The following is a 118,114-nucleotide window of genomic DNA, read 5'->3' on the forward strand; positions in this document are numbered from 1 at the left end:
TGTAATTACATAATAATAAAATAAAGTAAATAAATAAAGTAAATAAATCTAGCCCTAAAATCGTTTCGACTTGCAGATAAATTGTTGGACAGAGTCAAAAATATCTAAGTTATATTGATCTGGCATATCAGGATTTCCATACAGCAGCAGATTTAAATTATTCCCAGGTGGAAGATTAGTAAAACATTGTAGTCTTAATTGTTCGAAGTTAGGACAAAAGAGGAGAAAGTGCTCAGTAGTTTCATTAGAACGGTTACAAGAACACATGGGACTTTCAGTTAAGTTACGTAAAAATAAGTTCATCCTCAGCCGAGCGTGGTGAATTTGGCCAAATCTACTTTTGCAGTAATAGTAATAGGATGGAACAAGATTACTGTGATTATAGTTGACATACACAGACTTCTTAAGGTTAGTAAGTGATGGGTTATGCTTAATGTCGTCCGAAAGAGCGTTCCATAAGTCAACAGAGGAAGGTAGAAAAGAGTCTTTATAGAGTTTAGTACGACATCTTATTTGACAGAATTTATTTGCGTTTCTAGTATCGTGAGAGTGAATGTCAGAATGATGAGCGGGGAGTGTGTTAGTTAAATAGGAGGGACACTGACCATGACCAATCTTATGAAGTTGTGTTATTTTATGTTTTCGTCTTCTTTCAATAAGAGGGTTCCAACCAGTTTCTAAATACAATCTCTCATGACTAGTTAATTTAGTAGCCCCAGTTACAATCCTGGCTGCCTTCGAGTTGAATGTTTTCTAACAGATGGCTTTGGCCTGTCGTTATATTGTCACATACCACGTCCCCATATTCTAACAAAGGTCGAATAAAAGTAAAGTAAATAGTTTGAAGCATTTTTCTGTCAATGGAAAATTTCAGTTTTCTTAAAATGCCTATTTTTTTGGAAGCTTTGTTTATTATATATTGAACATGATCAGTCCACCCTCCATTAGACGAGATAAAGACACCTAGGTGTTTGTGGCATATTACCTCTGTTAGTGGGTTGTTGTTCATAGACAAAGGGGGATGGAGTGGTTTGTCATTTTTTCTACTTACTGTCATTGACACTGTCTTACTAGGATTGAAATCGACAAGCCATGTTTTTGACCATTTATGAATTTTGTTTAGATTATCGTTCAAGAGATTAGCGCTCAAATTCGGCAAATCCACTACAACGTATAGAGACGTATCGTCAGCAAACAACTTTATGTTACAATTAATATCTTGGACGATGTCATTTATAAAAATTAGAAATAATAATGGACCTAGAATTGGCCCCTGAGGCACTCCAGCAGAAATGTACGTTAAGTTTGATTGTTTACCATTGATGACAACATGTTGGCAGCGATTACGTAAATAGTAAGGACGTGTCAGTTAAATAGTTATAAACATATTTATATATACACCTTTCCATCATTTTACCTATTATAGACAAAAGAGAGATGGGACGGTAATTTCCGAGAACAGAAGGATCGTCTTTTTTGTGCACGGGAGTAACATTCGCCTTCTTCCATTGTGACGGGAACTTATAAGTAGTAAGAGAGTGATTGAATAATGTTTGAAGTGGATAGCTAAGAACTTCGGCTGCTTCTTTGATTAGGCGGGGGTTAATGAGGTCAGGACCAACAGCTTTTTTGCAGTCAAGAGAATGTATTACGTCAAGGACATCTTGTCGTGATATGACAATGTCAGAAAGAGTATGATTATGTGTAGATCAGGAGGGTCAACATTAGTGTCGTTTATATTAGAATGTGAGCTGAAGAAAGTGTTAAAGGCATTGGCTTTGTCTAAGTCGTCGTGTATAAAGTTACCGTTATAGGAAATAGGAGGAATATGTTTTTTTTTGCTTGAGTTAGACATAAAACGATTAACAATTTTCCACCATTCTTTGCTGCTGGTATTAGTATGGTTAAGCTTTGTGCATAATTTGTTAAAATAATCACGTTTATATTTACGAATGGCATTTACACACATTCTACGAGCTTTCCTAAAATTTGACCAGTCGTCAGCATTCTGTGACTGTTTGGCTTTGCGGTGTATATACTTACGTCTATGAATCAATTTTCTAATTGCACCATTCATCCAAACAGCATCATTCGCTCTTACAATTATGTCTTTATTAGGTATACACTCATTTGCAATTGTAAGTAAACAACGTGTAAATTGCTCAGTACTTATGTCTATGTCATTACTGTCGAGAGTGCTGTCCCAATCAACGTTAGAAAGTCTGTCACAATATTTGTCGTAGTTGCCTAGGTCGTATAGCCATACTTTACGTTTAAAACTGGATTTTAGGGGTTTTGAAATGTTAAGAGTGCTGTACACGGGACAATGATATCTAATAGGCTGATCGAGGAAATTTTCACCGACATGACACATGTTTACCAAAAATGGATCACTTGCGCAAATTATATCTAACAAGGAGGAAGATGATTCAGTGAAGAAAGTAGGACTGGCAACGCTGCCTTTGGGTAAGATTTAAAGTAGATAGTAAATTACGTAGGTGTAGACAATGGTTAGTATCACTTAGTAAATTTGCATTGAAGTCACCAGTTACAATTATATTAGTGATTCCGGTACTGAAAGCGAGATCTATAGAATGGGCAATGTGATCCCAGGAAGAAACAGGTGCATCGGGAGGCCTATAGAAAGTCCCATATAAAATGGACCTTCCAGAAATATTTAGCTGCAACCATACACACTCGACTGAGGTTAACTCTAGGTCAGGTCGACGTTTAGAGGAAATTTCATTGCTTACATATACTGACACTCCTCCTCCTTGCCTATTGGGTCTGCAGTAACAAAAAGGGGATGCAAAACCAGGAAAGTCTAAATCAGAAGTTATCTCGTCAGGACTAAGCCACGTTCAGTGACGTTTCGGTTTCATAAATCTTAATTTAAGATAAAGATTTCGTTCCGTAACAAACCGTCTGTCCGAAATCGTTGTCCGTATAACCAGTGGTATTAACGTATTTCAGATTTCTCATAGACGTCAAATAGTTACAAGTAAAATAGCTTCCCACGATTCTTCTTTGTCTTGTGACCAAAAATAATATCCTCACTCATCAAAACATCTCTTTCCATCAAGTTTACCCTACATGCCCACCCCGTTCCGCGCTATACGCACTGGAAGCAATTCACGTATACGCCATAGCTCTAATATTTGATACGTACCAAGTAGGCAAAAACAATTCCGTGTATGTAATGTATATATATATGTGTGTGTAGGCCTAAATATTAATACACTTACCCCCGAACCGTTATACCATTGCTCCCGTAGTTTTTCAACAATTGCGTCTTCTTTCACAAAAGAGCTCCCTGCAAGGCCGCTTACGGACCAAATGATACGTTCTTAGTTGAGAACGTTCTCAAATATTTAAGAACGTGTCTGTGAAAAACAATTTAAAGAACTTCTCAGCTAAGTACGTACTTATCTTGAGAATTGCGAATTAAGAATTGAGAGATTTCGTGAAAGCAGAGACTTTGTCTATATCAGGAAGCGAGGCCTGAAACGAACTCGCCCTATTAGTCACGTGACTATATTGTTCAAGATCACGTGAGTTTTTGCGGCGCTTAGTTACGAAGTTGGTTCCCGTAACATGTCTAAGATGGTGCGATGATTGCTCACGATATGTGTAGACTCTGATATGCTTGAAGCTCCAAGCATCTTGTCCTTTACGGACGGTAAGTCGCTTATGTTGTATTACATCTACAATCGGACATGATACAGAAATATAATTCAAATATTGTGTTATTAAGTTATTTCAATGTTCACATGGTGGCACTTGACGTTTGAATATCAACCTTATCTTGCAGAATGTGTTGCGTATTTTCTACACATCCTATAGGACCTATATTGAATCCTTGTTTCAGACTAAATATCACTATACACATTTTTGTTTTGGTTAGGCCTACATTTATGTATCTAAATTGGAATCTTTTAGTGTATTCCAAGACTGTAGACTAGACCTAATGATACTACATTGAACATAGGGTTAAACTCTCCTCCTCCCCACCCCTTTATCTCCTGTTTATCCAATGACGCCTCGGTTTTTCTTTGATCTTTTGTTGGCGATATATTGCATACTATGTGATATTTCAAATATCACATATGTGATATCTGAAATATCACATATGTGATATCTGAAATATCACATGGCATTTCTAATTGGTCCATGCCTCAGTCTTGAGGCGGGGCCAATTTCAAATGTAGGCGTGACAAATGAACAAAGACAGGAAATGCATTTCAAACAAAATTTAATGAAATACGAGTGCCGTTTAGAAATTTTCCGTCTTCTTTCTTCACCTTATATGCACGTACAGCCCTGCTGCGATGTACCGTTCTGTCCATAATGAGTTGTTCATCAAAACCTGACCAAACAGAATATAAAACCCTGTTCATATTTTATTAAATAAAATCTATTTTAACAGGTCAGTAAAAAAAAGCATACATTACATGATTACATATAAAATTTCAGTCATTTAAAAAAAATGGTTATACAGATTACGCTAAATGTAACAATATACTTTCGTTGCACAAAAATCCTATCATAAACAAAATAGTGATGAAAATGATAACAAGACGAGTGGATAAAAACACCGATTAACCGATTCATTGATTTCTTTAAACAATTTCACGGATTTTGAAAGGATTTTGTGACATTGTGAACGTCGAAATTTACGAAAAATATTTCATTTCACAATTTGTTCAAACGATATGATTTTAGACTTACCTGCTTGGTAAAGGGAAGTAGCGTAGGTCCTCTTTCCGGAATGGTTTATGTAATTTCCCTCGAATCCTGCAGTCTTTCACATGTTTTTCACATTACCATTCAGTTCATTTACAACAATTGGCTGAGCTAATTGCTTGGTATCAACTATTCCAATGTCAGTAGCTACCGTGTCACTATCTTCAAGTTCATACTCATACTTATCTACGGCCTGTGATAATGTTATATCGTCGAGGTCAGTGAACACATCGACATCAGTGATCAGTACCTGATCCGTCATGGTTGACAGTCTCACTAGAAATGAATGGGCTACTGTGACAGAAAACAAAACGTGTCAGAAATTGGCGGGAAACATATCACAGTGACAGGCTTCTGATCAATTTTATAGCTCCACCCCTAGGCACGTGGGTGACAAAACCTCGGCTGTCATTGGATAAAACAGATACAAAATGGGTACTCGTGACGTATCGCATATATCACACTCGTGCTACGCACTCGTGTGATATATCCGATACATCACTCGTACCCATTATGTATCTATTACATAACACGAAGGCGATCTACAGGGATGGGGGGTAATTGTAATTTGTAATTAATCTAACTCCAAAACAAAATCGTTACGGAATTCGGACTAACTCGTGTAATTGTATCACAGGGGCCTGTCACAATCTATAATTTGTCATATGAGTTGGTTGCTAAAATTCTGGAACACAATTTGTTGTTACTTTTATTCATTTGCGTTATTTTATTTCCAGATCCTGTGAAAGTAACGAGGAGAGAAAATAATTATACCAGGGTAAATATTCAGATTTTCATTTTATCATTGCCATTGACTGAAATAATTTATCAAAATATATCATAACACATTTGCTACACAACTTATACATTGAATCTGTGTGTATGAAGTTGATCTATTGACTAAACTAATGTCCTATTTATAATGTAGGCATATGTCCCTTCTCAAGAAATCGAAGCAGATCTGAAAAGGATTTCAGGAAAACTAAATGAGTGTTGTAAGTACAATATGCCCTGATTTATTCTACAAACTGCCCTCCTTCTAAAAAATTCTGACCTCCTTCAACATTATTAAGATTACACAGATATATTGAAATCAATTTTAATTGAAATATTTGTAAAAAGGTATACAGTTGTACTAATGTCTGTAATTATGTTTATAAGATACTGTTATTATTAAAAAGGAATTTCATCATGTAAAATAATCTAACTGATCAGTTTATGATCAATGTCAATCACTGATGTATTTTCGATATTTCAGTTTCAGTATGATATGTTAATTATCTGCTTTCTTTCTGTGTAGTGTATGATAGTTACAGAAGAGACATTGACACTCTCAAGGTAAGGTAATTTTTTTGTTGAATTGTTTTAAACTTAAATTCAATGTTAAATGATCATGGAGATTTAGGAAGTTAATTTAATGGATACTGAGTGGTATCAATGAAAAGATATTTTAACTTTGACCTCATTAGTTTTTACTGCCATCTGATCATACAATGTACCTCCCCAATAAATCACCAGTATTCCTATAATTATGATACAGTAACACATACATGTGATAACCCCAGTTTCATTCTATTTCAGCCAAATGTCGACATTGACAATGAAATGGCATTATTGATAGCAGCCGAGGAGGATGTACAACAGTCCAGGCGAAGTAAGTTAAAACTGTACAGGTTAAACTGAAACAGTTGATCTCGTATCTAGTATACATACTGAAATTAATTTGTATTATTGAGAATAAGATCATATTTGACTCTATATTAATCCTACATTTAAGTTGTTTAGAAAAAGCAAACACGTGTGTTTATTCTACTTAATAACAGGATGAATTCAACACCAATAATAATTAATAAGTAATAAACACAAGTTATTGGCCCGTATGGACTCGATATATATCGTTTCTATTATTTTGTAGGCCTCAGAAGAAGAGCACGAAAGATTTGCCCGGTAAATATAAAATTAATTTAGCTCTCCTCATTTCTCCCCTCCTCTCTCATCACCTTTTACATTGTAAGTCCTCACCCATACTAATCTTCCACTCCCGTCATTCTCCCCTTTTCCTCTCATTCCCATCATTTGCCCTCACCCCTTCTAATCTCCCACTCCTATTGTTCTCCCCTTTCCCTCCCATTCCCATCATGAGCCCTCACCCCTCCTAATCTCCCACTCCTGTCATTCGCCCCTTTCCCTCTCATTCCCATCATTAGCCCTCACCCCTCCTAATCTCCCACTCCTGTCATTCTCCCCTTTCCCTCTCATTCCCATCATGAGCCCTCACCCTACCCTCTCTGAGAAGTACATGTGTAGTGTCGAGTATGACGAGTTATAACAGATAATGGTACAATGTTGTAGCTTTATAGAAAAGATTTGAATGTACAATTTTAACAGTAGGAATGATGATTAATTAATTACATCTAATGACCCAAGGTTTTACATATAATGACCCAGAGTTTTACACCCAACGACCAAGAGTTTTACACCTAACGACCCAGAGTTTTACACCCAACGACCAAGAGTTTTACATCAAATGACCTAGAGTTTTATGTGTAATGACCCAGAGTTTTACACCCAATGACCCAGAGTTTTACACCCAACGACCAAGAGTTTTACATCAAATGACCCAGAGTTTTACATCAAATGACCCAGAGTTTTATGTGTAATGACCCAGAGTTTTACACCCAACGACCCAGAGTTTTACACCCAATGACCCAGAGTTTTACACCCAATGACCAGAGTTTTACACCCTATGACCCATAGTTTTACACCCAATGACCAGAGTTTTACATCTAATGACCCAGAGTTTAACATCCAATGACCCAGAGTTTTACACCCAATGACCCAGAGTTTTACATCTAATGACCCAGAGTTTTACACCCAATGACCCAGAGTTTTACACCCAATGACCCAGAGTTTTACACCCAATGACCCAGAGTTTTATGTTTAATGACTCAGAGTTTTATGTGTAATGACCCAGAGTTTTACATCAAATGACCCAGAGTTTTACACCCAATGACCCAGAGTTTTACACCCAATGACCAAGAGTTTTACACCCAATGACCCAGAGTTTTACATCCAATGACCCAGAGTTTTACATCCAATGACCCAGAGTTTTATGTGTAATGACCCAGAGTTTTACATCAAATGACCCAGAGTTTTACATCAAATGACCCAGAGTTTTACAACCAATGACACAGACTTTTACACCCAATGACCCAGAGTTTTACACCCAATGACCCAGAGTTTTACACCCAATGACCCATAGTTAAATAAACTTACAACATTTACTCTGGTTTCAATTATTATATTCCCTTTATTTCAATTTCTAGTCAAATGGCCCCACTCAAGAAGAAGAACAGGAATTAAAAACATTGAACAAAAGCTCTGTCAGAAAGATGTACGGTAAGTTTACAATATCCTTATCTAAATGTTGTATTTAAATACTTGAACTAATTTTTTAGCTCGTCTCTTCTAAGAAGAGTGAGAGCTTATGTTGTCACTCCGATGTCGGCGTTGGTTTTTCAAATGTTAAATTTTCTGTGTAAGTGTTGAAAGGCATAGTAATTTATGGTAATATGGTCCCTGTGGGGGTTAAACTATCCCCTGCCGGAGTTAAAGATTTTTTGAAATAAAAGCCAGATTTTTGAAACATTTTGGACTTAAAAAAATGTTTGCATTTAAGTTTTTGGTGCAAGTGTTGAAGAACTTTATAATTTTACTAGGGTGCTGATATTTGGCAATAGCGTCCCTTTGGAGTAAGACAATCCCTTCCTGGAGTAAAACTTAAAAAAAAAATAGATTTTTTCTTTTTAAATCTGTGTTTTTTTGTTCTTAAATCTTTGGACTTTGTTTTAAGTTGATGTTGTTAGTGTTGAAAGGCATAGTAATACATGGTATTAGGTTCCCTGTGGGGATTAAACTATCCCTTGACAGAGTTAAACTGAAAGAGTTTTTGGGCGAAAAAACACATTTTTAAAATTTTTGTGCAAATGTTGAAAGCTATTAACACATCTCTTTATGATTGTACTAGGGTGCTGATATTTGGTAAAAGAGTCCCTATGGAGTTACAATATCCCTTCTTGGGGTGAAACTTAAAATAAAACAATGTGAAAATGCTCACATTAGACAATTTATACCAGTCCACATTTTTCAAGGGAAACAACTCTCATTAGGATAATATTTTACCAAAATATTGAAGAAATATGTCCAAAAGCAATTACATTTGTATTCAATATATTCATTTAATCTACAACAGCATAGCTTGTCTCCCAAATGTTTGTCAATAAATAATTTATATATATATATGTATATATATTGGTATGGTTTTGAAAATTGCATAAATTCAAAAAACATCATCTGATGAAGTAAACAATATAAATATTATTAATGCAATTAGCAAAACATTCCAATTAATATCAACTAACCCCCCCCCCCCCCCCCCACCTAAAAAAAACAACAACAAAAAAAACTGATTGATGATGACTTTACATATTGAATAACATACTAGATTTGTATACCTGTAAACCAACTGAACTCAAACAAGCATAGAATTTGAAATGCAAATAAACTGAATGTTTTTTGAAATATAATCTTAATGTCCACTCTTTATTGTATATTTGTTTGAAGGTGTTGTAAATATATGTTTATTTTATTTTCAGAATTAGATGATTTCAAGCGAGATTTTGATACAAAGGTAAAAATTATAATACAAAAGATAAAATTAAATGTTGATAGATTTTATACATCTGCCAACTATAACATATATATCTGCTGTAAATTCCCGCAGGTCATCAATAAAAAACTAAACATAAGTTTTTTTGTTTTTTTTTTGTCACAGAAAAATCTATGTTAATTTTATTGTAGCCTTCCCTTGTTGCTTGAATACAGAAAAATTTATGTAAATCTTATTGCAGCCTTTTGTTGCTACTGAGATGGTGGATTTGAGTTTTGAGAGGATTGTAGACAACATTCGCAGGAGGCAGCAGGGTAAGTTTTCTTATCCTGATTATCTCCCCTGATCAGTGTCAGACTTAAATCATGGTTATCTCCCCTGATCAGTGTTAGACTTAGATCCTGGTTATCTCCCCAGATTAGTGTCAGACTTAGATACTGGTTATCTCCCCTGATCAGTGTCAGAGTTAGATCCTGGTTATCTCCCCTGATCAGTGTTAGACTTAGATCCTGGTTATCTCCCCTGATCAGTGTCAGACTAAGATCCTGGTTATCTCCCCTTATCAGTGTCAGACTAAGATCCTGGTTATCTCCCCTGATCAGTGTCAGAGTTAGATCCTAGTTATCTCCCCTTATCAGTGTTAGACTTAGATCCTGGTTATCTCCCCTGATCAGTGTCAGACTAAGATCCTGGTTATCTCCCCTGATCAGTGTCAGACTAAGATCCTGGTTATTTCCCCAGATCAGTGTCAGAGTTAGATCCTGATTATCTCCCCTTATCAGTGTCTGACTTAGATACTGGTTATCTCCCCTGATCAGTGTCAGAGTTAGACTCTGGTTATCTCCCCTGATCAGTGTCTGACTTAGATACTGGTTATCTCCCCTGATCAGTGTCAGAGTTAGATCCTGATTATTTCCCCTTATCAGTGTCAGAGTTAGATCCTGGTTATCTCCCCTGATCATTGTCAGAAAAGCCTTTTGTTTAAAAAGATTTTATTATAAGGATAAGGGACCGCGGTGGCCGAGTGGTTAAGGTGTCCCGATCACTAGCCCTCCACCTCTGGCTTCAAATTTGACTCTTCTGAATTATTTATAGTACCTTGTTAAAGTCATGTACCATATATTTAAAAGGAGTTTTCTGTCTTTATAGCTCTCCAGAATCTCCGCAGGGAAATCTATGAGGCAAGTATAATTTTACAAGTAACAGTGTTTTATGAAGTGAAAGATTGATGGTATATCCAACATTTTACAAGAAAAACACTGACACATACATGTATAAAGTGAATGATAATTTTTTTTTTTTAAATAAATTAAAATTTATATCTATAATTAAAAAAACCATCATTGAACCATTTAGTACAGGTATACATTGATTATTATCAGACAGATTTGTTGTTTTATAAAACTTCAATATCAGAAAATAAACGTAATTCTATTAATTATGACACGTGATCATGTTTTATTCTGTTGTAGGATTCTGTACTCAGAGTGGCAGGATACTACAGGAAGGCCACAGGTATAATTATTATTATTTTTTTAAAAATAATATTGATGAGATTTATATATGAACTTTACATGGATTAAATTCAGTATCTGAGGAGTTAAAATATTGATGAAATATAAAATAATATCAGTCAGATCTTCAAAAGAGTAGATTAGGGTTAGCCTGTTGATCCTTTTTTTATTTATTGGAATGGAATTGATAAAATAAATTGTTATGTTTCATTTTAGAGCAAAAGAACGCTGATGTAGCAACAGAAGTAGTTAAATCATCCCTGACTGCCAAATCTAAGCGAGCATCTAATACTGATGTGGAAAAATCCAATTACCAACCAAAGATTACCTTAGTGAAGTCTACACTTACATCAGAGACAAACATGGGAAAGTCGAGTTCTGTGTCACCGAGTGTTGTTATTGAAAAGTCCCATCATACACCCAGCAGCACAAGTGAAAGTGATACGGAGGGGGACGAATCTTATGCTGCAGTTCAAGAGCGTTATCGGTCAGAAAAACTCAGACTAGAAAAGAACTTAGAAATATTCAACAAACAGCTACAAGAGTTCATTGACTCTCGAACAAGCTCGACTGAGGTTCATGAAGTTGCTGTCAAGTCGAAGAAGAGACGTCACACTGGTGCCAAAAAATCTGAAACAAAAACAGCCAAGACCAAAGCCAAAGTCAAAACTGTCAAAGTGGCCAAATTAGACACGAAAATAGCTAAAGCCAAAGTTGTAAAAGCAGCTGAATCCGATTCCAAAATGATCAAGTCTGAGGCAAAAGCAGATAAAGCCAGAGTCAAAAGTGTGAAAGGGGCCAAATCAGATGCCAACATGGCCAAAGTTGATGTCGGAGCTGCCAAACTGGTCAGAACAGGCAAACCGGATGTGATCACTGTAAAAACTGCAGAACCAGACTTGATTACCGTAAAAACTGCAGAACCAGATTTGATTACTGTAAAAACTGCAGATCTAGATGTGAAGGATGATGAGCAGAAGAGAGAATCTCAGGTTGTGGATGGAGGCTGGACAAAAAGGAAACCCTTCCGACTCTCCATGGCAGACATTCAAGCTTACGTTGATTCCTGCGATCCTGAGCTGGCAGGAAGTAAGTTATAGGAGACGTTATAATACATTGATGTTTCATTAGATTTATATGTTCGCCACAATTATGATGGATAGACAGAGTTTTCTGTGAAGATTATCTCCCCTATCACTGGGAGATTTGTAATTTAATCTAGCCTTTAATTTTTTGACAGAAGGGCCTATTGAAATACTAAAATCATTCATGTCTTATGATCTGTCAACTACACCAGTATGAAAATCATTGGTAGTCTAATTAATATTTTCCTTCATAGAACGAAGACGAAAGAAAAGGAAGAAGGGGGGCAATAGAAGCAGCGTTACAGAACTTCCACTGAGAGAGGAGGACAGTGACATCATCATCATGGACAAAGTCCAGGGACTTGGGGTGCTGCCAAAACTCAACCCAATGCCTGTTTACACCGACAGTAAGTTTGGGAGTTTATGACTATTTGTAAGGTGACACTTATAACAAATGATGAATATTCATGAGCATTATTTGTACATTATCCTTGGAACAAAATTAGCACATAATTAAATTGAACATTGAATATTGTCAGTGGACTTCTACACTAAAATATCATATGTTTGAAAATACCTACCAAGTAACTTAATTATCAATATCTTATTCATTCATTTTCAGATTTTCAAGCAAGTTGTGTGTTAACCCACCTATTTTCAAGCAGGTATGTAACTTTGGACAGAACATACTGGGGCCTAACCTGTTATCATTAACGACCAGTAACCAGGAATGATGTGTTTAAGATACCAGTACAGATCAACAAGACTGACCACAATGTCTAGCATGTAGTCTTGATGTTTGTGTCAGGTTCACGGTTTCCTCATCAAGGATGACAGACCTCCCATGTAAATTAATTTAGATTGATTATCTGTGTGGACACTGGTCTTTCATGGTTGTGATTGGACCCCGCTACAAATGTTTTTATTATATATCATAACTGCTTACATGAATTTTATATCACACAACACTTACAACTACATTTCTAACATTATCTTGTGGAATAACAAGCATTTGTTGACAGCTATCTCTTTGAATAAAATGATTTTTAAAGAATGAAAATTATTTTGGAGGGTAAATATCTCAGAAAACACTCCATTATTTACAACCAACAAGTCTCCCCTCAAACAGAATGTTTGATTGCTTGCTGAAATATAAATGACAATTTTATGTCTATGTTTTTATTACAGAGACAACTTCGATGAAGATTTTGAAGAAGACTACATTATACCAACATATGAAAGCGAACAAAAGTTTTAAATTCTATATAATTTCAATTTTAAAAAGTCATACTTGGCAACTCTCATTTTTTTTCGATTATTTTTTCGGCATTAATTGTTACTGTTCAGAATTTTTTTTATGATTCAATTGATTTGCAAGAAAAAGCAGTTTTAATAAGTGAAGTTTTTATGTTAGTGAGTTTGTCAAAAAGAATAATTATAAATGTACTTTTTGAGGCATGAGAATTGGAAGAAACTTTGATAAACTTTTTTTAAAAAGGCGGCAATTATAAAAATTATCAAAATACAGAATATTAACATTTTTATGAGATTATACAATGTCTACATCAATCATGATATTTAAGATTCAAAACATTTTGTTAAAGTTTGATTTTATTAATTTTCCACTGAACCATCAATATTTATTGGTATATAAACCTGTAGTTTTAACCTTTTTTGTACAATGTACCTCATAGTAAGCCATTATTGAGTGGACTAAGTGGAGTATTGTTGTATAGATCTATCTTTGTTATTGTATAACTTTTTCCTTTTTCTTTTTATTTATTTTATGTATATCGCTTAGATTTTTTACAGAATTTATGCATTTAAAAATGTATATCAGAATTTTCAAGGAAACAGGAAGTACCTAGATTGTACTTACATTTATTTAATATGTATATATCTTAGATTTTTTACAGAGTTTATACATTTATAGCAGAATTTTCTAGGAAACAGGAAGTACCTGGATTGTACAGTTTGTTTTCCTGTGTTTCCGACATATTTATATATACAATCTACATGTATTTTACATTTCTTAACTCGGTGTTAACAAAATGATTTAATATAAAGTTTATTTTGATATTGATTATTTGAGCTATGAAGTTAATGCTGATGACTGGTTAATAACACAAAACTTTTTTTTTTTTTTTTTTTTATTTATGTATATCTCCTAGAGTTAATACATTTATAGCAGAATTTTCAAGGAAACAGGAAGTACCTGGTTTGTACAGTTTGTTTACCTGTGTTTCCGACATATTTATACTTGTATATACAATCTGAGTTGATTTTAATATTGATTATTTGAGCTATAAAGTTAATGCTGATGACTGGTTAATAACACATAATTTATTTATTACTAATCAGTTATATCTAACAAAAGTAACCATTAGATAATTAAACCTGACCAGTAGTAGCGGGTCTGAAATTGACAATCTTTTGTTTATGTCATATAAGTTGTTGTGGATTATGCAGAATTGTTGGTCTAAATTTTGTACTTATATCTATCTATTACTTATTGGTCTGTATTTCATGAAGAGACAGATCTGATTGGAATGCAGGCTAAATTTAAAGTTCATAACTTTAAATATCATAAATTTTTGCCTTGAAGACAGATTCTATGGGACGGATTTCGGAGCTGACATTTTAAGACTGACCATCTATTAAATGAGAAGAAGGACTCTTTAAGGTTAAAAATAAATGTAATAAAATTAATTCTAAAACAAGAGTCCGGTTATTTGGTTCTTTAATTTTTATGTCTAGATTATTTCTTTGATTTTAGCAATTTTGCATAATTCCAACACCACACTACATGGTATCAAGTTTAACCATGTACGTTAATATGTACCATGTCATCATCGGCCAGGTTTACAGTATATATTGTGTATACTTATTAGATCTATATAAACACTACAATAAAACTGTGATAAACTTTATATAGCAACTTTACTTTAGAATCACAATTAATTTACTTTAAAAATTGTGCATTATTCAAAAATGTGAGATTTATATGGAAAACATCGATTTGTTGTATGTGAACACAAAGTTATGATAGGCGTTAGGTAAGAATATATTCTGTAAACAAATATCTAATACAACAATAAAGTTGTAAATTTGATTTAATTGTTTGTCTTTTATTCCTTTTGATATACGTAAGAATTGTACCTGTTGCTTTAAGTGTTGCCCCTGTTAGGGTCAGTAAGACATTATAAGTGACCTAGGGGTCAGACATTATAAGTGACCTAGGGGTCAGACATTATAAGTGACCTAGGGGTCAGACATTATAAGTGACCTAGGGGTCAGACATAATAAGTGATCTAGGGGTCAGACATAATAGGTGACCTAGGGGTCAGACATAATAAGTGATCTAGGGTTCAGACATTATAAGTGACCTAGGGGTCAGACATAATAAGTGACCTAGAAGTCAGACATAATAAGTGATCTAGGGGTCAGACATTATAAGTGACCTAGGGGTCAGATATAATAAGTGACCTAGGGGTCAGACAAAATAAGTGATCTAGGGGTCGGACATGATAAGTGATCTAGGGGTCAGACATTATAAGTGACCTAGGGGTCAGATATAATAAGTGACCTAGGGGTCAGACAAAACAAGTGATCTAGGGGTGGGACATAATAAGTGACCTAGGGGTCAGACATAATAAGTGATCTAGGGGTGGGACATTATAGGTGATCTAGGGGTGGGACATTAAAGGTCATCTAGGGGTGGGACATTATAGGTGATCTAGGGGTGGGACATTATAGGTGATCTAGGGGTGGGACATTATAGGTGATCTAGGGGTGGGACATTATAGGTGATCTAGGGTTGGGACATTATAGGTGATCTAGGGGTGGGACATTATAGGTGATCTAGGGATGGGACATTATAGGTGATCTAGGGGTGGGACATTATAGGTGATCTAGGGGTCAGACATTATAGGTGATCTAGGGGTGGAACATTATAGGTGATCTAGGGGTGAGACATTATAGGTGATCTAGGGGTGGGACATTATAGGTGATCTAGGGGTGTGACATTATAGGTGATCTAGGGTTGGGACATAATAAGTGATCTAGGGGTGGGACATTATAGGTGATCTAGGGGTGTGACATTATAGGTGATCTAGGGGTGGGACATTATAGGTGATCTAGGGGTGGGACATTATAGGTGATCTAGGGTTGAGACATTATAGGTGATCTAGGGGTGGGACATTATAGGTGATCTAGGGGTGGGACATTATAGGTGATCTAGGGATCGGACATTATAGGTGATCTAGGGGTGGGACATTATAGGTGATCTAGGGTGGGACATTATAGGTGATCTAGGGGTGGGACATTATAGGTGATCTAGGGGTGGGACATTATAGGTGATCTAGGGATCGGACATTATAGGTGATCTAGGGGTGGGACATTATAGGTGATCTAGGGGTGGGACATTATAGGTGATCTAGGGGTGGACATTATAGGTGATCTAGGGGTGGGACATTATAGGTGATCTAGGGGTGGGACATTATAGGTGATCTAGGGGTGGGACATTATAGGTGATCTAGGGGTGGGACATTATAGGTGATCTAGGGGTGGGACATTATAGGTGATCTAGGGGTGGGACATTATAGGTGATCTAGGTGTGGGACATTATAGGTGATCTAGGTGTGGGACATTATAGGTGATCTAGGGGTGGGACATTATAGGTGATCTAGGGGTGGGACATTATAGGTGATCTAGGTGTGGGACATTATAGGTGATCTAGGGGTGGGACATTATAGGTGATCTAGGGGTGGGACATTATATGTGATCTAGGTGTGGGACATTATAGGTGATCTAGGGGTAGGACATTATAGGTGATCTAGGGGTGGGACATTATAGGTGATCTAGGGGTGGGACATTAAAGGTGATCTAGTTGTGGGACATTATAGGTGATCTAGGGGTGGGACATTATAGGTGATCTAGGGGTGGGATAGGTGATCTAGGGGTGGGACATTATAGGTGATCTAGGGGTGGGATAGGTGATCTAGGGGTGGGACATTATAGGTGATCTAGTGGTGGGACATTATAGTTGATCTAGGGGTGGGACATTATAGGTGATCTAGGGGTTGGGACATTATAGGTGATCTAGTGGTGGGACATTATAGGTGACCTAGGGGTGGCACATTATGTGATCTAAGGGTCGGACATTATAGGTGATCTAGGGATCGGACATTATAGGTGATCTAGTGGTGTGACATCATAGGTGATCTAGGGGTGGGACATTATAGGTGATATAGGGGTGGTACATTATAGATGATCTAGGGGTGGGACATTATAGGTGATCTAGGGTTGGGGTTATTATAGGTGATCTAGGGGTGGGACATTATAGGTGATCTAGGGGTGGGACATTATAGGTGATCTGGGGTTGGGACATTAAAGGTGATCTGGGTTGAGAAATTATAGGTGATCTAGTGGTGTGACATCATAGGTGATCTACGGGTGGGACATTATAGGTGATCTAGGGGTGGGACATTATAGGTGATCTAGGGTTGGGACATTATAGGTGATCTAGTGGTGGGACATTATAGGTGATCTAGGGTTGGGGTTATTATAGGTGATCTAGTGGTGGGACATTATAGGTGATCTAGGGATCGGACATTATAGGTGATCTAGGGGTGTGACATTATAGGTGATCTAGTGGTGTGACATTATAGGTGATCTAGGGTGGGACATTATAGGTGATCTAGGGGTCTGACATAATAAGTGATCTAGTGGTGTGACATTATAGGTGATCTAGTGGTGTGACATCATAGGTGATCTAGGGTGGGACATTATAGGTGATCTATGGGTGGGACATTACAGGTGATCTAGGGGTGGGACATTATAGGTGATCTATGGGTGGGACATCATAGGTGATCTAGTGGTGTGACATCATAGGTGATCTAGGGGTGGGACATTATATGCGATCTAGGGATGGGATATTTATAGGTGATCTAGGGGTGGGACATTATAGGTGATCTAGGGTTGGGACATGATAAGTGACCTAGGGGTGGACATTATAGGTGATCTAGAGGTGGGACATTATAGGTGATCGTCCTTATGATGATTGCTGAGAGGATCTTTTTCACCGGTATGACCATTGCTGGGACTATCTTAATCGTCCGGATGACGATTACTGGGCCTAGCTTTATTGCCCGGATGATGATTGCTGGGACTAACTTTATCATCTGAATGATGATTGCTGGGAGTTACTTTATCGTCTGGATGATGATGGCTGGGACTAGCTTTATCCTGCGGATGTTGAATGTTGACACTAGCTTTATCGTCCGGATGATGATTATTGGGACTAGCTTTATCCTCCGGATGATGATTGCTGGGACTATCTTTATCGCCCGGATGATGATTGTTGGGACTATCTTTATCCCCCAGATGATGATTGCTGGGACTAGCTTTATCGCCCGGATGATAATTGCTGGGACTAGCTTTATCGTCTGGATGATAATTGCTGGGACTAGCTTTATCGCCCGGATGATGATGGCTGGGACTAGCTTTATCGTCCGGATGATGATGCCTGGGTTTAGCTTCATCGCCCGGATGATGATGGCTGGGTTTAGCTTTATCGCCCGGATGATGATTGCTGGGACTAGCTTTATCGCCCGGATGATGATAGCTTAGACTAGTTTTATGTCCGGATGATGCTGGCTGGGTTTAGCTTCATCGCCCGGATGATGGTGGCTGGGACTAGCTTGATCGCCCGGATGATGATGGCTGGGACTAGTTTTATCGTCCGGATGATGATGGCTGGGTTTAGCCTAATCCCCCGGATGATGATTGCTGCGACTATCTTTTTCGTCCGAATGATAATTGCAGACTGCCCATCTCAGGACTACTATTTATTTTTAAGAAATTTTATCATGGTGATAAGACCCTGATTTTTTAAATTGAGCACCAGCCATATATGTCTTTAAGTTGAACATACCAATTAATGTGTTGTTCTTTTCAACAAAAGAAATGTTAACAAGCTTGTTACTCAACAAGAGGACGTGAAAAGTACTGTAGAACAATAGGCCATTGATCCCAGCATGCTACAGGCCCAATATCAGTTCTCTTGGTCTCTTGGATATTGAGAATTTTTTTTTTTTAGCCTATTTGGCCACTATGACCTTGAATAAATATCGATGGCATTCATTTGAACAAACTTGGTAGCCCCTTGTCCAAGAATGGTACGGTTTAATATCAGCTTCAGAGCCTTACATCTATTTAGAATCGAAATGTAAATTGTTTAAGTACGCACGACGGACGTACAAAGGACGATTAAATCACTTGAGACTTGGTCGAATTTTTTCCCAAAGGTAGCAGTCACCTCGGATTTCAAAACAGTTTGATAAAATACCAACACTTGGTAAGGACCATCTCAGGATCATTTCCAAATAGGTTCAAGATAAATATCTCTAGTAGAAGTTAAAAGAATTTCCATTGGTGGTATTCCGGCAAACATTGATTGAGTAACCATGTTATAAGATAACACTTTACTTTATTCCGTACCACTTTCCAGATCAATTGCATTAGTGGAACTGAGGAAGATTAAAATAAGTTTTCCAGCATGGCGGTTTTTACCGCGATCTTGGATTTCATAAAAATAAGGTAAATTTGAGGGGTACGGACAATAGCCCCCCTGGACATTAGCCCCTAGGACAAAATCCCCTAGGACAAAAGCCCCTTCACACTAATAAAAAAAGTGGACAAAAGCGCCTTCATAAAAAAAATTAATATATATTTTTTTGTTGATTTTTTTTTATTTCAATATATATTTTTAGCAATGGTTATATTAAGTTCGATAAAGTGCTTAAACTCATTAATTACACAAAACAATAGATTTTAGTTGTTTAAGAAAGATAAGGAACTAACCTTTTTTTTCCTACAGGAATCAAACACAAAGACTAACTTTAGGAAAAAGGTGAAACCACATGTATTGCAAGATGGAACCTTATTCTATCAGCACAAAAGACACGGAGCTGTAAGAGTTGTTAAGGCAGATGAGGTCAATGTCATCCTTAAAGCTTGCCACGAAGATCCACTTGCCGGGCACCAAGGAGTTAATAGGACTAAAAGGTTAAAACTCGCTACTTCTGGCCGACACTAGGAAAAGATGTATAGCAACATGTTCAGGAATGTGACCATTGCCAACGCCAAAATCACTTGGGAAAGACCCCCTCGACACTTCATCCCATACCCGTGAAGAACAAAGCATTTTCAATGTGGGGAATGGATTTGGTGGGACCTCTTCGAGAGACCAGAAATTGGAATAAGTACATCATAGTGATGACCGATTACCTGACCAAGTGGCCAGAGGTAAAAGCCATTCGCACATAGACTGCAGAAGAGATTTCCCTATTCATTACTGAGACAATCTGCCGTCATGGGACACTAGAAGTAATTTTGACAGATTATGGACGAGAGTTTTGCAATCAAGTTAATGATAATCTCTGCAAACAGCTAAAAATTGATCACAGAGTCACCACACCCTACCACCCACAGACAAATGGTCTCACTGAGAGGAACAATCAGACATTATGCTCTAACAAGGTATGTTAATGCCGAACAAGATGACTGGGATTTGTATCTACAGAAAATAGCCTTTGGTATGAGGACCTGTCGCCAGACATCAACAAAGGCTACCCCATTCTTTTTGACGTATGGAAGAGAAGCAACACTTCCAATCCAACTGGACATACCAACTGCACTTAATCCCAACAAGGATGGTTGGTCAATGTCAGAAGACTTTCCAGAGGTTATTGACATCAGAGTAGCTTCTTTTGTTGAACTCATGAAGATTCAGCAGCAGGCAACAGAGGAAATATCTAAAGCCTAGGCCAAGGAGAAGATGTATTATGACAATAAGAACGATAGCATCATCTTTAAGCCTGGAGATTTGATTCTTCTTCTTCTTCTTTGGTTGACTAACCTCCGTCAAAAATGACGATTACGGTTGTGAGAAGGATTGTACTATGCTTTAAAAGAATTAAAAACAGTGCAGGGATTTGGTTACAGTGAGAGGGTTTTTTTTTTAAATTAATTTTTTTAGTGGAAACTATAAGATAAAACATTATGAGGGTGTGTTTATGGTGTGTGTTTGAGATCATCAAGGGCTGCATTGTGTATATGTGCCTTGAAGATCTCTAGTACATTGTACTGCTGCCACCGGGAGGAGGTTCCATTGTGTTATTGTGTGTGGGAAGAAGGAGTATTTGTATGTGTCATTGGTGGCAGATAGGTGTCTGAAGGTGTAGGGGTGTGTTTGCCTTGTCCTAGGGTCTGCTGGGTGCATGATGCCGTGTGGGTCTATTGCGACATGATGGTGAATGATTTTGTATAATAGTATGAGTCTGGTCTTGAGTCTACGTGTTTGAAGTGTGGGCCAGTTGAGTTTGTCCATCATGTCTTGTACTGAACTTGTGTTGTGGTATCTGTTTTGTACGTATCGTGCTGCTCTGCGTTGAATTTTTTCTATTTGGTTGATTTGGTTTGTGTTGTGCGGGTCCCATATGGAAGAGCAGTATTCCAGTTTGGGTCTCACTAGGGCTTTGTATGCATGTTCTTTTATATGTTGTGAGTTTATTTTCAGGTTGCGTTTTAGGAAGCCTAGTGATCTGTTGGCGTTTGCGGTGATGTTGTTGATGTGTCTATCCCATTTGAGATTTTTCTGTAGTGTGAGTCCTAAGTATTTGCTGGCGTCGACTTGTTGCAGTGTGTGGTCGTGCAGTTTATAGTTGTATGTTGTTTTGGTGCGTTTGTTTGAAGTGGATATGATATTGCATTTGTTTGGGTGAAATTTCATGAGCCAGTCTTGTTCCCACTGTCCTGCTGCGTTTATGTCTTGTTGTAATTTGTGTGCGTCGTTTATGTTGTGGATTGTCTTGTAGATGATGCTGTCGTCGGCGAAGAGTCTGAGAGTGCTGTGTTTGATGTAGTCTGGTAGGTCGTTGATGTATATGAGGAAGAGTATGGGGCCCAAGCAGGTTCCTTGAGGTACTCCTGAGGTGACTTGTACTTTGTCCGATTGTTTTCGTTCAAGTAATACTGTTTGGGTGCGGTGTGTTAGAAAGTCTGTAATCCATGTGAGTGTGTTCCCTGTAATTCCGTAGTATTTGAGTTTGTACTGGAGGCGTTTGTGTGGGACTTTGTCAAATGCTTTGGCAAAGTCCATTATGACAATGTCTGTCTGTTTGTTTGTATTGTTATTAAGTGTTAGATCGTGTATGAATGTGGCGAGTTGTGTTTCGCATGATCTTGAGGAGCGGAAGCCGTGTTGGAGGTTGTAGAGTATGTTATTGTCCTCTAGATGTTTCATTGTTGCGCTTGTGATGATGTGTTCCATGATTTTGCATGCGATGCAGGTGAGTGAGATTGGGCGGTAGTTCTTCTGAAGAACAAGAGGAGAATAAACAGAAAAGACGATAAGATCCTTTCCAGGTGGACAGGCCCATTCACTATTAAGAACGTTATTGGAAAAGGTGTATTCAGCCTGGAAAACAGAAAACAGAAAGTCAACATCAAAGACATGAAAAGAAACAGGATTTCGTCTAAAACCAAGATGTACAGCCACAAGCAACTGTCACGCTCGCATAACTCTATTGGTAAATATGGTAAGTATTTTGTGGTGTTTCTATGTGGTATGTATGTAGGGTTTGTATTTAGTGGTGCGCTACCTATAAGTCGGACCTCTCTGTCAGGTAAGTATTTTCGATAAGGCGCGAGAGATACGAGATGAGGGACGATCGGTAAGACACGATCTGATATTGGAGACGTTGTTATATTTGTCTCATATGAGTGAAAGACAAAGAAAGCTGACCATGGTAAGTGTTTGCCCTTTTTGGTTTATATTGCCCATGTATTAATCCGATTGGTTTATAGTATTTACCTGTAGGAGACCGGTCAAGCATTTATAGTTGGTGCGGTCCATTCGTGCGTGACTGAGTTGTTTACGTGTATGTTTGAATTTCTATAACTAGTTATTGTTTTTATCTATATGTTATAATGGTAACTATAGTATCAATAAGCTGTATAAGCAAGCTATTTGTATATCAGTCATGTATTAGTTGTATACGGGCCAGTTATTGTCATGTATTTAGTGTAAAGTAAGCGTATGCGTTTTCTATAGGTATGGAGGCCCATAGGTGATAGACTGTAGTTATTTATTGTACGCTGTGGACCCGCAGGTTTACCTAACTGGTAATTTGCATAAGTATGCTATATTATTCAGTAATTATAGTAATATTTAAGTTTGTGTTATTTAATTATCCTGAATTTATATATAATTTTATATCTGGAAATCCCAGTTTGTTAGGGTTGTAAATGTATGGAAGCGCGTAAGTGAAATAAATATCTAGCTCTTGTATACGCGAAGAGACTTTTAAACTACCTGGAATATTACAGATTTCTACAAACTATGTCCTATTTTCTGTATTTACCAGCTTTCTACTGTGGATTATCAAGAGAACTGGGTGAGATGGACCAGCCAACACAGTAACAGTTTTGACCATGACAGGGTCATCTACATGTGATATTCAGGGGCGGTATAACCCAGCCTTGTTTCCCGGTGGTGCAGTTGACTCATATAAGTCAGTGGTCAACAGTTCGACCTACATGTATACCTGTGTGGTTTCCATGTGGCATAGATGATGATTCTGGTATCGGCTGATTGTTGTGTTAACACTGAAGTGTTGTGAGATACTGAAGTATCTGCGCTCATAGCTGGCCACTCATGTGACGTGATAAGGACAGAGGACCAGAGGAGTTGATTGGAAGGGAAGAGGACAGAACTTTTCAAAAGTGAGTGCGAGTGTGTGTGTATTTTGTCTATATAAGTCTTATAAATACTGTAAATAAATATGTATATACTGTACAGAATGCTTTATTGTGTTATCAATACTGGGTATGGCTGTGCCGCTCTGACCACAGTTACAGCAACTGCTTCAGAAGAAACTCAGCAACTGCCAAAACCACTGACCAGAAGGCTGAAATCAAGAGGACAAATGTCAACTTTGCCTTCAAGACAGACAAGTGCAATCAATGCTTTGTAATTACTGTTAACACAAACTGTGCCCAATTTCACTTGTTTTCAATCTTATTGTTGATTGTTATCGTTACATGCCTTAATTTATAATAAATATCTATAACTGTATCTCCAAGTGTTTGATTTTGTTTATCAAACTATAATGATATAAATGACAGTAAAAGGATTCTATCAAAGAAAGCCATGATATAAGTAAACAAAAACATTCTACCAGGTAAAATACTTGAAAGTCAAAGCCACAATTAATGTAATAACCAGATGATTTATCTTCGCACAACAGTGATCGCTCCATAAGGGGCACTGGCACAAAAAGTATTTATAAGTCCAAATCAGAAATATCATAATAATATAGTTTTAAAAAAAATGGCTGCAGAAAATTTGAAAAATCAGAAATGTTTTATAATATTATGATCTTTGACAAGTAAAACATTATTAAAACTATAGTTGGTGACTCTAAAACAACCAACAACAAAAAAACTTAATGAACAAGGAGCCGCAAAGCTTGGCATTATCCCCTGCGCCCCACAGCTGCTATCAAAACCCAAATACATGTATATATCAAGCTCAAAGTAACAGTTAAATTATCAAGGAAACGGTAATTTGGTATTTTTGATTAAGTTTCCATGGTGACGGAAAAAATACAGAAAATGGAAGGTCAGCAATAGCAAAAGGCACAACTAGGGCACTAGTCTGATATATACAGAAAGTTTCAAGGAGCTGCATCGAACGGTTTTTGAGTTATAGCCCAGAAACAAAAGGAAACAGTAATTTGGTATTTTTGACTAAGTTTCCATGGTGACAGATAAAATACCGAAAACGGAAGGTCCTCAATAGCAAAAGGCACAACTAGGGCACTAGTCCAATATATACAGAAAGTTCCAAGGAGTTATGGAGTTATAGCCCGGAAAAGAATCTCGGACGGACACACGGACGGACGGAGCCCAATTTAATATCCCCCGCAAACGCGTTTCGCGAGGGATAAAAAACATACAAAATAATTGTCATGCTATGACTGTTGTGAGGACCAGACTTATATTACTTATACTCCTGATCATATCATACCATGTGTAGTGTGTAATATACATGTAATAGGTGACCATGCCTTTTAAGACAGAGTGGTATTATCCATGTTTTTCACAGCTCTGTGACAAGATGATCAAACAGCAACAACACTTGTGATCATTTGTTGACACTCAGAAAGGAACTAAGATAAAAACATTAATGTAAAAAATAACATATCTAAACAAATATTGGAGGAGAACAAACTATCAGGCTCTGGTTTCATCAATACTTCTCAACTTCACTAAAATTCTCCAAAGAAAAGCATAACAGGATTTAAGGAAAAATCTTAAGGAAAATTCCTTCACTTCTGTAATGTTTTCCTATGGACATTTTTTTTCAGATAGAAAACTTTCTTACATAAAGTAAAGGCTAGGCAGATGTACTGTATCAGTCCTGTATTTTGAATTGTTCCACTGTTCTGAGGACGGCATACCTAGTATGCCGAAACATGTAAACCATTAAACCTGTTGAAGATCTTCCTACGGATGTTGTCTGGTCTTCTTTACTTATTGTTTACATAAAGTATTTAAGGAATATTGATGAAACTGGGCCAAGATTACAACAGAGTTACAATGGTGAAGTTCAAATTCTTCAACAATATATAAGAAGTAATTACTAAACTTTTACTTTCGTTGGTTGCATTTCTTATGCAACACTGAACAACTAAACAAGCAAATGAAGGAGGACAAGGACAGATGTCAAGATCCCCCGCCCCTTAAAATATTGCATTACATGAAATTAAATGGGCATTATGCATAAAAAACATAAAACACATGACATAGCATTTAGAATCATTACATATCACGATAATCGAACTTAGGCTAACTATAGGGACTTAGGCAATGAGTCTACCTAGCAAGTTTTATCAAAATCTAACCATTCCTTCAAAAGATACCATTTGGAAAGCAATCAGCCAATCAGGTCACAACAGCCTCATTAAATATGTGCGCAATGCGATGATAATCGAACTTCAATGAGAGGTTTAGGTAATAAGACTACCTTTCAAGTTTCATCAAAATCTGATAATTCTTTCAAAAGATATCATGCGGAAAGCAAATCTGGACCAACAGACAGACGGAAGGACAGATAAACAAATGGAACCCATTTGTATATACAGATTATATACCATAACAAGAGGCCCATGGGGCCTGTATTGTTCACCTAGTTGGATTAGAGCAAATGTCAAAATGATGTTCATGTTCAATTCGTTTTATTTGTAAATCTCAAACAATGCTATATATGGTTATAGTAAGGGGATCCCAACTGCTTTAAAGATTAATGAAGTCCAGATTCTTTAAGGTCTGAAAGACCTCAAGAATTGTTTTTAGAACATGCATTCATGCAAAATCTGTTCCCCTTCCCCCAAGGATGTTTCTGACTAAATTAGGTTCAAATTCATTCATAACATTTTGACAAGTATCGATTTAAAGGCATTACCTCTATTTTCCCTATTGGGCCCCGCCGCTTTGGCCCCTTTGGGATCAGAGCCACTATTTATGCAAAACCTGTTCCCCTTCCCCCAAGGATGCATTCATAATTTGATGACTAGTAGCGATTTAAAGGAATCACCTCTATTTCCCCTATTGGACACCGCCCCTTTGGGCCTTGGGGCCAGAGTCACCATTTATGCTAAATCTGTTCCCCTTCCCCAAGGATGTTTCTGACCAAATTAAGTTCAAATCCGTTCATACCTTTATTGCTAGTAGCGATTTAAAGAAATTACCTCTATTTTCCCTATTTGACCCTGCCCCGCTGGCTCCTTGAGGGTCAGAATCGTCATTAATGCAAATCTGTTTCCCTTTCCTCAAGGATCTTTCTGACCAAATTTGGTTAAAATCCACTGAGTATTTTATGACAAGTAGTGATTTAAAGCAAATGTTGACGGACGGAAGGACAACAGACGGACGGACAACGAACGCCGCGCCATGGCATTAGCTCACCAAGCTCATAAGCTAAAAACAATACAATTAGAGTAACAATGTAATGAAAGTTCTACCTATAGCTACTATTAGTAAAAAGTTTCAGTTGTGATCAGAAAACCAAATTAATACTAAATCAAGTGTAAAGGATGTCTTCATCATAAATGATGCACATGTAGTAACACTACTCTATGAGAAGCATCTAAAGTAATGCTCATTTTCATGATGTCCTTGTCACTCAAAATGGACTCCCATTCACTTCTGAAATCTGGGAAATTTATGTAAGTGGATGGTAACTCAAGGGAGGGTCCACATGACATTGTATGTATGGTGGGTATCCTTCCTTTACCACATGTATTTATGGTGGGTATCCTTCCTTTACCACATGTATGTATGTATATATTTACCATAGCCAACCACACATTTAATGTGATGTCTATTTTGTCAACACATACAACATCTGAGCCAGTCAGCAGCCTGAGCAAGAGTTTCCTTATTCCTGCCACGAATAAATCTCTGAAGAAATCCAAAGCTTGCGTTTTCTTCCTTGGTTGTTGGTGTAGCCTTCAACAAACCAATCCCCTTTGCTACACTTGGGTTTAACCTTTCATATAAGGCACTGGCAGACTCTGGTTAACTGGAGTGCATTCCCACAAACACCTTTCATAGCATCAAGTGTATACTTAGGTTATTGAATAAGGACCCTATGAGCAATCTGAATAATTGCTGAACTCATTTCTTCTTGATTGGGAATTCTGTGACACTGGAAATGGTCGAATACACTTCATCATAGGAAGAACCATTACATGCAGGCCCAATGATGTCTTTTCCCGATGAGGACAAGTAATGAGAAATGAATTTTTCAACTGCTGTGGGGTCACAACATCCTCCGCATGTACAATAAGGAAAGCTGGTGCCAAGCCAATAGGAATGTATCTGTGGTATTTATATCCCTCCAACAGTATCCGACCAATAGCTTCCCATTCCTCGTGACTGATTTGTTAGTACTGGGACTCTGTAGGTTTCACCACCTGTATTCCTTAGTAAGAAGGATGTCCAAAACTCTGGACACTCCATCAGCATCTTGCAATTGGCCTTTCTCATTTACAAACGAAAATGTTAAATTTTGATTGATCGCATGTGGATCTTTAAAAAACATGATCAATTCATCTTGTACAAAGAAAAGTAGTTCTGTGTATCTTGATGTCGACCTTTGTTGAATTCAGTGGTTACTCTTGGGCAAGAATTGTTGATACAGGAGAATCAATAAAAAAAATCTGTGTCAAAAAGTGTTTCGCTACTGGCATTAGGACTTGTTAGCATGTCGTTTTGAGTTGTATTCATCGTAAATGAATGAAGACCTTGTAAATCTGACTCCATCACATACAATGTAGCCTCAGTATCACAAATGTCTGGTAACTCCTCAAAAGCGTTGGACAAATTGCTACCTTTTCTCTATCAGGGTCTGTATCAGGGAAAAATTTCGGTGAGCCTTCTTCGCCTTTTCGTAGGAGTTCATGTCCACAAATGTTGTCTGCTGAGGTAGTAACAACCACAGAAATAAAATCGAAGGATCTTCAGTTTGGTACTTTCATATATTTGTTTTACAGTCAAACTGCCATCCTGTTTTTCCTCAAGTCTGATTCGCAATATAGAAGTTGAAATCATTTGTATTACCGTTTTTAGACTTTCCATTAGGGAAAAAGGGCTATAGCTGTATTCAAGAGTTCTGACACTGTCGAACTCACATCAATGTGTATTGTTCTAGTACCACCTCCACTTGGTGACCTGACCTGTTTCAGAATGTTACAAGATCCATATGAATGAAGCCAAAATGATTTCAACTTCTATATTGCGAATCAGACTTGAAGAAAAACAGGAGGGAAGTTTGACTATAAAACAAATATATGAAAGTACCAAACTGAAGATCCTTCGATTTTATTTCTGTGGTTGTTACTACCTCAGCAGACAACATTTGTGGACATAAACTCCTACGAAAAGGCGAAGAAGGTTCACCGAAATTTATCCCTGATATAGACCCTGATAGTTAACCTTTAAGTTGTCAGGGTATATATACAAATGGGTTCCGTTTGTTTATCTGTCCGTCTGTCTGTCTGTCGGTCCAGATTTGCTTTTCGCATGATATCTTTTGAAGGAATCATCAGATTTTGATGAAACTTGAAAGGTAGTCTTATTACCTAAACCTCTCATCGAAGTTCGATTATCATCATTTGCGCACATATCTTATGAGGCTGTTGTGACCTAATTGGCTGGTTGCTTTCCGCATGATATCTTTTGAAGGAAAGGTTAGATTTTGATAAAACTTGCTTAGTAGACTCATTGCCTAAGTCCCTATAGTTAGCCTAAGTTCGATTATCGTGGTATGTAATGATTCTATCCGTTAAATTAACTTCCTAAATCTCCATGATCATTAAACATTGAATTTAAGTTTAAAACATTCAACAAAAAAATTATCTTACCTTGAGAGTGTCAATATCTCTTCTGTAACTATCACAAACTACAAAGAAAGAAAGCAGATTATTAAAATATCAAACTGAAACAAAATATCGAAAATACATCAGTGATTGACTAAACTGATCATAAACTGATCAGTTAGATTATTTTACATGATGAAATTCCTTTTTAATAATAACAGTATCTTATAAACATAATAGTCCGAGATCACCTATAATGTCCCTCCCCTAGATCACCTATAATGTCCCATCCCTAGATCAACTATAATGTCCCACCCCTAGATCAGCTATAATGTCCCAATCCTAGATCACATATAATGTCCCACCCCTAGATCACCTATTCTGTAATGCCCCACCCCTAGATCACCTATAATATCCCAACCCTAGATTGCCTATAATGTCCCACCCCTAGATCGCCTATAATGTCCCTCCCCTTGATCGCCTTTAATGTCCCACCCCTAGATCACCTATAATATCCCACCCCTAGATCGCCTATAATGTCCCTCCCCTTGATCGCCTTTAATGTCCCACCCCTAGATCACGTATAATATCCCACCCCTAGATCACCTATAATGTCCCACCCCAAGATCCCCTATAATGTCCCACCCTAGATCAACTATAATGTCCCACCCCAAGATCGCCTATAATGTCCGATCCCTAGATCACCTATAATGTCCCACCCCTAGATCACCTATAATATCCCACCCCTAGATCACCTATAATGTCCCACCCCTAGATCACCTATAATGTCCGATCCCTAGATCACCTATAATGTCCCACCCCTAGATCACCTATAATGTCCCACCCCTAGATCACCTAAAATGTCCCACCCCAAGATCACCTATAATGTCCCACCCCTAGATCACCTATAATGTCCCACCCCTAGATCACCTATAATGTCCCACCCGAAGATCATCTATAATGTCCGATCCCTAGATCACCTATAATGTCCCACCCCTATCACCTATGATGTCCCACCCCTAGATCACCTATAATGTCCCACCCCTAGATCACCTATAATGTCCCACCCCTAGATCACCTATAATGTCCCACCCTAGATCACCTATAATGTCCTACCCCTAGATCACCTAAAATGTCCCACCCCTAGATCACCTATAATGTCCCACCCCTAGATCACCTATAATGTCCCACCCCTAGATCACCTATAATGTCCCACTCCTAGATCACCTATAATGTCCCACCCCTAGATCACCTATAATGTCCCACCCCTAGATCACCTATAATGTCCCACCCCTAGATCACCTATAATGTCCCAGCCCTAGATCACCTATAATGTCCCAGCCCTAGATCACCTATAATGTCCCAGCCCTAGATCACCTATAATGTCCCACCCCTACATCACCTAAAATGTCCCACCCCTAGATCACCTATAATGTCCCACCCCTAGATCACCTAAAATGTCACATCCCAAGATCATCTATAATGTACCATCCCTAGATCACCTATAATGTCCCACCCCTAGATCACCTATAATGTCCCACCCCTAGATCACCTAAAATGTCCCACCCCTAGATCACCTAAAATGTCCCACCCCTAGATCACCTATAATGTCCCACCCCTAGATCACCTATAATGTCCCACCCCTAGATCACCTATAATGTCCCACTCCTAGATCACCTATAATGTCCCAACCCTAGATCACCTATAATGTCCCACCCCTAGATCACCTATAATGTCCCACCCCTAGATCACCTATAATGTCCCACCCCTAGATCACCTAAAATGTCCCACCCCTAGATCACCTATAATGTCCCACCCCTAGATCACCTATAATGTCCCAGCCCTAGATCACCTAAAATGTCCCAGCCCTAGATCACCTATAATGTCCCACCCCTAGATCACCTATAATGTCCCACCCCTAGATCACCTAAAATGTCCCACCCATAGATCACCTATAATGTCCCACCCCTAGATCACATATAATGTCCCACCCCTAGATCACCTAAAATGTCACACCCCAAGATCATCTATAATGTACCATCCCTAGATCACCTATAATGTACCATCCCTAGATCACCTATAATGTCCCACCCCTAGATCACCTATAATGTCCCAACCCTAGATCACCTATAATGTCCCACCCCTAAATCACCTATTATGTCCCACCCCAAGATCACCTATAATGTCCGACCCCTAGATCACTTATTGTGTCCGACCCCTAGATCACTTATTATGTTTGACCCCTAGGTCAGTTATTATGTCCGACCTCTAGATCACTTATTGTGTCCGACTCCTAGATCACTTATTTTGTCTGACCCCTAGGTCAATTATTATGTCTGACCCCTAGATCACTTATTGTGTCCGACCCCTAGATCACTTATTATGTTTGACCCCTAGGTCAATTATTATGTCCGACCCCTAGATCACTTATTGTGTCCGACCCCTAGATCACTTATCATGTCCGACCCCTAGGTCACTTATTATGTCCGACCCCTAGATCACCTATAATGTCCCACCCCTTGATCACCTATAATGTCCCACCCCTTGATCACCTATAATGTCCCACCCCTTGATCACCTATAATGTCCCACCCCTAGATCGCCTATAATGTCCCTCCCCTTGATCGCCTTTAATGTCCCACCCACAGATCACGTATAATATCCCACCCCTAGATCACCTATAATGTCCCACCCCAAGATCACCTATAATGTCCCACCCTAGATCAACTATATAATGTCCCACCCCAAGATCGCCTATAATGTCCGATCCCTAGATCACCTTTAATGTCCCACCCCTAGATCACCTATAATATCCCACCCCTAGATCACCTATAATGTCCCACCCCTAGATCACCTATAATGTCCGATCCCTAGATCACCTATAATGTCCCACCCCTAGATCACCTATAATGTTCCACCCCTAGATCACCTAAAATGTCCCACCCCAAGATCACCTATAATGTCCCACCCGAAGATCATCTATAATGTCCGATCCCTAGATCACCTATAATGTCCCACCCCTAGGTCACCTATAATGTCCCACCCCTAGATCACCTATAATGTCCCACCCTAGACCACCTATAATGTCCCACCCCTAGATCACCTAAAATGTCCCACCCCTAGATCACCTATAATGTCCCACCCCTAGATCACCTATAATGTCCCACCCCTAGATCACCTATAATGTCCCACCCCTAGATCACCTAAAATGTCCCACCCCTAGATCATCTATAATGTACCATCCCTAGATCACTTATTGTGTCCGACCCCTAGATCACTTATTATGTTTGACCCCTAGGTCAATTATTATGTCCGACCCCTAGATCACTTATTGTGTCCGACCCCTAGATCACTTATTTTGTCTGACCCCTAGGTCAATTATTATGTCTGACCCCTAGATCACTTATTGTGTCCGACCCCTAGATCAATTATTATGTTTGACCCCTAGGTCAATTATTATGTCCGACCCCTAGATCACTTATTGTGTCCGACCCCTAGATCACTTATCATGTCCGACCCCTAGGTCACTTATTATGTCCGACCCCTAGATCACCTATAATGTCCCACCCCTTGATCACCTATAATGTCCCACCCTTGATCACCTATAATGTCCCACCCCTTGATCACCTATAATGTCCCACCCCTTGATCACCTATAATATCCCACCCCTAGATCGCCTATAATGTCCCTCCCCTTGATCGCCTTTAATGTCCCACCCCTAGATCACGTATAATATCCCACCCCTAGATCACCTATAATGTCCCACCCCAAGATCCCCTATAATGTCCCACCCTAGATCAACTATAATGTCCCACCCCAAGATCGCCTATAATGTCCGATCCCTAGATCACCTTTAATGTCCCACCCCTAGATCACCTATAATGTCCCACCCCTAGATCACATAATATCCCACCCCTAGATCACCTATAATATCCCACCCCTAGATCACTTATCATGTCCGACCCCTAGGTCACTTATTATGTCCGACCCCTAGATCACCTATAATGTCCCACCCCTTGATCACCTATAATGTCCCACCCCTTGATCACCTATAATGTCCCACCCCTAGATCAACTATAATGTCCCACCCCTTGATCACCTATTATATCCGACCTGTAGATCACTTATTATGTCTGACCCCTAGATCACTTATCATGTCCGACCCCTAGGTCACCTATTATGTCCGACCCCTAGATCACTTATTATGTCCGACCCCTAGATCACTTATTATGTCGACCCCTAGATCACTTATCATGTCTGACCCCTAGGTCACCTATTACGTCCGACCCCTAGGTCACCTATTATGTCCGACCCCTAGATCACTTATCATGTCTGACCCCTAGGTCACTTATTATGTCCGACCCCTAGATCACCTATAATGTCCGACCCCTAGATCACTTATCATGTCTGACCCCTAGATCAACTATAATGTCCCACCCCTAGACCATCCCTAGATCAGCTATAATGCCCCAACCCTAGATCACATATAATGTCCCACCCCTAGATCACCTATTCTGTTATGTCCCACCCCTAGATCACCTATAATATCCCAACCCTAGATTGCCTATAATGTTCCACCCCTAGATCGCCTATAATGTCCCACCCCATCACCTATAATGTTCCACCCCTAGATCACCTATAATATCCCACCCCTAGATCGCCTATAATGTTCCACCCCTAGATCGCCTATAATGTCCCACCCCTAGGTCACCTATAATATCCCAACCCTAGATTGCCTATAATGTCCCAACCCTAGATTGCCTATAATGTCCCAACCCTAGATCACCTATAATGTCCCTCCCCTTGATCACCTTTAATGTCCCACCCCTAGATCACCTATAATATCCCACCCCTAGATCGCCTATAATGTTCCACCCCTAGATCGCCTATAATATCCCACCCCTAGATCACCTATAATGTCCCACCACAAGATCACCTATAATGTCCGATCCCGAGATCACCTATAATGTCCCACCCCTAGATCACATATAATATCCCACCCCTAGATCACCTATAATGTCTGATCCCTAGATCGCCTATAATGTCCCTCCCCTTGATCACCTTTAATGTCCCACCCCTAGATCACCTATAATATCCCACCACAAGATCACCTATAATGTCCGGCCCCTAGATCACCTATAATGTCCCACCACAAGATCACCTATAATGTCCGATCCCTAGATCACCTATAATGTCCCACCCCTAGATCGCCTATAATGTCCCACCCCTAGATCACCTATAATGTCCCACCCCTAGATCACCTATAATGTCCCACCCCTAGATCACCTATAATGTCCCACCCCTAGATCACCTATAATGCCCCACCCCTTGATCATTTATTATGTCTGACCCCTAGGTCACCTGTTATGTCCGACCCCTAGATCACTTATTATGTCCGACCTCTAGATCACTTATTATGTCTGACCCCTAGATCACTTATTATGTCTGACCCCTAGATCACTTATTATGTCTGACCCCTAGATCACTTATTATGTCCGACCCCTAGGTCACTTATCATGTCTGACCCCTAGGTCACCTATTATGTCCGACCCCTAGATTACTTATCATGTCTGACCCCTAGATCACTTATTATGTCTGACCCCTAGATCACTTATCATGTCTGACCCCTAGGTCACCTATTATGTCCGACCCCTAGATCACTTATTATGTCTGACCCCTAGGTCACTTATTATGTCTGACCCCTAGGTCACCTATTATGTCTGACCCCTAGATCACTTATTATGTCCGACCCCTAGATCACCTATGATGTCCGACCCCTAGATCACTTATTATGTCTGACCCCTAGATCACTTATGATGTCCGACCCCTAGATCACTTATCATGTCTTACTCCTAGATCACTTATGTCTGACCCCTTGATCACCTATTATGTCCGACCCCTAGATCACTTATTATGTCTGACCCCTAGGTCACCTATTATGTCCGACCCCTAGGTCACCTATTATGTCCGACCCCTAGATCACTTATCATGTCCGACCCCTAGATCACTTATCATGTCCGACCCCTAGGTCACTTATTATGTCCGACCCCTAGATCACCTATAATGTCCCACCCCTTGATCACCTATAATGTCCCACCCCTTGATCACCTATAATGTCCCACCCCTAGATCGCCTATAATGTCCCTCCCCTTGATCGCCTTTAATGTCCCACCCACAGATCACGTATAATATCCCACCCCTAGATCACCTATAATGTCCCACCCCAAGATCACCTATAATGTCCCACCCTAGATCAACTATAATGTCCCACCCCAAGATCGCCTATAATGTCCGATCCCTAGATCACCTTTAATGTCCCACCCCTAGATCACCTATAATATCCCACCCCTAGATCACCTATAATGTCCCACCCCTAGATCACCTATAATGTCCGATCCCTAGATCACCTATAATGTCCCACCCCTAGATCACCTATAATGTCCCACCCCTAGATCACCTAAAATGTCCCACCCCAAGATCACCTATAATGTCCCACCCGAAGATCATCTATAATGTCCGATCCCTAGATCACCTATAATGTCCCACCCCTAGGTCACCTATAATGTCCCACCCCTAGATCACCTATCATGTCCCACCCTAGACCACCTATAATGTCCCACCCCTAGATCACCTAAAATGTCCCACCCCTAGATCACCTATAATGTCCCACCCCTAGATCACCTATAATGTCCCACCCCTAGATCACCTATAATGTCCCACCCCTAGATCACCGATAATGTCCCACCCCTAGATCACCTAAAATGTCCCACCCCTAGATCATCTATAATGTACCATCCCTAGATCACTTATTGTGTCCGACCCCTAGATCACTTATTATGTTTGACCCCTAGGTCAATTATTATGTCCGACCCCTAGATCACTTATTGTGTCCGACCCCTAGATCACTTATTTTGTCTGACCCCTAGGTCAATTATTATGTCTGACCCCTAGATCACTTATTGTGTCCGACCCCTAGATCACTTATTATGTTTGACCCCTAGGTCAATTATTATGTCCGACCCCTAGATCACTTATTGTGTCCGACCCCTAGGTCACTTATTATGTCCGACCCCTAGATCACCTATAATGTCCCACCCCTTGATCACCTATAATGTCCCACCCCTTGATCACCTATAATGTCCCACCCCTTGATCACCTATAATATCCCACCCCTAGATCGCCTATAATGTCCCTCCCCTTGATCGCCTTTAATGTCCCACCCCTAGATCACGTATAATATCCCACCCCTAGATCACCTATAATGTCCCACCCCAAGATCCCTTATAATGTCCCACCCTAGATCAACTATAATGTCCCACCCCAAGATCGCCTATAATGTCCGATCCCTAGATCACCTTTAATGTCCCACCCCTAGATCACCTATAATGTCCCACCCCTAGATCACATAATATCCCACCCCTAGATCACCTATAATATCCCACCCCTAGATCACTTATCATGTCCGACCCCTAGGTCACTTATTATGTCCGACCCCTAGATCACCTATAATGTCCCACCCCTTGATCACCTTTAATGTCCCACCCCTTGATCACCTATAATGTCCCACCCCTAGATCAACTATAATGTCCCACCCCTTGATCACCTATTATATCCGACCTGTAGATCACTTATTATGTCTGACCCCTAGATCACTTATCATGTCCGACCCCTAGGTCACCTATTATGTCCGACCCCTAGATCACCTATTATATCCGACCCCTAGATCACTTATTATGTCGACCCCTAGATCACTTATCATGTCTGACCCCTAGGTCACCTATTACGTCCGACCCCTAGGTCACCTATTATGTCCGACCCCTAGATCACTTATCATGTCTGACCCCTAGGTCACTTATTATGTCCGACCCCTAGATCACCTATAATGTCCGACCCCTAGATCACTTATCATGTCTGACCCCTAGATCAACTATAATGTCCCACCCCTAGACCATCCCTAGATCAGCTATAATGCCCCAACCCTAGATCACATATAATGTCCCACCCCTAGATCACCTATTCTGTTATGTCCCACCCCTAGATCACCTATAATATCCCAACCCTAGATTGCCTATAATGTTCCACCCCTAGATCGCCTATAATGTCCCACCCCATCACCTATAATGTTCCACCCCTAGATCACCTATAATATCCCACCCCTAGATCGCCTATAATGTTCCACCCCTAGATCGCCTATAATGTCCCACCCCTAGGTCACCTATAATATCCCAACCCTAGATTGCCTATAATGTCCCAACCCTAGATTGCCTATAATGTCCCAACCCTAGATCACCTATAATGTCCCTCCCCTTGATCACCTTTAATGTCCCACCCCTAGATCACCTATAATATCCCACCCCTAGATCGCCTATAATGTTCCACCCCTAGATCGCCTATAATATCCCACCCCTAGATCACCTATAATGTCCCACCACAAGATCACCTATAATGTCCGATCCCGAGATCACCTATAATGTCCCACCCCTAGATCACATATAATATCCCACCCCTAGATCACCTATAATGTCTGATCCCTAGATCGCCTATAATGTCCCTCCCCTTGATCACCTTTAATGTCCCACCCCTAGATCACCTATAATATCCCACCACAAGATCACCTATAATGTCCGGCCCCTAGATCACCTATAATGTCCCACCACAAGATCACCTATAATGTCCGATCCCTAGATCACCTATAATGTCCCACCCCTAGATCGCCTATAATGTCCCACCCCTAGATCACCTATAATGTCCCACCCCTAGATCACCTATAATGTCCCACCCCTAGATCACCTATAATGTCCCACCCCTAGATCACCTATAATGCCCCACCCCTTGATCATTTATTATGTCTGACCCCTAGGTCACCTGTTATGTCCGACCCCTAGATCACTTATTATGTCCGACCTCTAGATCACTTATTATGTCTGACCCCTAGATCACTTATTATGTCTGACCCCTAGATCACTTATTATGTCTGACCCCTAGATCACTTATTATGTCCGACCCCTAGGTCACTTATCATGTCTGACCCCTAGGTCACCTATTATGTCCGACCCCTAGATTACTTATCATGTCTGACCCCTAGATCACTTATTATGTCTGACCCCTAGATCACTTATCATGTCTGACCCCTAGGTCACCTATTATGTCCGACCCCTAGATCACTTATTATGTCCGACCCCTAGGTCACTTATCATGTCTGACCCCTAGGTCACCTATTATGTCCGACCCCTAGATTACTTATCATGTCCGACCCCTAGATCACTTATCATGTCTTACTCCTAGATCACTTATGTCTGACCCCTTGATCACCTATTATGTCCGACCCCTAGATCACTTATTATGTCTGACCCCTAGGTCACCTATTATGTCCGACCCCTAGGTCACCTATTATGTCCGACCCCTAGATCACTTATCATGTCCGACCCCTAGATCACTTATCATGTCCGACCCCTAGGTCACTTATTATGTCCGACCCCTAGATCACCTATAATGTCCCACCCCTTGATCACCTATAATGTCCCACCCCTTGATCACCTATAATGTCCCACCCCTTGATCACCTATAATGTCCCACCCCTAGATCGCCTATAATGTCCCTCCCCTTGATCGCCTTTAATGTCCCACCCACAGATCACGTATAATATCCCACCCCTAGATCACCTATAATGTCCCACCCCAAGATCACCTATAATGTCCCACCCTAGATCAACTATAATGTCCCACCCCAAGATCGCCTATAATGTCCGATCCCTAGATCACCTTTAATGTCCCACCCCTAGATCACCTATAATATCCCACCCCTAGATCACCTATAATGTCCCACCCCTAGATCACCTATAATGTCCGATCCCTAGATCACCTATAATGTCCCACCCCTAGATCACCTATAATGTCCCACCCCTAGATCACCTAAAATGTCCCACCCCAAGATCACCTATAATGTCCCACCCGAAGATCATCTATAATGTCCGATCCCTAGATCACCTATAATGTCCCACCCCTAGGTCACCTATAATGTCCCACCCCTAGATCACCTATAATGTCCCACCCTAGACCACCTATAATGTCCCACCCCTAGATCACCTAAAATGTCCCACCCCTAGATCACCTATAATGTCCCACCCCTAGATCACCTATAATGTCCCACCCCTAGATCACCTATAATGTCCCACCCCTAGATCACCGATAATGTCCCACCCCTAGATCACCTAAAATGTCCCACCCCTAGATCATCTATAATGTACCATCCCTAGATCACTTATTGTGTCCGACCCCTAGATCACTTATTATGTTTGACCCCTAGGTCAATTATTATGTCCGACCCCTAGATCACTTATTGTGTCCGACCCCTAGATCACTTATTTTGTCTGACCCCTAGGTCAATTATTATGTCTGACCCCTAGATCACTTATTGTGTCCGACCCCTAGATCACTTATTATGTTTGACCCCTAGGTCAATTATTATATCCGACCCCTAGATCACTTATTGTGTCCGACCCCTAGATCACTTATCATGTCCGACCCCTAGGTCACTTATTATGTCCGACCCCTAGATCACCTATAATGTCCCACCCCTTGATCACCTATAATGTCCCACCCCTTGATCACCTATAATGTCCCACCCCTTGATCACCTATAATGTCCCACCCCTTGATCACCTATAATATCCCACCCCTAGATCGCCTATAATGTCCCTCCCCTTGATCGCCTTTAATGTCCCACCCCTAGATCACGTATAATATCCCACCCCTAGATCACCTATAATGTCCCACCCCAAGATCCCCTATAATGTCCCACCCTAGATCAACTATAATGTCCCACCCCAAGATCGCCTATAATGTCCGATCCCTAGATCACCTTTAATGTCCCACCCCTAGATCACCTATAATGTCCCACCCCTAGATCACATAATATCCCACCCCTAGATCACCTATAATATCCCACCCCTAGATCACTTATCATGTCCGACCCCTAGGTCACTTATTATGTCCGACCCCTAGATCACCTATAATGTCCCACCCCTTGATCACCTTTAATGTCCCACCCCTTGATCACCTATAATGTCCCACCCCTAGATCAACTATAATGTCCCACCCCTTGATCACCTATTATATCCGACCTGTAGATCACTTATTATGTCTGACCCCTAGATCACTTATCATGTCCGACCCCTAGGTCACCTATTATGTCCGACCCCTAGATCACCTATTATATCCGACCCCTAGATCACTTATTATGTCGACCCCTAGATCACTTATCATGTCTGACCCCTAGGTCACCTATTACGTCCGACCCCTAGGTCACCTATTATGTCCGACCCCTAGATCACTTATCATGTCTGACCCCTAGGTCACTTATTATGTCCGACCCCTAGATCACTTATCATGTCTGACCCCTAGATCAACTATAATGTCCCACCCCTAGACCATCCCTAGATCAGCTATAATGCCCCAACCCTAGATCACATATAATGTCCCACCCCTAGATCACCTATTCTGTTATGTCCCACCCCTAGATCACCTATAATATCCCAACCCTAGATTGCCTATAATGTTCCACCCCTAGATCGCCTATAATGTCCCACCCCATCACCTATAATGTTCCACCCCTAGATCACCTATAATATCCCACCCCTAGATCGCCTATAATGTTCCACCCCTAGATCGCCTATAATGTCCCACCCCTAGGTCACCTATAATATCCCAACCCTAGATTGCCTATAATGTCCCAACCCTAGATTGCCTATAATGTCCCAACCCTAGATCACCTATAATGTCCCTCCCCTTGATCACCTTTAATGTCCCACCCCTAGATCACCTATAATATCCCACCCCTAGATCGCCTATAATGTTCCACCCCTAGATCGCCTATAATATCCCACCCCTAGATCACCTATAATGTCCCACCACAAGATCACCTATAATGTCCGATCCCGAGATCACCTATAATGTCCCACCCCTAGATCACATATAATATCCCACCCCTAGATCACCTATAATGTCTGATCCCTAGATCGCCTATAATGTCCCTCCCCTTGATCACCTTTAATGTCCCACCCCTAGATCACCTATAATATCCCACCACAAGATCACCTATAATGTCCGGCCCCTAGATCACCTATAATGTCCCACCACAAGATCACCTATAATGTCCGATCCCTAGATCACCTATAATGTCCCACCCCTAGATCACCTATAATGTCCCACCCCTAGATCACCTATAATGTCCCACCCCTAGATCACCTATAATGTCCCACCCCTAGATCACCTATAATGTCCCACCCCTAGATCACCTATAATGCCCCACCCCTTGATCACTTATTATGTCTGACCCCTAGGTCACCTGTTATGTCCGACCCCTAGATCACTTATTATGTCCGACCTCTAGATCACTTATTATGTCTGACCCCTAGGTCACCTATTATGTCTGACCCCTAGATCACTTATTATGTCCGACCCCTAGATCACTTATCATGTCTGACCCCTAGATCACTTATTATGTCTGACCCCTAGATCACTTATTATGTCCGACCCCTAGGTCACTTATCATGTCTGACCCCTAGGTCACCTATTATGTCCGACCCCTAGATTACTTATCATGTCTGACCCCTAGATCACTTATTATATCTGACCCCTAGATCACTTATCATGTCTGACCCCTAGGTCACCTATTATGTCCGACCCCTAGATCACTTATTATGTCTGACCCCTAGATCACTTATTATGTCCGACCCCTAGATCACCTATGATGTCCGACCCCTAGATCACTTATTATGTCTGACCCCTAGATCACTTATGATGTCCGACCCCTAGATCACTTATCATGTCTTACTCCTAGATCACTTATGTCTGACCCCTTGATCACCTATTATGTCCGACCCCTAGATCACTTATTATGTCTGACCCCTAGGTCACCTATTATGTCCGACCCCTAGGTCACCTATTATGTCCGACCCCTAGATCACTTATCATGTCCGACCCCTAGATCACTTATCATGTCCGACCCCTAGATCACTTATTATGTCCGACCCCTAGATCACTTATTATGTCTAACCCCTAGATCACTTATTATGTCTGACCCCAGGTCACTTATTGACCCTCACAGGGCCACACTTATAACTATAGGCTAAAAGTGAGGTAGTGTCCAAGGAGACAGGAAGAATTTGAATGGAAGCCAAAAGAAAAGGGAAAATCACAAAAAAGTCGTCTCTCATGATCATGGAATGGGGACAACTGGTACAATCCTTACGTATATCAAAAGGAATAAAAGACAGACAATTAAATCAATAGTTACAACTTTATTGTTGTATTAGATATTTGTTTACAGAATATTTCCTTACCTAACGCCTATCATAATTTTGTGTCCACATACAACAAATCAATGTTTTCCATATCAATCTCACATTTTTGAATAATGCACAATTTTTAACGTAAATTAATTGTGATTCCAAAGTAAAGTTGCTATATCAAGTTCATCACAGTTTTATTGTAGTGTTTATCTAGATCTAATAAGTATATACAGTATATACTGTAAACCTGATCGATGATGACCTGGTACATATTAACGTACTGGTACATGGTTAAACTTGATACCATGTAGTGTGGTGTTGGAATTATGCAAAATTGCTAAAATCAAAGAAATAATCTAGACATAAAAATTAAAGAACCAAATAACCAGACTCTTGTTTTAGAATTTATTTTATTACATTTAATTTTAACATTGAAGAGTCCTTCTTCTCATTTAATAGATGGTCAGTCTTAAAATGTCAGCTCCGAAATCCGTCCCATAGAATCTGTCTTCAAGGCAATAATTTTATGATATTTAAAGTTATGAACTTTAAATTTAGCCTGCATTCCAATCAGATCTGTCTCTTCATGAAATACAGACCAAAAAGTAATAGATCAATATAAGTACAAAATTTAGACCAACAATTCTGCATAATCCACAACAACTTATATGACATAAACAAAAGATTGTCAATTTCAGACCCGCTACTACTGGTCAGGTTTAATTATCTAATGGTTAATTTTTTTAGATATAATTGATTAGTAATAAATAAATTATGTGTTATTAACCAGTCATCAGCATTAACTTTATAGCTCAAATAATCAATATTAAAATTAACTTTATATTAAATTGTTTTGTTAACACTGAGTCAAGAAATGTAAAATATGTGTAGATTGTATATATAAATATATCAAAAACACAGGTAAATGAACTGTACAATCCAGGTACTTCCTGTTTCCTGGAAAATTCTGCTATAAATGTTTAAACTCTATAAATGTATAAACTCTGTAAAAAATCTAAGAGATATACATATTAAATAAATGTAAGTACAATCTAGGTACTTCCTGTTTTCTAGAAAATTCTGCTACAAATGCATAAATTCTGTAAAAAATCTAAGAGATATACTTAAAATAAATAAAAGAAAAACTAAAAAGTTATACAATAACAAAGATAGATCTATACAACAATACTCCACTTAGTCCACTCAATAATGGACCGACAAGGCATCATGCCAATTATTGACTTACAATGAGGTACATTGTACAAAAAAACCTAGAGGTTTATATACCAAGAGATACTCATAGTTCAGTGGAAAGTTAATAAAATCAAACTTAAACAAAATGTTTGAATCTTGAATATAATGAATGATGTAGACATAGTATAATCTCATAAAAATATTAATATTCTGTATTTTGATAATTTTTATAATTGCCACCTTTTTAGAAATGTTTATCAAAGTTTCTTCCAATTCTCATGCCTCAAAAAGTACATTTATAATTATTCTTTTTGACAAACTCACTAACATAAAAACTTCACTTATTAAAACTGCTTTTTCTTGCAAATCAATTGAATCATAAAAAAATTCTGAACAGTAACAATTAATGCCGAAAAAAAATAATCGAAAAAAATGAGAGTTGCCAAGTATGACTTTTTAAAATTGAAATTATATAGAATTTAAAACTTTTGTTCGCTTTCATATGTTGGTATAATGTAGTCTTCCTCAAAATCTTCATCAAAGTTGTCTCTGTAATAAAAACATAGACATAAAATTGTCATTTATATTTCAGCAAGCAATCAAACATTCTGTTTGAGGGGAGACTTGTTGGTTGTAAATGATGAAGTGTTTTCTGAGATGTTTACCCTCCAAAATATTGTCATTCTTTAACCATCACTTTATTCAAATACTCGAGATAGTTGTCAACAAATGCTTGTTATTCCACAAGATAATGTTAGAAATATAGCTGTAAGTGTTGTGTGATATAAAATTCATGTAAGTAGTTATGATATATAATAAAAACATTTGTAGCGGGGTCCAATCACAACCATGAAAGACCAGTATCCACACAGATAATCAATCTAAATTAATTTCCATGGGATGTCTGTCATCCTTGATGAGGAAACCGTGAACCTGACACAAACATCAAGACTACATGCTAGACATTGTGGTCAGTCTTGTTGATCTGTACTGGTATCTTAAACACATCATTCGTGGTTACTGGTCGTTTATGATAACAGGTTGGGCCCCAGTATGTTCTGTCCAAAGTTACATACCTGCTTGAAAATAGATGGGTTAACACACAACTTGCTTGAAAATCTGAAAATGAATAAATAAGATATTGATAATTAAGTTACTTGGTAGGTATTTTCAAACATATGATATTTTAGTGTAGAAGTCCACTGACAATATTCAATGTTCAATTTAATTATGTGTTGTACCAAGGATAATGCACAAATAATGCTCATGAATATTCATCATTTGTTATAAGTGTCACCTTACAAATAGTCATAAACTCCCAAACTTACTGTCGGTGTAAACAGGCATTGGGTTGAGTTTTGGCAGCACCCCAAGTCCCTGGACTTTGTCCATGATGATGATGTCACTGTCCTCCTCTCTCAGTGGAAGTTCTGTAACGCTGCTTCTATTGCCCCCCTTCTTCCTTTTCTTTCGTCTTCGTTCTATGAAGGAAAATATTAATTAGACTACCAATGATTTCCATACTGGTGTAGTTAAAACTTGGTTGACAGATCATAAGACATGAATGATTTTAGTATTTCAATAGGCCCTTCTGTCAAAAAATTAAAGGCTAGATTAAATTACAAATCTCCCAGTGATAGGGGAGATATTCTTCACAGAAAACCCTCTTGTCTATCCATCATAATTGTAGCGAACATATAAATCTAATGAAATATCAATGTATTATGACTTCTCCTATAACTTACTTCCTGCCCGCTCAGGATCGCAGGAATCAACGTAAGCTTGGATTTCTGCCATTGAAAGACGGAAGGGTTTCCTTTTTGTCCAGCCTCCATCCACAACCTGAGATTCTCTCTTCTGCTCATCATCCTTCACATCTAGATCTGCAGTTTTTACAGTAATCAAGTCTGGTTCTGCAGTTTTTACAGTAATCACATCTGATTTGGCTATTTTGACCAGTTTGGCAGCTCCGACATCAACTTTGGCCATGTTGGCATCTGATTTGGCCCCTTTCACAGTTTTGACTCTGGCTTTATCTGCTTTTGCCTCAGACTTGATCATTTTGGAATCGGATTCAGCTGCTTTTACAACTTTGGCTTTAGCTATTTTCGCGTCTGATTTGGCCACTTTGATAGTTTTGACTTTGGCTTTGGTCTTGGCTGTTTTTGTTTCAGATTTTTTGGCACCAGTGTGACGTCTCTTCTTCGACTTGACAGCAACTTCATGAACCTCAGTCGAGCTTGTTCGAGAGTCAATGAACTCTTGTAGCTGTTTTTTAAATATTTCTAAATTCTTTTCTAGTCTGAGTTTTTCTGCCCGATAACGCTCTTGAACTGCAGCATAAGACTCGTCCCCCTCCATATCACTTTCACTTGTACTGCTGGGTGTATGATGGGACTTTCCCACAGTGACAGTCTGTGACACATGACTCGACTTTCCCATGTTTGTCTCTGATGTAAGTGTAGACTTCACTAAGGTAATCTTTGGTTGATAATTGGATTTTTCCACATCAGTTTTAGATGCTCGCTTAGATTTGGCAGTCAGGGATGATTTAACTACTTCTGTTGCTACATCAGCGTTCTTTTGCTCTAAAATGAAACATAACAATTTATTTTATCAATTCCATTCCAATAAATAAAAAAAGGATCAACAGGCTAACCCTAATCTACTCTTTTGAAGATCTGACTGATATTATTTTATATTTCATCAATATTTTAACTCCTCAGATACTGAATTTAATCCATGTAAAGTTCATATATAAATCTCATCAATATTATTTCCAAAAAATAATAATAATTATACCTGTGGCCTTCCTGTAGTATCCTGCCACTCTGAGTACAGAATCCTACAACAGAATGAAACATGATCACGTGTCATAATTAATAGAATTACGTTTATTTTCTGATATTTAAGTTTTATAAAATAACAAATCCGTCTGATAATAATCAATGTATACCTGAACTAACTGGTTCAATGTTTTTTTAAAATTATAGATATAAATTTTACTTTATTTAAAAAAAAAGAAGTTTATCATTCACTTTATACATGTATGTGTCAGTGTTTTTCTTGTAAAATGTTGGATATAACATCAATCTTTCACTTCATAAAACACTGTTACTTGTAAAATTATACTTGCCTCATAGATTTCCCTGCGGAGATTCTGGAGAGCTATAAAGACAGAAAACTCCTTTTAAATATATGGTACATGACTTTAACAAGGTACTATAAATAATTCAGAAGAGTCAAATTTGAAGCCAGAGGTGGAGGGCTAGTGATCGGGACACCTTAACCACTCGGCCACCGCGGTCCCTTATCCTTATAATAAAATCTTTTTAAACAAAAGGCTTTTCTGACAATGATCAGGGGAGATAACCTGGATCTAACTCTGACACTGATCAGGGGAGATAACCAGTATCTAAGTCTAACACTGATCAGGGGAGATAACCAGGATCTTACTCTGACACTGACCAGGGGAGATAACCAGTATCTAAGTCTAACACTGATCAGGGGAGATAACCAAGATCTTACTCTGACACTGACCAGGGGAGATAACCAGTATCAGAAAACTTACCCTGCTGCCTCCTGCGAATGTTGTCTACAATCCTCTCAAAACTCAAATCCACCATCTCAGTAGCAACAAAAGGCTGCAATAAGATTAACATATATTTTTCTTTATTCAAGTAACAAGGGAAGGCTATAATAAAATTAACATAGATTTTTCTGTGACAAAAAAAAAACAAACTAAAAACTTATGTTTAGTTTTTTATTGATGACCTGCGGGAATTTACAGCAGATATATATATGTTATAGTTGGCAGGTGTATAAAATCTATCAACATTTAATTTTATCTTTTGTATTATAATTTTTACCTTTGTATCAAAATCTCGCTTGAAATCATCTAATTCTGAAAATAAAATAAACATATATTTACAACACCTTCAAACAAATATACAATAAAGAGTGGATATTGATTATATTTCAAAAAACATTCAGTATATTTGCATTTCAAATTCTATGCTCGTTTGAGTTCAGTTGGTTTACAGGTATACAAATATATTGTATGATATTCAATATGTTAAGTCATCATCATTCAGTTGTTTTTTTTTTTTTTGAGGGGGGGTTAGTTATTTTATTAATAACAACTTAAGGAGCAAGTTGATATCTTCAACAAGAGCTGTTGGAGAACAGCAAACCTTGTCTCGCAAATGTTTGTCAATAAATGATAAAGATATATTAATTGGAATGTTTTGCAAATTGCATTAATAATATTTATATTGTTTACTTCATCAGATTATGTTTTTTGAATTTATGCAATTTTCAAAACCATACCAATATTTATACATATATATAAATTATTTATTGACAAACATTCGGGAGACAAGCTATGCTGTTGTAGATTAAATGAATATATTAAATACAAATGTAATTGCTTTTGGACATATTTCTTCAATATTTTGGTAAAATATTATCCTAATGAGAGTTGTTTCCCTTGAAAAATGTGGACCGGTATAAATTGTCTAATGCGAGCATTTTCACATTGTTTTATTTTAAGTTTCACCCCAAGAAGGGATATTGTAACTCCATAGGGACTCTGTTACCAAATATCAGCACCCTAGTACAATCATAAAGAGATGTGTTAATAGCTTTCAACATTTACACAAAAATTTAAAAAATGTGTTTTTTTCGCCAAAAAAATCTTTCAGTTTAACTCTGTCAAGGGATAGTTTAATCCCCATAGGGAACCTAATACCATGTATTACTATGCCTTTCAACACTCACAACATAAACTTAAAACAAAGTCCAAAGATTTAAGAACAAAAAAACACAGATTTAAAAAGAAAAAATCCATTTTTTTTAAAAGTTTTACTCCAAGAAGGGATTGTCTTACTCCAAAGGGACTATTGCCAAATATCAGCACCCTAGTAAAATTATAAAGTGATGTATTAAAACCTCTTAACACTTTCACCAAAAACTTAATGCAGAAATATTCTAAGTCCAAAAATTTGAAAATTCTGGTTTTTTCCATAAAAAATCTTTTAGTTTAACTCTATCAGCTAGGGGATAGTTTAACCCCAGAGGGACTCTATTGCCAATTATCAGCACCCTAGTACAATTATACAGTGATGTATTAATACCTTTCAACACTTGCACCAAAAACTGAACGCAAACATTTTCTAAGTCCAAAACTTTTAAAAAATCTGGGTTTTTTTCCAAAAAATCTTTTAGTTTAACTCCGGCAGGGGATAGTTTAACCCCCACAGGGACCATATTACCATAAATTACTATGCCTTTCAACACTTGCACCAAAAATTTAACATTTGAAAAACCAACACTGACATAAGCTCTCACTCTTCGAAGAGACGAGCTAAAAAATTATTGTCATTAAAGTAGTATTTAAATAAAGATATTGTAAACTTACCGTACATCTTTCTGACATTGCTTTTGCTCAATATTTTTAATTCCTGTTCTTCTTCTTGAGTAGGGCCTTTTGACTATAAATTGAAATAAAGTAAATGAAATAATTCAAACCAGAGTAAATGTTGTAAGTTTCTTTAACTCTGGGTCATTTGGTATAAAACTCGGGGTCATTGGGTGTAAAACTCTGGGTCATTGGGTGTAAAACTCTGGGTCATTTGATGCAAAACTCTGGTTCATTAAACATAAAACTCTGGGTCATTGGATGTAAAACTCTGGGTCATTGGATGTAAAACTCTGGGTCATTGGGTGTAAAACTCTGGGTCATTGGGTGTAAAACTCTGGGTCATTTGATGCAAAACTCTGGTTCATTAAACATAAAACTCTGGGTCATTTGATGTAAAACTCTGGGTCATTGGGTGTAAAACTCTGGGTCATTGGGTGTAAAACTCTGGGTCATTGGGTGTAAAACTCTGGTCATTGGGTGTAAAACTCTGGGTCATTGGATGTAAAACTCTGGGTCATTGGGTGTAAAACTCTGGGTCATTGGGTGTAAAACTCTGGGTCATTTGATGCAAAACTCTGGTTCATTAAACATAAAACTCTGGGTCATTGGGTGTAAAACTCTGGGTTATTATATGTAAAACCTTGGGTTATTAGATGTAATTAATAAATCATCATTCCTACTGTTACTGTTGTACATGTACATTCAAATCTTTTCTATAAAGCTACAACATTGTACCATTATCTGTTATAACTCATCATACTCGACAGTACACATGTACTTCTCAGAGAGGGTAGGGTGAGGGCTCATGATGGGAATGGAAGGAAAAGGGGAGAATGACAGGAGTGGGAGATTAGGACGGGTGTGGGCTAATGATGGGAATGGGAGGGAAAGGGGAGAATGATAGGAGTGGGAGATTAGTAGGGGTGAGGGCTAATGATGGGAATGAGAGGGAAAGGGGAGAATGGCAGGAGTGGGAGATTAGTAGGGGTGAGGGCTAATGATGGGAATGAGAGGGAAAAGGGAGAATGGCAGGAGTGGGAGATTAGTAGGGGTGGGGGCTAATGATGGGAATGGGAGGGAAAGGGGAGAATGACAGGAGTGGGAGATTAGTAGGGGTGAGGGCTAATGATGGGAATGAGAGGGAAAGGGGAGAATGATAGGAGTGGGAGATTAATAGGGGTGTGGTCTAATGATGGGAATGGGAGGGAAAGGGGAGAATGGCAGGAGTGGGAGATTAGTAGGGGTGTGGGCTAATGATGGGAATGGGAATGAGAGGGAAAGGGGAGAACGATAGGAGTGGGAGATTGATAGGGATGTGGTCTAATGATGAAATGAGAGGGAAAGGGGGGAATGATGGAATTGGGAGATTAATAGGGGTGGGGTCTTATGATGGATATGGGAATGAGAGGGAAAGGGGAGAATGATGGGAGTGGGAGATTAATAGGGGTGTGGGCTTATGATGGGAATGAGAGGGAAAGGGAAGAACGATGGGAGTGGGAGATTAGTAGGGGTGTGGGCAAATGATGGGAATGAGAGGGAAAGGGAAGAATGACGGGAGTGGGAGATTAATAGGGGTGTGGGCTAATGATGGGAATGAGAATGTGAGGGGGAAATTGGAGAACGATGGGAGAGGGAGATTAGTAGGGATGTGGTCTAATGATGAGAATGAGAGGGAAAGGGGAAAATGATGGGAGTGGGAGATTTGTAGAGGTGTGGGCAAATGATGGGAATGAGAGTGAAAGGGAACAATGATGGGAGTGGGAGATTAGTAGGGGTGTGGTCTAATGATGGGGGATGAGAGGGAAAGGGGAGAATGATGGGAGTGGGAGATTAATAGTAGTGGGGGTCTAATGATGGGAATGGGGATGAGAGAGAAAGGGAAGAACGATGGGAGTGGAGAGATAAGTAGGGGTGTGGGCAAATGATGGGAATGAGAGGGAAAGGGGAGAAGGATGGGAGTGGGAGATTAGTAGGGGTAAGGTCTAATAATGGGGGATGAGAGAGAAACGGGAGAATGATGGGAGTGGAGGGATTAGTTGGGGTGTGGGCAAATGATGGGAATGAGAGGAAAAGGGGAGAATGATGGGATAGGGAGATTAATAGGGGTGTGGTCTAATGATGGGAATGAGAGGGAAAGGGGAGAACGATGGGAGTGAGAGATAAATAGGGGTGTGGGCTAATGATGGGAATGAGAATGTGAGGGGGAAATTGGAGAACAATGGGAGTGGGAGATTAGTAGGAATGTGGTCTAATGATGGGAATGAGAGGGAAAGGGGAGAATGATGGGAGTGGGAGATTAATAGGGATGTTGTCTAATGATGGGAATGATAGGGAAAAGTGAAGAATGATGGAAGTGGAAGATAAGTAGGGGTGTGGGCTAATGATGGGAATGAGAGGGAAAGGGGAGAATGATGGGAGTGGGAGATTAATAGGAGTGAGGTCTAATGATGGGAATGGGAATGAGAGGGAAAGGGGAGAATGACAGGATTGGGAGGTTGATAGGGGTGGGGGTCTAATGATGGGAATGGGGATGAGAGAGAAACGGGAGAACGATGGGAGTGGAGGGATTAGTTGGGGTGTGGTCTAATGATGGGAATGAGAGAAAAAAGGGAGAATGATGGGAGTGGGAGATTAGTAGGGGTGTGGGCAAATGATGGGAATGAGAGGAAAAGGGGAGAATGATGGGATAGGGAGATTAATAGGGGTGTGGTCTAATGATGGGAATGAGAGGGAAAGAGGAGAACGATGGGAGTGAGAGATTAATAGGGGTGTGGGCTAATGATGGGAATGAGAGGGAAAGGGGAGAACGATGGGAGTGAGAGATAAATAGGGGTGAGGGCTAATGATGGGAATGAGAATGTGAGGGGGAAATTGGAGAACAATGGGAGTGGGAGATTAGTAGGAATGTGGTCTAATGATGGGAATGAGAGGGAAAGGGGAGAATGACGGGAGTGGGAGATTAATAGGGATGTTGTCTAATGATGGGAATGATAGGGAAAAGTGAAGAATGATGGAAGTGGAAGATAAGTAGGGGTGTGGGCTAATGATGGGAATGAGAGGGAAAGGGGAGAATGATGGGAGTGGGAGACTAGTAGGGGTGAGGGCTAATGATGGGAATGGGAGATTAATAGGAGTGAGGTCTAATGATGGGAATGGGAATGAGAGGGAAAGGGGAGAATGATGGGAGTGGGAGATTAATAGGAGTGAGGTCTAATGATGGGAATGGGAATGAGAGGGAAAGGGGAGAATGACAGGATTGGGAGGTTAATAGGGGTGGGGGTCTAATGATGGGAATGGGGATGAGAGAGAAACGGGAGAACGATGGGAGTGGAGGGATTAGTTGGGGTGTGGTCTAATGATGGGAATGAGAGAAAAAAGGGAGAATGATGGGAGTGGGAGATTAGTATGGGTGAGGGCTTACAATGTAAAAGGTGATGAGAGAGGAGGGGAGAAATGAGGAGAGCTAAATTAATTTTATACTTACCGGGCAAATCTTTCGTGCTCTTCTTCTGAGGCCTACAAAATAACAGAAACGATATACATGTATCAAGTTAATAAGGGCTAATAACTTGTGTTTATTACTTATTAATTATTATTGGTGTTGAATTCATCCTGTTATTAAGTAGAATAAACACACGTGTTTGCTTTTTCTAAACAACTTAAATGTAGGATTAATATAGAGTCAAATATGATTTTAATCCCAATAACTTGTCTTTATTACTTATTAATATACAGTGTACCACGAGAAGTCCATAAGGGCCAATAACTTGTCTTTATTACTTATTAATTATTATTTGTGTTGAATTCATCCTGTTATTAATTAGAATAAACACATGTGTTTGCTTTCCTGTAAAACAACTTAAATGTAGGATTAATGTATAAACACAGATCTCAATATACAAATTAATTACAGTATGTATACTAGTTGAGATCAACTGTTTCAGTTTAACCTGTACAGTTTTAACTTACTTTGCCTGGACTGTTGTACATCCTCCTCGGCTGCTATCAATAATGCCATTTCATTGTCAATGTCGACATTTAGCTGAAACAGAATGTAACTGGATTAATCACATGTATGTGTTACTGTATCATAATTATAGGAATACGGGTGATTTATTGGGGAGGTACATTGTATGATCAGATGGGGTCTTCCCCAAACACCAACTCTGGTGAGGGTGGGGTGTTTACATAGAAGTTAAGGTGTGTTGATAGGGAGTTATAGTCTGTTACAGAAATATCATCAATGTAAGAACACAGGTAAATCAGAACACAGGTATATCAATTCACCTGTTAGGTGATCAGTCGATTAGCTGTTAATGATTGCCAAACTGTTTCAGAAATAGTGTATAAAACTGAAGCACACTTTGGAAAATCATAATATGTTGCTGATCATCATCTTGACATACATATATATGTACTTTCTGAATCTTGAATTGTAAAACAATTGTATCGTTGAATACTTTTGAACATTTTATTAAAGGATGTGTCATATTGATTTAATTTATAGTTTATATATTTAAAAAATACTTTAATACAATTGTTTAATTTACATTTTTTATATTATTTCAGCAAATTCAGCCTTGTATCATTTTTCATTTATAGTGTAAATGTTGTATATATCTGATAATAAACATTTAAATTGGCATTTTAATTGAATAATCACGGAATCTTAAATCCATACTTTTTCACTGTAAATCAATTGTATATTAATTAGACTTTGTATTTTTTTATATTGATTAACTTTGTATGTTTTTCAGATTTGTATAGATAATTCATTTATTGTAGAATTGTAATATTTTTCAAAAGTTGTATCTGTTCCAGGTTTAGTTGGTAAAAGTTTTTGTTTATACTTTACTTAATGAGAATAGCTATACATATATTGTATTGGATTTTTAAAAATAATTGTTATTATACAACACCATAGTGATCAGTTACAGCAAAACTATTGAAATATTCTTATCAAGTTGTATCTAGCGAACGCACATGTCAACGTTCAGTTCATCATCAACAGATATTGTCATTATTAATAGTAATATCTATAATCAGTGCTTTGAATTTAGAAAACAATATCTAATTTCATTTACTTTAATTGTTATCTATTTATTTTAATCTGATATTGTCTTGTTTATAGTAAAATATAAAGTTAGATATAGTGCTTTGAAAATTTGATATTTCATTTATTTTATATGTATTTATTGATATAATATTGTTATTTTATTATTACTAGTAAAAAAACTAAATGATACTGCTTTGAATTCAGAAATCTTCATGTATATCTGATTCATATACCTGAGTTGACCTTATTTTTTTTACCTGAGTTGGTATTCCATACTGAAACAGACTGTAACTTAACTTCAAAGAACTTCCTACATAAACACCTCCCTTTGTCTTTACCAGAGTTGGTGTTCGGGGAATGAGCCGATCAGATGGCAGTAAAAAATAATGAGGTCAAAGTTAAAATGTCTTTTCATTGATACCACTCAGTATCCATTAAATTAACTTCCTAAATCTCCATGATCATTTAACATTGAATTTAAGTTTAAAACAGTTTACAAAAATATTATCTTACCTTGAGAGTGTCAATATCTCTTCTGTAACTATCATACACTACACAGAAAGAAAGCAGATTATTAACATATCATACTGAAATTGAAATATCAAAAAGTACATCAGTGATTGACATTGATCATAAACTGATCAGTTAGATTATTTTACATGATGAAATTCCTTTTTAATAATAATAGTATTTTATAAACATACATTAGTACAATTGTATAAGTTTTTACAATTATTTCAATTAAAATTGATTTCAATATATCTGTGTCATCTTAATAGTGTTGAAGGTCAGAATTGTAGAATAAATCAGGGCATATTATACTTACAACGCTCATTTAGTTTTCCTGAAATCCTTTTCAGGTCTGCTTCAATTTCTTGAGAAGGGACATATGCCTACATTATAAATAAGACCTTAGTTTAGTCAATAAATCAACTTCATACACACAGATTCAATGTATAAGTTGTGTAGCAAATGTTGTATGATAGATTTTTGATAAATAATTTCAGTCAACGGCGATGACAAAATCAAAATCTGAATATTTACCCTGGTATAATTATTTTCTCTCCTCGTAACCTTCACAGGATCTGGAATTAAAATAACGGAAATGAATAAAAGTAGCAACAAATTGTGTTCCAGAATTTTAGCAACCAACTCATATGACAAATGGATTGTGAGAAGCCCCTGTGATACAATTACATGAGATTGTCCGAATCCCCTTACGATTTTTTTTGTAGATCGCCACAAGACAGCTCCAAATGCGATATTAACAACATAACTCTTCGGATTATACAGAAGACGATGAGATTGGGAGTGTTTAACACTGTGTTCAATAAGGGCTTATATTCAATTTCAAACATCGAGTGCCACCATGTGAATCTTGGTATAACAATATTTGAATTATATTTCTGTATCATGTCCGATTGTAGATGTAATACAACATAAGCGACTTACCGTCCGTAAAGGACAAGATGCTCGGAGCTTCAAGCATATCAGAGTCTACACATATCGTGAGCAATCATCGCACCATCTTAGACATGTTACGGGAACCAACTTCGTAACTAAGCGCCGCAAAAACTCACGTGATCTTGAACAATATAGTCACGTGACTAACGGGCGAGTTCGCTTCGGGTCCCGTTTGATTCGGGCTCAGACGTCTGCATCTTGTTAGATTGAGTTTGAGTTTAAACGTATTTTATTGTAACAAATTTACAACAGGATTGGGCACAAGTTATTACAACTTATAAACGCCCTCTCCTAACACAATGACATATAAATAATTACAAAATGCTATAAAATACATATTTAGTATTGAATAATAGATATATATTTTTATAGAGAGAGAGAGAGAGAGAGAGAGAGAGAGAGAGGGGGGGAGAGGGAGAGAGAGAGATAATTAATGGATGTGCAATAAAAAAATGTACAAAATAACACAAGCAACAACGGTATACATTCAATAACGTATAACGCATATAACAAACAAGTTGTAAGGATAAACATTCTCATTTAAGACACAATGGATACACGTTTTACTTTAAAATATAAATCGATTGACTTCTTAAAACCTGTTACTGTCCTTTATGAAATGTTGAACAAATAAGAATACTTCAGAATTAATATTAAAAGACATTTCTTGATTACCATATAACAGAAAGTCTAAATCTAAGGGTACATGTAAATTTAAATCATTTAATTTCTGAAAGAGAATGTTTCTTTGAATAATGTAACGGCCACACTCAAAGAAGAAGTGATAAGCATTCTCACACAAATGTCCACACGAGCAGCTCGGAGTTTCCGCAAGGTTCACTCGAAATAAATCATAATTTAAAGAACTACACTGGTGCCTAAGCTTCGTGTGACTAATGTTAATTTTGCGGTCACCGATACCAAAGAAGGGAGGAGGAGAAAAGTGATTTCTAGGTTTCAAAGAATTTTTGAAAATGCTAAGAGAAGCCGACGATCTGACAGAATTTTCAAGTGAGTTCCAACAACGAAGCGTAGACGGTAAGAATGAAGAGGAAGTTGACGATAATCTGCAATATGGGATTCTATAATCATTTACATTTCTCAATGGATACCTAACATTATCTTGAACAGTAGAGGGAAGTAAAGAAGAAATATACTCTGGAGTTTGATTGTTATGCATCTTATATAAAAGTTGAAGTTTTCTCCTCTTTCTTCTAGCAGACAAAGTTTCTAAACCAGTTTCAAATTGTAAGGCGTAAACACTTGCATATGATGGAAGACCCGTGATAATTCTTGCCGCTTCGCGTTGGGCTTTTTCTAACTTTTCAGATTCTAAATTAGTACATCCATCCCACAATTCACAAGCATACTCTAAGATTGGTAAAATAAAAGTTAGGTAAATTCTCAATAGAGCGTCTCGTCTAAGTATAAATTTCAATTTTCTCAGAGCATTTATTTTCTTCATAACAGAAGTGTATATAGCTTCTACATGATCCCCCCATTTTACACTAGAGTTTAAAGTAACACCCAAATGCTTATGGCTATCTGTAAAGTCTAAAATGTTTCCGTCAAATTCAAGCTCTAATATTTCATCTATTTCATTTCTATTCGTGATAAAAAGTACATCGGTTTTATCAGGATTAAAAGTGACCAGCCAGGTTTTGGCCCAACTATTAAGAGATTCCAGATCTCTATCAAGAATAGTTTGAATTTGAATACAAGAAGAGGAGGAACATTGAAGAGAGGTGTCATCAGCGAAAAGACGAGAAGCTGAATAAATAATATCTGCTATATCGTTAATGTATATCAAAAATAATAGAGGCCCTAAGATCGAACCTTGCGGAACCCCGGCATCAATTGAGCTCAATTTTGAGACAGACTCATTAATACATACCATTTGCTGCCTTTGATGTAAGTAATCCTTTAACCAAACAATCAGTTCACCTCCTATTCCATATGATTTTAATTTTACTAATAGACCTTTATGCCAGACACGATCAAAGGCTTTGGAAATATCACAAAATACAATACAGGTATGTTTTTTCTCTTCAAGCGATAAACAAGTAGAAAACCAGACTGGTATTTATAAAACAATGAGTTCTCTAGAAAATAGTTATATATATGTTTAAAAATAACACGTTCAAAAACTTTACCAACAGTGGATAATAGAGAGATTGGACGATAGTTAGATGGAGAATGCCTATCACCTTTCTTCAATAAAGGCATAACTTTTGCTAGTTTCCATGCCCTGGGATAAACACCCGTAGTTAGTGACATATTAAATAATATTTCAAGTGGTTTACAAATAGTGCTACAAACATTTTTTAACATATGGTGACTTATTTCATGACCCGAGGCCTTGCCGAGTTTCAAAGTTTTTAACACATCTTTAATTTCACTATAATCTAATCTGACAAAATTAAGAGTTGTATTGGTTTTGGGTGGTACTTCGGGAAGAGGGGTGTTACTATCACCAATACGAGTTATACTACAAAAATAATCATTCAACAAATTGGATTTATCTTCATCACTATTAACTAAATTTTCACTCGCAGGATCAATGAGGGAAGGGATGGTCTGTGAAGTACCACTGGATTTCATAAGCCTTTTTATCAATCTCCAATAAGCCTTGGGATCAGAAGAAAAATAATTATCGATGATGCCATGGACATTGTCATAAAAATTTTGACGACTATACTTTTTCATATTATTGACCTTATTGCGCTGACTTTTGAATTTTTGTATATCACGAGGATGATAAGATGTTCTTGATACTTTGTGTAATCGATCTCGAATTCTGATATGTTTTCTTAACTCTGACGTCATCCACGGTTTGTCATTTGGCCTGATTATAACCTCTTTAGTAGGTATACACTGAGTTGCAAAATCAATAAAAAGTTTGGTAAAAATCTCACATGCGATATGTACTGAATCAGCATTATGTAAGGAACCTTCCCAATCATATTGAGATATAAGATTGTTTAACTTTATAAAATCAGCTCTTTTATACAACCAAATCTTACGTTTGTACACTGATTTAAAGGCACATGGCAATTTAACACTAACTACACAACCTTCATGGTCACTTATAGATCTATCAATATTTAAGACTGACGCATCAATATAAAGTACAGAATCACTCAACAATATTGGATCAAGCAAAGAGGATCTAGTTTGACCTATCCGTGTTGGTTCCCGTATAACATTAGATAAACAAAAAGAATTAATGATGTCAGATCGTGTTAGATTGAGAGATGTGTCAATAGAAGTAGGGGCTATGTTCTATCAATACTAACCCATTCGTCTTTGATTCGGGTTACTATTTTATCAGGAACTTGACGTTAAAATTTAAATGTCGGTCGGTAGATTTATTAGAGACGAATTTGACACACTCATGTTTGCCATGAATACAAATAAAAGCAACAGAGACTAACGGACATATTAACGAATATTCTACACTGTTATAAGCTAACGGTTTCCCGTCGTACGGAAAATCAGCATTTCCATTTCATACTTCTATTAATGCTAATATTGGTTTTGCTACACAGTAGATAGCTTTTGTTTAATATATTTCTTAGATATTCGAGGCGCCCTCGTTTATTGATAGAACCCCGTTATAGAATTATGAAATTTTATATTTTTAGCTGACACGGGTCAAACTGTGGCGGTCTATAAATCAGTTAAATAAGATACAGTAACTGACACAATATCTTGTATAATTTTCTCCATTACAAAAAGTTTCATAATCGTTACCAGTTATACGTCTTCATTGGTCTCCTCTGATCAACCCTCGTTAACCATTTGTCTCCTTTTATAAATCTTTGTTAACCGTTTGTCTCCCCTGATCAATCCTCGTTAACCATTTGTCTCTTTGATCAATCATCGTTAACCATTTGTCTCCTTTGATCAATCATCGTTAATCATTTGTCTCCCCTGATCAATCATCGTTAACCATTTGTCTACTTTGATCAATCACCGTTAACCATTTGTCTCCTTTGATCAATCATCGTTAACCATTTGTCTCCTTTGATCAATCATCGTTAACCATTTGTCTCCTTTGATCAATCATCGTTAACCATTTTTCTACCACAATACCCTGTGTTATTCAACTCTCAGACCATCAGTTAATCATTACAGCCGTTGATTAACAATCTGTTTATACCACACGTGGTATAAACTCTGTACGCATTTCGATTGGCTAACACGGTGAACTTTGACCCAAGCTGCAATTGTTATTGACGTCATCAATAATCTAATGACGTCACATCACCGGGTCCCGGACGTCACCGGTACACTTTATTTGCATACGCGAAATTATACTTGGCCACGTTTCCCTTTGATTCAAGCCGATATTATTGTGGTAGAAACAGGTCACACGACTCGTGATTGTTGGATATGGAATTTATTTCACACTCGTAAGTTATTTTTTAAAAGTTGCAAAAAACACTCGCTAAAGCTCGTGTCTTTTGTAACTTTTAAAAAATAACTTACTCGTGTGAAATAAATTCCATATCCAACAACCACTCGTTGTGTAACCTCTATGTCTCCTTTGATCAATCATCGTTAACCATTTGTCTCCTTTGATCAATCATCGTTAACCATTTGTCTCCTTTGATCAATCATCGTTAACCATTTGTCTCCTTTGATCAATCATCGTTAACCATTTGTCCCCTTTGATCAATCCTCGTTAACCATTTGTCTCCTTTGATCAATCATCGTTAACCATTTGTCTCCTTTGATCAACCCTCGTTAACCATTTGTCTCCTTTGATCAATCATCGTTAACCATTTGTCTCCTTTGATCAATCATCGTTAACCATTTATCTCCTTTGATCAATCCTCGTTAACCATTTGTCTCCTTCAAGAGATAAAGCTAGTCCGAGCAATCATCATCCGGGCAATAAAGATAGTACCCGCAATCATCATCCGGGCGATACAGATTGTTCCAGCCATCATCATCCGGGCAATAAAGATAGTACCCGCAATCATCATCCGGGCGATACAGATAGTACCAGCAATCATCATCCGGGCAATAAAGATAGTACCAGCAATCATCATCCGGGCGATAAAGATAGTACCAGCAATCATCATCCGGGCGATACAGATAGTACCAGCAATCATCATCCGGGCGATAAAGCTAGTCCCAACAATCATCATCCGGGCGATACAGATAGTCCCAGCAATCATCATCCGGGCAATAAAGCTAGTACCAGCAATCATCATCCGGGCAATAAAGATAGTACCAGCAATCATCATCCGGGCGATAAAGATAGTACCAGCAATCATCATCCGGGCGATAAAGCTAGTCCGAACAATCATCATCCGGGCGATACAGATAGTCCCAGCAATCATCATCCGGGCGAATAAAGATAGTCCCAGTAATCATCATCCGGGCGATAAAGATAGTACCAGCAATCATCATCCGGGCGATACAGATAGTCCCAGCAATCATCATCCGGGCGATACAGCTAGTACCAGCAATCATCATCCGGGCGATACAGATAGTACCAGCCATCATCATCCGGGCAATAAAGATAGTACCAGCAATCATCATCCGGGCGATAAAGCTAGTCCCAGCCATCATCATCCGGGCAATAAAGATAGTCCCAGCAATCATCATCCGGGCAATAAAGATAGTCCCAGTAATCATCATCCGGGCGATAAAGCTAGTACCAGCAATCATCATCCGGGCGATACAGATAGTACCAGCAATCATCATCCGGGTGATTGGTGATCTGAGTACCCTACCAACAACCAGATTCAGACCGAATGATCTTACTCATTAAAATCTACAAAAAGAAACCACGGCACTGACAGGCCAGCAAGTTTATCCTTGTTCTTTGGACCCAAATGACCTTGACATTGCCTAAGAGATCTTGATCATCATACGGCTAAATTCTTGTTGAGTTCCAACTTGTTTTGTTTCATTAAGTAATAATTAAATCATTATTATAATCAGAGTTAGGATAATGTTAGGCTATCGGAAACACAGCATGTTTTCATGCCTAAATGTATTTTTTTTAACGAGAATACCAAAATAATTCCGTTCCTTCAATGGCGTTGGATATTTGGATAATGTTGACCTGTCTAAGCTAAACCAAAATATCTAATGCATGTTGTGTGCCGTGCTCATCTTTTCTTATTGTTGACTTAATATTACTATATAACAGGTGTTTGTTACAAAAATAAACTGACTTGTACACTTTAAAATACCACTAATCATAAATATGATTGATATTCAATAGAAAGCATAGAAGGATTGCGTTTGTTGTGGCTAAATATCTTATTCAGTTTTAACTGCATTCTAATTAAAATTAGAGGCTCGAATATCTAACAACATTCCTTCAGGGGTCACCCGTGAAGACAAAAGTTATTTAATCCTAAGTCATACTTTGGTTTGTTTGTTTTTGTTTAACGTCCTATTAACAGTCAGGGTCATTAAAGGACGTGCCAGGATTTGGATGTGGAGGAAAGCCGGAGTACCCGCAGAAAAACCACCGGCCTACAGTCGGTACCTGGCAACTGCCCCACGTAGGTTTCGAACTCGCAACCCAGAGGTGGAGGGCTAGTGATAAAGTGTCGGGACACCTTAACCACTCGGCCACCGAAGCCTAAGTCTAGAGAACAAACAATATACCCTTTGTAAAGTGTCAAACTGTCATTAAAATGCTCTCTTTTATTTCTTTAGTCCTGAATTGTCTTTAATCTGAAGTCATACAAAAGATTTCATACAAAAACATTTACCTGTCCACACCTGAGAAAGTTTTGACAAAACTAACGCTTAATTGTGGTCATATCTGTAAGCATGTCTATGATGTTATGTATATTTTATGACCGATTTCGGACAAAATTAATTTGAAAACTTCCCTGGTCACAGGTTAGGAGTCGATAAGATAAACAGATATTTCACGTAAAGCGATACGTTATCGCCCAGTCTTGTTGCACTAGCTGCGATCAATCTGTTAACATACTGTGCAGGTAAAGTATTTTGTCTCGTGACACTCGTCAATACGATGGCGTAAGTATATTGAACATGCTTTGCAATAATATATGAACATGATAGCATAGGATATAATAGGACAATTACTGGACGGAAACAATGCTGTTATAACCATACCTACCGTATTACGTATGTTTTAATTATCATTTTTACTTCCGGGTGTTAATTTTGCTACTGGCTTATTATTATATTTGAGTACCAAAATATTAAATATGTATATTACCCATCTTATCCATATCAAATATTATATAACAAATCTCAACATCACTGATTACAGAGTAACAAAATATTTAATTTCACATTTCAAACTGAGTAAAACCATTGTATTAAATGTCTGAATAACAACTTGCTGGAATGCTTGTCTTATCGATAATGTTGTAACGTGCTCCTCTAGTTATAGAATAGAATTCAAAACACATGAACCATGACGTTAGAAATTGATGTGTATGGAAAGGTTTCTGGGGAAAGAAAAGATAACGAAAGTGAAAGTAGGTTTGTCTGAAATATATTAGCTATAATCACAACGGTGACACCCTTAGTCCGAAGGTCGGAAAGTCCGATGGCCCGATAGTCCGAAAATAGGTAAATATTAAATACATATTGTATAGCAATTTTGATAAATAGTTTTATGTCAGAATATATATATATATATATAACGAGGACGAGGATATTTTGCAATTAATTAATAACGAAGGCTGCAGGCCTGAGTTATTAATTAAAATTGCAAAATATCCTCGTCCTCGTTGTATATCCTGCAACAATACACGAGTCAAAGTTGATTATTTCTATTCTACCATGTACTGTTTAGTTCTGAGATCGACCTCTTTCTAATAGAAAAACAGCAAGGAAACCCCGAGAAACCCTTGTAATTTATTTCTTGAGTATTGCATTATTTGTTGATGAAATATACAGGCAATACAGTACTACGATCAAGAGCATCTATCATATGGCATTGATTTTGAAAATGTAAAAAAAAAAAGGATAAAAAAAAAAGAAAAAGAAAAAAACAGGGGGGGGGGGGGGGGGGGGGGGGGGGGGGGCGTAGGATTCGAACTCGCGTCGTGATAAAAATTTATTGAAATATTAACCCATTAGCCCACTCGGCTATAGTAACCTTTTATAAAATGGGTGAATATTAGGTACATGTATATAAAATTGTAACAGCTGTGACTCACGAGCGTATATTATTGGCACGAGCGTGGGTTTTTGGAAAATAATACATGGTTTTAAACCAATCAAAACTGGCGTTGCATAGCAAACATGGTAGAATTTCTAATCTTGTTTTTAAAAATCAGTAATTAGTTTATTACAGATTCAATATCAAATGCTTCAAATGAAACTTTCATAGCTAAAGACTTGACGCGAAAATTCAATCTATTCCTGTATTTTATGAATGTCCAGTCTAATTAAAATACAGATGATCATTGCTTTATAATACATCTGACCGGACGTCAATTTTATCAATATCATGTTAACAACTGCTTCTGAAGCTCGACAACGCGACAAAGCGACAACGCGACATTAACATCGCTCCTTAATTCAATGCACCGCAACAAAAATCGGCCCTATAACCGGCCACCATAATCAAGATGTGAGTGTAAGGAACGATAACTCTGGGTAGAGATTGGGTTGGATTATAAATACCGCTGCGCCACATCAATGTTCTTGCAACGTTACGCTTCACAAGACGGCGCCATTTTGAATGAACCTGTCAACGCAAATTTAGTGTTTTCTGATAAAAAAAACTCTGTCTCCAAGTTAGCATTATATATAAAAAAGAATATTGATATAAAGCAGAATAACCACATTTTCCAGAACGCCGATGTGGCGCAGCGGTAAAAACTGCGGGTATTTCTAGCTAGACGATTTGGTGCCGTAGATTGTGGGTTCGGGCCCCAGCCAGCGCACGAGTAAAAATGTTGTCCTCCTTCGTCATTTGTGTCATACTCGTGATATACATGTTTATACACAATAGGAAAACATTCATACATGTATATAACCATTTATCCATGTTACGATATTTCCTATTGTCGGACTATCGAGCCTTTGGACTAATGGGCCTTCGGACTATAGGGCATTCGGAATAAAAGGCGGTAACCATAACAACACTAGAGCCAGAGAAAACTAAATTCACATTGTCTCAGTCAATATAGTAAAATATTTTACCAGGTGAAACGCACATCTTTTTAAAGAGCATCTAAACAGCAAATCCAGTCATAACAATGATATTATGATGTTTTACAAGCCTATACATTCCTACTATGGTGCAATTTAACAGAGGTAACTTGATGAATTTTTGTTATGTATCATGGCAAACCGTTGGACTCGCTGTTGACATGTAATTTTTAACAAAACATGCGAAAAATGCATGTTTCAGGGTGACATAATTAGCTGATTTGTATCGCATATATTGCACAAAATAGCCATGTCGGTTTGCTCACAAGAATCTAAAGCACAAAAATAGGAGCATTGGTTTAACCAGATTTGACTTTATATTATATATAAACCATGGTTTTATTTTGACCTTGGAATACAAATGACGATTATGAATAATATCACATCAATATGGCATATAAGGAAGCATTTCAAACATCCAAAATGCTCTTTCAAAAGTACACTATAAAGAACTCTAGATATGTAAGGAAAACTGAGTTTAGATAAAATATTATATACCGTTGGGTTTGGGATAAAATATGCATATTTCTGAAAAAAGCCACAAACTTACCAGTTTAAAAATTTGTCTTAAAGAGTCCTTACTTCTTTCTGAGGTCAGGTGTAATCAAAGATTTTGCTCTTTTGCAAAATAAAGGTAAACATTAAATACTTATTGCCAGTAAAATGTCACTATTTTCATACAACAAAATATCGACAAAAGCTAAATATAATTTGGATATCAAATTCACCAACATATATTTAAGGATTAAACTGTCTTTTTTTGGTGTCTATGGTCGATATAGATGCCAGAGTTTTGCAAACAAACGTCATATTTTGCTAACACAATATGACACGTTTCTTTGCAAAGCGCTGGCATCTCTATCGACCATAGACACACAAAAAAGACAGTTTAATGCTTATATTTACATTCTCGACATATTTTTTTTTTGGTTATATTTGAAAATTAAGATTGAGTTAGCTTGAAAAATGCCAATATTCAGCGACTTCGTCAATGGGGTTCGACAAATGGAACAGCCTATTTTTTCAAAATTCATATGTCACGTGCAGATTGAGTGCATTGAAATAATACGAAAAAAACACAGTCTGATCAGTTCTTTTTATTATTTGTATAATAATATTGTATAAAATTTCTCTTTGATACTTTTGTATTAACGACGTAGTCCTATGCTTTTTTCATAGAGCCATATGATTGTTTACGTTAGTTACAAGTAGTTCCGGTGGGTGAATATATTCATGCGCGGCATGGATTGATGTCACGTTTTGGGTGTCAATTATGCTCACATAAACTGCAAATCTTTTTTCTTAGTTTATATCGTGGTAAATATATATATATATATATACAAAGTATGAGATTATATTACAAATTCTATTCTTATTCTCTTTGAAAATTGAGAAATAAACTTAACAAATCTATAGAATAGGTTTATTTGTAATTTGTATTGTTATCAACATAAAAATAAGACACATCACAACAAAACTCGAATAGGATTTGAGGGGAAATCATGTCGTCGACATTGTGTTTTATTTACTATCGTAAACGACATAATCGTTATAGGGAGCAAATTTTGAGAGCTCTAAGGGACAGTGAAAGTGATGAAGACACAAGTAATGACAACGACAACGACAACGACAGCGACGATGATGATGATGAAGAAGTTATAGAAAAGTTCATTGAGGTAATGGATTAACCCATGTATCAGGTGATACGTGTGTGTTAGGTGTATGTTAGGTGTGATTTTAATAAAATAATATTGAAATGAACAAGATAGCGAATGTGTTTTCCTTCTATGTGATTTTTTCACGGTAACAGGTTTTAAGAGATGCAGGATGACGAGAATCATTGAGAAGTTTTATGATGGTTAAATTGATTCTATTTGTAAATGTGTGATTTCCTTGTCAGTCAGACGTATCTGATGATTCCATTGTCAACACCTGGTTTTATTCTCTCTCCCTGTACGTTTTTGCCTTCGTTTTATCGTCATGAGTTTGAACGATTAGTTCGTCAGGTTGATATTGTTTGTTGTTTTTGTTCAGAGTCCGGAATACATTGACCCAGGGTTTTTACCGAACGACGTGGTTCTGGTAATCGAAGATAAACAACTGTATGTAAATAAAGATTTACTTGAATCTTCATCACCTGTTTTTGAGGCCTGGCTTAAAAAAGAATGGCAGACGGAAAAGGGTACAGAAAACGGGAAAATTGAGCTGTCGTTCCCAGGGAAAAACTTTGTTGATATGAGAGCATTCTTTAAATGCCTACTGCCTGTTTTCTCTGACAAAGTGACAGGTAATATAATACAATAACACAAATAACGAAGGAAGACAATTGTATGACAATATTTAGGGACTCGAACTCAGGGCATTTACTGCAACTAAACGCCCAGCCAGTGGAACCCGCAGCTTGTATATATAACCACTTAGCCAGAAATACCCACAGCTTGTATATATAATCACTTAGCCAGAAATACTCACAGCTTATATATATAATCACTTAGCCAGAAATAACTACGGCTTATATATATAACCCACAGCTTGTATATATAATCACTTAGCCAGAAATACTCACAGCTTGTATATATAATCACTTAGCCAGAAATACTCACAGCTTGTATACATAATCACTTAGCCAGAAATACTCACAGCTTGTATATATAACCCACAGCTTGTATATATAATCACTTAGCCAGAAATACCCACAGCTTGTATATATAATCACTTAGCCAGAAATACCCACAGCTTGTATATATAATCACTTAGCCAGAAATACCCACAGTTTGTATATATAATCACTTAGCCAGAAATACTCACAGCTTGTATCTATATATATGTAATTATATATAGTACCTACAGCCATATTACATGCCTTTAAGTTTTTTTAAGTTAGCATTTTCATTGACTTAACTTTAATTCTATCTTTTTGTTACGAATAAGCGCTTTAAATTTATTTTAACCCATTTTCCTCATTGTTCATATGAAAGAAAAACATATTTTAATCATGTCTTGATTCGCAAGCAATGCGACACTCAGTAGAAAATCCTTGCAGTGACGAGCATAAACATAGTGCGACTGACGTCATAGTTATTACGTATAATCTAACTTAATGTATCGTATAATCAGACTCAAAGTATGACGTATACTCTGACTCGAAGTATTACGCATAATTACCTATAATCAGACTCAAAGTATGACGTATACTCTGACTCGAAGTATTACGTATAATTACCTATAATCTGACTCGAAGTATTACGTATAATTACCTATACTCTGACTCGAAGTATTACGTATAATTACCTATACTCTGACTCGAAGTATTACGTATAATTACCTATACTCTGACTCGAAGTATTACGTATAATTATACCTATACTCTGACTCGAAGTATTACGTATAATTACCTATAATCTGACTCGAAGTATTACCTATAATTACCTATAATCAGACTCAAAGTATGACGTATACTCTGACTCGAAGTATTACGTATAATTACCTATAATCTGACTCGAAGTTTTACGTATAATTACCCATAATCTGACTCAAAGCCTTTTTATTTCGCTGACATTTGCACACTTGTGTGTTTATTTACAGATGAAAACCTAGATACAGTGCTACCCTTAGCAGACGAGTATCAAACCGAAAACTTGTTATTAGAATGTATTGAGGTCATCCGGGAACGTGTGGAGTCTGTCTACAAGACGGATACCTACATACCGCCGTCTCGGATTGTCACATATGTACGCTGGGTGGAGCAGTTCAAGCTCAACGCTATCAGAGAATGCGTTGTGAAATTAGCAGCAGTCATTGAGAATGAAGATCTAGAAAATGCTCCAGATTATTATACTGTCGGGACCCTAATCCAGCTTGAGGTAGCTAAAACTAGATCCAAACTACTGAAGGACCTGTTTGTGTCTACTCCAACTGATGCCGAACGTAAGTTTTCCAATATGGAGGCGTTTGGTTTGGCTTGGTTTATTTCGTTTTACGTCCTCTTAACAGCTAAGGTCATTTAAGGATGACCTCCCGTGCGTGCGACATGCATGCGTGTGGTGAGTGTGTGGTTTGGAAGGCTGCGGTATGTTCGTGTTAGGTCTCCTTGTGATAGACCGGAGCCTTTGCTGATTTATAGTTCTACCTCACTGAAGCATACTGCCGAAGACACCCAGCAGCACACCCCACCCGGTCACATTATACTGACAACGGGCGAACCAGTCGTCACACTCCCAATATGCTGAATGCTAAGCAGGAGTAGAAACTGCCATTTTTAAAGACTCTGGTATGGGGGGGGGGGGGGGGGGGGGGGGGGGGGGGGGGGGGGGGGGTTCCAACACTTTAACACTAGCCCTCCACCTCTGGTTTTTCTCCGGGTTTGGAACAGCCAGGGTCATTTAAGGATGTGCCAGGTTTTGGAGGTGGAGGAAAGCCGGAGTACCCGGAGAAAAACCACCGGCCTACGGTCAGTACCTGGCAACTGCCCCACGTAAGTTTCGAACTCGCAACCCAGAGGTGGAGGGCTAGTGATAAAGTGTTGGGACACCTTAACCACTCGGCCACAGTGGCCCCCGGGTACTCCGGCTTTCCTCCACCTCCAAAACCTGGCACGTCCTTAAATGATCCCGGCTGTTAATAGGACGTTAAACAAAAACAAACCAAACACTGTATTTAGAAATTTATTTCATCATCTACTTAGGGACTCGCACAACTAAATAAGCCAATCAGCTGTTTTTTCCCTTTGAACCAAGTCCTAACGAAAACGTCGAGTGTCCGTGTGCACTATATACTTGCAACAAAACCTATACAACAATATCATTTATCAGGTAACGAAAACGTCAAACTTGAATTTGATATAAATTTTACATCATTTCAACTTCAAATGAGCGATTGAGGAGATGAATCACTAGTAATAACATGTCGTAAACTATTTAGTTGTGCGAGTTCTTAACATGTATCAGAGTTCAGTATCAGTCGTGCTTAATGCAAATATCACAATTATTATTGAATGTATACAATGGTTCGGGTTTATTTGATTAACATCAAGCTTTTAATATTTCTTTTTTCAGGAAAGATTAGCCGACTTCAAGTTCCACGTCACGACAAATATATGTCTGAATGGAAACAGAATGTATCGAACCTTTTGCAATATGCAGTGGATCATATCGGGGATCTGAAACCACAACTTTCTAACTTCTCTGCAACTCCCCCAGTATTAACTAAGAATCAAACGCGATCAGCGGGTTTTGGTAAATTGCGACCAGTAGGTATAGTTTTGAATCCACCGCAATCAGTGGTTCCTTCATTCTCTTTTGAAGATCCAATTTCGCAAAATATGTCTGATCTTTTTGCATGTATTTCTGTTTCGGATAGAATTGATTTACACGACATTTATAACAAATGCATTGAGAAATTAAATGTTGAAAATATCAGCAAAGGAAATTTCCAAAAGCAATGGTCCAAACATTACACAGGTAATAAAATTGAACTCAGTAACATGGGACGGCACGTGCTTAGCATGTATAAATGCACATGCAAATGATGTTGAACTTGTTATACATGTACTTCACTTATGACTTAATCTTAAAATGGGATCAACACATCATACTAGGAAATCATTACAATGTATATTCTCTAGATAATAATCCCTGCATCATGTATTTTGTGACACGTAGACTAGTCAATGCTCGACAAAAGGGTGAATCTAAAGTTAATTTGAACATACTGTATTCAGTGTTTTTATTACACGTGCGAATAATGAAGATATCATATCAAAATAACAGAAACGTATAAATCGGGTATCTAGTTGTTAAAACTACGTTTTATCACCTTGTCATAGTTTTTATAACATTTCAAATTGTCAATGCTTTTACCATACCATTCCATATGACAGTGCTAATATCGAAACACAATGTGAATTACATATTACCGAAAGCAATCGGAGACACCAATCATTATTTTAACTGTAGTTTTATCGTTGTTCACTACAATGTAAGAATAGGTATTAGTTTAAACGATAAAACAAGCCATCCGAAATACAAAAAAAAAAAAAAAAAAAACAGAAAAAAAGGTTTCTCAGAATTATCATATATGGATACATCAAAAGATAAGGAAGATATCAATTCATAAAAGTGAATCAAGATTCTTTATGTCAGATATTCCATGTACATTTTTGTAGTTAAGTTCTAAACAATTTGTCTGATATTTAACGCCATGTATTGTTATATGGTATTAATGGAAAGGTAATATTATATCAATATCGAATGTGTTTTATTGATTGTGTTTGATGCACGCCTACTTAGGACTTGATTTTATATCTGAAATGGATGTCCAATCAAAAGTACACGAGATTAGTGTCTATGTTTTATAAATGTGACATGGAATTGTACGAAGTTAAAACAGCTACTTCTCAGATATTTTTTTATTTGGCACATTGTCAATGTTTTATAAATATGACATGGAATTGTACGAAATTAAAACAGCTACTTCTCAGATATTTTTTTATTTGGCACATTGTCAATGTTTTATAAATATGACATGGAATTGTACGAAGTTAAAACAGCTACTTCTCAGATATTTTTTTATTTCGCACATTGTCAATGTTTTATAAATTTGACATGGAATTGTACGAAGTTAAAACAGCTACTTCTCAGATATTTTTTTATGTGACACATTGTCTATGTTTTATTTTTGAATTCAACATGAAGCGCTAGCGCGCTTCACTAAATTTGCCTTTGTCCAGTTGGCATTCATTAGCCCATAACTTCCAACTGAAAGCAGTTCAATGCTTAAATGTATCATATGTGCTATGTGTTGTTGACCGGAAGGTAAATAAATTTGAATTTCCTGTGGTAATTGTAATGTGTTGTATGATATATGTGTACAATTCGCATGCTAGACGATTTTTCACTATGATCATGTCAAGGTATCAAGCCGACCATCACTGCACCATTGAAACTTTCTTTTTGAGAACATGGATGTGGTGCAGTGGTATAAGCTGTGGGTATTTCAACAAGAGGCCCATAGGCCTTAAATATCACCTGAGTCTTAAACATGTAACTATCTTCTGTGTATTTACAATGTATTTCTAAACAGTTCCTATGTAAATAGTAGTATAATTTCGCCCCTCTTCATAATTCTAGCCAATTTTGAATCATTTCCATTAAAATGTGATTTTCCTACACTTTGGTTTGTTTTGTTTAATGTCCTATTAACAGCCAGGGTCATTTAAGGACGTGCCAAGTTTTGGAGGTGGAGGAAAGCCGGAGTACCGGAGAAAAACCACCGGCCTACGGTAAGTACCAGGCAACTGCCCAAGTAGGTTTCGAACTCGCAACCCAGAGGTGGAGGGCTAGTGATAAAGTGTCGGGACACCTTAACCACTCAGCCACCGCGGCCCTCCCCCACCCACCCCCCCCCAAAAAATGTTCCTGCACAAACTATAGTAAAGAGTTTAGCACCTCTCCAGGGAGAAACATGAAACGTAGGTGCCATGCAATTTACAATTTTGGTAAATAACCTTGATATCTTTCCATCCCTAAAGAGTATTTGATTCTGCTAAATCCGGGTCTTGGAAAGATTTTGAAATTCAAGCCAATTTGACCAAAACAAGGGATTTACATCCAAGAAATGATCTCAGATATGTTATTGATCTGACGGTCGCTTTTATACACTTTACCTATGTTTCTCTTTGTTTTTCTTCACTCCCGTTCTTTGACTGGTCATTTAATTAATGTGACCTTGAACTTTGATGGTCATGGTCAACTATTTGCATAACTATTGCAGCCAGCAACTCATGCTCTAGATGTGCTAAATATCAAGTGTATGTGTCACAGTAATGAAAGAAAAACATTTGAATTGGATTTTTGGCTGGAAAACATTTTTCAAAGTGCCATATCTGCGTCATTTTTGATGACTTGACCTGGAAATGTTGCACACCTTCATCAGAGCAAGTTCTTTAAAATGTGACCCAAATAAACCATTTTGAAAGATTTTTTTTTATCATTTGACCCCTGTGACCTGGAATGAAGGTCAAGGTTAACGATAAGCATAACATTTGTAGCCAACCATACTTGCTATCGATGTGCCAAATATCAAGCCTTCATGTGTATAAATGAAGGAGCAGAACCTTTTATGTGCAATTTTGGGCAATTTTTGAATTTTGGTGGGAAAAACTTTGTCATACTTTAATTTTTCATCTGATGATCATAAAACCTGCATATTCTGTTTCAGTGGGTCATGTTCTTTCATATGCAATGAAAAAATTTGAGATTTTTATTTTTGACCACATAGCACGGCCTTGACCTGGACGCATTTACTAATAACATGTCATTGAGAAAAGTTAGTCCTGACCAAACTCTAACCATTTTACAATGAAAATGAAACAAATTATGTGAAAAAATGAGTTTTCTATATAAACTATAATACAATGTACCATTTAGCCCCTCCCCAGGGGGGAATGTGAAACCCAGGGGCCATGAAATTTACATTTTTGATAAAGCACCTTTCAGAACCTTTCATCCATGAAGAGTATTTCATTCTGCCATATCTGGGTCTTGAGAAGATTTTTGAAATATTGGTCAATTTGACCCCAGTTGGCCCCGCCCATCAGGCCCCTGAGAGGTAGTGACCATATAGTTTACAATTTTCGTAGACTTTCAGCCATGGAAGGTTTCTGCAAAATTCCATCAAAAATAGTTCAGGAGTTTTTGAGAAGAAGTCGAAAACATGAAAATGTTAACTAACAAGGATGCTGATGGACAAAGTCAGATTGGAAAATGTTACTGAACCTCGCTCAGGTGACCTAAAAATAGGAAAAAAAGATCCCCATTAGGGGCATTGCCCCTTTGTTCCCAGGAGTCGAACCAGTCTCATTTATATCAATTATTATTGCCCTTTTACTATGATGCTTCAGTGTGACATTTGACTTTTTAACCTTGAAGGATGTCAAGCCAAAATTTGATAAAACCAACCTTGGCCCCTCTTCATTTTAAAAGTACACCGTACACTTCTATAATATATAACACAAATATAAGTCCAAGATTAAAAGAATATTTTATTGCAAAACAGTAAATATGAAATAGTCAAGAAACAATAGAAATCCACAAGTTTTATTTTCAAATTAACTCAGAGAAAAGATTAGTTTAAGGAAAAAAGAGCAAAAATGTTCTCATCACTCGGCTAACTACAGATTGGTTCTCATGTAAAATCTCAATATCAGTACTTGTAAAGCGTGTAGATAAAAGATTGTCGTAAAAGACATAAAATGTATTTGAATGTATGAAGAAAGGTTCATTATGGAAATAAACAAATGTGTACATTGAGAGTAAAAAAGTTCTAAACAAATAAGGAAAAATATGTAAACATCAGCATGATATTTTGATCACTTATTGTTCTTAAAGCGACATCACGGTAAAACCTTTTTTTGTACTGTTTTTTTTTAACTATCAATATATATATATTAATCAAATGTATCGCCTTGTGAAGAATGACAATTAGATTTAATTCACTTAACTATGTACATGAAGATGCGATTTAATAATTACAAAAGGCCCATGGGGTCATATGACTCTAAAACCCTTCTACATGTCTAGTGGCACTCTTGGATTTTGGACTGACCAGAAAAATAACAACTCTTGGTCAGGAAGTTCTAATGATCATTTCAGGTAAGTTTGAGCTGAATCCCAGTGATAAGAAGTTTGAAATAGGTGTTGTTCAGGATCTTCATGATTGTTCAATCATATTATAAAATGGCCGCCATGGCTGCCATGTCAAAGTTTTTATGAGGCTGAAAAATAACAAACACTTTTTTGGCTCCCCTTCCTGAATATTCTCACCAATTTTCAGCTCAATGGCGCCAGTGTTACTGGAAAAAAAGTTTAAAATGTATTTTTTTAGATGGCTGCAATATGGCTGTGATGCATGATAACAGACACAGCACAGTGATTATAAGTCATGCCTGGGTCAGAGGACCTTATAAAAGGGAAATCTCTCACTGTTGATGGACAGTCTGGATGTGTAAATGTTTTGTGTGATACAAGGTAACACATGCCCACAACACACCACATACCTACGACATTGCCGGTGTGTATTGACAGACGAGGCACAACACACCACACACCTGTCCCACAACACACCACACACCTGTGACATTGCCGGTGTGTATTGACAGAAGAGGCATGCCCACAACACACCACACACCTGTGACATTGCCGGTGTGTATTGACAGACGAGGCACAACACACCACACACCTGTCCCACAACACACCACACACCTGTGACATTGCCGGTGTGTATAGACAGACGAGGCATGCCCACACCACACCACACACCTGTCCCACAACACACCACACACCTGTGACATTGCCGGTGTGTATTGACAGACGAGGCATGCCCACAACATACCACACACCTGTGACAATGACAGTGTGTATAGACAGACGAGACATGCTCACAACACACCACACACCTGTGACATTGCCAGTGTGTATAGACAGACGAGACATGCCCACAACACACCACACACCTGTGACATTGACAGTGTGTATAGACAGACAAGACATGCCCACAACACACCACACACCTGTGACATTGCCGGTGTGTATAGACAGACGAGACATGCCCACAACACACCACACACCTGTGACATTGACAGTGTGTATAGACAGAGGAGACATGCCCACAACATACCATACATCTGTGACATTCCCGGTGTGTATAGACAGACGAGACATGCCCACAACACACCACACACCTGTGACATTGCCGGTGTGTATAGACAGACAAGACATGCCCACAACACACCACACACCTGTGACATTGCCGGTGTGTATAGACAGACGAGACATGCCCACAACACACCACACACCTGTGACATTGACAGTGTGTATAGACAGACGAGACATGCCCACAACATACCACACACCTGTGACATTGACAGTGTGTATAGACAGACGAGACATGCCCACAACACACCACACACCTGTGACATTGACAGTGTGTATAGACAGACGAGACATGCCCACAACACACCACACACCTGTGACATTGCCGGTGTGTATAGACAGACAAGACATGCCCACAACACACCACACACCTGTGACATTGCCGGTGTGTATAGACAGACGAGACATGCCCACAACACACCACACACCTGTGACATTGCCGGTGTGTATAGACAGACGAGACATGCTCACAACACACCACACAACACACCTGTGACATTGACGGTGTGTATAGACAGATGATCGCAAGGTAAACGTGTACGTATGGTTAGCTCTACCTGTTGTTAACAAATATAATTTGGTACAATGTTTGGAATAAATGGCACTTTTTCATAATTTTGAACAGACTTTTGAGTTAATAAATAACATCTGCCACAATTATAACTAAATTTGATGGAAACAGGTACTGTGTCTCTACATACATCAAATGTTCCTGTTAACAAAATAAATATCTTTTTTTCAAAACAGCTACGTGATATCATCAGCGCTATATTTGAGAGGGTTTCCTGAATAAATCATGTGGTCAAGCTGGACACTGGAAATGAAGATGAATATCAACAGCATAGAAACTGGATAAAACATGTACAATCATTTTTACTGTGATGTCCCTTTACATAAATATAATGGAAATACCATAACTCATCCTTCATATTAAACTCAAACTTTCTAAATCACAGCTTTGCCTTATATAGGACTGTACTGTATAAACTTTACATATAACCTTCTCACACAAACTCACACACACACGTTCTCACACACGTCCTCACACACTCACATTCTCACACACGTCCTCACACACTCACATTCTCACACACGTCCTCACACACTCACATTCTCACACACGTCCTCACACACTCACATTCTCACACACGTCCTCACACACTCACAAACTCACACACACACATCCTCACACACTCACATTCTCACACACGTCCTCACACACTCACATTCTCACACACGTCCTCACACACTCACATTCTCACACACGTCCTCACACACTCACAAACTCACACACACACGTCCTCACACACTCACATTCTCACTCACGTTTATCCTTACACACTCGCATTCTCACACACGTTTATCCTCACACACTCGCATTCTCACTCACGTTTATTCTCTCACATTCACAGTATCACACATTTCTTCACCAATAAATGTACTGCAGATAATACCTCCTTTTTAATCCAAATAGTACTTCACAAATTACAAAATGTCCAAAAATTCCGGTTATCACAATTAAGCGACATTTCATCAACCACACAACATAATTACTTACTTGTGTTGAAATAGAAATAAATAATTTTACATATAATTATTGCAAGCCACTCCCTCACATAAAAACTGGTCATGATTCTGGCTGAATCAGCACTACATATATTACTCTGCCTCATACACAACACATTGCACATCACAACTGAATGTTTTCCTATCAAATTGCAAGTTACCAGTGAGAATATAAGTCCTGTCCATTCAGTCCAATGATAAAATGGCGGAGTGGTCACTGTCCTCTGTTCATATATAATCTTGACCACTTATATCCATTTGTCACATCTAGCTGACCACTCAACTGTGTCACATCCAGTTGACCACAGAACTATTACATATCACATAGAGAATTCGAGACTGACCGTCTCTCATACAGAAGTCGAGACTGACCGTCTGTAACATACAGAAGTCGAGACTGACCATCTCACATACAGAAGTTGAGACTGACCGTCTGTAACATACAGAAGTTGAAACTGACCGTCTCACATACAGAAGTCGAGACTGACCGCCTGGCCCTGGTTTACGTTGACCATGTGAGTCTGCTGTTGTTGTGTCCCCCACGATCCTGCTGTAACGGCGTATGTCCCTGGATGGACAACAACATGGACGTCCTCCGTCCTCTGTAGCTGGAAGTGACCATAAATAAAATGTTTAATCGTCTATTATACATTTATTAGGGGCTTGTTAAATATTTCAATATATAATATTAAAATGTGGACTAAGTTATGATGAAATATTTAAAAAGAAATAGCTATATTTTCCCATTTGACCCCCTCTATATAGGCCTCCGGGTGCCACAATCCTCATTATATACAACACAGAAACTCCTTTGGCATATAATGCACCTGACCAAATTTTGTCAAAATCCATCTATTCTTCAAGATTAACAAGGATGGATAGTATTGCAACTGCAATACAAAGTCCCCTGCCTGACCCAGGGGTGCAACTATTTATTTCCCATTTTTTAAACTACGTGTTATACTGATCACGTATACCAAGTTTCGTTAAAATCGAAGTAGTACTTTAGGATTGTCCGGACACGCCTCAACCAATGAGAAGCCAGCGGCCATTTTGAAAAACGTTTTTTTCGAAAAGAAAAATTGGGATGCACAACTACATGTTATACTGATCATGAGTACCAAGTTTCGTTAAAATCGGAGTAGTACTTTAGGAGGAGTTGTCCGGACAAGCCTCAACCAATGAGAAGTCGGTGGCCATTTTGAAAATTGGTTTTTCAAAGAAAAGAAAATGGTGGATGCACAACTACATGTTATACTGATCATGTATACCAAGTTTCGTTAAAATCGGAGAAGTACTTTAGGAAGAGTTGTCCGGACAAGTCTCAACAAATGAGAAGTTGGCGGCCATTTTGAAAATTGGTTTTTCGAAAAAAAAAAAGTGGGATGCACAACTACATGTTATACTGATCATGTATACCAAGTTTCGTTAAAATCGGAGTAGAACTTTAGGAGGAGTTGTCCGGACAAGCCTCAACCAATGAGAAGCCGGCGGCCATTTTGAAAATTGGTTTTTCGAAAAAAAAAATGTGGGATGCACAACTACATGTTATACTGATCATGTATACCAAGTTTCGTTACGGACGGACGGACGGACGGACGGACGGACGGACGGACAGACAGACAGAGGGTAAACCTATAGTCCCCCCGTTTTTCAAACGGCAGGGGACTAATAACAACTTAACCGAAATATTGACAGGTGATGGATCCACAATGCAATGACCATAGCATAAGCTAGAACAGATGGTCTCTTTTGCATGATCAATCAAAAATACATATGTGAAGTGATTGAAACACCAGAAAAAGCAACATGTTTGCCTTGATTATACCAATGAAAGGACCGCTATGAATGTCAATGGAACAACAAAATTTTACAAACTTATGGAACAGCTGCTATGGTCTTTGTTAAGCCATATTTGCCAGGAAAATTTAAACAAGAGATCCCAGAGGGATCTTGGCGCCCACCATTGAATGATCTTGATACGTTCTATGTCAGATTGATTTTCTCCCTACTTTTCCCTTCATTTTACTAATCTGTGCAAATTGAGAAACATCCCTCCAGTACTTTTCAAACAAGGGAATCCTAGCTATATAAGAAATTTGAGATTTAGAGATAATGGCTGTTTGTTTGCCAGATTGTTTTCAGGACAGACTGGTTCCAAAATGCAATAAGAGGGACCAAGGGGAATCTACATATGAAATTTGAGAAAGATCCCTTCAGTACTTTATGAGAAATAGCGATAACAAACTTCAATTGTCAAAATCCAAGATGGCTTCCTGTCGGCCATGTTAATTTCTAACTGGTCCAAAAATGGAATATGCTTAGCTTGGGACCAAGGCCAACCTACAAATGAAATTTGAGAATGATCCCTTCAGTACTTTCTGAGAAATAGCGATAAACTTCAATTGTCAAAATCCAAGATGGCTGCCTGTCGGCCATGTTGTTTTCTGATTAGTCTCAAAATGCAATATGCATAACAAAGCACCAAGGGCAAACTACATATGAAATTTGAGAAAGATCCCTTCAGCACTTTCTGAGAAATAGCGATAACAATCTTCAATTGTCAAAATCCAAGATGGCTGTCTGTCGGCCATGTTGTTTTCCAATTGGTCTCAAAATGCAATATGCATAATGAGGCACCAAGGGGAACTTACATATGAAATTTGAGAAAGATCCCTTCAGTACTTTCTGAGAAATAGCGGTAACAAACTTCAACTATCGAAATCCAAGATGGCTGCCTGTCGGCCATCTTGTTGACGGATCAGTCCACAAATGCAATATGCATAACTAGGGCCCAAGGGGAGTCTATAAGTAAAATTTGAGACATATCCCTTCAGCGCTTTCTGAGAAATAGCGGTAACAATCTTCAAGTATCAAAATACAAGAAGGCTGCCTATCGGCCATCTTGTTGATGGATCAGTCCCAAAATGCAATATGCATAACTAGGGCCCAAAGGGAGTCTGCATTTGAAATTTGAGACAGATCCCTTCTGTACTTTCTGAGAAATAGCGGTAACAAGAATTGTTAACGGACGGACGGAAGTATGGACGGACCACGGACCACGGACGAAAGGCAATTTGAATAGCCCACCATTTGATGATGGTGGGCTAAAAAATTATATTATGTTTGATACGTACCAGTATATCTTAAAGTATATCCTTAACAATGACCTGTATCGTATATAAAATCACCTGTGTTCTGACAGCATTGATGGTTTACATCATGCACAAACACATCAGCAATTGAAATACACCTGGAGCATTAGTTCAATAGCCAATCAGGGTGTAAATGTTATAAACTTACTGGGTTTTTGTGTTGATCTCTGTGTAAACTGGGGTGTAGAAGTTATAAACTTACTGGGTTTTTTTGTTGGATCTCTGTGTAAGCTGGAGTGTAGAAGTTATAAACTTACTGGGTTTTTGTGTTGGATCTCTGTGTAAGCTGGAGTGTAGAAGTTATAAACTTACTGGGTTTTTGTGTTGGATCTCTGTGTAAGCTGGAGTGTAGAAGTTATAAACTTACTGGGTTTTTGTGTTGGATCTCTGTGTAAGCTGGGGGGTAGAAGTTATAAACTTACTGGGTTTTTGTGTTGGATCTCTTTGTAAGCTGGATTGTAAAAGTTATAAACTTACTGGGTTTTTGTGTTGGATCTCTGTGTAAGCTGGGGTGTAAAAGTTATAAACTTACTGGGTTTTTGTGTTGGATCTCTGTGTAAGCTGGATTGTAAAAGTTATAAACTTACTGGGTTTTTGTGTTGGATCTCTGTGTAAACTGGGGTGTAGAAGTTATAAACTTACTGGGTTTTTGTGTTGGATCTCTGTGTAAGCTGGATTGTAGAAGTTATAAACTTACTGGGTTTTTGTGTTGGATCTCTGTGTAAGCTGGGGGGTAGAAGTTATAAACTTACTGGGTTTTTGTGTTGGATCTCTGTGTAAGCTGGAGTGTAAAGTTATAAACTTACTGGGTTTTTGTGTTGGATCTCTGTGTAAACTGGGGTGTAGAAGTTATAAACTTACTGGGTTTTTGTGTTGGATCTCTGTGTAAGCTGGGGTGTAGAAGTTATAAACTTACTGGGTTTTTGTGTTGGATCTCTGTGTAAGCTGGGGGGTAGAAGTTATAAACTTACTGGGTTTTTGTGTTGGATCTCTGTGTAAGCTGGATTGTAAAAGTTATAAACTTACTGGGTTTTTGTGTTGGATCTCTGTGTAAACTGGGGTGTAGAAGTTATAAACTTACTGGGTTTTTGTGTTGGATCTCTGTGTAAGCTGGGGTATGGAAGCGGCTACAATGGACACCATCACACTGATTCCGAATGTTGTCCTCGTTACTCTTGTAATACCTCTGTAATTGTACAAATAAAAACAATGTGATATTCTTATTACTTCCTAGGCCCAGTTGTTCAAAAGGTGATAAGCTTATTAATCACTTGATTAATGAAAATTTCATTTCTCATTTGTTACAAAACCTTCGAGTATTATCATCTTCAAATTATGCCAGTAGGAAGAGAACTAAGAATTACAGATTTTCATAAAGTTTTGTCAAGAAATTTCTACCAGAATTTTTTATATCAGGATATCAGAATCACCTTTTGAACAACTGGGCCCTGGTATTTAACGAGAATTGAATGATTTTTTTTTGGTCATGGAGCCATAACAAGAACAAAAGGCCCAAGGGGCAGACATCATTTACCTGGATATTTAGGTGATCATCAGAAAACATTTAGTATAGTAGTCATTTGAGGAGTCACTAATTACGCAAATTTTGCTCCCATTCTTTCATAGATGCTTCTGATCAAATTTTTTTTTTTTTTATTAAATTTTAGCCATGTATTTTCAAGATATTACCTGTTTCCCATAAGGGCCCACCCCTTCAGCCCCAGTCATCATTCCTGCAAAATCAGTTGTTCATGAATAGTAGCGATTTAAAGAACTAACCTCCAATTCCCCTATTGGGCCCCACCTCTGGCCCCAATCACCATTATGTAAAAAATTCTTTCCTTCCCCCAAGGATGCTTCTGACCTTTTGGTTGAAATCATACAGTTCCCACTTTAAAGAAATGTTGATTGACGGAAAAAGCATAATGGCATCAACTCACCAGTTTTTAAAACTAGTTGGGCTAGAAACTGGAGTGTAATACAAATAAAAAGAACTGGACTTTGTCATTTATTTGCTTCTGTTTCATATGGACACAAACACAGTGAGGGACGGATCCCCCCTCCGTACTTAACCACAGTATACTAACCTTACAGTATATGGTCATCAATATTTGCAAGAAAAGTCATTTATAAATAAACCAGCTTAAAAGTTCTCTTAATACCAGAGAGTAAGTGTATATAAGGAATCGTTCCTGTGTAGATATCCAAAGCTTAATAAACATATACAGGGTACCCTAACAAACTTAATTTTAGCTGATCAGGTGTTCAATATTTCAAAGAATATGATCCTCAGGGCAATTTTTCAAAAGTAATGCACACTTTGATTTACTTACTTAGTACATATTATGAACCAATCAATGATCTGTTGCCAAACAGGAGCTTACCTGACACTGTCTGGTAGTCTGTGACTGTAGGGACAGAGGAGCTTACCTGACACTGTCTGGTAGTCTGTGACTGTAGGGACAGAGGAGCTTACCTGACACTGTCTGGTAGTCTGTGACTGTAGGGACAGAGGAGCTTACCTGACACTGTCTGGTAGTCTGTGACTGTAGGGACAGAGGAGCTTACCTGACACTGCCTGGTAGTCTGTGACTGTAGTAACAGAGGAGCTTACCTGACACTGTCTGGTAGTCTGTGACTGTAGTAACAGAGGAGCTTACCTGACACTGCCTGGTAGTCTGTGACTGTAGTAACAGAGGAGCTTACCTGACACTGTCTGGTAGTCTGTGACTGTAGTAACAGAGGAGCTTACCTGACACTGCCTGGTAGTCTGTGACTGTAGTAACAGAGGAGCTTACCTGACACTGTCTGGTAGTCTGTGACTGTAGTAACAGAGGAGCTTACCTGACACTGCCTGGTAGTCTGTGACTGTAGGAACAGAGGAGCTTACCTGTCACTGTCTGGTAGTCTGTGACTGTAGGAACAGAGGAGCTTACCTGACACTGTCTGGTAGTCTGTGACTGTAGTAACAGAGGAGCTTACCTGACACTGCCTGGTAGTCTGTGACTGTAGGAACAGGGGAACTTACCTGACACTGCCTGGTAGTCTGTGACTGTAGGAACAGAGGAGCTTACCTGGCACTGCCTGGTAGTCTGTGACTGTAGGAACAGGGGAACTTACCTGACACTGCCTGGTAGTCTGTGACTGTAGGAACAGAGGAGCTTACCTGACACTGCCTGGTAGTCTGTGACTGTAGGAACAGAGGAGCTTACCTGACACTGCCTGGTAGTCTGTGACTGTAGTAACAGAGGAGCTTACCTGACACTGCCTGGTAGTCTGTGACTGTAGGAACAGAGGAGCTTACCTGACACTGCCTGGTAGTCTGTGACTGTAGGAACAGAGGAGCTTACCTGACACTGTCTGGTAGTCTGTGACTGTAGGAACAGAGGAGCTTACCTGACACTGCCTGGTAGTCTGTGACTGTAGTAACAGAGGAGCTTACCTGACACTGTCTGGTAGTCTGTGACTGTAGTAACAGAGGAGCTTACCTGACACTGCCTGGTAGTCTGTGACTGTAGTAACAGAGGAGCTTACCTGACACTGTCTGGTAGTCTGTGACTGTAGTAACAGAGGAGCTTACCTGACACTGCCTGGTAGTCTGTGACTGTAGGAACAGAGGAGCTTACCTGACACTGCCTGGTAGTCTGTGACTGTAGGAACAGAGGAGCTTACCTGACACTGCCTGGTAGTCTGTGACTGTAGTAACAGAGGAGCTTACCTGACACTGTCTGGTAGTCTGTGACTGTAGTAACAGAGGAGCTTACCTGAGACTGCCTGGTAGTCTGGGACATAAACTGTAGGAACAGAGGAGCTTACCTGACACTGTCTGGTAGTCTGTGACTGTAGGAACAGAGGAGCTTACCTGACACTGTCTGGTAGTCTGTGACTGTAGTAACAGAGGAGCTTACCTGACACTGCCTGGTAGTCTGTGACTGTAGTAACAGAGGAGCTTACCTGACACTGTCTGGTAGTCTGTGACTGTAGTAACAGAGGAGCTTACCTGACACTGCCTGGTAGTCTGTGACTGTAGTAACAGAGGAGCTTACCTGACACTGCCTGGTAGTCTGTGACTGTAGGAACAGAGGAGCTTACCTGACACTGTCTGGTAGTCTGTGACTGTAGTAACAGAGGAGCTTACCTGACACTGCCTGGTAGTCTGTGACATAAACTGTAGGAACAGAGGAGCTTACCTGACACTGTCTGGTAGTCTGTGACTGTAGGGACAGAGGAGCTTACCTGACACTGCCTGGTAGTCTGTGACTGTAGGAACAGAGGAGCTTACCTGACACTGTCTGGTAGTCTGTGACTGTAGGAACAGAGGAGCTTACCTGACACTGTCTGGTAGTCTGTGACTGTAGGAACAGAGGAGCTTACCTGACACTGCCTGGTAGTCTGTGACTGTAGGAACAGAGGAGCTTACCTGACACTGCCTGGTAGTCTGTGACTGTAGGAACAGAGGAGCTTACCTGACACTGCCTGGTAGTCTGTGACTGTAGGAACAGAGGAGCTTACCTGACACTGCCTGGTAGTCTGTGACTGTAGGAACAGAGGAGCTTACCTGTCACTGTCTGGTAGTCTGTGACTGTAGGAACAGAGAAACTTACCTGACACTGCCTGGTAGTCTGTGACATAAACTGTAGGAACAGAGGAGCTTACCTGACACTGCCTGGTAGTCTGTGACTGTAGGAACAGAGGAACTTACCTGACACTGCCTGGTAGTCTGTGACATAAACTGTAGTAACAGAGGAGCTTACCTGACACTGCCTGGTAGTCTGTGACTGTAGGAACAGAGGAGCTTACCTGACACTGCCTGGTAGTCTGTGACTGTAGGAACAGAGGAGCTTACCTGTCACTGTCTGGTAGTCTGTGACTGTAGGAACAGAGGAACTTACCTGACACTGCCTGGTAGTCTGTGACATAAACTGTAGGAACAGAGGAGCTTACCTGACACTGCCTGGTAGTCTGTGACTGTAGGAACAGAGGAGCTTACCTGACACTGTCTGGTAGTCTGTGACTGTAGGAACAGAGGAGCTTACCTGACACTGCCTGGTAGTCTGTGACTGTAGGAACAGAGGAGCTTACCTGACACTGCCTGGTAGTCTGTGACTGTAGGAACAGAGGAGCTTACCTGACACTGTCTGGTAGTCTGTGACTGTAGGAACAGAGGAGCTTACCTGACACTGCCTGGTAGTCTGTGACTGTAGGAACAGAGGAGCTTACCTGACACTGTCTGGTAGTCTGTGACTGTAGGAACAGAGGAGCTTACCTGACACTGCCTGGTAGTCTGTGACTGTAGGAACAGAGGAGCTTACCTGACACTGTCTGGTAGTCTGTGACTGTAGGAACAGAGGAGCTTACCTGGCACTGCCTGGTAGTCTGTGACTGTAGGAACAGAGGAGCTTACCTGACACTGTCTGGTAGTCTGTGACTGTAGGAACAGAGGAGCTTACCTGACACTGTTTGGTAGTCTGTGACATAAACTGTAGGAACAGAGGAGCTTACCTGACACTGCCTGGTAGTCTGTGACTGTAGGAACAGAGGAGCTTACCTGACACTGCCTGGTAGTCTGTGACATAAACTGTAGGAACAGAGGAGCTTACCTGACACTGCCTGGTAGTCTGTGACATAAACTGTAGGGACAGAGGAGCTTACCTGGCACTGCCTGGTAGTCTGTGACTGTAGGAACAGAGGAGCTTACCTGACACTGCCTGGTAGTCTGTGACTGTAGGAACAGAGGAGCTTACTTGACACTGCCTGGTAGTCTGTGACTGTAGGAACAGAGGAGCTTACCTGACACTGTCTGGTAGTCTGTGACTGTAGGAACAGAGGAGCTTACCTGACACTGTCTGGTAGTCTGTGACTGTAGGAACAGAGGAGCTTACCTGACACTGTCTGGTAGTCTGTGACTGTAGGAACAGAGGAGCTTACCTGACACTGTCTGGTAGTCTGTGACTGTAGGAACAGAGGAGCTTACCTGACACTGCCTGGTAGTCTGTGACTGTAGGAACAGAGGAGCTTACTTGACACTGCCTGGTAGTCTGTGACTGTAGGAACAGAGGAGCTTACCTGACACTGTCTGGTAGTCTGTGACATAAACTGTAGGAACAGAGGAGCTTACCTGACACTGCCTGGTAGTCTGTGACTGTAGGAACAGAGGAGCTTACCTGACACTGCCTGGTAGTCTGTGACTGTAGGGACAGAGGAGCTTACCTGACACTGCCTGGTAGTCTGTGACATAAACTGTAGGGACAGAGGAGCTTACCTGACACTGCCTGGTAGTCTGTGACTGTAGGAACAGAGGAGCTTACCTGGCACTGTCTGGTAGTCTGTGACTGTAGGAACAGAGGAGCTTACCTGACACTGTCTGGTAGTCTGTGACTGTAGGAACAGAGGAGCTTACCTGACACTGTCTGGTAGTCTGTGACTGTAGGAACAGAGGAGCTTACCTGACACTGCTTGGTAGTCTGTGACATAAACTGTAGGGACAGAGGAGCTTACCTGACACTGCCTGGTAGTCTGTGACTGTAGGAACAGAGGAGCTTACCTGGCACTGTCTGGTAGTCTGTGACTGTAGGAACAGAGGAGCTTACCTGACACTGTCTGGTAGTCTGTGACTGTAGGAACAGAGGAGCTTACCTGACACTGTCTGGTAGTCTGTGACTGTAGGAACAGAGGAGCTTACCTGACACTGCCTGGTAGTCTGTGACTGTAGGAACAGGGGAACTTACCTGACACTGCCTGGTAGTCTGGGACTGTAGGAACAGAGGAGCTTACCTGACACTGCCTGGTAGTCTGTGACTGTAGGAACAGAGGAGCTTACCTGACACTGCCTGGTAGTCTGTGACTGTAGGAACAGAGGAGCTTACCTGACACTGCCTGGTAGTCTGTGACTGTAGGAACAGAGGAGCTTACCTGGCACTGCCTGGTAGTCTGTGACTGTAGGAACAGAGGAGATTACCTGACACTGCCTGGTAGTCTGTGACTGTAGGAACAGAGGAGCTTACCTGACACTGCCTGGTAGTCTGTGACTGTAGGAACAGAGGAGCTTACCTGACACTGCCTGGTAGTCTGTGACTGTAGGAACAGAGGAGCTTACCTGGCACTGCCTGGTAGTCTGTGACTGTAGGAATAGAGGAGCTTACCTGGCACTGTCTGGTAGTCTGTGACTGTAGGAACAGAGGAGCTTACCTGACACTGCCTGGTAGTCTGTGACTGTAGGAACAGAGGAGCTTACCTGACACTGTCTGGTAGTCTGTGACTGTAGGAACAGAGGAGCTTACCTGGCACTGCCTGGTAGTCTGTGACTGTAGGAACAGAGGAGCTTACCTGACACTGTCTGGTAGTCTGTGACTGTAGGAACAGAGGAGCTTACCTGACACTGTCTGGTAGTCTGTGACTGTAGGGACAGAGGAGCTTACCTGACACTGCCTGGTAGTCTGTGACTGTAGGAACAGAGGAGCTTACCTGGCACTGTCTGGTAGTCTGTGACTGTAGGAACAGAGGAGCTTACCTGACACTGCCTGGTAGTCTGTGACTGTAGGAACAGAGGAGCTTACCTGACACTGTCTGGTAGTCTGTGACTGTAGGAACAGAGGAGCTTACCTGACACTGCCTGGTAGTCTGTGACTGTACAGTAGGGACAGAGGAGCTTACCTGACACTGTCTGGTAGTCTGTGACTGTAGGAACAGAGGAGCTTACCTGACACTGTCTGGTAGTCTGTGACTGTAGGAACAGAGGAGCTTACCTGACACTGCCTGGTAGTCTGTGACATAAACTGTAGGAACAGAGGAGCTTACCTGGCACTCTCTGGTAGTCTGTGACTGTAGGGACAGAGGAGCTTACCTGGCACTGTCTGGTAGTCTGTGACTGTAGGAACAGAGGAGCTTACCTGACACTGCCTGGTAGTCTGTGACTGTAGGAACAGAGGAGCTTACCTGACACTGCCTGGTAGTCTGTGACTGTAGGAACAGAGGAGCTTACCTGACACTGCCTGGTAGTCTGTGACATAAACTGTAGGAACAGAGGAGCTTACCTGACACTGTCTGGTAGTCTGTGACTGTAGGAACAGAGGAGCTTACCTGACACTGTCTGGTAGTCTGTGACTGTAGGAACAGAGGAGCTTACCTGACACTGCCTGGTAGTCTGTGACTGTAGGAACAGAGGAGCTTACCTGACACTGCCTGGTAGTCTGTGACTGTAGGAACAGAGGAGCTTACCTGACACTGTCTGGTAGTCTGTGACTGTAGGAACAGAGGAGCTTACCTGACACTGCCTGGTAGTCTGTGACTGTAGGAACAGAGGAGCTTACCTGACACTGCCTGGTAGTCTGTGACATAAACTGTAGGAACAGAGGAGCTTACCTGACACTGCCTGGTAGTCTGTGACTGTAGGAACAGAGGAGCTTACCTGACACTGCCTGGTAGTCTGTGACTGTAGGAACAGAGGAGCTTACCTGACACTGCCTGGTAGTCTGTGACATAAACTGTAGGAACAGAGGAGCTTACCTGACACTGCCTGGTAGTCTGTGACTGTAGGAACAGAGGAGCTTACCTGACACTGTCTGGTAGTCTGTGACTGTAGGAACAGAGGAGCTTACCTGACACTGTCTGGTAGTCTGTGACTGTAGGAACAGAGGAGCTTACCTGACACTGCCTGGTAGTCTGTGACTGTAGGAACAGAGGAGCTTACCTGACACTGTCTGGTAGTCTGTGACTGTAGGGACAGAGGAGCTTACCTGACACTGCCTGGTAGTCTGTGACTGTAGGAACAGAGGAGCTTACCTGACACTGCCTGGTAGTCTGTGACTGTAGGAACAGAGGAGCTTACCTGACACTGCCTGGTAGTCTGTGACATAAACTGTAGTACGGAGGCAAACGCATCATCCACTGTGGTATACACCAATGGATCCTGTAACAATAACTACGCTTTGTTAGAATCGATGATATGTAAAAAGTATAATATGTTATCTAGTTAGATAAAACAAAAACAAAATAATATGTTATCTAGTTAGATAAAACAAGAGATCCCAGAGGGATCTTGGCACCCACCATTGAATGATCTGTATAGGTTCCATGTCAGATTGATCTTCTCTCTATTTTTCCCTTTCTCTTACTGATCTGTGTAAATTGAGAAACATCCCCCCAGTATTATCTACTTATCAAACAAAGGGAACCTTTATATGAAATTTGAGATTTAGCGATAATGGCTGACAGTTGGCCAGGTTGTTTTTGAGAAAGATCCCTTCAGTACTTTCTGAGAAATAGCGATAACAACTTTCAATTGTTTTCCGACTATTTCTGGTCCCCAAAACACAGCCGCCGAGCAAATTTTCAGCAACTTTTTGAATGTCAAACAAAACATTTGTGACACAGATATATCGTACTCTGGACTTTTATTCTGACCCTGTAATATCAGTAAGATATAATTTTCTTTTTGTTGATGGTCTGTCAACACTTGTCATAATTGATCATTTAATTCTTCACTATAAACACCAAACCTGCTGACCCAAATCATGACAACCGGGTCAATTCGCTATGAGCCAAAACGAATCTATGATAATACAAATAGTCATTCCAGTTTACGTCTACATATCTATCTGACAGCAATATGCACACTTTGTAACTTTTAAATTTAAAGAATCTACTTACCGAATCTTCTCTTTTTTTTTAAATGACAAATATGTCATTCTACTGTCATTTTCATAACGTTTGCTTTAGGATGTATAATCTTTTGGAATGGGGATACATGCGGACCAAACCACTTTAGTTTTAGGATATAATTTGCATTGCCCCTGCAGACTCGTGTAAAAAAACAAATTTGTGTGTCATTTTAAAAAATTATGCGGGATTGGCACGGGCGCACCGTCAATTTGAAGCACTGTTCAAGTAATTCAGAAACACAGCTTTCTTAATTCTGCCTTTTTAAATTAAAGTACCAAACCACCTCACATACCTCAACCGGATTTTTCTGGTTCTGTTTCTGTGATGGCCATTCTATTTTTCTCATGGACGTTCGCTGGAGGACATCTTGTCCCATTCTCTGTGCCCGGTTGAGGGTACTGTGGGCCCACTCCCCTCCAAGATGATCCTGGAAAATTAAATAAAAAAGAAAAAATTAACGTAAAGGAAGGAATTATATCAAATACAGATGTCCTACTCCAAGTTTAAAGGGAATTCTCAAAAGCTGGTAATTATTATACAATCATTCCGCAATTTTATTATACATTTCATATGCACAGGTACAGTATATATAAATACATAGGGTTGTACATGTACCATGTATATAATACAAATGTAACATCTAATTGATTATTGTGTGAAAAGAATCAGATGTTTTTTAAAATTGTGAAACACTAAACTGAATGCTAGATATTTCTTCTGAAATGAACTGACACTGGTAAAAGGAAAAGCACCAGTAGTATAAAGACAGTAATTCAACGCCTGAAATGTTGCTCACCAACTCCCATCATGCATACAGGCTTCAGTCAACTATGCCGTCAAACAAGTGTATTTAAGCTTGAATAATCTGTTTAAATGTAACTTTATCCAAATAAACAAATTAATCCAACAAGCCTGATTTACTGCTTGTTACACACATGAGACATAAATTTGAGTCCTTGCCTACAAGAACATCTCTATCTGTTTCAGATGGACTGTTTTTGAATTTGATAGTTGGATTTGATCCCTGCAGCATGCCGTAGCTCCCCCTTAACTAATTGACAGAACCTGTTATTTAAGAGGATGGAATTTTAAAAGCCAGGTATTTGACCATTCCTGTAAATTATCGTAATTCTGCTGTATAATTTCCTTCCTTTTCATTTTTATTTTTGCTATAAATTTTGGTAAATCAATATAATCAGGTTGGGGAAAACTTCCAACTTATAATAGATTATATACAAACTTGCCTAGTGTTATAACCCAGTTGAGGTATATATATCTTTGTTACTAAATAAAGAGAAATAAAGATATAGCCAAAATCACTTTAAACTTATCAACTTTTTAAGATTTTTTGTCCAAGTCACATTTACTTAATTAGTCATAAAACATCATATAAATGAAAAAATAAAAATAATTTGCACGTTAGGAAGTACCAAAATTTGATGTAATACTTTCGGTAGAGTAACATCAAGTTTTTCAGTAAACAACACTTTAAATTTCAGTCAACATATTTTAGTTAAATATTATTTACCTTGTCAGAAATTAATGCGTCATTATTGCAGTATTTACTGTTTAAGAGGTTTTGGCTATTTTAGTAACAAATCTATTCTATATGAAATATCTGTATGTGTTTTGTATGGATGACTGTTTAAGGATAAAATACAGATTCTACTTATAATTATAAGTGCAAAAATGTTAAATGGCCATTAAGTGCATTGGACTCTTCTTAAGAGCAAAAGATTTCAATGAAGTGTCAAAACAACTATTTGCACATGCACAAATGCAAAAAATATGAAGATGTTTACAACAAGAAAGTCACCTACCAAAGTAATTTTCAACTTCCAAAATGAAGAATTGGCCAACCAATTGCAATATTAATGAGCAAATTTATTTCAATGTCAAAATATTTATTGTCAACACAACAAGTATAAATCAATGTATCCCAATTACATAGAAAATTATCGTATTTAGTATTGACAAAAGGGAATGGACTGGACAACATGCTAAGCCTGTGTTAATCCTGCAATGAGTGAAGTTTGATCAATTTTGTATTAACCAATATCAATGCCTAATTACCAACAGATCCTTATGTGAAATAAAAGATATTGAATTGGTTACAAAAATTGATAAATTGATGGTTAGTATAATTTTCAAGTAATTGTAGCGGAACCGGATTGGGTCGATCATTGGTGGCCAAGGAACTCAGTTGGTAGATGTCTGTACGTCTAGAGTTCAGAGGTTCCAGGTTCAAGCCCTGGTCTGGCTGCTACATTTTCTCTTTCTCCTGTAACATACTTGGCAATAAAGCTTGCCAACCCTTGTTTAAAGCATTCAGAGTATGCATGCTTAGCAAAGGGATATCCAAACTTGTGGTCTACGGGCAACAAAGACTAGAAAAAAAGATGGGAGGAATGTAGCGGAACTGGACTGGGTCGATCATCGACGACCAGGTAGCTTAGTTGGTAGAGTGTATGTACATCTAGAGTTTGGAGGGTCCTGGGTTCTGTAATGTCCATTCAATTATCTATTACGACCGTAATAAGATCCGAGTGAGACAGGCCTGTATCTTGATTAACTTCACTCGTGTCAAGGCTTATCAGCCCAGGCCCCGATCATGGATATTACACAGGTGTATACTGACACTGTATTCTGTATCTGTATCAGAAGGTACCATAGCCATGTAGCAATAAACATGTAGTTAGCATATATATACAACAGAGTCAGTCATTAATTTAATTACGGCCACACAAATGCAATATAACAGGTTCGAACCCCGGTCTGACTGCTACATTTTCTCCTGTTACATATGTTCTATATTTGTTTCACTCCAAACTGAATTGTACACAAACAACAACAGCATCATCAATAAACCAGATTACTTCACATTGACAAGATTTTTTTTGCATTATAAATTTAAAATGTGATTTTGCACTTCAGTGAAAAAGTTTAGGTTTTTTCGTGTAAGTGTTTTCTGTATTTTATCCTTAACCCTTTCGCTGCCACGCCGAATTTCAAAAGTGCCAACGTCACCGTAATTATGACGTCGTCACTTGACGTCACACAAAGATCGCCCTTACGCCGGTGATGTTTGACGTCGGGAATCCTATCAGACGCAGATTTTCTACGTATTTTCAACGTCAATTTCTGACGACGTTTCTCGGGCAATCATCATAAAATCATCATAAAATCGACTGTAGCTCTAGCATTTTAGCATGTATTCTATTGAATATTCCAGTGAATGGCGTTTCAAATTATTAAGCCAAATGTGTACATACGTATATATCAAACGTATGATAGTGTTTTGTATTGTCAGAAAAGAGCATTACAAAAAAGCCATGATCATAAACAGGAATATTTAAACATGCGGTCTACTCATTTATGATTTAACATAGCCAAATAAGTAACCAAAGTATATTATACTTGAAGAAAAAATCATCTTAATGTGTTTGTACACTTACTTTACACAAAATTTCAGATACTGCCCGATCACCTTTTTAGCAACCTGACGACCAATAGGCCAGGCCCAAATAAACTCCGATATTCCGTTTCATAGCATACGATAGGCCTATTTCTTTGCTTTTTCTAGAAACCGATACTTGCAGGCAAAAAGCAATGTACCATTTCGATAATGATAATCTGTACCTAGCAAAACAACAATAATGATTACAGGGTGTATCAATTACAGTATTTACTATTGGTAAGCTCCGCCTCTACATACATCTATTTGACTAGAATAAGTTATTTCTACTTTAATACACAACCTATCATGATCTCCGGATAAAATAATGATGGTGTTCTGCTAATCTGTTTATTTTTCATTTTGAAATTGAGATACCTTTCTTTCTTTCTTTCTTTCTTTACAGCTGTACTTTAGTAATGATTGAGACATGTAACATTGAAGCAGTACGGATTATTTGAAATATCTTAATTACGGATGAATTGTTCAAATAAAGTTGTATATATTTTAAAAATGTCACCACACGTGCACAAACTGTGAGGCTTATATCTGTGAATATATTAATAAAAATAGTAGGTTCCGCCGTCTCCGTCTATGTTATGGACAAGGAAGCCATTTGTATACAAACGCGCGCTTATTTCTTATTTTCTACGTTTGGGTAATAAATAATTACAATAAAATGACCCCTTCCCCATGGGATTTTGACAGAGTCAGGGTTCATTAAATCAAAGTTGATCACTATTAATTTGTATTGTATATTTGTTTGTTCTACCAGTAACAGATCAGGTGGATATGTTGGATACGTGCTTTCGAATCAAATCAAATTGTTTACGTCGGTACATGGTTAAACAATTCGTGAGCTATAATAACCGATTATAACTGTGTGTCTTACTATATGGAAATAAAGATGTATCCGTGGAAGTTAATGCAACAAACAGACTCGGACTATCTCCCTCTCTCACACACAAAATAATTACATGTTGACAATAAGTTCGTGGAAAAAGAAGAGCGGATAATGAAGGATAAGGAGAGATCAACTCAAGGCACGGGATGTGATAAAGAAACTAAATACAAGCAAATTAAACCTGTCCATACTCGCTCCACATTCTTGTGAGGATGAGTGAACAGTTCATTCCACAAAACCTTGCTGCGAATGTTTGCTTATATTTATTTATCTTTTTATTTCAGCCTATAGCACCCCTATCAACTTGTACACACAAATTAATCAAATCTGGCCATATGATCCGTCTGTCCAAGATGACAAAGTTTTCGTCCGGTAAAATATCTCGGTCAATATTTAAAAAACGGATATAAAGCTTGGGAGACGAGCACAAAATAAGGAGACATGATTTAAACTAAACAAGGTCACTGCGACCTCTGTAAATTTTATGCCATAGCGGCATTAAAAAGGAAAAGGCGACCTGTCGTGTACTAAAATGATTGTCACCGTTGTTGGCAACTTCACTAGCCAAGGGTGTACAAAATGACACCTTTTGCTTGCGAAGTTGTGGGTGCGTTGTGGGTGACATAAAACGGTAGTATGTCATGTATACGGCAAAATTGTAACAGTAAACCGCCGGGTATTTCCCGAAAAACGAAATCCTGAAATGGTTCAAACATTGGGCTCCGGCCTGATTATCAACTGTTAACCCATATGTTTTCACGTCCGAAATGTGAGTACGTGAAATATGTATGATCGTATTTGAACCACAGACAGGGACCTGGGAATTTGTTACAGTCTTCAAGAAACGGACATTCCCTAGTTAGTTAGTTAAAGTGCGTAACTGCCCATCAACACTGTAAAAGTCATAAGGGCCAAAAAATGTGATTAAAAATACGAGCAAAATGGGCAAGAGACAAATGACATAAAAAAACGAAACGTGTAAAAAATTAGATATATATTGGTACACTCACGATCAGTTTAAAATAAAAAAAAAACTGCTCATGGCTACTCAAATCTTGTGATACAGACCAATAACTTTCAGACAGTTCAAAATGTTGTACAAATAGACTCGAATAGAATTTCAGGCTTGCAATGCTGTCGTTAAAACTCTCTCAAATTGTAGATCAATGCAATCAACCTTAGTATGTATAGCAAAATACACTTTCGGTAAAAATGACACCGCTGGTGTACATTATAATGGGGGTGTCATTTTTACCTAGTTTTAATATCTAGCCCCCTCCACAAGCCCCCCCCCCCCCCCCCCCCCCCCCCCCCCTCCAAAAAAAAAAAACAACAAAAAAGCTAAAACAAAAGAACACACACACAAAACAAAAACGTCTGAAAATGTGCTATACACACTAGAGAAGGTTCAATTACATGTACACTGTAACAAATTCTCCTAGTCCCTGTGTTTGAATCGACAGTACATGTACCATGGTAGGACAAGCTAATGTTAATGTGTGCCACAGGCGCTTGTATAGAAAATGTGAATTTTATTTATTTTTATATGGCAGTGTACATTTTGTATGGCAGTGTTATGGTACAGCTGTCAAACAAGAAACATAATCTGGAGTTTAGTTATCACAACTCTGTCGAGACTATTGTTGCTCTATTTAAAATTCTAAAACTTTTCCGACATAAAATGTAACATCCTGTGTTTTAAGTAAAAGGTTGCTAAGGTAATGTCACATGCATTTTGGTTACATACAGTCATGCATAAAAGCTATACAGTTTCTCCGTCCCCGGTCAATATTACAGCAACAGTAATGATTACATTGTCATCTACTATACTTGCCACTGCTCTGCAGGTAGGGCGTAAAAAATATATCTGCTGTCCCCGTTCCATTATGGTTAGAGGCGACTTAATTTCGGATCATATCTTTTCTTTTCTTTCTATCAACTATCTTCTTTATGATATCTCTTGACAATGACTCACTTTTGGCCTTTCTCTGGTGGGACAAACCAGAGTCTGTACTGATGGTACATGTACATTTTTGGGGTAGGGCAACTTGGTATATCCGTTGTCAGTATAATGTGGGCTGTCTTGCTGGATGTCTTTGGCAGACTACATTGAGGTAGTTTTGTCAAGAGCGGGTCTACAAATGGTTTTGCGCAGTTTCCTCCCTGGAACTTTGATTTATTTTAGTTTATTTTCCAATAAAGGATCTAAATTTATATGTATCGGGTTACATTACATAAATATGTATAATTAAATGTGACATCATATCATATCATCCATTAAATCTGAACGCTGTCTCATACAAACTCTCTTGGTTGATTCAGTTCTTATCCAATCTATTAGAACGGAAGAATGTGTAACGAATCTCGATATCGTAACATAGTCAACCACACTTTGTGTGGAACAAGAAGACATACACACATGTATCTATACAGTACAGTGATTCACGTATTCTTAAACATTAATTTAACTTTGTATATCCTTAAATTTTATCTTTGTATATATGGTAAATAAATGTACAGTTTCACACATTCCTAAACATCATCTTTGCACATGCAGCAAATAAAGTGATTCACGTTTTCTTATACCTTATCTTAGACAATTTATCACACGTTTTTTTAAATTCAGCTTTGAGACAATGCGTGGGATAGTTTCCACTAACCATTTTCATACTACCAGCAGATTTATCTGCATGGTGCCCGCTCCGGAAAATTGTGGCCTATTCCATAATTTCCATAATATTGATTTTTTTATTAGTTATTGGAAAAAAACTTCTTTTTTTTCAAATCTTATGTTTTCTACATTGTAAATACTGTATGACTTTCCTAAATATAGATACCGAAACGACAATATATGAATAATATTTAAACTGGGTAGTTTATGATAAACTGATTTCAACGAGATCATCGATCTACATGTAGGCATATAACGTGAATCATGTAATGATGAACACAATGTTATGAGACAGAAATAATCTTCGTCCGTTGAACTAGCCTAATTACCAAATACAACTCATAGGAAAAACAAAATATAATCTGATTCAGAAAAAGAAACCCAAGTTGTTAATCGGCTGTTTAATGTAAAATACAGAAGATCGTTTGGCCCAGAAAATAAAACCCGAAAACGCTGCTGTACCATGTAGTAAAAATGACGTTCCCTGGAACAACGTCGTGACCTTGTTCACGGCTTTGCACTAATGACGTCATTATTTACCTGTAGTGACGTCATTTATCATGATATGACGTCAAAAATTATTTCAATGTGAAGATAAGATATTCCCCTATCAATCTGTAATAAATAAATTAAGAAAATAATATGTTCATTTTTTAATGTCCTGCATCGGCCTAAAATCGGCCCACTGGCACTCAACGTAGTACTATAATCGGCCCAAAATCGGCCCCGTGGCACATAACTCGTTAAACAGCCACCAACAGTTTTGAGTACTTTAAGTATTTTACTCAAATAATGTTTAAACTAAATCCATACTCTAACTAAAACATGTGAGTTCGCGATCGCTTATTATACGAAATGGCAGTTTTACTCAACCTGATGTAGGCCTGTTAATGTAAATTACAAACAAGGTTATACTCAGTTTTTGGTTTGTTTTTGTTTAATGTCCTATTAACAGCCAGGGTCATTTAAGGACGTGCCAGGTTTTGGAGGTGGAGGAAAGCCGGTGTACCCAGAGAAAAACCACCGGCCTACAGTCAGTACCTGGCAACTGCCCCACGTAGGTTTCGAACTCGCAACCCAGAGGTGGAGGCTAGTGATAAAGTGTCGGGACACCTTAACCACTCGGCCACCGCCGGTATTATATTACGCATGTCTAGAACCCAGACATTTATGACTGACGAATATGATCAATATTTCAAAGTTCTCTCACAAAATCTAGGAAGGTATTATATTAATTATGCACAATTACAATTATGGAACCTCCTCCCGGTAGCAGCAGTACAGTGCACCACACTAGAGGGCTTCAAGGCACACATACCACACTCAGTCCTTGAACCCCTCATAAACAAACACTAGGCTAGTTCAAACAAGTTTTTTTTTATCCTTTTAACCATACTAAATAATAATAAAAAAAAAAACTCTCTTTCTTTTTAAATCAGAGCCCCTGTGCACCCAACACCAAAACACTCCACGAAATCGTCATTATTGACGGAAAGGAGTTATCATAAGAAGAAGACTGCATGAGCTGCAGTACACAGGTACAGTAGGCCAGCTAACTGTCAGACCAAACGTAAACAACCCAACTGGGCAGATCTTTCGATAATTTTGAATCTCCTGTCAGTATATATAACTGTTATTGGGGTTTCTTTTACATATTTTGTAGGATAGCCCATACAACAAAACTTAACACAAGCAAAACAAACCTCTTGAGGCATTTCTCCTTTTTCAAAAGTTCAATCTGGAAACCGGAAATACAAATCGCACCGGCAAAATCATGCGCATATCAACATCCGGGTTTGAGGAGCGTTCGCTCCCGCGGAATTTTAATATTCAAAACTCGTGAGCGGAATAATAAGACATAGATACATCTCTACATAAAAAAATCACACAAACTGATTGGGAAATGATCAAATATTGGATTAATGTACAAGAGCACATTTGTAAGTTGCATGAGCTTACAGTTGTATTGCGCCCTAGTTCATGTATTAGGCTAGATCTAATATGAAACCGTAATAATTTGCGCAACTGTAGATCTACATATATTATTCTTATATAATGTATATTATTATATGATGTATCATGTAGATATATTGTATGTTTTTGAGTCCAGAGTAGTAAATCCTGGTCAGGAAAATGAACTTAACTTAATAGCACATTTTCCTTAGATATCTACTACGATCTTAATGTATAATACATTTTTTAGGTAACCAGTGTTCGCATGTAGCTTTAATTCCAATGAAACTTTTGTCGTATATTGTAATTTTGTATTTGTTTGGGAAAGGGCGTTGATAAGTTGCAAAAACTTGTGCCCAATCCCTTTGTACGTTTTGACAATTAAATATGTTTTAATAAAAAAAATCCAATGAAACTGCTAGGTATGCTTTTTTACCCTTTGGGAGACAAGAAAGTGATGATGAAATATTTACGTTATCGATATTACTTTGGAAGTATACTCTAAATTGCGCTCATACTACATACAGAATAGATGAATTTACCTCGCGTTTGCTATATATTGTTTCACGAGGTTTTCAAAGCATGAATTTTTGTGGCGACAATGTTTGTTTTCTGAGAGAATAAATATGTTTTGAAGATTGCTGACCACAGGACAAGGGCTGAAAGAAATATTTGTGTGTTTGCTGTTATCTATATTTTGATATGAACATATTTGTATTGCCATTCCTTTCATAAAAAGTTTATCTTAATTCGATTAATTAACATTAGCATGGAAATGAAAGCTATTTATATTTAGATATCTACGTTATGGGTAGTAACGTAAAATATGATAAAGAGACGAGAGCACATTTATCCTGTATATACATGTAATTATAAGGAAAATGTTTTAAATATTGCAAATCATGACAAATTATTACTATTGTAGAAAAATACCTTAAAATAGGAAAATAAACCGTTTTACAAATCAAGGTAGTATAAATATATCTGTTTTTATCCTGGCACTGCATTGTCGGAATAAGCGGTGTTTTAGAATCTTAGCACGTGCGTCAATTCGACTGACCTACTTCCAAGTGAAACAACATTTAAAATGGTACAGTGCTACTGTTTCACTTAAAATGTTTATTTTGATGGCTGTTGCATGATAAATAGAATACATGGTCAGTGTCTTAAAATATATAAGCTCGCCAAGGCTCGCCACTTTTGTCTTTCTTTACCCTCGCCAAAATACAGCTTATATTTAAGACGATGACCATGTATTCTCTCTCTATATAAACCTTTACTGTAAACAACCACATTATCACTTTTATATGGATTTCATAATCCAAGGCTCTAGCTTCATATGCACTAAGAATTATGTTCATTTGTCGGCCCATGTAAATTCTACAATGTCACCCCCCCCCAAAACAAAACAAAACAAAAATTAAACAAAAAACAAAAACAAAAACAACAAAACAGAGAGAAAAAAATTAAAATAAAAAAAATAGCACCTTCTCAGCTGTTCATATGTAGAATTTAATCTCTATTTTGAGATAAAACAGTTAATGCTGGCTGTGATATGAATGAAAATGTTATTACTTTCCTCGGCTCATTGCGAAATACTGAACGAGTGAAATGTAATGTGTAGTTTTTTATACAAATATTTCATCTCCGTGTCAATTTCATTCTTTCAGGATTAACACAGTGGGTAATTCAGAGCAGAAATAAAGTGGGCTTAATTATGGAGTTTTGTTTTGTTTTGAAATGGTGACATATTTACGTTACCGTTTTCACAAAATTAAAACCTCAATCAATGCCGAATATTGGGAGACCCATTACCTCTCAATTATTAAGTTTACAAACAAAGATGAGTACAATGTACAATTGTATATCAGAATCATAGATATTGAACCCATCATTTTTTTTGTATGAAATTTGAAATACGAGATCAAATCCTATTATATTGTTGAGTTCTCATCTCATTAGAGGGCACTATCTGTATGCTTATTAGGGGGGGGGGGGTCCTGACCCCTAGGACCACCCCCAGGATCCGCTAGTGTGGGTGATACGACATTCCGTGTCATAACACATTTGGAAATGTGTAAACTACGTCATAGATGTCGCTTTCCTCTCCCATTGTTGACTAGCCTGAGAGTTAGCGAACAGTCCGGCGTCGGAATAACTATCGGTGCTTTCCTCTTTACCAGTGTGGTATTAGAAGACATCGCTCCTCGAAGCAATATCATGTTTAATAAATAAATATCTCTAAACCACCAGTTTCTGTATACGTATTGTTGTATGTGTTACTTTGGATTCCCTCAAACTTAACATCGAAGAAAAGGTTTGGGTTCAAAGAACTTCCAGAAACTATAGCCAGGCGCCAGGCAGCTAAACAATATCCAAATAATGGGAAGCTTGTAGACTGGACAGACAGAGTTCTGTCACTCGCCAATAAAACCGACAAGCATCGAGTTTACGTATCAACAAGATGGTGTAGCTGACAAGTAGGCCGGACACCATGTGGTGAATTTAAAACTCACAATAATTGAGGAGGTTATCGATACCATGGGGTGGTGGTGCCAACATAGCAGAAAGGCCATCATGGAAGACAAGCAAATTTCAGGAATTTATATCCCCCGCTTTTGTGACATATTGTAGGTAAATGTTTTTGAGGAGTCAACATGGTTTAGCTCGACAGAATGTTGATCCATATATAAATGTGTTGCTTGAAAATCGAAGAAAAAAATTGAGTCTTATGCAGAAGTTAGATGTTTTATTTAAAACGTATTTCAGGATAAAGTGAACCATTTTTGCAAGATCTGCCATCACCAAACCATATCACGAATTTGGCTGAGCCCTTAATAAACTTAATCCTGTTCCTAAGTTTGAAGACTTCCGGAAAAAAATATTTATTAGAGGTATTTAACGGCAAATAACAATGTTTTTCATAAATTAAGGGACGATAACTCTGATACCAAGTTTGATGATAATCGGATAATATTTGTGAGAGTTATTGCATCGAAACAGCAGAAAGGGACGTTTTTACTTAATCTGGCAATCTAACTTGGTTGAGTCCTTCAGGCTTTAAACCATGTTGCCAAGTTTGAACAAAATCCTTTATTGTTTGTTGCAGTAATTGCATGGAAAGGAAGCGTGACAGACAGACAGACGGACGGTGATACGGACAAGATCGACTTATGGGGTGAAGTGTTTTGTCTGAGAACTTGTGGATGCAAGGCACAAGTTTTAAGTTGATATGGACATCACCTTTAATTTCCGTTCATTCCGTCGCTAAAAAAGCACATGCGCAGTGAGATTAATGATGAATTATGGGAAAAAACACAAATTTACATTAAATTTCCTCTCCTATAGGTGACGAAGATTTTTGCACGGAATGAATCGTTAATTCACCCCACAAGTATATCTGAGTGAGAGTGGACGGACGGACAGACAATCCCAAATTGATATCCCTCAATTCGGTGAAAACGGGGGGTAAAAAGACTATCTGATTCAGTGGCCGTACCTTGAAAATTACACTGATATCCATTCGAAACCAGTGAGATCAAGGTCGCAACTTCGAAAGTCGGTCTTTTCCAAGTTATATGCAAAGTCATGGGTATATAAAAACGAAGAGGACAGCCACCTTCTGGGCAGGTATAACTTCTCAACAGAACACTATTAACCATCCTTTGTCTTAGTTCTAACGTGAATAGGATGGTTATACCTTCTCCAGATCCCTAGGGCTTTGTGGTGCTACCGTAAACAAGCTAATGCTGGGTCGCGAAATCAACCAACAAGAAGATTTGATGTTCAGGTCACCATCATCAGGAAAGAGTTCTAATGTGGACGAATATTTCGGGACATTGGAGGAATCTATTTCTCTTGCACGCGAGACTGCACGCGAGACTGCACGAAACATCGTGAGTACAACCCAACATATATTATATATATATATGATACATTAAAGTTAAACTGAACCATGTTTAAGTAATATTTACCCATAAGAGTAGGATTTGTATGTCTCTGTCATAAGCATAGGAATGATTTTACACTGGTTTAACTGTAGGAAACTTAACGCAAGCACATTAAAGCGACTGTAACTACAGGAAGCTTAACTCAAGCACATTAAAGCGATTGTAACTGTAGGGAGCTTAACTCAAGCACATTAAAGCGACTGTAACTGAAGGGAGCTTAACTCAAGAACATTAAAGCGACTGTAACTGTAAGAAGCTTAACTCAAGCACATTAAAGCGACTGTAACTGTAGGGAGCTTAACTCAAGCACTTTAAAGCGACTGTAACTGTAGGAAGCTTTACTCAAGCACTTTAAAGCGACTGTAACTGTAAGAAGCTTAACTCAAACACAACAAGCACATTAAAGCGATTGTAACTGTAGGGAGCTTAACTTAAGCACATTAAAGCGATTGTAACTGTAGGGAGCTTAACCCAAGCACATTAAAGCGACTGTAACTACAGGAAGCTTAACTCAATCACATTAAAGCGATTGTAACTGTAGGGAGCTTAACTCAAGCACATTAAAGCGACTGTAACTGTAGGGAGCTTAACTCAAGCACTTTAAAGCGACTGTAACTGTAGGAAGCTTAACTCAAGCACATTAAAGCTATTGTAACTGTAGGGAGCTTAACTCAAGCACATTAAAGCTATTGTAACTGTAGGAAGCTTAACTCAAGCACATTAAAGCGATTGTAACTGTAGGGAGCTTAACTCAAGCACATTAAAGCGACTGTAACTGTAGGGAGCTTAACTCAAGCACATTAAAGCTATTGTAACTGTAGGAAGCTTAACTCAAGCACATTAAAGCTATTTTAACTGTAGGGAGCTTAACTCAAGCACAATAAAGCGACTGTTACTGTAGGGAGCTTAACTCAAGCACATTAAAGCGACTGTTACTGTAGGGAGCTTAACTCAAGCACATTAAAACGACTGTTACTGAAGGGAGCTTAACTAAACACATTAAAGCGATTACTATTGTAGAAACGCTGGTTTCCTCTGGTGAACTTTGTTTAATATACAGCAATGCACGAGCCTATACCGTAAAACTGTTCTATAAATATATGTTAATGGTTTTAAAACACACTGTTTATCTCAGTTGGTGTAATAAACAATGTGCTACACGGAGAAAGCCAAAGTGAGTAGGTTATAAATGATTAGCAAGAAGGTATGAACAAAAATAGGTACTTAGCAAGAAAACACTTTTCTGAGAAATAAAATACACAGATAAATTATCAAACATTTGGACGTTTTCAGAATGATGCATCAAAAATGTAATGTTTAGTGTTTGTACGCCGCTAAATTGATGCAGAAATAGGACATTATTTTGCGACAACCTGGAAAATTGTTTGAAGAACTAATATGTGTGTTTTTCATTAAATTCATCTTTGGAACCCTCGCACACTTCTTTATACGTTGTTTTTCTGTGTATGAATACCTCACCACGTTTATCGCAGTTTTAACAATTGTTACTCGGTATTTAGTGTGATTCCTATAATGATATAAATGCCCCCCCCCCCCCCCCCCCCCCCCCCCCCCCATCCGATGGACGTATATTATTTATTCTATTTTATATTATAATTATGATAGTATGAATGTTATGAATTAGTACACTTACTAGATGAAATATAGTATGGACAACCTTATTAATTAGTGGATTAAAATTGGTTGCATATTTACTGCTTATATATTTCTATTGCTCATAATCGTGCCCTATATTAATTATTTTTCTTATAATCATTTCTCAATCGTACTTCTATCAAATTCAAGTAATCACTCTCCAACTATGCAACCTTACGGAATCCACTAAATATATTATCTAACTAATTTTGCCTTTCTTAACTGTCATTATCAAATTAAAACTCAGAATGTTGTATCCATGACTGGTCCCCAAAGCTTATGAGTGGATGACCAGCAGCTACCTAGCTGTTATGGACTTTACTGGTCGGTATCCCACAGGCGGAGGGAATCCTGTTTTGGTTACAGGATTTTAAATTTTTTTATAAAAATAAACTGGATGAAATATATTAAATAAAATCGACAAATTATACTCGATTCAGAGTTGTCCCTACATAACTGATATCTCACTATATTATATATTATATGAATGATGTTAACATGTATATACTCATTGTTACTAAATGGAGAGAACTTACATAGGCTATGCCTGTTGTTCAATCCTTTTTCTTTCAGAAATATCTTCTTTGAGAAATAAAATTTGTTGAAATGAAATTATCGTTATTACAAAGTAATAAACTGGTAGTTATTGGATTTTAAGAGTTTTGAAGCTGCTTTGTATAGATAAGTATATTGTAAAGCTGACCTTGTGTACACGTGAGAATACCAGACCGATGAACCTTCTCCTCTGAGTGTTTAATTAATAGAACATGTACCTAATTACAGTCACTAATACTAATTACTCTTGATTTCATCGCCCATCAGCGACCTAGGCGGATTCTACTTTCTTTTTCTACTGTATTTATACTATATAAAATATATCATGCGTCGATGGTTACGATTGCTATGTTTGTCACACATGTATTTATGGAGAGGAGGCGTTTATGAATAAGAATCATACATTTAAAGTAAATACAGATGTCATAAAAATATACATCAAATAAATATTGTCAATCATACTGTAGATACATAAAGTAGCTATTAACAATTATAATGAAAAAAAAAAAAAAAAAGATAAAATAAATAAAATAAATAAACAAATGTTTTAAAATGATTTATTTCACATACATGTATTTATATCTGTCTGATGGAATACACTAATTATCTTGATCACACGTAAGACTAATAGTACTAACAGTTTTATCATAATACTTGTCCTCAGAAAACATACTCCAGAGAATCCGTGATACTATCACGTAAACGTTTGGGCAGTGGCAACCGCGCGGCTTGGTCTATTTTCCGGCCACAACTGACCCACACAGTAAACACACACCACTTACGAAGTGACCAGACGTCCGAAACTCGCTTCTCGTACTCGTCCTTGATTCCCGCCAAAATCCGCGCGTGTTTCGATGACGGCTGCTCAAAACTAGCCGCCATGTTGTTGAAGATTTCAAACGAATCTCGCAACGCTGCTTGGGCCATCGAGTCCATAACAAATGTACTGTGCTGTACATCTACAACGTGTGAGCTGTCAGAGTTTGTAGCGTATGCCAAAAGTTGTTCGAAAAACACATTTATAGGGTAATACCCGTATACCATTACATCCGGGTTTGCGCCATGACGTAGAAGAAGTTTTAGCATTTTCCCGCCAAGTCCAATTTTCGGAGCAATTCTGCAGAAACAATGTAGACTGTTTCCGTAGGTATCACACTGATCTTCAACTCGTCCCACGTAGTTTAAATCTGCTCCGTGTTTCAGCAAGGCCTCTGTACATTTCCCTAGATGACTTCTGAGAGAAAGCTTTTGTTCAATTTGTACCTGTTCCGAGTACTTCCCAATGGTGTCGAACAAACAATGCATGGCAGAGGAAAATGCAGCTCTTCCAAACGCTGCAGCTGCATTGAATTTTCTTTTCGTAAGCTCCTTTTCGAATTCTAGTTCGTCAAAGTTTGGGTCAGCACCAGCATTGAGCATGATCAGAAGACATGCTAGGAGATATGGGGACGAGTTGTCCAAGTCATGACACGACGAGTGGGATAATAGGCTATACAGTGGGTATGTCCGATAGGGAAGACACTTCGACAAGTCGTGTGAATGCTTGATGAGGAGAGTCGTGACGGTAAGCAATGATTCATACCAAGATTTCTTAAATGAGAGACTGTATGAGAAGAGAACATGATACAGATTCATGCCACCAAACAAAGAACTGATGTCAGGTTTTAGTCCCAATAAAACGTCCAAACATTCTGGTCGGGCCATTTTCAGGGCAACTCCAACAGCATTTTTAATGTCCTCTTCTGTCGGCTTGTGTGATAGAAGTAAGCGGAGAGCGGGCGGGGAGTCCAGCTCACAAGCTAGGTTAACATAAGCCTCCTTGGTACTCTTAGCTTTATGCCTTACTTTGCCTCCATAAAAATGGTCTAGGATAGTATACACACAGCCAATATGCCCGTACTCGCCAGCTATGTCCAGAGGAGACAACTTATCTTTACCGCTCATCACGGGTATCCTCATGGCTTTAGGGGAATCCCCACTTAACCCTGTCGGGCCGTAATATTTGAACTCCATTGGGGTATTGTCTTGGCCTCGTTCTTGAATCAACATAGAAAGAATTGTCTTGTGTCCAAGTCTTGCACACAAGTGAAGATATGGCACTGAAGGAGATTCATGAGGAAGTTTGAAATACCCTTTATGGAAGAACAGTCCTACAGCCTCGATGTTATTGGTTATTATAGCGTGATGTAGAATATCGAGGTCATCCTGGTCCATATACCATTCAATGGCAGCCTTGGAAAATTTGTCGATTCCGTCTTTCAATAACGACGCTTCATTTGTAGATTTCAGTAAATCGACAATACTTTTAACGCTTTCAGCCGGTTTATCCATGACAGAAGAAAATGGAGTTACTTGTGGTGTCTTTTGTAAACGAAGCATGTATTCATTACGGCAATAAATTGTTTCGCCATTCCTATGTTTGTGACATTGTCAGGTCATAAGCACCATAGTTTTTTGTTGTGACATGTAACACGTATACATGTGTAGTAGGAGTTTTAACACATGTACAGTACATGAGCGGGGCCTACACATTTAAATGCCCGATACATACATTATAGGTCTATAGAGTTACAGCGTTGTCCTTTGGGTCTCTTCTCTTCTCTTCTCTGTTGTGTTGTTTGCTTAAATGATCTTAATCTACTGTGTCCATTTAAAAACATCTACATCGATAAATGTTAGGCAAGTCGCTGGTATCGGTTTAAATGCACTCACGCATACCTGTTCCGACTACCAGTGATAAGTGTTAATGATTTATAATGACACACGAAAAGTTGCGTGCATAGTTTCCTGATCATGGTCATTGAGGTGTTCGTTGTTATTGATTCTATTCAACTATAAACTCGACATTATCAAACATTTGTACGACCTAAATCTGATCAAACTAAAGTTTGAAGCAGAAATAGTAGAACAGTCCGGACAATCCTATAATTACGATTTATAAAGTATTTTGAACCTAATTCTGTTTTAAGTTAAAAATATGTCTGTATACCTGTACATCATTCCAATGTTTATTATCTAGTTGAATAAAAAAAAATAGGCTTTGATTATGACAGAGTCTTAATTCAACATTTTCTGCATTATACTTTGTATAATACCTCATGCAATTTCCAATTTATATGTAGTGTGTAATTGATAAGACTTTTTTGTGTGTTTAGTAACACTTTACCTTATATAACCTAAATTTATGTGTGGTGTGTAAGAGGTTTCACCTAATGTAATATCTTATAGGGTATATTACTTCAGAAATTTTTATTTCAGCACCTTTAGAATCTTAAGGTCAATACTTTTCTTTCATTTAATGCACCGCATATCTGAACACTGTAATAAACAATGTAATGCCTATTTTTATGGACATGGAATTTCTGTAGTATTGAATTCTCCCTCTTTTGTTCACCGAATCAGGATCATCATAGTATCATTAAAAAGTCTTAGCCTGTTGTTTTTCAGAAGGAATTTCTTGTAAATGAAAAGTTGACGACAGACAGCTGTCTCGGGAAGGACGGAACAATGGCCACCGCACCATGGCATAATATCAGTTGTCCTTAGGGCAGGAGATCTAAACAAGAAGATTATAGCGTTGTTCATTTTACAATAATATATATATATATATATATATTAACCGTTCACCGATTGGAGAATGTTTTTTTAGGAACAGTACATATATACCATCTTTATAACATCACTGCAAAGATACCACAGTAGATATCAACTGCTTATGGAGATTTTCAAATGTTTCATATCGTGTTGAGGTACGGTATGACATGCAAATTTTATAATATAACGAACTTCATATATTACTTCTCATTTACTTTTCCTTTGAACATCGTTATAAAACATCACTACCCTTTTCACTGACCACAACATCGTTTCAGTTAACATGTATTTTTTATCTTCATATACCAATAACCATTAGACAGCACGCAAAGTGTCTATAATCATTAATTACTATGACATAATCAATAACCCAGTTGAGATTCTGTAAATTGATGAAGTTGAAATATTATACCAGTTTAAAAGCCAAACATGTCTTTCCTCTGTGAGTTTCCAAGAAAAATGCTATGTTTCGATCTGTCAATCATTTTGTATTCTACAGAAAATTGTTGAGAATCATGACTTCAATCTTGCCAGTGAACTTCGCTACTTTGATCATTATGAAACGGGTTAATTATTGGAAAATGGGCCTTTTTAGGAAATTATCTTGCTGTCACATTTTTGGTACAAATTTATATCAATTAAACGTTGTGTGGAAATTACATCACTTTTAAGAATTTTATTTTAAATGTCAATTTTCATACCATAATAAGCATACATACGATTCCTGTTTCCGTGTTCAGTCAGACGATGTAACGAGTGTATACTATCCCCACATCAGATGAACCGTTTCTTCTCCTGCTCAGTGTAAAGTTTGTCATCAATACCAACGCATTGTGGACTGCTCTTAATTCCACAACGATTACAGGGGACCATTGTGGAAGTCCATAAACACACCAGACATTGTTGGTAGTCTTACATTTCTCAATACTTTTGCCTCATGGAGACTAAGTCGGAAGCCTTCCTATGATTCAATAAACATAATCTACTCATTACATGGCCATTTTTTTCTGCATTTTAATACGCATGCTAAATTTAACCACAGTATTATATGGTATAGTATTGGCCTCTACCTCCCGTAATGCTTTCTTCTTCAGGAGATCGACATTGGCAGACTGATCTAAATTAAACTTATTATGCATTACCTACATGTACCTCTGTTTATGTTTCATTATAAATAAATCATTGTATTGTTGTCATGTTACTAGTTTCATCAAAAGAGAACTTATTGATAATTTGTTGTGTTGCATATAAATGATAATGACCTCTTGCTATCCTTTCAAGAGGTGCCATTAGTTGGGGACACTGAGGTCTCAAGTGGTCACCCACACCACATAAAGCGGCTCCTCTTCACCTGAACCTGGGGTATGGCTTAACCACTGTGGTGTACAGGTTGGCTAAAGTTGATGGGGTACACTCCTGAAACTGCTTAATATTTCTCTGGAGGCATCCAGCTATGAATAGGACCCGAGGGAAACCTATATTTCAAAATAGCAATGAACTGTTAAGTTACCATTGTCAGTATATGGAACACAAAGAGGACATTTATGTATTGAACTGCTTTCATTCGGAAGTTATGGGCTGATGAATGCCAACTGGACAAAGGCAAATTTAATTACTTATATTGCTCGGTTACTGCACCCTCATTCCTCACAGGGGAAAAGATACATTGAATATTTCCATAACAATAAACATTATTTGGAACAACTTCTGTTGAACAGTTATCACATCTGAAAGCAAATACTCGCATAACTTGCAGATTTACAAAGCAATTGAAACAAAATTCCTTCACATAACATTACTAATCTTGCTCTGTGTACAAGTTTATCAACACTTTAATAAAATACCGAAATATGGCGATGGGTGCATTGTTAGCTGCGCCTCAGCTAGTAAGGCGTGTCTCAGTAATACTCTTTAGTCCGTCATTTGTCCTCAAACCTCAATCCTCAATATATATAAATACCTATTATCTTCAATGGCTTTGAAGGAGAGAGAGGTTGGCGGCAACAGAGCATTCATCAAGGGCACTGCAACTTTTTGTAAGTCTGCAGTGCTCATATTCGATAATGTCATTAGTAGTAACAGAGTGACATCTAGGGGCATCTATGAAATTGATAATGATTTACATCTAGTCATGTCATACATAATTATCAGTATGCAATATTGTGTTTGATGCCACTTACTCAAAATAGAAAATAATTGTTTTTAAACGCTTGTTCTTTGACAATGACCAAACAAATAATTTGCGAATATAAATTCTAATGAACAAATTCATAACAAACTAACATATCTAGCCATATCGTCTAATACCCCTGTACACTCATATATTTCCCCTTATACATATACAAAATGTACAACAATATTTGTACGAGTAGAGAATATCATAATCCGATACGTCATCACTTTACGTGTAGATGACGTATCGGATCACATTATAGGTCTTTTTATAATAACAAAATCCAAATAGGTTATATGTCTCCATCAAATATCGCGATTGGTCAATACTTGTAGGTGTTTTATCAGGTGAAAAAGATGTATGATTTAGTTTGTTTGGGATCTATCGTATCTACCTCTCGGTCTGTGAATAAAGGTGCCAATATCGTGTGTGTTATTTGTATGATTTGGAGTAGGTGGTAGAAATTACAAGGAGATAAAGTCCCCGAGTTCTGTTGTGTCATATCTCGCGTTCTATATCATATGGAATTTTGCATGTTATGTTAAATTACAGTTGGTATCAACTATGGATACTGCCACCATCGATCCATGTTTTTTTGTTTATTTTTAGTATGTTATCATAGCATTAATAATTGTTTAATTAATTAGTATGACATAAGATTCGTGTTTAACATGTATGTTCTAATTTATCTCTTCTAGTTTACTTTCAAGAGCTAAGTGTTGGGGAACGCCTATATCATATTAGATGTACTGACATCTTATATATTTTACGTTGTATAGTTTGTTGAGATGTGCATGTAAGTTTTTGTTACGGGGTCAGCAAGTTTTTTTATGCTAATGAGACGGGTAGTCATTGAGCAATCAGCATTATCCCTTAGAGGGGTAGCAGCATTGCCAGCACCTTATACTATATGTATTGATTCAGGCAAATGATCATCGTTTGTTTTTATACTTACTCTTCGACTATTCAAGTTACAACTATCAACATGGATTACTTTACGAAGATTATTACTGAGCGTTGAGTGACTTTCATCTATTAAACATGAACTTTCCATTTGTGTTAATTCCAAGTGCAGTTTCTAGAATTAAGCTTTTGTTAGGCTACTTTCGTGAAGTCCGGTTCACGCGACAATATGTCGCTGATCAGTCGACGTTCGAGACACGGTCGGTGGTAAGAAACTTTTGAACTTTACGTATTTAACCCCCACACAACTTTTACTGTAGAAGGTTTACGCACATTCACTGGGTAACTTGTAACGGAATACTTCGTTGTTCTTGTTACTTGGCTAACAGCGTCTCTACTCTTCAAGACATTTAGAAAGGTGATTCAACGATCCCGAATTCAGTACCGTTAATATTCGATCCCCCGTGTCGGATTCAAATGTGCACGTTTTACAGTCTCCAAGTTCCAGCCATCGAGTCGCGCCGGCTGCGGCTGCCGGTAGTGAAAGCCAAATTACAACGGAACCTAGCATACTCTCTACAACTCCTCAACCGCCTTGTACGGATTTTACTCTTTAGACGGCTTATAGGTGTCTGGAACAAGCATCATCGTCGCAAGGTGAGAACTTTTGTAAACGAACGAGATTTGGGTATGCAGCAGAATCACTGCCGTTGGTAGAGACTGTTTCTCCATATTTACGACATGTACGATGTCTGCTCTCCTTATACCATACTTTTCTGGGCAGAGTGATCCTAGTTGTTTAACATCGGATAAACCTGATGCTAGGCTGAGTAGGACTTTGAATTTGAGCGAATTCATTTTCGGTGTATATAAACATGTTATGTGTTCTGCTCACCCTCCCAGACGGATTGAACTTGACCTGTATGAAAGAGACATAGTAGACATGGTCACATGATACGCAGTAGGGTTTTATGATTATCATAAACAATTTTCTTTAAGGGCAGCAGCCCAATTGCGCTATAACAACACACCTATCGACTGGTCTGTGCGAGACAATACCCTTTTTTGCAATATTTTTGCTAATAAACGGGCAATTTCTTGTGACAAGTGTAACAGCACTTTACCTACTACCAGCTTCTGTCCTGCACCTCAAGTTCAGCGTGTCAAGGTCAAGGTTCTTCAAGAGGCGACAGATCGGGTCCATCTATAGTCAGAGTTCCGCTACTATCGATTCAAAAGGAAGGAAAAAGGAGTTTCACAAAGGTCGGGAAATTGCAATAATTTCAACGATATAGAGGGGTGTATCAAGTCTGTTTGCTACTTCAGTCATGTATGTTTAGTATGTACAGGAAGGCACCCTAAGTCTGCTTGCCCTTTAGACGGCACCAAGCCTCCAGCATGGAATAAATAGTATTTACTGGCCCCGCTGAGCCGCACGCCATTACACCCATACACATTCCGGCTTTAAGATTTGAGCTCCGCCAAAATCCAAAGATAGAAAGTTTGTTAATGATCTGCTCGATGGTTTAACCTGCGGTTTTGACACAGGATTTCAATCTCTACCTGATAACTCCATCATTTGTAAAAAATTGAAGTCGGCTACAGAAGATCCAGGTTGTGTTAAAGATTTGGTTAATAAGGAGTTAAAAAATGGTTATCCTTTAGTTCCATCCCTTATCAAGACTATCGCATTAATCCAATTGGCTTAGCAGAACATCAATACTCAAAGAAGAAACGGCTTATTGTTGATTTATCGGCGCCTCACGAGGATATAACCAATCCAAGTCTGAATAGTCTGATTGATAAAGCTACCTGTTTTTTACACTATGTTACCATCGATGATGCCATCCGTCTTATTAAATATTCAGGAAAATATGCTTGGTTAATGAAAACAGATATTACAGATGCTTTAAGTTCATGCCCACCAAACCAGAAATATGGCCATATCACGGAATACAATCGGAAAATATATATTATTTTCCCCCAAGACTAGTCTTTGGTAGCCGTTCTAGTCCTAAGCTGTTCGACAACCTCTCCAAAGCTGTTTGCTGGATTGCCAAAACCAATTACCATATCAACAACATTTTACATCTCCTAGATGATTTTTAGTCATAGAACCAGCTTGTGTTGATGCTACAGCCACTATGGCAATATTCTCCAACCTCTGCATACCTTTAGGAGCACACAAAACCGTAGGACCATGCATTTCGTTGGAGTATCTAGGTGTGTATATTGACTCTGGAACCAGTGAAATACGGTTACCTGTGGAGGAAATAGATAGGATTGTACAGTTTGTAGATTCTTTTAAGAGGAAGAAATCTTGTACAAAACGCGAACTTTTAAGCCTACTAGGACACATGAAGTTTGCCTGTCGCTGTATTAGACAAGGCCACTCGTTTGTTTCTCACTTGATTTCGCTGTCGACTGCAGTGAGTAAACTCCACTTTCATGTCAAACTAGCAGAAGCGTGTCGTGCTGACCTTAATATGTGGTCGCTTTTCTTAAGAAATTGGAACGGTGTATCTTTTTTCGGAGGTATTTATTATAACAAGTGGTTTCAGGATGTCTTTCATCCCAGTCTGAAGAACCAAGACCCTTCTATGGCCCTTTTTGAACTTCACCCTATAGTTATGGCTTGTGTGTTGTGGGGCCATCAGTGGCATGAGAAGCGCATCGCATTTCACTGTAGAAATTATTTCTAAAAGTTAAAAGCATTATGGGACTTATTCGCAAGCTAACCTATCATTCTGCTGTACTCAACTTTGTCGTTCATGCTGTGCATATTCCAGGGAAACTCGATAACATTGCCGACGCTATTTCTCGGTTCCAGATGCAACGTTTCAGAGAGCTTGCACACTAGCTACTTACAGATCAGGTTAGAATTGTTTTCGGACATTCATTCTCATGCAAGGCATCCGGTTTCCGTTGAATTCTCTACCAACAGTCTCCGAGGACTTACTGATTCGTTTCGTGACACATTGTCAAAAAGCACAAGGTCTTAAATATGACACAATCAAACTTTACCTGGCTGGTGTACGCTTCAATTGCATTCGTTTTAATGTTGGTGATCCACCTGTCAATACTCCAAGACTGACTTATATTTTGCGAACAATTAAAAAGTCTTGTGGGTACTCTCTATTTAAATGTTTTCCCATTGCATGTGAGGTGCTTACTAAACTATGTTCCGCCTTGTGCGACACCAAAGGAATTTTCGAACCTTTCATTGACCTCATGCTCGTTTGTGCTTTTCAAAACAGCATTTTATGGATTTCTGCGATGTGGTGAATTCACGTGCTTAACACTACAGGATAATAATTTTATTCGTATGTGTGATGTAACTGTTACCTGATAAGTTTAGTTTTCACCTATGTCTGCGCTGTTCAAAAATGGACCTTTTGGCAGGGGAGTTGTCATGCAGGTTTTCGAAAATCGCCAGTTGACTCCGGTGTCAACAATGCATGACTATTTGAAAGTGCGCTATGTCCAAGGGGCTACTCCTATTTCCCCTTTGTTTGTAGACAATGTGTTTGTCACTAAGCCGCTAACACGACTTACGTTTATCACTTATTTAAAGGAGACGCTATCACGTATAGGTGGAGACAACCATAGTTTCAACGGACATTCCTTTCGTATAGGTGCTGCCACCTCAGCTGCTGAGGCTGGCGTTGAAGATAATGTCATACAAACACTTGGAAGATGATCCTCCGGCTACTACATACGGTACATCCGTACTGACCCTTCACTCATCCCTACTGCTCAAAGGAATATGTCCCTTGCCAACCTACGTTCTTGATCACAAGTTGCTTTGCCAGGATGTTTGTATGACATGGTTTTCATCATCTGTATTATATAACTACTCTTTTAGACTTTTACTTTGTTGCCACGTTGGGTCTCTTTTATTTACCCAACTTAAGTTTTCATTGTCCAATTACAATTATTTACTTATACATATTGGAGGCTCTCACTTATAGTAATTCATGTAAATTTTTACATATTTCGTTCAATTTTGGCCTTTAATTCCTGGGAAATTTTACCCCCAATACTTAGTTAATCTTTTAAATCCCTTTATTCACTTAAAACTATGTAGAAGCGTCTATCACTCATCTTTACAGGGATACTAGAGCCAAGTCGCTTCTCTATGTCTTAGTAGAGTCAAGCTTCTTCTCTAGTGGGACATTTTCGGTATTAATTCTTTTGTGTCAAGTTGCTTCTCTGCTGCTCAGTAGAGTCAAGTTTTTTCTCTAATTCAGGCATGTATTTAGTTAAGTCTTAGAGTCAAGTCGCTTCGCTGGTGTTCAGTAGAGTCAAGCCTCTCAATTTTGAGTACTCCATTTTCTATCTTCACCGTGAAATACCTGGAGTCAAGCTGCTTCTCTGGAGTTCGACCGAGTCAAGCCTCTTCTCGGGGTGTTTCTCAAAATACTTGAGTCTTGTTCATTTAAGTTAGCTGTATTTTAAGTATGTTTATTGAGTAGAGTGAGTAGAGCCCCTGATATGCCAAATGTTGTTTATATGTTGACATGTACATTTGTTTCATTTTGCTTACAAGAGTAATAAACAGGTAAACTGTTGATCATGTTTTAGGTGTATATAAACTAAACAGCGATACGATTTAAAATAAACACATATATTTGATAATGGGTTGTAATTCCATATTGAAAATCATTCTATTCAATCTCCCAGATGACACTATTTAAGGAATGTATGTGATAGCTATGGCGTTAAACCCGCTTCCTCTTGAAGTTTGCATTGGATTTGATTGTATACCCGGTTACATAATTACAAAATTGGTAAAGGGTCTCCCAATGAATGTGGTTACTGGCCGCCCTATGTTTCTCAAGCATGTTTCCTACTGTCAAAATGATAACCACGTCATTAAATTAAAACATGAAGAAAACCATAGATTTGGTGTAGATTGGTTTGCCTTAGACTCCGTTTTAGTAAATGGGGGAGCATCAATTTATCTGATACCATATCAGTGGCACTACTCGTTTCGAGAGAATTCAATCTGATCACATGACAAGTTCATCATTGTTCCTCTGGCAATATGGGAAAAATCCGTCTGGTGAAGACAAATGCCATAACAATCAATGGCAATCCTTAATTCAGAGGTTGTACATTGTTTACCTATGAGAAGAGGATATAACTTGGTTTCCAAAAAAACCCAAACAACAACAACAACAACAACAACAACAAAAAACAACTGGCAAATCATAGCATCTCCAAAGAGTGTTTAGCTATTCCCTTAAAACGAGGATCATTCTGTTTTATTTGTATATCGGGGTATTATTTATATAGATGCCGTTAAGAGCCGCTGGCAACAGTCGTCAATAACATTACAGTCTAATTATAGGTAATTATAACTAAAAAAATATCTAGAAACGAAATTGTGTATGAACAGTTGCAATAAAATCATGATGACAAAACGACATCACAATTAAAAATGTTGATTGTCGTCAATTTTCATACTAAACTCCGCTATCTTCTACCTGAGTAAAATGATCAAAAATGCAATCCATTATACAATATGCAATTCATCATTGAATTTGAGAGCAATTCACATAATAATTCATTTTAAAGTAGTCTGGAGGTGGGATAATTTTACAAGATTTTGTGACACCGTAAGCAAACACATCGATGAGTTTACCTGTAAATTTATATGTCAAAATAAGTGATTGTGAAAGAGGAGTGTATTGTTTGTATACTTGAGGGCATTATCCACATCATCCACATCATCCATTCTGAATCCTAGTAAAATGCTGTGAGTACATACAGGGCTTAGATATTATTATTTAATAAACAAGTCTTTGTGAGTGTAATCATCAACCATTATAGCCGCTTCACTCAGTGATTTGACTTTTCTCTTATCTAAATGAGTTTTGATATTTCAATGGATACAACGCTAGAATTCTTCTTTTTACAATAATTGCCTTAGTTTGTCAAAATCTTTGTCAATTTCTTTAGGATAACACCATCTATTGAACAATTGTTCTTTCTCTCAAGCAAATTCTACATGACTTATTCTTTTATGAATTTCGAAATTTCTTGGGATAAGCCTCCGGCACGAGCTTATAAGCTTGTGTAATAGCTTTCTTTACTACCTGATAGTCTGCAATGTTTTCCATAGGTGTTCACTCAGGTTTGGTGTGTTTTA

At 38.4% G+C, this 118,114-nt stretch overlaps 5 protein-coding genes and 3 long non-coding RNA genes across 8 annotated transcripts; 3 read left to right on the top strand and 5 right to left on the bottom strand.

Annotated features, from left to right (window-relative positions):
- The first annotated feature begins 3,561 nt into the window (after nucleotides 1–3,561).
- On the top strand, nucleotides 3,562–15,113 carry LOC117326794. Its single transcript, XM_033883519.1, has 15 exons — nucleotides 3,562–3,679; nucleotides 5,481–5,521; nucleotides 5,672–5,738; nucleotides 6,044–6,081; nucleotides 6,325–6,397; nucleotides 6,659–6,690; nucleotides 8,070–8,142; nucleotides 9,399–9,433; nucleotides 9,654–9,726; nucleotides 10,562–10,593; nucleotides 10,885–10,927; nucleotides 11,143–12,015; nucleotides 12,266–12,418; nucleotides 12,634–12,676; nucleotides 13,200–15,113. Exons 1-15 carry the CDS (start codon nucleotides 3,643–3,645, stop codon nucleotides 13,267–13,269), a joined length of 1,683 nt encoding a protein of 560 aa, XP_033739410.1. The 5' UTR covers nucleotides 3,562–3,642; the 3' UTR covers nucleotides 13,270–15,113.
- LOC117326796 lies at nucleotides 4,236–5,039 on the bottom strand. Its single transcript, XR_004532511.1, has 2 exons — nucleotides 4,729–5,039; nucleotides 4,236–4,366 (listed from the first exon to the last, which is right to left on the bottom strand). It is a non-coding gene; the product is annotated as an uncharacterized LOC117326796 (long non-coding RNA).
- A 7,502-nt stretch (nucleotides 15,114–22,615) lies between the features above and the next one.
- On the top strand, nucleotides 22,616–23,871 carry LOC117326797. Its single transcript, XR_004532512.1, has 2 exons — nucleotides 22,616–22,822; nucleotides 23,441–23,871. It is a non-coding gene; the product is annotated as an uncharacterized LOC117326797 (long non-coding RNA).
- Nucleotides 23,872–44,330: 20,459 nt separating this feature from the next.
- On the bottom strand, nucleotides 44,331–53,388 carry LOC117328528 (translation initiation factor IF-2-like). The gene is made up of 11 exons (XM_033886063.1): nucleotides 53,333–53,388; nucleotides 52,848–52,879; nucleotides 49,361–49,433; nucleotides 47,811–47,845; nucleotides 47,513–47,585; nucleotides 47,078–47,109; nucleotides 46,744–46,786; nucleotides 45,687–46,529; nucleotides 45,270–45,422; nucleotides 45,018–45,060; nucleotides 44,331–44,490 (listed from the first exon to the last, which is right to left on the bottom strand). The coding sequence occupies exons 1-11, from the start codon at nucleotides 53,379–53,381 to the stop codon at nucleotides 44,421–44,423; spliced, it is 1,446 nt and encodes a 481-aa protein (XP_033741954.1). The 5' UTR covers nucleotides 53,382–53,388; the 3' UTR covers nucleotides 44,331–44,420.
- Nucleotides 53,389–55,251: 1,863 nt separating this feature from the next.
- On the bottom strand, nucleotides 55,252–55,982 carry LOC117328529. Its single transcript, XR_004532974.1, has 3 exons — nucleotides 55,872–55,982; nucleotides 55,464–55,504; nucleotides 55,252–55,312 (listed from the first exon to the last, which is right to left on the bottom strand). It is a non-coding gene; the product is annotated as an uncharacterized LOC117328529 (long non-coding RNA).
- Nucleotides 55,983–66,551: 10,569 nt separating this feature from the next.
- LOC117326798 lies at nucleotides 66,552–72,225 on the top strand. The gene is made up of 4 exons (XM_033883522.1): nucleotides 66,552–66,733; nucleotides 67,092–67,344; nucleotides 68,643–68,984; nucleotides 70,112–72,225. The coding sequence occupies exons 1-4, from the start codon at nucleotides 66,560–66,562 to the stop codon at nucleotides 70,582–70,584; spliced, it is 1,242 nt and encodes a 413-aa protein (XP_033739413.1). The 5' UTR covers nucleotides 66,552–66,559; the 3' UTR covers nucleotides 70,585–72,225.
- Nucleotides 72,226–77,034: 4,809 nt separating this feature from the next.
- On the bottom strand, nucleotides 77,035–98,907 carry LOC117326799. The gene is made up of 5 exons (XM_033883523.1): nucleotides 98,880–98,907; nucleotides 90,440–90,574; nucleotides 89,315–89,395; nucleotides 81,569–81,673; nucleotides 77,035–77,940 (listed from the first exon to the last, which is right to left on the bottom strand). The coding sequence occupies exons 1-5, from the start codon at nucleotides 98,889–98,891 to the stop codon at nucleotides 77,797–77,799; spliced, it is 477 nt and encodes a 158-aa protein (XP_033739414.1). The 5' UTR covers nucleotides 98,892–98,907; the 3' UTR covers nucleotides 77,035–77,796.
- A 6,926-nt stretch (nucleotides 98,908–105,833) lies between these two features.
- LOC117326800 lies at nucleotides 105,834–108,099 on the bottom strand. The gene has a single exon (XM_033883524.1). The coding sequence runs from the start codon at nucleotides 107,667–107,669 to the stop codon at nucleotides 105,951–105,953; it is 1,719 nt and encodes a 572-aa protein (XP_033739415.1). The 5' UTR covers nucleotides 107,670–108,099; the 3' UTR covers nucleotides 105,834–105,950.
- Nucleotides 108,100–118,114: the final 10,015 nt, after the last annotated feature.

Source organism: Pecten maximus, chromosome 5 (genome assembly GCF_902652985.1).
Source record: "Pecten maximus chromosome 5, xPecMax1.1, whole genome shotgun sequence".
Classification (NCBI taxonomy): domain Eukaryota; kingdom Metazoa; phylum Mollusca; class Bivalvia; order Pectinida; family Pectinidae; genus Pecten; species Pecten maximus.

What these genes read in the sequence shown, in the direction of transcription:
- LOC117326794 (XM_033883519.1), top strand. Translation starts at nt 3,643, where the DNA reads ATGCTTGAAGCTCCAAGCATCTTGTCCTTTACGGACG. An exon ending in TCCGCAGGGAAATCTATGAG is followed by an intron (nt 10,594 to 10,884) that starts GCAAGTATAATT and finishes ATTCTGTTGTAG; the next exon opens with GATTCTGTACTCAGAGTGGC. An exon ending in ATACTACAGGAAGGCCACAG is followed by an intron (nt 10,928 to 11,142) that starts GTATAATTATTA and finishes GTTTCATTTTAG; the next exon opens with AGCAAAAGAACGCTGATGTA.
- LOC117326800 (XM_033883524.1), bottom strand. Translation starts at nt 107,669, where the DNA reads ATGCTTCGTTTACAAAAGACACCACAAGTAACTCCATTTTCTTCTGTC.
- LOC117328528 (XM_033886063.1), bottom strand. Translation starts at nt 53,381, where the DNA reads ATGGCATTATTGATAGCAGCCGAGGAGGATGTACAACAGTCCAGGCAA. An exon ending in GAGCACGAAAGATTTGCCCG is followed by an intron (nt 49,434 to 52,847) that starts GTAAGTATAAAA and finishes TTCAATTTATAG; the next exon opens with TCAAAAGGCCCTACTCAAGA. An exon ending in TCCGCAGGGAAATCTATGAG is followed by an intron (nt 46,787 to 47,077) that starts GCAAGTATAATT and finishes ATTCTGTTGTAG; the next exon opens with GATTCTGTACTCAGAGTGGC.
- LOC117326799 (XM_033883523.1), bottom strand. An exon ending in ACCAGAAAAATCCGGTTGAG is followed by an intron (nt 89,396 to 90,439) that starts GTATGTGAGGTG and finishes TTATTGTTACAG; the next exon opens with GATCCATTGGTGTATACCAC. An exon ending in AGACTACCAGGCAGTGTCAG is followed by an intron (nt 81,674 to 89,314) that starts GTAAGCTCCTCT and finishes GTACAATTACAG; the next exon opens with AGGTATTACAAGAGTAACGA.
- LOC117326798 (XM_033883522.1), top strand. Translation starts at nt 66,560, where the DNA reads ATGTCGTCGACATTGTGTTTTATTTACTATCGTAAACGACATAATCGT. An exon ending in TTATAGAAAAGTTCATTGAG is followed by an intron (nt 66,734 to 67,091) that starts GTAATGGATTAA and finishes GTTTTTGTTCAG; the next exon opens with AGTCCGGAATACATTGACCC. An exon ending in TACTCCAACTGATGCCGAAC is followed by an intron (nt 68,985 to 70,111) that starts GTAAGTTTTCCA and finishes TTCTTTTTTCAG; the next exon opens with GAAAGATTAGCCGACTTCAA.